This window comes from Ictalurus punctatus, chromosome 15, assembly GCF_001660625.3.
Source record: "Ictalurus punctatus breed USDA103 chromosome 15, Coco_2.0, whole genome shotgun sequence".
Classification (NCBI taxonomy): domain Eukaryota; kingdom Metazoa; phylum Chordata; class Actinopteri; order Siluriformes; family Ictaluridae; genus Ictalurus; species Ictalurus punctatus.
This window is the reverse complement of record NC_030430.2, coordinates 1,646,712-1,790,890: the sequence shown is the minus strand read 5'-3', so window position 1 is coordinate 1,790,890 and position 144,179 is coordinate 1,646,712. Positions and strand designations below refer to the sequence as shown.

Genomic DNA, 144,179 nt, shown 5'->3' with positions numbered 1-144,179 from the left:
TAGCAGTACACAATGCAGTATCTTACAGATACAGGTCAATAGCTTTGGTTAATGGTCAGATCAAACATCAGAACAGGGAAAATCTGATCTCAGTGACCTTGACCTTGACACGGTTGTTGGTGCCAGATGAACTGGATTTGGTGTTTTTGAAACTGCTGTTCTCCTGACATGACAGTCTATAGAGTTTACACCTATAAACCATGCAGAAGTGGTGTTCAGACCTGACACTCACTGGACATTTTTTGGTTTTGCCACCATTCTGTGTAAGAGACAGTTGTGTGTGAAAATCCCACGAGATCAGCAGTTTATGAAACTTTCAAACCAGCATGTCTGGCATCGACAACCATGCCACAGTTAAAGTCAATGAGATCACATCCCCGCGCCCCCCCCATTCTGATGTTTAATGTGAACAGTAACTGAAGCTCTTGACCTGCAACAGCTTTTACTTATTTTACTGTATGCATCATGCTGCTGCCACATGATTGGCTGATTGGATAATTGCATAAATGAGCAGGGATACAGGTGTTCCTATTAAAGTGGCTGTGAGTGTACAGGCTTTTGTACACTTTTGTAGCATAAAGATAACCATATACCTGTGCAATAACCATCTTGCACACTACAAAAAGTGTACAAAAATACCATATGGATGTGATTAATATTAGACATTTGTTGCAGATGGCAGTGTAGATGTTCTTGTATTACATCGGTATGACTCACAGATATGATAAGATTGATTTGATGAAAAGCCTCACATTTAAATAGGAGAACAAATTACATTTGTGCCTCACTGGTAATTTATGAATTATTTTTTAAGACGGTGCGTTTATTTCTATGAGACAAATCTTCTTTCTATGAGAAGTAATACGGGTTTATAAGGAGTGGTGTGCACAGAGTGGTGGCTATGAGGAATCAAGCCCCTGCCCCTTTGACATTTTGATTCAACATACGATTATATATACTTGTGCAATAACCATCTTGCACACTACAAAAACTGCACAAAAATACCATATGGATGTGATTAATATTAGACATATTACACATATACACTTACACGCACACAGTTGCAATCAAAATGATTCAACCCCCAGTGCGAATCAGGTTTATTGTCAGAATGTGCAGACTTTCAGCTGTTTGCGACGAACGAATCAAACAAAAGCGATTGAAATAGTTCAACACGACGAATGCTTCAAGTGGTTTTCAGAAATTCAACTGAAAATGCGACTATAATGATTTCTCCGGTTTCAAAATGATTCACCCGCCTGAATAGAATCCCTCACAACAGCACAGATATGCAAAACAGGTGTTGTCTCAAGCACACCTGATGTGACTAATCAAGGGCTTCATTAGTTGTAACAGGTGTGCTTGAGCTGGAGCACATGAAATACCTGAACTGTGGGAATCGAACCTCTGAACTCTGGAAGTGTGAGGCAGACACGCTAACCACTAATCCACCCTGTGCTGTAATAAATAAATAAATAAATAAATAAACATTCATTCTTATTTTCTTTTATGTCCTTTTTGGTCCTTCTGCCCCTGCCCCAGCAAGGGTCTGTGCATGCCACTGTTTATAAGACCAACATGACATCATTAGGCATCAAGACCACTTTTGTGAGTTGATGTTCACGGTGCTGTGTATTCCTATATGTGTCCAAAATTTGAAAAACACTCAATTTTACCGTTCTGCTTCAGATGCTGAAGTATCGATAATGTTCAGTGACTAGTAAAAATTGTGCTCGAGGAGAGTATGATTTCCTGTTGCAGGCAAAAAAGATTTCTGCAGTGACACACTTATGAGATCCATCCGTTGATGTAGTCAAGAATAATATTCAATCATAGTGGCAGAATAATGTTTATACAACGCTGGTTAACATTGTTATATTGCAGGAGTGTCAGACTCCAGTGCTCCAGGGCCACCCCACTGTAGAATTGATTATTCCCCTATTTTAACACGTTCAACCCAATGAATGTTTAAGTCTTTCCTGGGCTGGATATGGGGCTTTAGAAGAGGTCAAACATAATTTATTAACTGCTTGTTCCATGGCAAATGTTGCAAATCTATTCCTTATGTTTTGCATATCCATGCCTAATTTGCATGCTTGGCATTAGCGTTACACAAAAGTGATTAAATGAAGTTAACTTCATGTTGCGTCTGGTTAAATGGGCATCATTCTCAAAAGAAAGTATCAAAACCTTTCTCCATGCACCACATCATTAGTTTTTCTTGGCAGGCATAGTGTCTGAGTGTGGAGCAACTCGCACTGTGAATGAAGGGAAATTTTCAGAATGTTCTCTCTCTGGATGCAAAGGTTCATCAGTGCTGCCCATCAGTAAAAGAGACAGCTTCTGTCCATATGCTAGTAGCTATACATTAATCCGAGTGGGTATAGCACTTTGAGGGGCATCTGTCTGAACCCCACCTCCCACCCTCCAGAGTACAATGTTTGCAATAACTCTAATGGCTAGCTTGCGGGTGGGAAAGATTCTCATTTGCATATCATGAATTTCAAGTATGGAAATAAGTTTAGCCCGGATGGAGGGAAGCATTCGTATCCATGGCATCCTTGTATCCTGTGCAAACTTTCTGCAGTTCACTGTCATAGAAAGAAATAGAATGAATCTGTGATAATACTGATAAATTATTAGGTTTCCACCAAAAAAAAGGGTGATTTTGAACCCACATACATATGTACATACCGTGCCGTGGAGAAGTATTCGCATTTGATTTCTTCTGTTCTTGTGTTTATCTCATACTATATGTTTGCTATCTTTGCTATTTGTTAGCTATTTGCTATTTGGTTTCCTACGTTAGCCACAGCTACTTGCTGATCGGGGAACCAGTGGTGTTACGCCACGGCCAGCAGAGGGCACTGTGGCTCGGCTCCTGACGAGTCACGTGACATTGTTTTTGTTCGCTCGCTTCCGGATTGAGCATTTCGTATTAAGTGACTTTAATTTGCCCCAGGTGTCCATGCTTTGAGTTAATCATGTTCTTTATTTAAATGCCTGGGTGACTGAGCACTTCGCTCAGTACTATATCATGTCTTTAGTTGATCCTGGTTAGTATTGTTTGGATCATTAGTCTCATTTGTTTTCCATGCCTCGAATGTTCTCGTTTCCCGGTGAAGACCGCGTTTACTTTAATCGTGAGTTTTGTGTCTAATAAAGACTGTGACCTGCACCTGCATCCGCCTCCAGTCTACGTTTCGTAACAGAATACTGAGCCCAAAATGCGGAAGCAGCAGGTAGCCATGAGCGCTGCTGAAGAGGCCAGGATTTGGGCGCTTTACCGTTCGTCCCTGGAGATCAGAAAACAGCTCGAAGAGGAAATTGCTCAGTGCAAAGCCGAGCTGCGTGCCGCATCGTCCCTCGTGCCATTTACCCCGTCCCCGCCGCCAAAGAGCGACGCCGTGCAGCACAGCCAGCAAAGTGACCTGAGCATCTGGGGCTTCCCGCGGCAGGGGAAGTGCACCATGCTGTGCAGTCCAGAGGTGAAGGCTGGCCCAGAAATTTTTTTTGGGGGGGGCAACGAGGACAGCAGAGCTCCAGCCTGAGGCCTACGGGGAGGTCTCAGCTGTGGAGCTCCCACCTGAGGTCAACATGGCGACCTCAGCGCGACAGCTTGAGGTGGCCGCGGAGGCAGTCCCGCTGCCCTGCCCGGCCGAGGAGGCCGTACTGCTGTCCAGCCCAACAGAGGAGGCCGTCTCGCTGCCCTGCACGGCCGAGGAAGCTGTCCTGCTGTCCAGCCCAGCCGAGGAGGCCGTCCGGCCGTCCAGTCCCACTGGGGACACCGCCCAGCCCTCCAGTCCTGCTGGGGACGCTGCCCAGCCCTCCAGTCCCGCTGGGGACACCGCCCAGCATTCCAGTGCCGTCGGAGGTGGCGAGCGGCATTCCAGAGGTTCCAGAGCGCCCTGGGTTCCAGAGCCGGCGCCCAGCGTTCCAGTGCCGTCGGGGGCGGCACCCTGACTTTCAACCCTAGTGGGGGTGCTGCTCCACCCCTCTGCTGCCCGACGGAGGCTTCCTCACTTTCCATGGCAGCGAGAGACAGCTCGCACAGGGGCCCGGGACCCCCGTTGGAGGGGGGTTCTTGGTGCTCCGGGAGGAGCACCCTTTGGAGGGGGGTTCTCTTACGCCAAGACCAGCAGAGGGCACTGTGGCTCGGCTCCTGACGAGTCACGTGACATTGTTTTTGTTCGCTCGCTTCCGGATTGAGCATTTCGTATTAAGTGACTTTAATTTGCCCCAGGTGTCCATGCTTTGAGTTAATCATGTTCTTTATTTAAATGCCTGGGTACCTGAGCACTTCGCTCAGTACTATATCATGTCTTTAGTTGATCCTGGTTAGTATTGTTTGGATCATTAGTCTCATTTGTTTTCCATGCCTCGAATGTTCTCGTTTCCCGGTGAAGACCGCGTTTACTTTAATCATGAGTTTTGTGTCTAATAAAGACTGTGACCTGCACCTGCATCCGCCTCCAGTCTACGTTTCGTAACAAGTGGAGTTTAGCTCTTGCGTCATACAGCTGCGTTTTAGTCTTCATCATCCTCCTCGTGGAGTCCAGCGTTTGCTGTCTCCACTAATTCAACAATGCACTTATCATTCCGATATTGAAAATTGCCGGAAAATGGCGACTGAGAAAAGAGCATATGTTTTCTTTTCAGAGCTATCAGTGAAACCTGACCGTTATCCCTTACGTTTCACGTCGCTGAAATATTTCCTCCTATCAAACACCATTGTAACTGTGCTGGCAATATCCCCCTGTGACGTAAGTGTGGCAGACAACCACTAACGTCTCACAGGAATAACAAAAGTACAGTACCAGGCAGAAAATTATCATCACTGAGCATATCAAAAACATTTTAATCTAAATATCTTTCAAGGTGGAGTTTTCCTTTAAGATAAGTAAAACTTACTCGTTAATCTATACCCGATAGCATTTCCTTTACGCTACAGTAATTCAAGTTCATAGCTCTTCCTTTCCCATCATATAACCTATGTAAGTGGAGATGTCTTGAAATGGTGGTGTAAAAGCATGAATGAGTGAGCAATAAATGCAGCTTCTCTACCATCAAGAAAGCAATCCATATAGCAAGATATACTAACCTGCCACTCAACCCCCTCAGCCGTGATTATCCCAGTTTGACAGGGGGAATCCTCCTGTAGCTACAGCCTGGTTGCTATGGATTTCTCTCAAAAGCTCTTAGAATAATGGCACATCCCACTTCTGATGTCAGAGCTGTTGATGTGTGTGTGTGTGTGAGTGTGAGTGTGAGTGAGCGAGGGAGGGGAGCTGTAGCCTGTTGCTTATGTTCCTCAGATGTGCCGCTAGCACTCAGTGAACAACACAGACGAAGTGGAGTTGAAGCTCTGCGCAGCAGCTCGTATTTCTCCTCATCTTCTCCTCGTGACCTTTATCTGCTCTCATCTGACCTCCATCTTTTCTCAAAAAATAAAACTAAACATGATGAACACATTCGGCTGCAGACTAACAGGATTAACGCTGTGGTAAGTGTATTCAAGTCTTGTGTCCTTTCTCGTGGGTTTGGTTTCAGTTTCTTCAACTGCAAACAAAATTGCATGTGGACTTCAGATAAACGCAAGGGAAAGGGATGGGTGCTTTGGCAGATTTAAAGTACCTGGAATTGTGTCAGTATTCAGTATTGTTTTCTTGTGCAGTATGTTGGTAAATTGTGAGATCTGTAACTTCATCTGATGAAGTGACTATGAGCAGACAGTTATCTGAGAACCGTATTCTCCCATGTAATATCATTATTTTAATCATCTTTTCAAAATCTATATGTATGTATATATATAACTAGTGTCAAAAAATTAAGTTAAGCATTTTATATCTGTATATTTAACTATCTTACACAGTGGAGTAGCCAAACATCTAGCAGTACACAATGCAGTATCTTACAGATACAGGTCAATAGCTTTGGTTAATGGTCAGATCAAACATCAGAACAGGGAAAATCTGATCTCAGTGACCTTGACCTTGACACGGTTGTTGGTGCCAGATGAACTGGATTTGGTGTTTTTGAAACTGCTGTTCTCCTGACATGACAGTCTATAGAGTTTACACCTATAAACCATGCAGAAGTGGTGTTCAGACCTGACACTCACTGGACATTTTTTGGTTTTGCCACCATTCTGTGTAAGAGACAGTTGTGTGTGAAAATCCCACGAGATCAGCAGTTTATGAAACTTTCAAACCAGCATGTCTGGCATCGACAACCATGCCACAGTTAAAGTCAATGAGATCACATCCCCGCGCCCCCCCCATTCTGATGTTTAATGTGAACAGTAACTGAAGCTCTTGACCTGCAACAGCTTTTACTTATTTTACTGTATGCATCATGCTGCTGCCACATGATTGGCTGATTGGATAATTGCATAAATGAGCAGGGATACAGGTGTTCCTATTAAAGTGGCTGTGAGTGTACAGGCTTTTGTACACTTTTGTAGCATAAAGATAACCATATACCTGTGCAATAACCATCTTGCACACTACAAAAAGTGTACAAAAATACCATATGGATGTGATTAATATTAGACATTTGTTGCAGATGGCAGTGTAGATGTTCTTGTATTACATCGGTATGACTCACAGATATGATAAGATTGATTTGATGAAAAGCCTCACATTTAAATAGGAGAACAAATTACATTTGTGCCTCACTGGTAATTTATGAATTATTTTTTAAGACGGTGCGTTTATTTCTATGAGACAAATCTTCTTTCTATGAGAAGTAATACGGGTTTATAAGGAGTGGTGTGCACAGAGTGGTGGCTATGAGGAATCAAGCCCCTGCCCCTTTGACATTTTGATTCAACATACGATTATATATACTTGTGCAATAACCATCTTGCACACTACAAAAACTGCACAAAAATACCATATGGATGTGATTAATATTAGACATATTACACATATACACTTACACGCACACAGTTGCAATCAAAATGATTCAACCCCCAGTGCGAATCAGGTTTATTGTCAGAATGTGCAGACTTTCAGCTGTTTGCGACGAACGAATCAAACAAAAGCGATTGAAATAGTTCAACACGACGAATGCTTCAAGTGGTTTTCAGAAATTCAACTGAAAATGCGACTATAATGATTTCTCCGGTTTCAAAATGATTCACCCGCCTGAATAGAATCCCTCACAACAGCACAGATATGCAAAACAGGTGTTGTCTCAAGCACACCTGATGTGACTAATCAAGGGCTTCATTAGTTGTAACAGGTGTGCTTGAGCTGGAGCACATGAAATACCTGAACTGTGGGAATCGAACCTCTGAACTCTGGAAGTGTGAGGCAGACACGCTAACCACTAATCCACCCTGTGCTGTAATAAATAAATAAATAAATAAATAAACATTCATTCTTATTTTCTTTTATGTCCTTTTTGGTCCTTCTGCCCCTGCCCCAGCAAGGGTCTGTGCATGCCACTGTTTATAAGACCAACATGACATCATTAGGCATCAAGACCACTTTTGTGAGTTGATGTTCACGGTGCTGTGTATTCCTATATGTGTCCAAAATTTGAAAAACACTCAATTTTACCGTTCTGCTTCAGATGCTGAAGTATCGATAATGTTCAGTGACTAGTAAAAATTGTGCTCGAGGAGAGTATGATTTCCTGTTGCAGGCAAAAAAGATTTCTGCAGTGACACACTTATGAGATCCATCCGTTGATGTAGTCAAGAATAATATTCAATCATAGTGGCAGAATAATGTTTATACAACGCTGGTTAACATTGTTATATTGCAGGAGTGTCAGACTCCAGTGCTCCAGGGCCACCCCACTGTAGAATTGATTATTCCCCTATTTTAACACGTTCAACCCAATGAATGTTTAAGTCTTTCCTGGGCTGGATATGGGGCTTTAGAAGAGGTCAAACATAATTTATTAACTGCTTGTTCCATGGCAAATGTTGCAAATCTATTCCTTATGTTTTGCATATCCATGCCTAATTTGCATGCTTGGCATTAGCGTTACACAAAAGTGATTAAATGAAGTTAACTTCATGTTGCGTCTGGTTAAATGGGCATCATTCTCAAAAGAAAGTATCAAAACCTTTCTCCATGCACCACATCATTAGTTTTTCTTGGCAGGCATAGTGTCTGAGTGTGGAGCAACTCGCACTGTGAATGAAGGGAAATTTTCAGAATGTTCTCTCTCTGGATGCAAAGGTTCATCAGTGCTGCCCATCAGTAAAAGAGACAGCTTCTGTCCATATGCTAGTAGCTATACATTAATCCGAGTGGGTATAGCACTTTGAGGGGCATCTGTCTGAACCCCACCTCCCACCCTCCAGAGTACAATGTTTGCAATAACTCTAATGGCTAGCTTGCGGGTGGGAAAGATTCTCATTTGCATATCATGAATTTCAAGTATGGAAATAAGTTTAGCCCGGATGGAGGGAAGCATTCGTATCCATGGCATCCTTGTATCCTGTGCAAACTTTCTGCAGTTCACTGTCATAGAAAGAAATAGAATGAATCTGTGATAATACTGATAAATTATTAGGTTTCCACCAAAAAAAAGGGTGATTTTGAACCCACATACATATGTACATACCGTGCCGTGGAGAAGTATTCGCATTTGATTTCTTCTGTTCTTGTGTTTATCTCATACTAAGAAATTTCAGAAATTAAAAAAAAATCCAAAATAAATCAAAAGGTAACCCGAGTAAACACAAAATACAGTTTTTAAATTATAATGTTATTTATTGAACCGAAAAAGTTATCCAATACCAACTAGGCCTGTGTGAAAATGTATTTGCCCCCGTAGTTACTAATTCCACAAATCTATGAAACTGCACTGATAACGGGGTTCAACTGGACTTGACGCAACCAGGTCTGATTACTGTAAACCCTGTTCAATCATATCAACACTTAAGTAGAACTTTTTCAACAGCATGAAACTGGTTAAAAGGTCTTACAGTGTAACACAGTATGGCAAAGTTGAAACAAATTCCAGAAATGATGAGGAAGAAGGTGATTGAAATACATCAGTCTGGGAAGGGTTACAAAGATATTTCAAAGGCTCTGGGACTCCAAAGAACCACAGTGAGAGACGTTATCTCCACATGGAGAAACTCAGCACAGTAGTGAACCTTCCCAGAAGTGGCCGACCTTCCAAAATTCCTCCAAGAGCACAGCAACTACTGATCCAGCAAGTCAGAAAAGACCCAAGGACAACATCAAAGGACCTACAGGCCTCTCTTGCATCAATAAAGATCACTGTTCATGACTCCACTATCAGAAAGACTCTGAGCAAAAATGGCATCCATGGAAGAGTGGTGAGGTGAAAACTACTGCTAACCCAGAACAACATTAAGACTCGTCTGAATTTTGCCAAAACACACCTTGATGATCCTCAAACCTTTTGGGAGAATGTTCTGTGTATTGATGAGTCGAAAGTGGGACTGTTTGGAAGACAGGGGTCCCGTTACAGCTGCCAAACACCGAATCCCACAAAAAGAACATCATACCTACGGTCAAGCATGGTGGTGGAAGTGTGATGCTGTGGGGATGCTTTACTGCTTCAGGGCCTGGGCAACTTGCAATAATTGAGGGAAACATGAATTCTGCTCTGCACCAGAAAATCCTACAGGAGAATGTCCGGTCATCAGTCTGAAAGTTCAAATTCAAGAGCAACTGGATTATGCAGCAAGACAATCATCCAAAGCATAGGAGTAAATCCTAGTACTAGAAGTAAGTGAAAGACTGGTCTCCAGTTATAAGAAGTGTTTGTTTGCAGTTATTGCTGATAAAGGTGGCACAACCAGACTTGAAGTTTAAGGGGACAATTCGTTTTTCACATTGCTGATTAGTGTTGGATAACTTTTTTTTTTTTTTTGCTTCAATAAAAAAAACAGTATTGTGTGTTTACTCAGGTTGCTTTTGTTTTATGTTGTATTTCATTTGAAGATCTAAAACTATTTAGTATGAGATATACACAAAAACAGAAGAAATCAGGATGGGGTCAAATACTTTTTCACACCATTGTACATACATGTGTTGCATAGCTGAAGAATCGGTGCACTTTAGGTATGGCTATTCAGACTGAAAATGATCCATTAGTCATAATTATCATAATGTTATGGTCAGTTTAAAAGAAAATTCACAGGCACAAACAAGAAATCTGAAACGCATGAAATGTGTTTAGGCTATATTTGTGTTGTTCGGTGATTCTGTTGCTAATTTGCTGGTTGCTATTTTCGTTATTCACGTGGGAAGTTAGCAGCTGTGTTCCACACTGACATCACAGGGGTGATTCTAACTACTGGCAGCTTGTTCTTAGGTGCAGGTAGGATTGGTAGAGCCCAACCATATACAGTACACCGGCTATTTAACAAATTCTAATCTCTCATTCACAACTCCATATATACTAATAAATCAGTTTTAAAAAAACTAATTACCTCTTTGAGTCACCTTTTTTTAATGTTGCTGTTTGACAGATATAATCTGAAGTTCCATTGATTTGCTCATCTTTCTAGTTGATGCACAGTTGTACGGCAGCATGCTCAGAACCCCATTTAGCTCCACAGACCTAAATGACCTTGCACCTAGTGGTTGAAAAGGGGAACTACAACAAGCAATAGTAAAGTCCCATGGGGAAGAATCATGCTGCCCCATGGTTGTTCTGTGCATGTTTTGGTTATGCTGACAGGACAGTTAATGGTATTAGATCTAGTAGAAAGGATGTGATTAATCTGCACTGTTATCTAGTTAGCTACATAAGTAGCTAGTTTGTTAGTGTCATTGGCGTGCAATTACCAGAAACCATCATAATTGCACCATTTGCTTAATAATCATGTTTTCAATAAAGCAATGAACGACAAATTGTAATTGAGACAGTCCTTAAAATGGCCGACACTCTGATCAGTGCCCTGACTACTGAACTAGGGAGCTGATTGAGACATACCAAGCGACAGTGCCTCACAAGCTGTGACTCAAAGACTAGTGCTCATTAAACATAAACATGAATCAGGTCATGTGACGTGAGTGTTGTGATCAGATCATGTGATGTGACGTGAGTGTCACGATCAGTGCAACCATGAAAACATGTACGTCATTTTGGGTGGTTTTTCATCCATTAGAGATCGTGCTGAATGTACTAATAATGTTTTTTTTTTTTTTTTGGTTATACTCTTTGAACATTAATGCATTTCGATCCATACTTTTGATCTTTTAATGGCCATTTTCAGCCAGAAGTTAATTCTGACTTTTGTCAATAATGACCAGCACATTTGCACAGCATAAAAGGCTCCATGGAAGTGATGTACTGTATGAGTCACATACTGTATGTTAAATTTAATTATTATAATGTTCAGATAATTGCTTTTTCTCCATTTATGTCCAGTGTAACTGTGTGCAGTCGACCACAGACGTGATTATAATCCATGATTGTCGGTTGTTGTAGATCATGGGTTGTCTCGGCATCATGTTTAACCTGCAATTACTGCACAACATGTTCACTTACTCCTTTATGTATAAGTGTTACCATGCAATCTGAAGAAAGCTTTTTTCGCTGAATGATCATATTTAATATTTGCCTACACAAGCTCATTTGCTTCTTTAATCTACTCTCAACTGGTTGTGTGGTTTCTATTTTTATAGTTTAATCACAATGAAACATTAATCAGGGTAATTAAGTGAGTAAGAATTGCACTGCAGGAGCTAAGTAAACACAGGACAAATTATATATGTCATTATGTTACTAAGTCATTAACTTTTTTCCCTCGTAATATTTTAGCCCCTAGCGAAAGATGAATCAATGTCTATCACATTTAAACACATTAAAGTTCATGGCAGGCAGGGGGGACATGTTCCGATGTTTAGACGCAGGGGCTGCTAATCCATCACTTCACCTTTTGCTCAGTATTAGTGTTCACCATTCTCACAGTGCTTCACCATTCTTCAGTACCTCTGGGCGACATTTTAATCCATCTTATCAGCTAAAGTGCACTCCTGTCTTCTCAAAGGTCACTGACACCATCATATAATGCTCAATATTTTTTCTATCCCCTGCCAGACTCACATTCGTCTCACCGCATTGCCCCCCCACCACCACCACAACAGACCACCATAATCTCAATTCCTGGAAGTGCTTCGACATAATGGAGTGTATCCACACAGAAAGCACAATGAGCCTACTGGCTCGTGTCTGTTGTCATACAACGGTGATGGACGATACAGTGTAATGTAATGGGTGTGGCTGGTGGCTAAAATGTTTTGTATTACTTATGTAATGCATTTTGAGGTCCAGTGTGAGTATAACCCCATGGTGTATAGTTGCAAAGCATGACAGTAAAACAGACAGACAGGCAGACAGACAGAGAGCGAGAGAGAGAGAGAGAGAGAGAGAGAGGGGGAGAGAGAGAGAGAAGACTGTATAGTATTCAGAACAAATCTTTGCTGAAAATGATTTCAACAATTCACCGAAAGTCTTACAACAATTCATCCATGATTTGTGACCAGTTTGTAGACATTTTCATGTTAGATACCACATGCTGGCACATGATGTGGCAAGTCAGTCTTTTTTCCAAATATTTTTTGAATGAGAATGGCATCACAGTGTCCCTTATTCTCTGCAAATAAATAAATAAATAAATATATACATAAATCCGACATAGACCGTCAGCTGACCTGATGCCCAATGAGTGTTTATGTCAGTTATTTAAGATAAAAACCACAAAATTAGCCAAAAGCAATCACTAGTGAGGAAACCTCGGGCAGTTTATTTTAAGATTCTGATTAATTAATGATAACGATAATGTTCTACGGTCAAATAATTTTATAATATTTAATTATATATTAAATATTTACTGGATATAAACTGTATATAAAATTTCCCTCAGTATATTGCTATAGTATTGCAACGTTATGCAGTTGTACTCATAAATTTACACACCCCTTGCCGAATCTCAAAATGTTAATAATTTTGTTGTTTATTTAGTACTGTCCTGAATAAGCTATTTCACATAACAGATGTTTACATATAGTCCACCAGACACAATAATAACTGAATTTACACACATGAACCAGTTCAAAAGTTTACACACGCTTGATTATTAATCCCGTGTGTCGTTACCTGGATGATCAGCGACTGTGTTTATGTTTTGTGAGAGTTCTTCACGAGTCCCTTGTTCGTCCTGAGCAGTTAAACCGCCCCACTGTTCTTCAGAAAAATCCTCCAGGTCCTGCACACTCTTTACTTTTCCAGCATCTTCTATATATTTGACCCCTTTCCAACAGCGACTATATGATGTCGAGATCCGTCTTTTCACACTGAGGACGACTGAGGGACTCGTACACGACTATTACAAAAGGTGCGAATATTCACTGATGTTCAAGAAGGCAACACGATACATTAAGAGCCAGGGGGGTGTAAACTTTTGAACTTTTTTTTAATTGTTATTATTTTGTCTTCTGGGAAACATTTAAACATATCTGATATAGCTTCTGATGGGAAGTACTAAATGAAGAAAAAATAAATTAACAAAATAATAATTTACACTAACCATCCTGTTCAAAAGTTTACACCCCCAAATAGTTTATTCAGGGCCGTACTAAATAAGAAACAAAATGCAATTTTTATGATCCCTCTTTTATCTTTTTTTTTTATTATTATTATTATTAACATTTTGCAGATTCTGCAAGGCGTATGTAAATTCATGAGCACAACTGAATTACTGTATTTTACATCTTAAATGTAAATGCTTAATCAAGCTGGCTACATTACTCAACCAGTGACACATGCTAAAAAAAAAACCAACTGGTTATAGCTGGGGATATATAAACAAGCACAATGTACACAGCAGCACACAGTATACATATTCTGAGAGTGATTCATCCAGAAATCAGCCTGAAACAGAAGCAGAACTGTAGCAAAGGTTAAGCTCTGTGCAGATATGGAGATGAATACAGCCACTGAGAATATCAACTGCTTCTTTATCTATGCTGGGCCATGATAAGGCCTGGGAATGCAATTATAACCCTGAAGAGTTGCCTTTTTCAATATATTCAACGATTTATTAAATCCACCCACGATATCTAAAAAAAATGCGTACTTTCCTCTCTGCCTGAGATGGTACAAGCAAAGGTCTTACGACATGATTTTGGTTACAGGCATATTCAGGCCTGAACATTTTAACATTTGAAACTCATTTTGACATGTGTTGTGTGTACAAAGAGTAAACATAAGAGAAGATCTTTCCCAAGAGACGTTAGTGTGTAGCCTGAGGCGCAGCTCAAAAATATATCTTCTTGTATATCCGCCATGTTAGAGCTCTAGAGGGGCTATGAAGAACTGAAGCACTTTTCAAGTGTACAAAAGGCACCAAGTGGATTTCTTGTGGCTTTCCTTTTTTGTTCCCGATAAGGCTGTGTTGCTTCCATCTAATATGCAAGGTTATGTAGAGGTTAAAATGGAAGAATTTCCTGTTTGACTGTGTTTTCTGTTTGGATGACTGCATCAACATAAATATTCATAGGATAACAGAAGGGCATATATTCTTTCACTTTATTTCATCAGCCGATTTTTGCAGTCCACAGGAAAGTCCACAAGACCGAAATTAAGAAAACTGAGAGCCATGACAGCTCGGTGCAACATAAGAATCCGAACAACAGGACTTATAAGAACAGAAGAGATGTTCAGATGAGCACACATTCCAGCATGCGGAGAAAGCAGAAAGTCCTCCAGCGAAATCTCCCAGAGGATCCGTTCAAGGGGAAAGAGCCTTGGTGAGTGGGAGAGCAAGGAGCAGAAGTCATGGAACAGAAGAAATAAAAGATCCAGGATGTGAACAAAGCAGTGGAGCTGGATAAGTGGGAGGCAACAGCTCAGAGCATGAGATGCGTGGGAAGGGGTGGACCAGGGTTGCCAAGCATTCTCACCAGGAAGCAGGAAAACTGTGTCCAAATGGACGGAGTTACAGCCTCGAACATGGCAACCAGAAACAGTTCATTAGCATTGAACAGGGTTTGTATAGGAACATCTAAGTCAATGAGCATGACATGGTGTTTCGAGTGTGTCAGAAGGTCTAAAAGGATATTGTTTGCTAAAGGCCATGGTAGTAGAGAGCTAGATAATCTGATAAGTGGAATATACCTAAATCAGCACATTCCCTATATGACTCGCGTAGTAGCTTTTACAAGTTGTATGAAATATCCCAGACACCTCTGTGACTACTTAGTGTTTTACTACGATTTTTCCATGTCGCCTGACACTGCCTTGATGCATTTATCACCTTTATTAGTATATGCAAAAATATGGCTAATGCATAACTATAGTTTGTAAAAAGACTCGATGTTGAAAATGATTTTCGGAACACCAAATCTGCATCTAATATTCACCTCTGACGCTCGTGTTGGTAGAGCTCTATAGCACAGCAGCAAGTGTTTCCACCTCACAGCTCCAGGGTTTGATCCTGAGCTCGGCTTACGGTCTGTGAGGCGTTTCATGCGGTCCATACAGGATTTCGTTTTCTTTTGTGTGATTGTCGCGGTCAAAAATGCTAGATTTTTCCGCAGCTTTATCGAGGAAAAACTACTCGAATTTGGCAAAACGCAATTGCGCGACATTGTTTCGCGGTGATGTTTGCTGGTAAATGAGACCTTTTAGCTGTATTCGTGTGCAACGGACATGAATCGAAGTCAGCGTCGATTGAACGCGCTTTATGATGACGTCACACCACGTGTCTTGGCCCATATCTGTGGAAAATCTGCGGTCATTTTGAAAAATTGCAAGCTCCTCCGAACATTGTGGCGTTTCCTTGATTTTGCGATCATTTCTGCAATTGCAAAATCATGAAATCGTGGAGGGACTGGTTTCATGTTCTCACCATGTCTGTGTCGGTGTCCTCCAGGTTCTCCAGTTGCCTCCCAAAAACATGCTGGATTGGTGGATTGGCTATGCTAAATTGCCAGTAGGAGTAAATGAATGTGCATGGTACCCTGAGTGGTCTCACCCATGGTGTGCTCCCGCCTCATGCCCAGTGTTCCCTGGATAGGGTCCGGATCAATCACAACCCCGATCAAGCTAAAGCACTTACTGAAGATTAAATGAATAAATGAATGATTCTTATTAAGGGTCTAACAGCACTTGCATTTTCACCCATGCCGAGAAACAGCAAATCTAGTCAATGAGCAATAGTGCCTGGCTTTTGGAAAAGAATAAATAAATAAATAAATAAATAAACACCTTCAATGACTGCTTTACCTTTAATACAGCATGCAATATTGAACAGACTAGATTATTGAAAAGCTAGTGCTTTTTCAAGACATTAATTTCAGTAAATCCCTGCTTACACCATTTTGGTAAGCAGCAGTGAGTGTAAATGACCTGGAGCATGTTTGAGGTGGCAGCACGAACAGTGTGATGGAGCCGGAGTCCATCTGTGAGTGGAACAGTATGAGGTGGGAAGATATGCTGGTTGTTTCAAGCAAAAATCTCAATTCTGTGAGTCAAAAGCAATTGCAGAGGATAAGCCCTTGAGCAGTGATGTGTTCTTACTGCTGCAGAGAGAGATAGGGAGAGAGTGAGAGCTCTCGACTCTGCATTAGACTCATTTATAAATTGCTTATGCTTTACTGATGCCCTCAAATACATCCGCTGATGCAGAGAGAAGACAAGGAAGACAATATAGTCACACAAACCATATCCAGTTCTGACTACTATGCTCAGGCAAATGCTACTGCAGCATGAGAATCAAGGAGCTACTTTCCACAAGCGATTAGGGTTCTGAATAGGTCCACGAGTCGGGCAGAATTTCTTTTATCTCCGTTTCATGGACACACACTCACTCATCCAGCTGCAACTTTGAGAACTTGGACTGTTCTCACATATCATCGATTCCAACAGATTCATCCCATCATACGAATCAGGACATTCGTGTACATATTGTGTATCGCTTATATGCAAGCTCATCTGACACTGCAGTGCACATTCTGTATCAAGACGTGTATAGTTTATGTATAGATACGTATAGTCCGTATGACGGGCGCATGAAATACACCTACTGTAAGTGTAATATTTGACTGCTTAATGGACTCTGAAGGCTTGAAGTGTTTTCAGTGTACTGACACTTATTGAACGGTGTATCACTTCTCATAAGCCTTCGGAGTGTTGGAAAGGCAGCTCACAGGGGGGAAAGTCAACTTATGAAACTGAAACGCCTCCACCCACTTCCACACCAATTGGCAGGTAGCGATGTGTAAATGATTGCGGATGGGGTTGTGGAAGCTGGTGGGAGCTTCGACCCTGCGTGTCTGACACCCTTTCTTTAAACGTGTTAATCACAGTGTTGAGCAGTAGTGACGCTACCATTCTAACAGCGTTTCCCATTACAAGGTGGAAGCATTTTTAAATCGAGCAGCTTGTATTTTCTCGACCACGTGGCAGCTCTACACTCTACACTGATTTAAAAATTACTGTAAATAACTCTATACAGTAAAATGTAGTTTAGACAGTGCTGAAATGATACAAACAACGTAGAGTTTACTCTTATAATAATAGCTGGACAGGTCATGCGCTGCATATCCTGTTGGACGGTAAAGGCCGTTTATCGCACACAGTTCAGTGCGGTGAAGCTGTTTCTTATTGAATCAGCGTTTAGGGACTTTTCGTAGAATAACTTGCAATATTAAAGTAACTTGTCAAACTGTAATACCTTATTCAATTGATTCATTTTCCACAGATGAGGTGAAGGATTGTATACGTATTTTATAAGTATCTTAGAGCTGTTATTTGCCATGATGAAAGACCCAGACTCTGCAGCAGGAATCCACAGATATGGATAGGGAATGACCTTGATGCATTGGAGAGCACATACACACACGCACACACACACACACACACACACACAGACAGTGAGAGACGGAGAGATTAGCAGAGAGGTTTTTTTTTTTTCTTCTCGGGCAGAATAGTTAGAAAGTGTGCGTGTGAAGACAGCGAGCCTGTTAGATTGATCTCTGTTAGAAGATTGTGTGAAGATCCAATAACCATCCCTTCTCCTACGTTTTGTGCCTGCATGTCCCTCAATCGTCACTGGAACCTGGGATTGAAGACAAACGATGCAATCTAACAAATTCAGGAGGCCACAGCGAAAACAGTAACATCACTCATCACAGTCAACAAACCATATTATAATATGTCATTTAAAAAAAAAAAAAACTTTGGAATTGTGAATATATTTAGCAGCCACTTTATTAGGAACACCTGTGCATCTGCTCATTTATTCAATTATCAAATAAGCCAGTGCATAAAATCATGCAGATACAGGTCAAGTGACTTCTCTGGTTGTTGGTACCAGACAAGCCAGTTTGAATAATTCAGAAGCGTCTGATCCTTGGATTTTCATGCACAAAAATATCACCTGGTCTTTTTCCAATACTCAACTGAAGAGTTTAAAATAATAAAGAATTGATAAAAAATTGAAAATAAATTGATCAATGAACGATCGTCAGCTCAGCTAACGTGATATTTGTGAATGCACACAAATAACCAAATGGCTTAATTTTAAAACATTTCATTTGACTGTATTTTGATACATTTTACAAAAAAAAAAAAAAAAAAAAAGATATTATTTAAACATTTTTAGAACTTTCCTACGGACCTGCTGCAATTACACCACTGACCACTAGGGTAACACTGCACTAGAGTAGAGTATACAGTGCATAGTGTAAGTGTATAGTACGTCATTTGGGACACAACTTTAGTATTTACTCTCCGAAGCGTGTTTTCGGAGCAGAAGTAACGTAGTGAGTAAACGTACCGTGTGCAGACCAATCTCATCGATAATGAGATTCGTTGACAACGATTCTCATTATCGATTTTAGAGATTAGTCGTTTCAGCTCTACATTTTTCCCGATTTTGATGTTTGATGTGAGCATTAGTTGAAGCTCTTGATATGTATCTGCATAATTTTATGCCACATGACTGGCTGATTGGATAATTGAATGAATATACAGGTGTTCGTATTAAAGGTGAATTGCCCTGAGGCCCACTTTGGGAAACACAGGTCTATCACAAAACATGACTCCCTAGATCGTGAATCAGTATATCGTGTACAGAGTCCGGGCACTGGTAAGGAATGTAGCTCATTACACATTAAGACTCCGATGACTCAATGTACGGAGACATGACTACGTACTCACATTGTAAAATGTCACCAAAAATAAAAAACTTTAATATATTTCAGTTTTATGTCATAAATTTGTCAGCTTAATCACACACATTTAGTACTTCAATTCGTAGCCAGATCATAGGCTAGCTTGTGGATTTTTTTTTTTAAAAATCATTAAACACTTAAAAGTCACTGGCTCAAACGAATCGTATATATAGAAGATCAAATAAAGTTAAAATCGCTAATGTAAGTGATCATTTGAGAGCTACAAGCTACGTATATTTGTAGACAGATGTTGGTTGAGCATTCGTCCCTGATTTTTTTGAGCTGAGAGGCTTCATAAAACATGATGTCATTTCCAGTAAGGGAACATAGTGAGCATCAGTGCTCCCTGGTTTTGGCGGTCCATTGTGGGAATTTTTTGGGAGCAAACTTTCCAGTGAACTGGAAGGATTTTGTGACCGAAACAGCCCTTAAAATGTCTGACTCTCTGATCAGTACCCTGACTACTGAACTAGGGATCTTGATCATTGGTGCATTACATCATCTGCAAAGCTTCAAGTTAAAATAAAGTGCTCGGATACTTTGGTTCTCTTGACACCTTAGTGTCAATCTCTGCTGAGGCCTTCTTCTTCTGGTACACATTATGATCAGTGTGTGTCTATGCTTCCCTCCCATGTAATTGTTCCTCTCTTGTAGCATACAGCCCTCTGAAGGACGGAAAGGCGGCAAGAAAAGCGAGCAACGGGAGTGTGTCGAGGCAGCACACCCTCCACAACAGCACAGGGGGCTTAATTTGACAGGGCCGGAAACAAAAGGCCAAGTGTAATCATTATCTGGTGCTGACTGACACTGCAGGTGCTTAATAAGCATTCAGTGACGCATTTTTGCCCTGGCTTTAGTCAGCCAAAGACCCCTGTCTCAATCCCTGATTGGAGCATGAATCTGCTGTGGTACAGACACTAATTTGTGACTTGTGAACCAACTGCTTCTTAATCACAGTAATTAACTTAATTAGTTTGGACACGGGCCGAGTTGTTGAGCTACTGTGGCGTGAAATGCCTTTTGGTCTGGAATGCATTTGCTGAAGATGTGTGCGTGTATTAGAGTCTATTTATGATTATTCAGTTGTGGCGTCAAAAGGAAACGTAAACATAAAATAAATAATTATATCATTATCAAATCAGCGATTCCCACGTTGTTCCTCGAGTGATCTATTTTGAGTGCAGAAACGGAATGACAGAAATCTTACATCTCTACATCTAATAGATTACATTTGCACTCGGCAAAGCATAATGATAATATTCACGGCGGATATTAATGTAGCACGTTCGCCTCACACCTCCAGGGTCGGGTTTCGATTCCCACCGTGTCCCTGTGTGTGCGGAGTTTGCATGTTCTCCCCGTGCTGCGGGGGTTTCCTCCGGGTACTCCGGTTTCCTCCCCCAGTCCAAAGACAAGCATGGTAGACTGATTGGCGTGTCCAAAGTGTCCGTAGTGTATGAATGTGTATGTGTTTGTGCCCTGCGATGGACTGGGTACCCCGCCTTGTGCCCGATGCTCCCTGGGATAGGCTCCAGGTTTCCCCGTGACCCTGAAAAGGATAAAGCGGTATAGAAGATGGATGGATGTATGGATATTAATGTATTCAATGATGTTCAGAGCATGGATGTAGCATTTCTAAGGGTTTGATTATTTCAGCACCTAACATGTCTTTGTGTTAGAAACTACTTTCTGTGATACAAATTAGTGCGTGAGTGAGTGAGTGAAGAATGCTGGGAAACAGTTTTTTTTTTACCTCCTTCTGAAAGCCCTGTAGCATGTCTGTTTAATCTGTTTCCTCGCTGGAACTAAGCTTTCTATTAAGAAAAATGGCCAAAAACCAATAAAAACACAAGGATGCTCCAGTCTCTCATCTTCAAAGACGCTGATTCAGAATACATTCCCTAAAAAGCCAACAGTGGCCCTGTTGCTAAGCTGAAGGGCAGTGGAGCCTATTAGAAACGTGCTTTTTGGTGCATTATCGAGGAAGCAGTTCCCTACAGCCGAGCACTCAGTATAATACCATTAGCTGTTTTGTTCCACAAGCTCTTTTGGGCACGTAATTAGAGTTGCAGTGGTCACATAAGATATCATTCATTCCTTTACAAAGGAAATGGGGGACTACTACTACAGTAAAGCTCCTATATGATCTATACACGTTACTGTATATGAGGCCCTGTTATGGAAGCAAGAAGAAAGAAAGACACATAAAGATTTGAATGTTTTAAAGCTACTGATTTTTTTTTTTTTTTAAATAAAGAAATGTAAACACTATTAAATTCATAACATTTAAATAAATTACCTAGAAACAATACATGTGTATTTATTTGTTTGAATTCAAAGTAGTTTATTTCCATGATCAGAGATTCACATTTTAAATCTCAGGTTTAAATAAAACAGCAAGCATCTATGTTCAAAAGGTTTCACAAATTCAGATTCAATCATTTTAGAGACATTTTTTTAAAATAAATAAACAAACAAATAAATAAATAAATAACAGTACTATTCAGGTTGAGGTTCCAGTGCTGAGATTCGACTAGTCGAATCGATTCATTCATTCATCTTCAGTAACTTCTTTATATAGCTCAGGGTCGCACTGGATCCGGAGCCTATCCTGGTAACCTAGTAACAGTCCATCGTAGGGCACCATGCACACACACATTCCCACACTCATTCACACCTACAGACAATTTAACATACTCGGTCTACCTACCTGCATTTTCTTTGGACAGGTGGAGAAAACCGTTTAACATGGAGGAAACCCATGCAAACATGAGGAAAATGTGAAACCGTAACCCAAACTCGGGATTGAATTGGAGAAAAGAAGCATCCAAACTATCCGAAGAAAACAAAGCAAACACGATCAAGCCTAGAATGAAATATCTAGCCATTCAAGCCAACCTTGGCAAACATGTATTCATGTCTTGAGTATACAATTATGTGCTTCTAACATTGTGGCGAGTATTTTTGGGAAGGCGCACAGATGTGTGTGATGGTCAGGTGTCCACAAACATTTGGCCACATAGGTATGTAGGTATTTAAATTTCATTATTAAAAATTCAGTGGGTGTATGTCTTTTTTTTTTACTTTGATACCCTGTATACTTTGTAGCATGCCATTCAAATGTTGTTTGAAATATCTTTAAAAAGAAAAAGAAAAAAAGACTATAAAATAAATGTGCTGTATATCTAGAGAAAGTAATATTTCACTAACCACAGACAAGACCACCAACTGAATATCTGACTGGTAAAATGAAATGACCTAAATGAAATTAGGTAAGAAAGGGCTGCCCCAGATAGGAATGACGGATTAGTGTATTTATTTGAGTTAGTGTAATGTGCTTGGCAGTGAGGGCATTCTAGTCATATAATATACTTCTAGCCATGTCTATTTAAAGTGTGCATGTGGGTTCACTCTATCTGTCTCTGATAACAGGCGGTACCTGGTATTACTTTACTCCATTACTGTTGAACAATCACTGACATCGTTGGATGTTGATTTTACGTCCATCAGCAACAGAAGTTAGTATATAGAGACAGCCCCAGGATTATGACGTTGAGTTTGTGTTCCTGCGAATATTTCTGTGTTGATTTGGATGTACATTTAAACTCATTATCTTGCTAAATAAATAATCTACGGTTATTGACTTAAATCTTAATTCCCGTGGCCGGGGTTTGGGCTAAAATATTGATGCCATCAACCTTCACAGCAGCCATGGGATAAAAGCCTTTTCCACCCACCCTCTTGTTGGAAAAGTTGTTGTTTCTGTTGTTTCTGATTTTCAAGAGAATTTGTTTATACTAAATTTATCTGTTCCATAATTTTATTTTGGCATATTTTTGAGAGAAGGGTTTAATGGTGTAATGTCTACTTTAGTGTATATAATCAGGTTCCACCCATTATTTGATGGTTGGCAGTAATTTTGGATTTGACTATACGCATATGGATTGTGTAATAACTCATTTGTTCATCATTCCGTTGTGTAGGTGAGGGCCAGTGAATAATTGCTGGCCTCCAGGCATGTGAGGCGCTCTGAGATTGGAGGTGTGCGGATGAAAGATGACTTTACTGGCTGGCGATGGCTCTGACTATGACTACAGTGCCTTGAGCTGCCTCTCGGACACCTCGCTGAACCCACCACCCATCCAGGATAGCGAGGCCCTTAAGGGTGTTTACTACAAACGTGCCCGGTGCCTTGCTAAGGATCCTGACGCCGATGCCAGCCTCTTGCCTGGCTCCCAACGCTTACATGCCATCATCAATGTGGGTGGCCTGCGCTACCAGTTGCCATGGAGCACGCTGGATGACTTTCCACTGTCACGGCTAGGCCGCCTGCGTCTGTGTACAAGCTTCGATGAGATCATGTGTGTGTGCGACGACTACGACGTGGCTCGAAACGAGTTCTTCTTTGACCGAAGCCCGTGTGCTTTCCGTGCCATCCTGACGTTCCTGCGTGCCGGCAAGCTGCGTGCTTTGAGGGACACTTGCGCTCTGTCCTTCCGGGAAGAACTGCTGTACTGGGGTGTCCCAGAGGAAAAGCTGGAGTGGTGCTGTCGAAGGCGCCTGATTCAGCGCATAGAGGAGCGAGACGAGCTCGAAAGGGTGGCCGATGAAGATGAGGAAGAAGAGGATGATGAGAGTGACAGAGGTGGTAGGGAGGAAGGCACTGATAGAGAATCTCGACTGGGCCGCTGCATGGTCAAGCTAAGAGACATGGTGGAAAGGCCGCACTCAGGTCTTCCCGGAAAGATCTTCGCTTGCCTCTCAGTGCTTTTTGTCACTATCACAGCCATTAATCTGTCCATAAGCACCATGCCTGCCATGAGGGAGGAGGAAGAAAATGTAAGTTCCTGAATGTGTGTGAAGCAGAATGGTCAATCCATAGTTCAGGTCATAGTACTAGAACCTGCATCTGAATTGAATTCATCATGCTTGAAAGACTGATTTGAATGAAACTGATGTGAAAATATCTGGCCTCCTACTAAGCAGCTTGGATGACTCTGAGGATGATGCAAATGTGAAATGAGCAAATACTGCCATTATTCTTTAACTGCCCAGAATAGTAACATCCTATAGCGAGTAAACATAAACATGGCATTTCACAATTGCTTTTTTTTTTCTCACCGAGTTGATGTATGAATGGCAGAAGAATAACACTTTAGTTGTCTTCCTTTTGTTCACAGGTGTGCAGAGTGAAAGGAATGCAAATAGGCAGCTTTCTGATGTTTTTTTTTTTTTTTTTTTTTTAAACAACCCAGTCAGAACATCCTCCCAGTCAACATTCACAGCATCATTCTCTTTGTTTTTACAGTCTGAATTTCCATCGCTTATGTTTCCAGCCATGTGACCATGAATTGCTGAATGTTATCCCCGCACAGTTTTTAACACGTACAGTACATTTTTAAAACCTAGATACTAAAGAGGTTAACGAAATATACAAATACCTACAAATCGGAGTGAAAAAATGATATTAACATCATTATGCAGGGATTTTTTCTTTCAGACATCGTGACTGCTGGATCTGCCCATGTGGAAATCTGATATGTGGACATATAGACATTGGCATACTGTAGTATGTGTATGTGTGGCAGTGGGGGCGTGGTCAAGCATCAGCTGCAGATGGCGAGGAAGAAGGGTGGAACTGGCAGTTAATGCGTGATGAAATTAAAAATAAAAGAAGCACAACGCTTTGTCTCCCAAGTCCTCCTTTCCACCCACATACACCAGGGTTCTACAGTGGTGCCGAAACCCGGAAGGAGATACCATTCACCATCGTGGAACATTTTCCCGGGTTTAAGCACCAGTGTAAAACCCTGGTGTGTGGGTGCTATGACTTTATATTATGGAGAAGCTGGATAATTTACTTCAAATAATAAAGCTTGATTGGTTACAGTGTTAATATTGATCCTACAACAGTATGTTCTCTATTGCGACCATTGTGGCAGATTTGATTATACGTCTTGAGTATGTATATAAAAAAAAGGAATAAACATCGCTATCAGAAGTGCACGCATCTTCCATGTCCCATGTCTTCTCCCCTAAAGTGAACTTTATTCACCTTTGGCGCACGGTGGCGTAGTGGTTAGCACGTTCGCCTCACACCTCCAGGGTCGGGGGTTCGATTCCCACCGTGGCCCTGTGTGTGCGGAGTTTGCATGTTCTCCCCGTGCTGCGGGGGTTTCCTCCGGGTACTCCGGTTTCCTCCCCCAGTCCAAACACATGCATGGTAGGCTGATTGGCTGATTATGTGATTGTGCCCTGTGATGGATTGGCACCCTGTCCAGGGTGTACCCCGCCTTGTGCCCCATGCTCCCTGGGATAGACTCCAGGTTCCCCGTGACTCTGAAAAGGATAAGCGGTATAGAAGATGGATGGATACATTCCAGAGAATTCAGAGAAAAAGGCTCATGAATTTTAGCTAACTGTGTTAACGCAGTCTGCTGCCACCTTCAGGTGAAGGAAAAAATTGCAACATGTTGGTCTGTGGGCTATTGTATGATTATACATTCTAATAGAGAATCCATGGGCCAGTAATCTGTCCCCGAGCCAGACTTTATATAAAGACACCCCTTATATAAAGTATGTTAGCAATCTTGAAATAATTGTACACTTTATAGCCAAAAGGTTGTGAACATCTCACCATCACACCCATATGTGCTTTTCGAACGTCCCATTCCAGATTTAGTCCCCCTTTGATGTTATAAAAAAACCTCCACTCTTCTGAGAAGGCTTTCCACTAGATTTTGGATCGTGGCTGGGTGGATTTGCACATTCAGCTACTAGTGTTACTGAGGTCAGGCACTGATGTCAGACAAGAAGGCAGCAGTCTATGATTGGTAATGATGTATTCGCTGAGGAAATTAGTCCGCCTTGGCCTTTTGTTGTCCGCTTTTGTTAGTCCGCTTTGGCCTTTTTGTTGACACGGCAAACAAATAGCTTGTTTTAATGGTCTATAGTACTACCACCAAGACAGCAAGATATCTCTTTGCATGCCATATAAACTCCCACACACGTGTTCCAACTACAGAAAGTCATGAACAGCGACATGCACTATTCATGGTCAGTCTGCCTGGTGATGGAGCAAAAATGAGTTTGCAAAATGATGTGTATCATTTCTAAGGACCGAGGACACTTCAAAAAGACAGACTGATTTTAAATAAGGGAAATGTTGCAGTTACGCCGATTTACAGATTCAGCAGCCTCTTATGCTAATCGAATTTAGATGCCACTTGAATATAAATGAATATAAATAAGAAGAGAACCAGGGCATGTAATTATCAATTATGACGTATTCGAACATTGTCCTACCTCGACGGAAGTTTTAATGAGGTGTATGCTTGAAATGAAGCGTATATACAGTACGAATCCCATTATATTCTACTCAAGGTATTACATAAACACAGATCTACATAGTGAACCCGCTACAAATGCATGCGACCGCCAATAATGCAGCTATAATACATGTGCATAGAAAAAGGGTGAAATTCTGCCTAAATAATTCATTTGACCATTTTTTCCTCTTCGTAATCATATCCGAGAGCATGTGTATTTATGCACAGTATATCCATTACAGCTTTTACATAATTATCCGTATATTTCAGAACATTTATGTTTGACCTTTTCCGCATCAGTACTAGCAAAGGCGCTGAGTTTAATGCATCACTTTAGTACTTCAGTACCACTTAGCCTTAATTCTGCATTTGTGGGAGTATGTTTCGTAACACTGAAGTCTTTCCTCTAAAGCGAACATCAGAAGTAGTGCTGAAATGCAGGGCTGGATGTAATTTATTAAAGGACAGGGAGATTAATTCATCTCAATTTACAATTCCGAACGAGACGGTCTGGGGTTTCTTCCCGGGAGACATGTAATAACAGCGTCCTGTGCTCATCTGTGGAAACCTTGTTAGAATGGCAATATGCTTAGTCATTCCTAACGTTTTCAATGCGGCAATGGTCACATACACGGTTTTGCGGAACAAATCAACAGCAGCATGTAGTGCCAGGGTGCAAGACGGTTGTTATTGAGGTCAGGAGATCTTGAAATCGATAAGAATGAAGATGCGCGAGTAGAGAATACTGTACCGGTTAAGAGAACTGAAGGAAATCATTCGAGTAATACTTGTTCTTCGGATAGTAAACATTGTTTACACAGTGTTTGAAAGAAATGCAAATATGTAGCTTTCGGGTGTTTTTTTGTTTCGTTTTGTTTTTTAACCCAGCCTCGTAGTCGATATTTACATCACCATTCTCAATTGTTCCATGAAATAGATCTTCATAACCATATACAGTAACTTTAAATTGTTCAATTTATACACAAAACCTGAATACTACATAGGTCAGTGTGCATTTCAGACTCATGTGGACATGAGATCTAAGGCCATATACATGTTTGTATACTGGATATGGATGTTAAATCCTCACACATAGACATGCTGTACTGCTTATAGTAGTCTGGAAAGTGGCTTAAAGATTTTCATATATGGGGCTTATTATTTACACAATAACAATGAACATTAACACGTATAGGGGGCGCACGGTGGCTTAGTGATTAGCACGTTCGCCTCACACCTCCAGGGTCGGGTGTTTGATTCCCACCGTGACCCTGTGTGTGCGGAGTTTGCATGTTCTCCCCGTGCTGCGGGGGTTTCCTCCGGGTACTCCGGTTTCCTCCCCCAGTACAAACACATGCATGGTAGACTGATTGACGTGTCCAAAGTGTCCGTAGAGTATGAATGGGTGTGTGAGTGTGTGTGTGTGAGTGAGTGTGTATGTGATGGATTGGCACCCTGTCCAGGGTGTACCCCGCCTTGTGCCCCGTGCCTCCTGGGATCCTGAAAAGGATAAAGTGGTGTAGAAGACGGATGGATGGATATGACTTCATCTTATGGTTGAGTGGTGGAGTTCTGAAATAAAACAATATGATGTTAATATGGAACCGAATGTGTGTAAGGATGTGTAAAAAATAGCACTGGTTAAGACTAATGAAGAAATTGGATGAAGAAGCTGATTACTGTAGTGACACAGTGCTGGAATCTGGAAGGTAATGCTTCCCTCTGCTGTTATGTGTTCAGCCTTGCAACCGTGAAAAGCCCAGACCAAAATGATTACTCGTCGCTATCAAAAATGTCCTTCCTTACACAAATAACACGCTTTTTTCGATAGTTTTATCTCCACCGCACGCTCCAGTCATTTTCACATGATTTGTTTTGTCGATTTCTCGCGCGTTTCATTCTTCATTTTTATTTCTCCCAGAAGGCTAAATCCTTCCTTTTCACATGTGATATCACAAATGATTCACATGACTCACGTGTTTACTTGAGTTCTCATTTCCTGGCATAATAGTGAAATGTGTGTTCACGTTTGTCACGTGGTCGCATATTATTAGTCGTTTAATCACGCGTGAAAATCTGTGATCGTGTGTAATGTACGCTATGTGTTTTTGTTTGTTTGTTTTTTTTTTCATTTTGAGCACATTAGTACTGTTTCTTTTCTCTCTCTCTCTCTCTCTCTCTCTCTCTCTCTTTTTTTTTTTTTAAATCTGATAGTTTAACGTGAAGTTAAATTGTGCTGGAGTCCAGTTCTCTAAAACACTTCTTACGGTAATGTTACTGATCAAGATATAGTGTAGTGTGTATGATTAGGATATTGTCTTTTTAAGGAACTGTGTATGGAGGTGTGGTGGCGATATACAAGGATAACATTCAAATATTTGTAAAAAAAATAAAATAAAAAAGGCTTACTTGTGAAAGTGATAAAATACTAATTGCTCTTGTTGCATGTTGTAGGGCAAATGCTCCCAGATGTGCTACAACATCTTCATTGTGGAGACCGTGTGTGTGGCATGGTTTTCTCTTGAGTTTACACTGCGCTTCATTCAGGACCGCAGCAAGCTGGCCTTCCTCCGTCATCCGCTCAACCTGATTGACGTGGTGGCCATCTTGCCCTACTACATCACCCTGGCTGTGGATGGCACCTCCACGGGCTCGGGCAGCAGCTATCTGGACAAAGTTGGGCTTGTTCTGCGTGTCCTGCGGGCTCTGCGCATCCTGTACGTGATGCGTCTGGCACGGCATTCACTCGGGCTTCAGACGCTGGGCCTTACAGCACGCCGCTGCACGCGCGAGTTCGGCCTGCTGCTGCTGTTCCTGTGCGTGGCCATCGCGCTCTTCTCCCCGCTCCTGTACCTGATCGAGAACGAGGTGGCGGCCACGCAGGAGTTCAGCAGCATCCCGGCCACATACTGGTGGGCGGTGATCACGATGACGACGGTGGGCTACGGTGACATGGTGCCACGCAGCATACCTGGCCAGGTGGTGGCACTCAGCAGCATCCTGAGCGGCATCCTTCTCATGGCCTTCCCCGTGACATCCATCTTCCACACGTTCTCCCGTTCCTACGTGGAGCTGAAGCAGGAGCAGCAGCGCCTCCTCCAGCGGCGGACTCACTTCCTCTTGCGAGGGCGCGTGCCCGGCCTCGGGAGTAACGGGTCACTAGAGAGCGACGTCCTGTTTCCCAGCGCCTCGTCCGACCCGAGAGACCTCGAGGACTGAAACGAAAAACACGGCAGATGACGTGAATAAGGACAGAGAACTTTTAGACGTCAGTTTTCAGCAATCTGAACTTTGAACCGAGGTCAAAGTATGCTTAGCTGTTTTTCAGGAGTCAGCCATTAACCGACACAGGGTGAATTCAGGTGCAGCAGATAAAATGATCACATCTCTAAGTGGCGGTTTCCTACTTCTGTTCTTAAATTGAATACACTGGGGGGAGAAATGGTATGAGAACGTACGTTTACGGCATTTGGTAGACGCCCTTATCCGGATCGACTTACATTTATCTCATTTATACATCTGAGCAGTCGAGGGTCAAGGGCCTTGCTCAAGGGCCCAGCAAATTTCCCATCAATTCATTGCTTCATTGCTTATACTAAACTTAACTAAACAAGTTCTAAGTAATCGAATGCATTATGTATGCATGAGCGATTCACACTGTATTAACCGAAACCATGAGACAGTCACGAGACTGTCGGCGCTGACCGGAATGATAACTACCTGCTGTGGTCGTACAGCGCAGTTGCAGCACACGCATTTATTTCAGGGCTTTGAAAATACACGATCGAATCATGTCGGATGTATGAAAACGAGCTATCTTACTGTAACTCGGTGAAATCACATGGAACCGACGTTCACATTTGAATTCAACGAGCTTCTTTCTTTTCAGTCTACGAACGTGGAAAAAATATCGAAGATTTCCCAAACCCTGTTAATAGACACTGTATGGCCAAAAGTACGTCGTCATGGCACCTACATGAACGTCTTCGCTAAACATTTGCCACGGAACGCACAGTTGTCTGTAACGTCTTTGCATGCTGTAGCATTAAGATTTACCCTCAGGAACGAACAGGCCCAAACATAATATTCCAGCATGACCATGCCCCTGTGCACAGAGTGAGGTCTGGAAAGACATGGTATTTCCAACGCTGGAGTGGAATCTGGAATGGGATGTTCAAAAAGCACCTATTAGTATGAGGGTCAGGTTTCCACAAAAATCTAGCCCATGTAGTGTATGTGTCCCAAATGAACAAATGTGCCATTAAATATGAGCTTTTATTATTATTATTATTATTATTATTATTATTATTATTATTATTATTATTAATGGCAGAAAGCTTAAAAAAGTTGGAAATTCAAATAATAATTTTAAAAAAACTGTCCCAATATATCTGAATTCACCCTATTAAAATGCCCATTATACAAATATACGTTGTTCTCCTTTCTAACCGTTACAATTCCCGTGATATAAAAACAAAGAGGAGGGTCCCATGTTTAAAGTAATCAAGCGAACTACTTATTCCTTAAATGGTTATAACCTGTAATCTAATATGTATTGTTTGTATGTATGTATTTATTCCTCATATTTCTGAATATTGCCAACTTCAAAGCACGAGTTTAAATCTAAAGAACGTCCTGTCCTACACTATAGGCTATTTAAGCACAACGCCCTAAGGCTACGTTTAACACATTAAACGCACTAATCACATAAAGAGCCAGATCAATGGTCTACTACTGTTGAATGAATGCAGAATTTTGTTTTGTGACTTGAAGAGTGATTTCTTAAATACACACATGGAGTATTAAAGGAATAAATTTCTTTTGATTTGTGTTGGTGAAGATTTACTCTTTACATACAACTTCTCAAGGATACATGGTACATTGTAGCTCTGATTATGTTCACTTGAATTGTTTGTTCCTGTGGATTGTTATGGCATGTTTTTTTTTTTTTTTGGTTGGAGTTGTGAGTGAACACCAGAGGGCAGCACCATATCTACTTTGCTGCAGAATTCCAGTGAAAGGTGTATGGGATTCTGGGAGGCAGGACAAGGCAAGACAATTTCACCAGCTTCTGAATATTTGAACTTGGTACATTTCTTTTCACTCGAAGGAAATGTATTAAAACACCAGAATATGGAGCTTCTCTGTATTTGTACATTAACATAAGTATGTATTTTTTTTTATTATTGTTTTTTTTTTGTATATTTATCATTTTAGACAAACATAGGGTGTCCCAAAAGTCTCCACGCATGGGGGAAATTACCATTTAAGAATATCTTTGACAAAAGAATGTATTGAAATCATTCTCATGGCTGGATCAGGAAGCTGCCGCCATGTTGGAAATGCTGCGAGCACATCACACACAACACTGTCGCCAAACTTATTAACAAATTCAAAAAGACTGGAAGTGTTGCGGACCGACCGCGGAGTGGACGTCCACGGGCATCCACTGAAGAAAGCACAGTCGACGTGATACTGGTAAACATAGTCCCCAGAACAAGCACTTTTATGTCTAACTGGCAACGTAGACTTTGAACGCTAGCACAGAATTCATTTGAATCCTTTACTGAATAGTAACCGTCTTCTTATCCATCATCAACAGAAACATAGTGACACGTCCCAATCACTACCTCTCCTTATTTCATATTCCACTCTGTTAAATCTCCCACATGTGCACTTAATCTACTCCATCCCTCTGCGAGTCAAATACCTCAAAGCGACGTGCCAACAGAGGTTATTATGTATGCAGGAGCAGAAATTGCAGAAAGATAATTAACATCATCTGGGCTGGTGATCAGACAGAGTGAAGTTGCATCGGGTGAAGTATGAGACATCCTCTAGTACAGGGGTTCCCAAACTTTTCCAGGGCGAGGCCCCCCAAATGGCATTAACATTTGTCCGAGGCCCCCCTTTTGCAAGATGTCTTTAAAACACATTAAAAATACAGACTTCTGAATATATCCCCCTTTTTTATTATTATTATTATTAATAATTACATCTTACATCTTTACATTACATTAGGAATGTTTTGTCTGTTTAGCAATTAGCAAGTTAGGTATAGCAAATGTGATTTTAATATGTATTGTTACAAATAACATGTTATAGTAATGCATATATATACATATAAAATCATGTACTTATTTATTTTTCACATCAAATTTTTGAGGCCCCACGGGCGCCCCCTGGTGGCCCCCACTTTGAAAACCACTGATCTAATATATGAAAGCTTGTTAACATTTCTACAATAATCTAAAAGGATTTTACCCTAAGCAATGACCTGCTTTGCAGTCAAAGAAAACAAAGAGTAATTAAGATATTGACTCAGTTATTGGTCAAAGGTTAGTAGGATAATGTAGAACATAGACACTGGCAATGTTAAATGACCATCTGAGTAGTATTAGTCAGCTTAATCTAGAAGTCATACAAAGCATAAAACGCCTTTGGTACAGTATGTTCACCACACACACACACACACACACACACACACACACACACACACACACACACACACACACACAGATTATATATATTTTATTTCACCTTCTTACTCTCAGATCAATGTGACAGGAAAATCATCTAGGTAATATAAACGAAATGTTTAATCATACTGTTCATTAGATAAATCAAGAACATAAAGACTATACAAATCATTTTTGTGTTGCTCCGTTTGTAGAGCATTACTTATAGAACGTTACTCTTGATGAGATGGCCATGGTCACTATTCCGATGATCACAATTTGACTTCACAGAGCATGACGATTGAGTGGCCCAGTTACCTTATGTTTCTGTTGGGGCAATAGGCAGGGGCTAAATGTGTGCATGCTGGCATCACTGCTGGATGAATGAAAAATAAACCCTAAATTAAATCTTATCCTAAGCTCCAGTTGAACCTTTAACTTCCAGTTATCAAATTGAAAAGTTGGCTAGCCTGTTTGACATTATTTCCACTTTCAAATGAGCATTTCACTTGTTGAAGCTACTTCCTTATACAAGCCAAAGTAACAGCGTTGTTTATTTCAGCAGGCAGTGGAGCAGCTGTTCTTTATCCTGTGCCAACCAGCTTGGGCTGTGTTTGACCTCATTTGACCTAACATTCATTGATCAGTGGTATGGGAATGTGAGACATCTGTTGATAGGGAAATATCAATGGAGGGAAAGTGCCACTGTTGGTAGAGACTAGACGTAAGACAATAGTGCTTTTCAAATGCCCTTGTTAACTTGTGTTCACCATTTTGCATTTAGCGGTTAAGGCTCTGAGTTACTGATCAGAAGGTCGGGGGTTCAAGCCCCAGCAATGCCAAGCTGCCACTGTTGGTAGAGAGTAGATGTAAGACAATAGTGCTTTTCAAATGCCCTTGTTCAATGCCCTTGCTCAATGCCCTCCCTGCTCCAGGGGGCGCTGTATCATGGCTAACCCTGCGCTCTAACCACAACTTCCTGGCATGCTGGGATATGCGAAGAAAAGAATTTCACTGTTCTGTCATGTATATGTGATTAATAAAGACTCATTATCAGTACAATACATGTACACATATACACCTTTACAGTACATCTGTTGTGCTGTGCAGCTGTGACTTGTGAAGACGGAGACGATATACAGTACTCTCCATCTGTAAACCTACAACATGTAACAACAAGGTAGATTTTTTCTAATAATGGGGGCAATGGATCTTTACTGCGTTTAAAAATCAAAGCTACTGTACCTGTTACAAGTGTACCAGTGGTGCACACACACACACACACACACACACACACACACACACACACACACACACACACACACAACCATGCTACTAACATGTCAGTGTCACTGCAATGGCCCACCACCAAAATAATAACAGATCAGAAGTGATGAACAGGGTAGAGGATAACAAACTGTACATAGCTACAGCTAATAATTTCATACCTACAATAATGTACCTGGAGGGTAGCTAGATGAACACTGGGTTGCCTGAATGAGCAGTGAAGCTCCTGGATGTCGTGAATAACAAAATGAGTAAGCTGCAATATCCTGTTTCTCCATCAGGTCGACTGACAGTGTTGGGAACTGCTGCGCAACAAAGAGACAGGACCTGAGCTCTAGCATCTGTCACAACTGAGAAAGAAGTAGCTGAGAGACAACATAGCTAATTATATATAAATTCTAGTTAGTACACCTCTAGGAAACACATTGTTAGGATGGACCTCCTCACCACATTCACTGCATTACGAGTGCATGATCTGGATTAGCGTTTGCTTTGTTGGGGTCAAATGAATATATGGTGTATACAGAATATATGGTAAATTCACCCATTCACACTCACACCAATGGTAGCAGAGCTGCCATGCAAGGCACTAGCTTGCCATCAGAAGCAACTTGGGGTTCAGTGTCTCGCCCAAGGACACTTCAGCATGTGGAGTCATCGAACCACCAACCCTGCGATTAGTGGACGACCCGCTCTACCTGAGCCACAGCCACCCACAATATATAGCAGTAAATAGTTCTAACTGTTCAGTACTGACCTCTGCTGGATAGCACCTTATTTTTATTTTTTTTGTATGCAGCAGCCAGCATTATGGGTTTTTTGGTCTGAAAATAATGTTGGGAAATATTTTAGTTTTTTTTACTCACTCTATGATTCAGAAGTGATCAAATAAATATCGTTAACAAATAAATATAAACAATGTAGTAACAAATATACGTTGCCTGAGATGAGTCGAAACGGATAATATAAATAACAGTGATGTAGTGTTGCTGTTGCACAGCTCCAGGGTCCCTGGTTCAATCCAGAGCTCAGGTTACTGTCTGTATGGAGTTTCACCTGTTCTCTGTATATGTTTGTTTGAGGTTTGAGTATCCTCCAGGTTCTGTGGTTTCCTCCCACCATCCAAAAACATGACGGTAAGCAGATTGGCTATGCTGAACTGCTCCAGTTGTGAATAATAGCTGTGTCTTGCAGTGCACTGGGGACCCATTTATGGACCCTGCAGCCAATTTTATTGGGATAGGCTCTGGATGGAACAGAACGGTTCTGGACGTTCACTGGAACGGTTCTGCGCTGGGTGGAATCCTATCTCTCTGACAGATCCTTCAAGGTATCATGGAGGGGTGGTATTTCTGAAACTCAGCAACTCACAACTGGCGTTCCACAGGGGTCAGTTCTGGGTCCACTCCTCTTTTCTATCTACACTACATCTCTAGGGCAGGTGATTGAGTCTCATGGCTTCTCATATCATTGCTATGCTGATGACACCCAGCTCCATTTGTCCTTCCAGCCTGACGATCCATCCGTCTCTGCACGCATCTCTGCTTGCCTTTCGGACATCTCGGTCTGGATGAAGGAAAACCATCTTAAACTTAACCTGGCAAAATCTGAGCTTCTCGTCATCCCAGCCTGTCCCTCAATTAACCACAACCTCACTGTACAGCTCGGCTCACTCACAGTCAAGCCAACCAGGACGGCCAGTAACCTTGGGGTGATGCTTGATGATGGCTTGACCTTTGCAGACGTTCCCTCTCGCAATCTGCGATCGATTAGCGACCGACGTTTAGCAGTTCCAACTCAGCGTGGCGCTAGGTCCCTTTCCCTTTCACTCTAACTGTTCCTCAGTGGTGGAATGCACTCCCAATATCAATCCGGACTGCAGAATCTCTTACCATCTTCAAAAAACAACGAAAGACCCACCTCTTCAATGAACACCTAACAAACTCATAATAAATAAATAAATAAATAAATAAATAAATAAATATATAAATAAATAAATTTTTAAAAAATGCACTTACACCTCTTCTCTGCACTTTGCTTCTTCTGGAATTCAATTAATAGATCTCGTATGGTAGCACTTATTGTATTGTTCTCTGCTTGATATCGCTCTGCTTGTATCATTCTCATTTGTAAGTCGCTTTGGATAAAAGCGTCTGCTAAGAGAATAAATGTAATATAAATGTAATGTGATGGATGCACTGCAGCCCTGACCAGGATAAATGTTGTTACATGAATTCAGTGTTTGGTTTGTCCCCTTATTGCTTTAATGACACTGTGCACTTGAGCTGGCATGAAGTCCACAAGTTCATGCAAAACCTTTTAGATCAACTCCATCAGTGTGATCTGAACAGGTGCTTCAATAAAAGAGATTAGGCATTAGGAAAATCTGACCTTTTGTATAAAGAAGATAACATGGTTAACATCACAAATTTGCTTAGATATAAATGCGGAGGGGACACGTTGGCCTAGTGGCCGTTTGTCTTTCATCTCCAGGGGTGAGGGTTCGAATCCTGCCTCCGCCCTGTGTGTGCGGAGCTTGTGTGTTCTCCCTGTGCTTCGAGGGTTTCCTCCAGGTACTCTGATATGTCCAAAGAAACGTGTTGTAGGCTGTTTGGCATTTCCAAATTGTCCATAGTGTGTGATTGTGCCCTGTGATGTGTTGGCACCCTGTCCAGAGTGTCTTGCGCCTCAGGTTCCCTGGGAAAGGCTCCAGGGTCCCCGGCGGCCCTGTGTAGGATAAGCGGTGTGAAGTCTGTACAGGATTTTTCTGAATGTTTTGTGAAACTTTTTTTTCAAAATTTGCGAGGCAACTTGCAGAGTTTTTTTTTATTATTCATGTTTTTTGTGGAAAACGACTTGAATTGGTGAAATTGCAAAATGCACCAAATTGTTTTTTGCTGTTTTTCGTAGTGATGAAATAAGACCTTTTAGCTGTACTCATGTTCAACGCACATGAACTGAAGAGCGCTTTGGCTGAATGCGCGTTGTGACGATGTCACATGATGCATCTTGGTCCAAATCTGTGGTAATTGTGAAAAACTGCACGCTTGTCCAGACATTGTGGTGTTTGCTTGATTTTGCATTGATTTCTGTGATCGCAAAATCACAAAATCCTGGCGGGATAGAGTATTGCAAATAGACGGATGGAACATATACTTTCTTTGTTTTAAATATTTCAAAATTTGAAAACCGTCCGTTTATTTCCAATTTTAAATGAAACAAAAAAATTATCAATGTGGTCTAAGATTTTGGGACCCCACTGTATAGCGATTTTTAATAAATTCTTTTGTAATGCTCCTGCTGAAAAAACTCCAATAAAAACCATCACAGAATTTGTAATGTTTTTAAGGTTATAATAAGAATTGTATTTCTTTTAATGGAAACTGTAATGGTCCCTGTGGGTCTCTACTGGTAATTCGTTGCCTCCTATTGGTGGCATATTACGTTTAGTGGATACCACCAGGACGGCCGGGAACCTTGGGGTGACTTATGATGACAGCTTGACCTTTACAGACCACGTTTCAACAACTGCAAGAGCCTGTAGGTTCATTCTGTATAACATCAAGAAAATCAGACCCTCTCTCACCGAACAGGCCACACAGATATTCGTCCAGGCTCTTGTCATATCAAAACTGGACTATCGCAATGCACTACTCTCGGGCCTCCCAGCAGCTCCATCAAACCCCTTCAGACGATTCAGAATACAGCAGCACGCCTCGTCTTCAACCAGCCCAAAAGGACCCATGTCACACCCGTCTTCATCTCCCTCCACTGGCTTCCTGTAGCCGCCCGGATCAAATTCAAGGCCTTGATGCTCACCTACAAAACCTTATCTGGAACACCACCCCCTACCTCAACTCTCTCCTGAAGGCTTACGTTCCCTCACGCAATCTGCGATCGATCAACGACCGACGCTTAGTAGCGCCTACTCAGCGTGGCTCAAGATCCCTTTCCAGAACCTTCACACTAACCGTCCCTCAGCGGTGGAATGAACTTCAATCCGGACCGCAGAATCTCTCACCATCTTTAAGAAACAGCTAAAGACCCAGCTCTTCCGTGAACACCGAACTAACCCCTAAACACCAACCCACATTATCCTCTCTAAAGAAAATAACAATAAAAACCCTTCCTCTGCCACTTACTCCTCTACTCTGTGCACTTTGCTTTTCTAGAACTCCATTATAAGATCTTGTACAGTAGCACTACTCGTATTGTCCTCTGCTTGATATATCGCTTTGCTTGTATTTCCTCATTCGTAAGTCGCTTTGATAAAAGCGTCCGCTAAATGAATAAATGTAAATGTACCATTTAGGGCCAGTAATGTTAACCCTTAAACAGGCAGCGTTCACCACAAGATGCATGCTCTTTAGTTTCTTGTAGAGAGCATGAGAAAGAGTTTTTCACCCAATCCTGTCTAATCAAAGTTGGGCCTGTTTTCAGTATATCATTGAGAGGAATAAAAGTAAGGGTGCGAGTTATAGAGCAGATCCCAGCGAGCTCTCCAGATTCTGAGACCAATTTTAATTGAACTTATAACAGTCATTGATCATTTGTTGTTCTTCACGTGGATTAACTTGGACATAAAAAGTCTACACACACCTGTTGTTAAAATTTCAGGTTATAAATCATGTCAGAACTTTTTCCACCCTCAATGTGAAATTACAACAAATAAAAATTGAGCGGAAAACTATTTTTAAAAAAAAAAACCTTTTAGGGAAACTGTACAATAACCTGGTTGCATAAGTGTGCGCATCCTTTTATAATTGGGTATGTGGCTGTGTTCAGAATGAACCAAACACATTCAAGCTTATGTTCAAAAGTAATTAACATACAGCAGGAATTAACCTCAAATAAAGATCAGCTGTTTCTGTAGGATTGTCTTCACATCTTCATGGTTTCATCTGACTGCGGAAGCCATGGTCCGCAAACAGCTTACAAAGCCTGTACAGGGTCTCACTATCAAAAGATATAAATCAGGAGAGGAGTACAAAAACAATTCCAAAACATTTGATGTGCCATGGAACACCGTGAAGGCCATGATCAAAAAGTGGAGTGACACCACAGTGACATCAGCAAGCACAGGACATCCCTCCAAAATGTATAAAAGGACCAGACAGAAACTTAACAGGGAGGCTGCCAAGAGGTCTACAGCAACATTAAAGGAGCTGCAGGAATGTTATGGTCTGGTGAGACCAATTCCAAAAGGTATAATACTTCCATAATTTCAAATGGTATGTTTGGGGGGAAATAAATGCACATCACCAAAAGAACAGCATACCCAGAGTGACGCGTGGTGGTGGCAGCATCATGCTTTAGGGCTGCTTTTCTTCAGCCAGAACTGGGGCTTTTAACAAGGTGGACACTGCATGAAAAGAGCTGTAATCGGACCAGTAGACTCCTGTATACACCACTGAATTTCAGACCTATTCAGAAATGTACTGGCCGGGAGTGTTAAATTGCATGTTCATATCCACCTGGTTATATACCATTTCGGATGTATAGTGACTGACGTACCCTTCCGTGCTATGGCCATTTGTTGCCATGGAAGATAATCCTGTCAGGGGATGTTTTCACACCCAAGTGATAATTAACAATTCTCACCTAATGTTCATTAATCTCAAACTGGATTGGTTGCCCTGGATTGGTTGCCCTGGATTGGGGGCGGCTGTGGATGAGGTGGTAGAGCAGGTTGTCCACTAATCATAGGGTTGGCGGTTCGATTCCTGGCCCACATGACTCCGCATGCGAAGTGTCCTTGGGCAAGACGCTGAACCCCAAGTTGCTCCTGATGGCAAGTTAGTGCCTTACAGCTTTGCTACCATTGGTGTGTGTGTGTGTGAATGAGACACAGTGTAAAGCGCTATATAAGTGCGCCTTTTACCATTTACCCTCAAACTTAACCTACCCTGAAATCTTGACAGCCATTAGGTCACTGCATGGATTGGCTTTCATTTTATTGGTTAGACTTAAAATTCAGCCTACCCAAAACCCACAGCCTTAGAATATACACCTTGCTACAGGCCTTCAATTAACATTGTTTACAATATAAATTCTGAGACAATAATCGGGCTTTAAATATCTTTATTAAAAGAATGACATATACAAAATAACAGGAATTGAAATTCCTGGCACAGAGCTGACAGTTCTGTCGGGCTCCTCTGTGCCCGTGGTTTAACAACCCACACCGGCCTCCCATCAACAATACCATCTTCTTCATAGAACATAATTTCCACGGTTGCTGCCTCCCACAGTTCTCTTTCCAAGTCTGTCTGAAAGACCTTAGACCTGGGCTTCACCAACTAACATAACAACAACTTAACCACTGAAAGGCTAATAGCATTTTGAAAAGAAAAAAAGCTACATTAACTACATCAATCAAATTCCTTAACTTACACTTCTCTTTCTTTGCTCGTTTTTTGCCCCAGCTTTAACAGAGTTTCTCATCTCTGCTCTTTCTGGCTGGCCCATTGAATGTTTCCTCCTTAGAGTTTCATAATATTCAATTCAATTCAATTTTATTTGTATAGCGCTTTTTACAATAGACATTGTCTCAAAGCAGCTTTACAGAAATATCAACATGGTATACAGATATTAAAGGTGCGAATTTATCCCAACTGAGCAAGCCACTGAGTGGCGACGGTGGCGAGGAAAAACTCCCTAAGATGTTTTAAGAGGAAGAAACCTTGAGAGGAACCTGACTCAGAAGGGAACCCATCCTCATCTGGATAATATGAAGCCTGGAGGTCAACTAGGACGACAAATCATTCTGACCTGAAACCAGCTGCTTTATCTGACTGGACTTGCTGTTGGCTGTTGATCGACTTCTGCATGCCACTGTAAAAATTTTGCCATGTCATGTGTATTTGTATATATTTATCTGAAACACAAATATGATGCTGCGTTATCCTTTTCTGCCAACATGGAAAGACTATTGATAACAAAACGAAGAAAAGAGAATGGTGCTTTTGCCAAGCACTGCAACAAGGTTTTATCACATGCACTGTTTTATTGTCACACACACACACACACACACAAAAAAAAGAGTTTTCACACAATAGAGTTTGGAGCAAGGCTTTCGCAAATGACAGCACAGCAGTGTTTCAAAAAGGATATCTTTGATGAAGACTTAGAACACGGTCCATGTGCTGAAGAAACTGTCACGTCACCAGTTAAAGTGAGAAGTGTGGACTTGGAGGATGATTGTCACATAATAAGAGCTTTATTAAAGAGAAGCAGGCAGATAAATCCAAATCGTGAGATAATAGTGTGGTCTAAAACAGGCCAACAGGCATAAACTAGGCAAAACAGAATCAAACAACGGTGTCGACATCAGTATCAAACCTAAGAGACACGACACTATAAACAAAGGCTTGGTACACAGGGAAACGCATGCAATACTTCGCAACGAACAAAGAGACACAAGAGGTTTAAATACTAAACATAATCAGGGTAAACACAAAACAGCTGAGACCAATGATGACACATATGGGACACATCCAATGACAATACAGGGGCGGAGACAGGACAGAACTCACAACAAAACACACGTGTCAGAAGTAAACAAAAAGTCAGTGTCACTGACAAACCCGGAAGCGCACTCACACTTTGATCTCACGCTTCGGGTTTCAGAGCGCACTGTATGTTCCAGCGCTACGCGAGGGGAAATCGTGACAGTAATAATCTGTTGGGTAAGTTCTTTAATTGACTTTGGTAATGTAAAAACAGAAGTGCTATTTTGAAAGGTAATTTCAATTTATAAGTTAGCTATGGTATTCTCACATAAGGGTTATTGTATTAATATTTTCAAGAAATCTTTCCGTCCATCCATTTTCTATGCCTCTTATCCTTCCACAGGGAACCTGGAGCGTATCCGGAGGTACACCCTAGGGTTAGGGGTTAGGGTTGTGGACGGGGTGCCAATCCATCGCAGGGCACGATCACATACACATTCACAAACTACAAACACTTTAGACACGCCAATCAGCCTACCATGCATGTCTTTGGACTGGGGGAGGAAACCGGAGTACCCGGAGGAAACCCTCACAGTCCCTAGAGAACATGCAAACTCCGCACACACAGGGCACTGGCAGGAATTGAACCCCTGACCCTGGCGATGTGAGGCGAACGTGCTAACCACTAAGTCACCGTGCGCCCCTCGAGAAATTATGTTATGTTAGTTAAGTTATATAGGTTATAAGTTAGTTGCAAAGTATGGGTATTATGGCATACTTTGATTACGTTTGTGAACTCATTTGGTTATGTTTTCTTGATTTGTTAAATTCACGAAGACCAAACAAACAAAAGGTCCAGACTACGTGAAAACGTCTGTCCACCATTTCATTTGTTGTCATGAATGGCACTTCAGCACCTGCATAAGATAACAAAGTGCACAACTGCAGGGTGATTAACAGGTGCTCTCAGTAGATATACAAACAATCACTCCCTGTCTGAGTTAAGGCATAATGAATAGTTCCATAACAAGGTGTAACATCTCAGATATTAACCCATGGCTTTACAAGAATTTATATAGTTATCTTCTTTCATAGTTGAATAACTAGTTACATAAGTAACTATAGCTGATTCTAAATTTATTTCATTTTATTACAGGCAACTAAGGCAAGCCACACAAAGGGAATCTGTGCATGCCTAATGAAGACATTCAGTCGACTGAAGTTCCAGATCCACCAGAAGGTATGCTTACTTTATCCACAATCACTGAAGGTGGGAGTAGAAAAATGTCCAAATGTTCTTCCAAGATAAAATGATATAACATGATTTTATCAGTTGTTTCTTCTGTGATTGCTGAAATGCTTTCCTTATTATTTTGAAGATGATGACAGCGATGAGCTCGTGCTTTTCCTGGAGTCAAGTGAAACAGAGTCTTCAGATGAATACCATGAGCCAGACTTTGGAGCTCCTTGAACATTTGGGTTTAACAGCAGATGAAAACAAGGATGCAGAGGAGATAGCTCTGGGAAAGTTATTTCAATCAATGATGCTTTTAACCTGGCAAGCTGCATTTAATATATCTGATAATAATCACATCACTGCTGCTATGCCTACGGCAGTTCATGTGTTTCATGGGAAATATTCTCGGTGTTAATTCAATTAGCAGTTTTGCCAGTATGATTCCCAAGACTTTACTGGGAAAATTTACTAGCATAAACAGAGACAACCTCTGTGAATTATGTCGTGTGTAACAAGTATATGACAACATATACACTTACTGAGTTCTACCATGTTACCAGGGATGGATCGGCAACCGGTAACACGCGTGGATATGTTCCATTTCACAAACATCCACACAAGACGTCTGCTCTGAGAAAGAAATGTGGCTCTCTCTTAATGACTAAGATGATAAGTTTTAATAGCAAAGAATACTTCTACCCAATACAAACCTATTGCTATAAGAAAGTGGTTCAGTCTCTAGAGACCTTGGTATAAAGACATAGGTTTTTGGAAAAGTGGTGAAATTCCTAATGATGTTATGGCAGAATAATTTGAGCTGACTTTCAGTATGTTAATGGACAGCCTTTTCTAGCAGACCCAAACAATTTTGCCCTTATGATGAATGTTGATTGGTGTCAGCCTTTCAAACATTTGCCATATTCTATAGGGGTCATTTATCTGGTACAGCTCAGAAAAGATTAGAAGCACACTACGGTGCCAGATGGTCTGGATTTTTTCACCTGAAATACTATGATGCCATAAGCTTTGTTGCCATTGATCCAATTGTCACGATTTCCCCTTGAGTCAGCGCTGTAATATTGCAGCGTGCTCGGAAAACCGAAGCGCAAGCCCGTGGCGAGCCCTTAGCGGACGCACGCTTTTTCGGTCTTCATGACATTGACTTTGCTTACGTTGGACACGTGCTTTTGTTATGGTTATGTTCTGTCTCCGCCCATGTTTTGTCCTCGGTTGTTTTCCGAATGTGTGTCATCATTGTTTTCAGCTGTCCCGTGTTTAACCCATGATTACGTTTGTTATATAAACCCCTCGTGTCTCTGTGCACAGTGCGTAGTATAGAGTGTATTCTCGTTACCAAGCGGTTGTTCCTTGTTCTCGTTTCATGTTTATTGACTTTTGTTCGTTCTGAATTCTAGCCTAGCCCAGTTTATGGCTGTTTGTAGATCGCCTCACCCGTTGCCTGTTTTGACCATGCTTCTGTATCATGATTTGGATTTGTCTGCCTGTCGCTCGTAAATAAAAGTCTTTTACTGCACTTGCATCCGTCCTATCCTCCCTTACGTTCCGGGACGTGACACCAACGCACAATCTACTTCTTGGAACAGCTAGGCACATTTTAGGTTATGGATTGAGCTTGGTGTTTTAAGTACCCCAAAACTTCATGAAATACAAAGAAAAAATAGACTGTGTAAAGGTGCCTCGGGATATGGGAACGATTCCCCGTAAAATTACCTCTAGATTCAGTAGATGTACTGCTCACCAAAGGACAAACATCTACTCTCTGTTTTGTTTGAAGGGACTGATTTGCAGCAGATACTATGAAAAGTGGTTTGACTTTGTACAAGCATGCATCATATGCTCAAGAGTTATCTCCATTGATCGACTGCAAATAGCTGACAGGTATCTGCCAGCATTTTTGTCCAAGTTTGTTCATCTTGATGGGCCACTGAACTGCACACAGGTACAAGCTATACTGTACAACCTGTACTGTACTGTATACAGTACTGGTTATACCCGCATTGTTAATAAATGCTGGAATGTTTGGTTGATGTTTCTTGATTTACTATGTAACTGTATTGAACGATCCATCAGTCATTTAACTTTAGCCATTATATCAGCATATGGTAGTGTAGGTGTTAAAAAACAACGTGGTAAGATAAATCTCCTTATTTTAGAAAACGAGTTCAAATCAAAATGTTGTGTAATGGTTGTATACAAAAATGTTATATATACAAAAATAGATAAGTATGTAGTTATAATATATCACCACTGTTTTGTTAATTTTCGCATTAGGTTGTTTAATTTAGTCTGTATTTCTTTGCAGTAATGTAGTTTGCTGTGACCAGCCAATTTGTTTCCCTACACCTTTCTCTTACAATTGCCAGTCATTAACATATGAAAGGCCCTCACATAGCAGGACAGCCAGCAGTCCTCACAACTAGTTGAATTTCAACCGTAATAGTCGGTCAAACTGGTTGTTTGGGGAGATTTAATGTTTTTTGGGGTTTTTTTTGCGTAAGCTGGGTCCGTTTGTACCCTTGTACATCTGAGAAACTTGCAGTTAAGTGGGAGTTTACCAAATCCACTTACATCCAGATTCCACTCTTTTCCTACAGTTGGACGGAATCATGAATAGCTACAAATACCAGTCGATTTTAGTGCAAAACCTTCAGATGTCTGCTAGTAAGCTGAAGATGAAAAGGAATGTCCTCTTTTAGCATGACAATGACCCAAAGCATACATCCAAATCAACAAAGGAATGGCTTAGCCAAAAGAAGATCAATGCTCTTGAATGACCTAGCCAGAGTCCAGACCTGAACCCGACTAAAAAAAATCAGTGCGGTGACCTGAAGTGGGCTGTGTACAGAAGATACCCTTACAGTCTGATGGATCTAGAATGTTTTATTGATATTCAGAAAATATTACCAAGTCAAGATGTGCCACGCTGATAAACTCGTATCCAAAAAAGCCAGAGTGGTGTAATAAAATCGAAAGGTGCTTCAACAAAGTATTAGTTTAGGGGTGTGTACACTTATGCACCTAAGTTATTGTAAGTTTATCACCCCCCCCCCCAAAAAAATTGTTTGATTGTGATTGTTTTTCATTTCATTTATATATGTTGTAATTTCACATTGAGGGTGGAAAAAGTTCTGACATGATTTATCTTGATTTTGTTTATTTTTATTTTTTTAACGAATGAATAAATATGTATGACGTTTTAAAATAATTGGTGAAATCAGAAACTCATCTTTTATTTATTTATTTATTTATTGGCATCAAATAAATCACAGAAATAGGGATGACTTTGACTGTTTTGTACCTTAATAAGGTGGCTCATAAAAAATTCCTTTGGATATGTTTTTACTTGAATCCAAATGATATATAAAATGACATTAAATGTTTGTTTTTTTGTTACTGTTGTTAATCATTTTCCACTCTTGCTTGTTTAAGGGTTAATGGTAATGGTTTGTAATGGTATTTGTAGTGGAAACCATTAGAAATTCTGTGATAGTTTCTATTGTTTTATTTTTTGTTTTTGTTTTTCAGCAGGAGCAGAATAATTACTGAAACAATGGTACAGACTGGGTTTGTCGCCCCCTACAGGTTACAATCTGAAAGTCAGCCCCTCTCTCTCCCTCTCCCTCTCTCTCTCTCTTCCTAGTTTTTCTCCATAGCTTTAACGTTCAGCATTGTGGGCAGCTCCTCATTGTAACAGGTTTCTACTATTCGGCGGTTATTTGTTGTCCTACATGTCGTAACCCTGGATAGCCTTTGAATGACAAAAATATACATGTAAATAGTCAAAAGTAGGATGCTTACAGCTGCCAGAACCGTGGATATCCCTTTCATTACGAAAAACTGGTCATAATTAGGATGTTTGCAGCTGGCGTGCGGATTGTCAGGGCTGGTCATGACCTCACTAACCCTCCCCTGTTCCCTCAATGAGTCTCTCCCAGGAGCTCTGGCTGGTCGTCTTGTTTATGGTGCATTTCTGACGATGGAAATCTGAGTTCGGCTCTTTCTGGAACTACTGGTGTGTGTGTGTGAGTGAAGCGAGAGACCGGTGTAGCAAACGGGAAGACGCCGGGGTGAGTGTATATTATTATTATTATTATTATTATTATTATTATTATTATTATTATTATTATTATTATTTCTACCTACAAGCGACGCGTGTTGCCAAATATGGTGCTGTAGCTTGCTATTGTGACCCAGAGTACCATTTAACCTAGTAGCCTTAGTGTGCTATTTAACCTGGTAGGCTTACTGTGCTATTTAACCTAGTAGGCTTACTGTACTATTTAACCTAGTAGGCTTAGTGTACTATTTAACCTAGTAGGCTTAGTGTGCTATTTAACCTAGTAGGCTTATTGTACTATTTAACCTAGTAGGCTTACTGTACTATTTAACCTAGTAGGCTTAGTGTGCTATTTAACCTAGTAGGCTTATTGTACTATTTAACCTAGTAGGCTTACTGTACTATTTAACCTAGTAGGCTTAGTGTACTATTTAACCTAGTAGGCTTATTGTACTATTTAACCTAGTAGGCTTACTGTGCTATTTAACCTAGTAGGCTTACTGTACTATTTAACCTAGTAGGCTTAGTGTACTATTTAACCTAGTAGGCTTAGTGTGCTATTTAACCTAGTAGGCTTATTGTACTATTTAACCTAGTAGGCTTACTGTACTATTTAACCTAGTAGGCTTAGTGTGCTATTTAACCTAGTAGGCTTATTGTACTATTTAACCTAGTAGGCTTACTGTACTATTTAACCTAGTAGGCTTAGTGTACTATTTAACCTAGTAGGCTTATTGTACTATTTAACCTAGTAGGCTTACTGTACTATTTAACCTAGTAGGCTTACTGTACTATTTAACCTAGTAGGCTTACTGTACTATTTAACCTAGTAGGCTTAGTGTACTATTTAACCTAGTAGGCTTATTGTACTATTTAACCTAGTAGGCTTAGTGTGCTATTTAACCTAGTACGCTTACTGTACTATTTAACCTAGTAGGCTTAGTGTGCTATTTAACCTAGTAGGCTTAGTGTGCTATTTAACCTAGTAGGCTTAGTGTGCTATTTAACCTAGTAGGCTTACTGTACTATTTAACCTAGTAGGCTTACTGTACTATTTAACCTAGTAGGCTTACTGTACTATTTAACCTAGTAGGCTTAGTGTACTATTTAACCTAGTAGGCTTAGTGTGCTATTTAACCTAGTAGGCTTAGTGTACTATTTAACCTAGTAGGCTTAGTGTGCTATTTAACCTAGTAGGCTTAGTGTACTATTTAACCTAGTAGGCTTAGTGTACTATTTAACCTGGTAGGCTTATTGTACTATTTAACCTAGTAGGCTTACTGTACTATTTAACCTAGTAGGCTTAGTGTACTATTTAACCTAGTAGGCTTATTGTACTATTTAACCTAGTAGGCTTAGTGTGCTATTTAACCTAGTACGCTTACTGTACTATTTAACCTAGTAGGCTTAGTGTGCTATTTAACCTGGTAGGCTTAGTGTGCTATTTAACCTAGTAGGCTTAGTGTACTATTTAACCTAGTACGCTTAGTGTACTATTTAACCTAGTAAGCTTACTGTACTATTTAACCTAGTAGGCTTACTGTACTATTTAACCTAGTAGGCTTAGTGTGCTATTTAACCTAGTACGCTTAGTGTGCTATTTAACCTAGTAGGCTTAGTGTACTATTTAACCTAGTAGGCTTAGTGTACTATTTAACCTAGTACGCTTAGTGTACTATTTAACCTAGTAAGCTTACTGTACTATTTAACCTAGTAGGCTTACTGTACTATTTAACCTAGTAGGCTTAGTGTACTATTTAACCTAGTACGCTTAGTGTACTATTTAACCTAGTAAGCTTACTGTACTATTTAACCTAGTAGGCTTAGTGTACTATTTAACCTAGTAGGCTTAGTGTGCTATTTAACCTAGTAGGCTTAGTGTGCTATTTAACCTAGTACGCTTAGTGTACTATTTAACCTAGTAAGCTTACTGTACTATTTAACCTAGTAGGCTTACTGTACTATTTAACCTAGTAGGCTTAGTGTGCTATTTAACCTAGTAGGCTTAGTGTACTATTTAACCTAGTAAGCTTAGTGTACTATTTAACCTAGTAAGCTTACTGTACTATTTAACCTAGTAGGCATAGTGTACTATTTAACCGAGTAAGCTTACTGTACTATTTAACCTAGTAGGCTTAGTGTACTATTTAACCTAGTAGGCTTAGTGTACTATTTAACCTAGTAGGCTTATTGTACTATTTAACCTAGTAGGCTTATTGTACTATTTAACCTAGTAGGCTTAGTGTGCTATTTAACCTAGTACGCTTAGTGTACTATTTAACCTAGTAAGCTTACTGTACTATTTAACCTAGTACGCTTAGTGTACTATTTAACCTAGTAGGCTTAGTGTACTATTTAACCTAGTAGGCTTATTGTACTATTTAACCTAGTAGGCTTAGTGTGCTATTTAACCTAGTACGCTTAGTGTACTATTTAACCTAGTAAGCTTACTGTACTATTTAACCTAGTACGCTTAGTGTACTATTTAACCTAGTAGGCTTAGTGTACTATTTAACCTAGTAGGCTTAGTGTACTATTTAACCTAGTAGGCTTATTGTACTATTTAACCTAGTAGGCTTATTGTACTATTTAACCTAGTAGGCTTAGTGTGCTATTTAACCTAGTACGCTTAGTGTACTATTTAACCTAGTAAGCTTACTGTACTATTTAACCTAGTACGCTTAGTGTACTATTTAACCTAGTAGGCTTACTGTACTATTTAACCTAGTAGGCTTACTGTACTATTTAACCTATTAGGCATAGTGTACTATTTAACCGAGTAAGCTTACTGTACTATTTAACCTAGTAGGCTTAGTGTACTATTTAACCTAGTAGGCTTAGTGTACTATTTAACCTAGTAGGCTTAGTGTACTATTTAACCTAGTACGCTTAGTGTACTATTTAACCGAGTAAGCTTACTGTACTATTTAACCTAGTAGGCTTAGTGTGCTATTTAACCTAGTAGGCTTAGTGTACTATTTAACCTAGTAGGCTTAGTGTACTATTTAACCTAGTAGGCTTACTGTACTATTTAACCTAGTAGGCTTATTGTACTATTTAACCTAGTAGGCTTAGTGTGCTATTTAACCTAGTAGGCTTAGTGTACTATTTAACCTAGTAGGCTTAGTGTGCTATTTAACCTAGTAGGCTTAGTGTACTATTTAACCTAGTATGCTTAGTGTACTATTTAACCTAGTAGGCTTAGTGTGCTATTTAACCTAGTAGGCTTAGTGTACTATTTAACCTAGTACGCTTAGTGTACTATTTAACCTAGTAGGCTTACTGTACTATTTAACCTAGTAGGCTTAGTGTGCTATTTAACCTAGTAGGCTTAGTGTGCTATTTAACGTAGTACGCTTAGTGTACTGTTTAACCTAGTAGGCTTAGTGTGCGGTTTCCTGTAGGATGTAGGCTATTTCCATACACCTATACATTGTGTCGTTTTTTAAACAAGGTGTTCAGAGACTTCCTCCAAATGCTCAGTCCATTATTCATAACATCCATAACGAGAGTTCAGAACCAAAGTCAAACGTGTATTTTAGAACAAAAAGCCCCATATTCCTTCACAATCCTGATTTCCTGTTACTTCCTGAACAGTCGTATGGCTGGTGGTGTTTTGAAATCCTCATTAATGAAGAAGAACTTCTCTTCTGCACGGTCATGTGCTCAGGATTCTCTTCCCACTCCAAATGACTCAAAACGTCCTCAAAATAAACAGTGCTTGGGAATTTTTTTTTTTTTTCTCCTTTTGCTTAAGAATCAGACCAAGGAACATTCACAGATTTTTATGACTACTGAGCTGAGACTTCTCAAAGATATGTAAATAAAAAGCCATTTAATAAGGAAGTCCTACGGAAAAGCCTACGGGATCCATCTTCCAAGGGACCTTCATATATTAAAAAAAAAAAAAAACGAATAAATCTAAGGAAGCCTGTCTTTAAACACTACTAGAGTTAAAGTACCATTTTATTTGTTTCAGTAAGTACCTGTCTTTCTTTCTCTTCATTAGTTAAGTCAATTGATTAGCAAATCATAACTAAGGATAAATCTTATAAACTAATCTAAAAGAAGAGAGAGAGAGAGAGAGAGAGAGAGAGAGACGCACAGGCTGGTAATGCAACAGTTGCTTATAACAGCTATAACTTAAGGGATAGCAGGAAGTAACTTGTTTTGAAGAATATTAAATGTAACTATAACCAGATAAAACGTATCATGTGGTGTTCTTTACTTTAATAAAATTGTTAGCGTTATAAAAGTACTCCTTCCCTTCCGAGTAGAAAACCCATTAATAAGAATGTAAACCGTCTGAAGAACCCTCGAGGAGCCTTCTTTCTTTCTTTCTTTTTCTAATAGTGTAGTGGATAATGATGGGTACATATTGTGGATGTATTTGCATGCTAATGGTCTTACTCCCTCGTCTGTTGGAAAGTCCGGCTTGGCTGCGAAAATACAAGGAACCCATTTTTAGCAGCTAATAAGTTATTTTCCCGCGTGCTTATTCCTGATTGTTCAATAATAGTTTGAGATTTTCCGATCGACCTTAACCATTGTCTTATTTATTCGTCTTATTTTGTCGTAATTCAGAGACTGTTGCCTTTTTACCAGGACTTACCAGATAGCAAAGATGGTCTTGGATTTTCAGCAGGGTTGTAAAGAATAAGCACAGATGTGTTCATATCTATCCCCTTATCATGTTGCATGGAACCCTTAGAAGGTCACCCTTTCAAGGTCAGCATCCATTAGTAAGAGTTTACGTAAAAATAACATTTGATGACTAAAATGCATTGTTTCTAATCTACTTTTTTTTAAATTCTTTAAAACCTATTAAAGAATTATAAATACGACCTGTACGTTCCTCTCGTGCAAATGTGGAAACCACTCGTATGTGATTTTTGAAACTAAATGAATAGTCCTTGTATTAGACATTTTCACCACACCAGTATAGACCTTTGGAAAGGGAGCAAAGAGCCAATTAAGTGAGCTTAATGCCTGTTGGAATTCTGCGAATGCCTCAGAGTGAAAGCTATGCATGTTTACGCCAGCCTCGAATGAGATCACTGGAAAATCAGCTCTTGAAGGCAAGATTCCTGTTAATTTGGGAGCATGCCAATGTACTGGCGCCTTTGTGTAAAACACACTGAAACTCTCTGTCCATGGATACACTAGGCCACACCATCAATGGCTCTGCTGTTTCCCCAAATTTGTTGGATATCTGGCAAGTGAATAAAAGTAGCTTCATCTTTAGATATGTATGAGACGGATCATGAAAGGAACCAAGGCCTCGAGTCCTACTGGGAGTTCTTTTGGAGAAGTTTATTAAACCGGACTGTATGACCAAATGAACTAAAGGCTCACATCGTGTGTGGTTCGGAGCGGGTTGCTTTTTTCCTTAATGAAGTTCTCTTACATTTGGTGTCGTTGTGGATCTTTAAAAACATAATTGCACATTACGAGACGGTAGTGCCACTGCCGTCGTGGTCAAAATGGAGATGTTTCCATATCATCTTCGACGGAAAGTAGTCGGTCATATAGAAATTTATATAAATGAGTTGTATATAAGCCACTATTTATAAAAAAATAAAAATAAAAACCACACTAGAGTCAGTGTCATTTCCAGTGTAGGTGGCCTGAGACCGGCGAATGTGGTGGTGTTAGTTTTGATTCGTAATACACAGGGTAAAACTTACGTCAGAATCGCTGAATGTCCTGATAAACTGTTTTATTGTTTGTTTTATATACTTTAAAAAAAAAAAAAAAAAACCCTTCTGCACTCTTATACAAACCTCACTTATTTATTAACATGAGTTTGTTCAGTAGATTTTCAGACGATGGCCGTGTTTTCATTTCTTTTTGCTGTTATTATGCATTCTCGGTTATATTCCACCGTAAACTTTCCATTCTCGGTTATCAGGATCACTATATTTCTCGTTGCACTTATGAAATCGGTTTTCTGTGACACTTGTACACAGTTACTGATTTAAAGGCAATCATCTTCGAATGAGTCACATCTGCCCACATCTTTTAAGATTTAGAGTAGGTTTGTTAGTGTCATGGTTTCATGGTTCGTCATGATGTATAATTGAAAGGTTACCTCACCACTGACTTTTTTTCTTTTCTTTTCTTTCAAATCACTGATTGAAATGCATTTCCATCTATAACCATCCAGTGATTCTCATTCATTTTGTGTCTGGCTGTGACTCACAAGCCCCTCCCTCTGGACCTTATATCATAATACAGCCACCTCTACTTCTCGGCACGGAGTATGTGACTGCAGTGAAATCCCCTTGGTTGTGAAATTGCCACCTTTGCTGCTACTACTAGCATGTTCATAACATGATCGTACACTCTGGCTATCAAAAATGCTGAAGATCATTGGTTTGCTGACTGGAAATAACTATGGTACCATCCACTTTAATAGGAACACCTGCACATTCGGGCAGTTATCTAAGAGGCTAATCATGTGGCAGCAGCACATTGCGGAAAATCATGCAGCTATAGATCAAGAGCTTCAGTTAATGGTCACGTCGAACATCGGAAGGAAGAAAAAAGTGTGATCTCTGTGACTTTGATCGTGGCATGGATGTTAGTACTAGATGGGCTGGTTTGAGTATTTCAGAAACTGCCGATCTCCTGGGAATTTCACACGCAACGGTCTCTAAAGTTTACACCGAATGTTGCGAACATAGCGAGTTACAGGCTTGTGGGTGGAAATGCCTTGATGATGAGAGAGGGCAGAGAAAAATTGCCAGGAAGGATATAGTAACTCGTACCGTATAATCATGCTTTACAACCGTGGTGAGCAGAAGCATCTCAGCCTGCACAAAACATCAAACCTTGAGGTGGATGGGCTACGGTAGCAGAAGACAACTTTGGGTTTCACTTCTATCGGCCAAGAAAAGGAATCTGACTGGCATCCAAACTGGAGCCTGCGATCACTTGAAAAACGGGTGTCGGAAGACCAGGTTGTAATTCACAAAGAAATACAGAGATGAGCCACAAAAGTTCAAAAACCAAGATCAACGTCTAGCGACGTGATGGAAAGGCCAGAGTGTGGAGAAAGAAATGATCTGTTCATGATCCAAAACATATGAGCTCATTGGGCAAGCATGGTGGAGGTAGTGTCATGGCTTGGGCTTGCATGGCTGCTTCTGGAACAGGCTCGCTAATCTTTATCGATGATGTAACTCATGATGCTGGCAATAGAATGAATACAGAAGCCTGCAGAAACGTTATCCGACAATTTACAGAGAAATGCATCCGATCCAACTGGGAGGAACTTCATCATGCAGCAAGACAATGACCCAAAACACACTGCCAACACAACAAAGGACTTCATCACGGGGGGAAAAAGTGGAAAGTTATACACCGGCCAAGTCACTCACCAGATTTTAAACCACTGGCGCATGTTTTTCACCTCCTGAAGAGGAGACCCCCTAGTAGTGAGAAACCCCCTAGAACAAACCGCAACTGAAAGAAGCTGCTGTACACGTCTGGAAAAGCATCACAAAAGAAGAATGCGACAGTTTGGTGTTGTCAGTGGGTCAAAGGCAGCGACTTGATGCAGTTATTGCAAGCAAGGCATACGCAACCAAATATTAAGTGTCGTCTACTTTAATACTCTCTGTTCCAATACTTTCGCTCACCAAAAAAACGAGTGGTCTGCCACGTTTCAAGTTATTTAACCCCTCTAGATGTACGTATCGGGAAATGAAAGCAGAAATTCTGATCTGTTGATCTCAAACTTAAAATGTCTGCAGTATGTGTGCATGTGTGTGTCTTTAATAACGGCGCCCAAGTTATGTATCGTCACAGCTCTGGTTTTGTCAGGGATGTTGTGTTCGAATGACATTTTCACTAACAACAAAATGCCGTCATTTTCCTCTTGATGATGCGACTTGAACACCTCGGACATGAGTCCCCGATGTGCCCAAACAGAGCCTTTAACTATCCATGAGCGATTCATTTCAAAAGCATTTTGAACCATTCTGCAGTGTTCCGAAGAGCTTGTGTATTCTGTGGCGCAGACAGTTCACTCCTGGCAGTATATGTAACTGTCTCATCATTTTCTGTCACACTGGCCCACTTCTGGTCCTAATTAGCTCCGTGTGATTTTCAAGGACATATGGCTGACTGGGGAAATGCCAACAGTTTTTGTGGCAGAGCTTGCTTCACTGGCCCAATACTAGTGACTGGAGGAGTTTGACTGCTGGTTGCTTGAACAAGTCTATTCAGTTAGCGTACTCTGAGAACAAAGCGAGAACTGTAAATGTTTACACACCAAAGTTGCGTCGTTTAATTTGTGTTCAACTAGTTCGCTTTAGAAAGGTTTCTATTTGGCCTACTGCCATTTCTCATTAGAACTAAAGACACAGCAACAAGAGACAAAACTGCAAGCAGTGTTTTCGGTTGGTTGGTTAGTGTAAACGTAGCGTAAGCCTTTTTAGGATAAGAACGTTTTAAAGTGATTCAAATAAAATAAAAACCCATGAAAAGAACATGAGAAGGACGACGTGGCTGACCACCCAGAGATCTGGTCCCCTGCATCTATACACATGTTCAGGCCATTAGAATGGAAGATGTGATGTGAGCGTTCACGGCGTGGAACACAGAGTGACTCTGTCCTCGCAGAGTTAAGTTCACTTCCTGTCAGCTTGGGAGAAGAGAGAAGCCACAGAAGCTGTACATCTCTTCTCAATTCCTCCTCTGTTCTCGCCTTTCTTTCTCCTCAGATTTTTCCCCCCACCTCTCCTGCACTCGGGTGACATGAAAAAGGAGCAAGCTGAGATTTAGTGCGACACAAACCTTTTTTCCCTTTCTTTCTTTCTTGCTGTACAAGAATAGAAATCTCGCTCCCTGAAGAAGTGCTTGTGCACTAAGAGGACCTTATGTGGCTTCTTCCTCGTGAAATTCAGTTAAATTGTTGAACTCCGGTTTTCATACATTGTTTTGTCTAAAAAGGGTTTGGTGCTAGATTATGCGTATAAATCAACGTCAAGGCCATATTGTTATGAGGAGCCAGTTAGTATGGTAACTTCTTTGGACTGCATGGCTGATGATAACTGGGAGGCAATTTATAGTCTTAGGTTTCAGTGTAGAATATGTAGGGGCTGAAATTCTACACCAGACACGAGTACACGATTAAATCATGAAATATTTGATTTACCCCTCATTAATATTTGCGGCTGATTAGGAACGGGTTGTGGTGGAGGAACACTAGAGTACTGCCCTATGATGTCTAGTTTAGATGCTGGATTTTTGATTAAAACAAGTAAAGGCTTGAAATAATTTCACTTTGTGTAATGAATATATGAAAGTCCCACTTTTTGACGATATTCAATTTTTTAGGAGACGCCCCTCTATATTTTCACATCCTGCAGAACCAGTTTTGAAAATCACCTGTCGTGAGGCCACTTTCAGCCTGTTGGTCCTCTCGGAGCTTCACTCTTTAATGTCTCGTGCGCCACTGTTGGGTCCTCCTCATTTCAAGTCAGTCATCTTATTAATATTAATTGTGTTATTAATATAAACTCGTGCATTGGTCATTTATTAGTCTCTCCACAGATTTTCAGCCAGCATCAAATACATTGGGTATAAACGGGAATTTTGAAAATGCCCATGTGGGGCCGGACCGTGCGCGTGATTTACGTTAACTTGGCCATGAAATACTGACTCGAGGTCACAAAACGTTAACGGACACACATTACTTTATTCATGCTGTCAATTCTTGTATCTACAGTTCTCTAATTTAAGTGTACCCGTGTTTTAGTTCATTTGTGCGCTCCTCTAAAGGTAATATGCCCAAGCAGTGCTCTGGTCGCTGTGCGTCTACCAAGGAAGTTATCATTATACGGTAGATTTTACTAGAGCACTTTGATTGAATGAGATGAATTAGAATTTGATTAGACGTGAAATAGATTGCTCTGAAGGTGTTGATTCGTTTTCTATAAGAGTAGCTTTGACAATAGTGTAGCTGTAATTCCAATCATGGGTTTATTGTATATTCATGCACTAGTTTTAATGCAGTTAAGTGTCGTATACTCACTGATATGGTAAGGCTTTATTATAAGGAGATGTTTATGTAATGTTTATGGAAGGAGTCTCTAGTGTCAGGGGCGCACGGTGGCTTAGAGGTTAGCACGTTCGCCTCCAGGGTCGGGGGTTTGATTCCCACCGTGGCCCTGTGTGTGTGTGTGTGGAGTTTGCGTGTTCTCCCCGTGCTGCGGGGGTTTCCTCCGGGTACTCCGGTTTCCTCCCCCACTCCAAACACATGCACGGTAGGCTGATTGGCGTGTCCAAAGTGTCTGTAGTGTATGAATGGGTGTGTGAGTGTGTGTGTGATTGTGCCCTGTGATGGACTGGCACCCTGTCCAGGGTGTACCCCGCCTTGTGCCCCATGCTCCCTGGGATAGACTCCAGGTTCCCCGTGACCCTGAAAAGGATAAAGCGGTGTAGAAGATGGATGGATGGTCTGTAGTGTCAGCGCTTTCTAACAGTGAATGTTTTCTTGCTCAGAAAAGCCTTCAAGACAGAGGAGCTTGCACTTTTCAGTTTCACAGTAACATGCCAATCTGCATAGTTTTGTATTATTAACTTCACAGGGGAGGGAAAAAAAAAAGAGAAGCTTTACAGGTTATAGCTGCTGTAATGTAAGTGATAACAGGAACTAACTTGGTGGTATAAAAGGAATAAAAACACTTCAGGGCATGCTTTTACTGGAAACACACCACCATGTCATTGACACCTATGACAGCACATCCCGTCATGCGTTATTTCTTAATTGTATAATATATAGTATTATTGAAGAACCCTAATATTTAGTTCATCTAGCTAGCCTATATAAATGTTGAGTAAAACAGAACTTTACGTTCATTCAACAGGACTAGAGCTGAAAATGTTTAAAAGAGCCTTTTAACAGTGTTTCAAAAGAAATACAGTGAACTCGTTAGACAAGGAGTGTGTCCCGTTGTAAGTGGAAAGTCTGTAAACCAAAATGCAAACCCTGTGTCTTAGTGTAAATAGTGTGATGTGAATATTCTGCAAAAGATAATGAAGAAAGGATCATTAAAACAGCAGCAGTACAAGACGTCTTGGTTAAATATGTGGTGAAGGATTTTATGTACTGATCAGAGGCTTGTGAGGTCATGGCCAAGCTGCCACTGTTGGGTGCTTGAGCAAGCCCCCTTTAACTCTGTCTGCTCCAGGGGCACTGTAACATAGCTAACGTTCTGCTCTGACCCCCAACTCCTATCTAACTGGGGATTTTCACAGTACTCTACTTTTATTGTGACAGTAAAGGCGGTCTTCTAGTATGTAAGCCTGGACCACGTATTCCAGTTGCTAATGAAGTCACACAATGGCTTATAACTGGCGTATGAACAACTTACTACAGTTCTCCAAGTATGCAGGATGAAGTAAAACCAACATGGCATGTCTAACATCAAAGTGAACTAAGCACAACAGTCCAAACCTTCTCCATATATCACTTCCTAAAGGGAGTTCCTGTCTCTAAACTTATTGATTTATTGATTGATTGATTGATTTGACTTGAACTGAAGCAGTACTAGCAGTGTGCTGATGTGCCGCATATTGTATAGAATAATAAATGAATGTCATAAAAATCAAGTATACTTTTTTATTTATTTATTTATTTATTTTTAAGACATGTAAATAGTGAGGCTCTGCAGTGCTACATGTTATAATACCTTGCTTCAAAGCTTCAAGCGGCATTCACAAGCGTGTATTGTCCATGGAACCATCAGATTTAATGTGTGTCAGAGAGTGTGCTAGCAGAACCGTGCATTTGGAGGAAGTCATTTGTATATTGAAATATCAGCCAGAACAATGATGGAAATCAAAACTCTGCTTTGGGCGCCAGCCTACACACTGGTATGGAAATCTGGAGGGTGTGAGTCAGTTTGACTGCGTGACACCGTACATTACAAGGGAGAACCTTGTGATTTGGGTATTTGGACTGCTGGCTCCTTCTTGATGGCTGACCCTGATATACCGTTTGTGTTGTATTTCAGTTTGAATGCCACGAGTGATTATACTAATGGCAGGAGGAGGATTTGTGACAGTGTATGTGCTCGTACTTTTGCTGTTGCCTTTCGCTGACTTTGACAGAGAGTTTTGTTGTTTTTTTGTTTTGTTTTGTTTTTTGCGGCAGTGCTGTAAGGTTCTTGCGTGTTGATGCAACCTACAAAGTCATAAGAAAAGTTACGTCCAGTAGCTCTGACTGTCCCCTTTACCCAGACTTACCTTTGTACTGATTTACAAATGTGAGACTGATAAATATAGTCTCCGTCTACACGTAGCACAGGTGTAGCCTGTATAAATGTTATGGGCATGCATTGCGCCTTCGCTTGCATCGAAAGGAAACTTGCAGCTAGCATTTATAGTAAAGGTCAGAGCAGTCAGTTTGCATTGATTCCATTATGAGTATTTCAAGGCATTATCTCCTGTTATTCAGACAGGGTAAGATTTCGGTCACATCTGATTCCACCACGTCACTCCTTCGTCCATCTGGGTTCACTGGTGTTTCTTTCAGTCATTTCTCACAGATTGATTCTGAGGCTCTCACAAGGGAGGTGTCTAGCATGAACGCTACCACTTGCTTCCTCGATCCTATTCCCACAAGCCTATTTAAATCGTGCTTCGACGTTTGGTGCCCTGCTATCCTCAGTATTATAAATGAATCACTGGAGACTGGGGTCATTCCAGCAGCATTAAAGATTACCGCTGTAACACCTGTGCCAAAAAGAAAATGCTGCCTTGGATGATTTTAACAATTTTCGTCCCATCTCAAATCGTCCGTTTTTTGGTCAGAAGTACTTTTGCGCGTTGTTGCCTCTCAATGAATTACAATTAATTGTGAGATGACTGCAATTCTATGGGTGGCTACAGGTCTGACACTAGTTCTGTGCTCACTGGTGTTCCTCAGGGATCAGTTTTAGGCCCTCTACTTGTCAATATTTATCTATCTCCACTTGGGCATCTGCTGTGATCGCTCAGCCTTCATCATCACTTTTATGCTGACGAGACCCAAATCTACATTCACTCAACATCTGGGGGAAAACCTTGATGTTTGTTTTCTTTCTGAATGTATTTCTGAGATTAAAAAAAAAAACAAAAATGGATGAATAATAATTTTCTGTTCCGGAATAGCGGTTATGAGGTTATGAGCTGAGGTTATGCTTATAGGTTCCCGTCATCAAATTCTCAAAGCTGTTTAGTTGATGGTTCTGTTTTGGGAACTCAAAGTAAAATGAGGAACCTCGGAGTCATTTTCGATAGCAGTCTTCCATTTGATTCTTTTGAACAGAGCGCTGGTAAAGCATCTTTCTTTCGCCTCAGGAATAGAGCAAGATTGCGCCCTGTGCTAAATTCCTCTGTAGCTGAAAAGCCGATAAACTCGTTCGTTGTCTCTGAGATAGATTATCAGATTATCAGATAAGCTCCAATATGTATAAAACTCTGCATATCCTGGTCCCAGTCAGGATCCTGGCGGCAATCACATTACTCCTGTTTCGGCGTCCTCGCTCTGGCTCCCGGTCAGGTCCCGTGTCCATTTTAAAATGATGATGCTGACCTACAAAGCATTACGTGGCTTGGCTCCGCATTACTTATCTGCTCCTCACAGTCTAATCTGTTAACTGTTCCTCAAACACGCTTAAAATCTACGGGTGACGGGGCTTTCTCCGTCTCTGCTCTTCACTTTGGAACTCTCTTCCTCTTGAACGTAGGGAAGCTCCGATCTATTCAATTTTTTTTTTAATGCTCAACTCAAGACATACCTTTTTAAACTAGCATTTGCTTGCTGATGTATACTTTTATTTATTTATTTTCCCCCCACGTACTGCTTATTTTGTGTACAGCACTTTGAGAAGCTGCTTTTGAAGACACTCTATAAAATAAAGTTGTATATTATTATTATTGTTATTATTATTATTATTATTATTATTATTATTATTATTATTATTAGTCCCATAAATATCTGTTAAGTAACGTTGCCGGAGTACATAAGTAGTAACTAAGATTGAATTGTAAAGGATAAGTGATGGCTGTATAAGTCATAGGGAGGGGGGGGGGGGGGGGGGGTTGGGTACTGCTTTCTTGTACACTTCAAAGAGGAAGGAAGAAAAACCATTTCAGACACTTGACCTTACTGTGACCTTCATCCCCATTTGGATCAGTTCCCAAATCTAATCCGTGAACCTGCTGGTTCCAAAGGCATTTCTTTATAAATCCTTCAAACATTCAAGCATTCGTAATTGAGGGATCACGCTCACGGACGCTCATCTCTGTCGGATGGGCCGTGGCACGCACGCACGCACGCACGCACGACCGGAAAGCGTAATGCCTCCTCCATCTAATGGCTGAGGCATGAAGGAATTCAAAACCTCTTTTCCCACAGGATATAATGGAAATGAAATGGAAACGTCTCAATTCAGACAGGATATGAATTGGTCGTTTTATAGGAGGAAGAATATGGCATAATCTTTTCAGATCCTTGGAGTTTTCACTGGCAGTCAGTAAAAATGACTGACACGACAGATCCAGACATGACTCAAATTCCCGAGTCACACAGGTACTAATTACATTCCCTCTCCTCCCCATGTAACACTAGTCCAACACTGATTAGGGCTTTAGGTGGAACATAGCATATTCCCTGCAGCATATGTGCAGCATTATACGTATTTTGACAGGCTACGTTGATTCTTAAGGAAGGTACAATTTATTAATGGAACTTTTTTTTTTTTTTTTTTTTTTTTTTTTTGGAGTGACTACAATGCATGTAGTTACCTGTATACACTCCATTGTAATTATACCGGAAATCTCTTATCCTCTGCAAATCCATCATAACCGTAGTTTTCTAGATCTGATTTACTAAGGACTGAACACTACTGTATTATTTAGCGTAAGTTAATTTGAGTATTTTGCATCCCCATCACACTGTTCTGGTTTGCACACATCTATAACTATCTTGGACATGGATACCGTAGGCACTTTGGGCTGTATTCAGAGATGAGTTACCGACACTTAGACAGTCCCTTCAGGATTTAGCGATTTTGCGATCACAGAAACGAATGCATAATCAAGGAAACTCCACAATATCCAGAGGCGCGTGCAATTTTTTTTTTCGAAAATTAACGCAGGTTCGGGCCAAGATGTGTCATGTGACGGCGTCACGGCGCGCGTTCAACCAAAGCCCTTGTAGATTCAAACATCACGGCAAAACACCATGCAAAATAATGTCGTGCAGTTTAAGGCTGCAACTAACGATTATTTTCATAATCAGTCAGTTGGCCGATTTATTTTTTCGATTAATCCGAGGGGGCGGGGCAAACGTGCACTACCATTTTTATTTATTTTTTTTTCCGTTTATTTAAAATAAAACCCACAATCTGAGTGTTACAAATATAAACTTCAGACTAAAACTTTACACAAATGTTTGTCCAGTTATATAAGACTGAAAAGAACCCAACACACACACACACACACACACACACACACCAGGATATTTATTATGCATTTAGGACTGTACTTTAATTCAGTGCTTTTTGTGCATCCATAAATACTATAAAATAATGCAAAAGTAAAGCAACTCGCGACAGCATCACTGTCCTGCTTCCGTGCTACACAAACACCACTTTATAAAGTTTGATCTTCTCCGCGGTGTTTAATATAAAATGCTCCCCTGCCTCAGAGGACTCGGAGGTCGCACACGTGCTTCCTCAGTCACTTGACGATTTCACCTCCGTCTGATGGAGACTGAGGTCATGTTGGGAATCAAAGGTAACGCTGACAGAAAGTAAACTGAAGAAAGTCATGTACGGTGACTCTGGGTATCAGGCTAAAGCTAGCGGCGTTGCATTACGTGCGCATGACTTATACTTCCGGCTGGTAAAAAAAACGCTAGTGTTCCATTTGAGATGATATTACCTTTCTAAAGTGCACAAATAGACGGTAGGGTACATGGTGCATAGTGTAAGTGTACAGTACTTGATTTCGGACACAGTTTTAGTGTTTACTCTCCTGAGCGTAATGAGTAAACCGGCCACACACAGACCAACTAATCGATAATGAGATTCGTTGACAAGGATTTTCATAATCGATTATTATCCAGTTTATCGATTAGTTGTTGCAGCTCTAGCGCAGTTGCAATTTCACCAAGTCAAGTAATGCTATTTGAGGCCATTATTATTATTATTATTATTATTATTATAATACTGTTAATTAGTGAGGCTGATAGTATTCTGTCCATTTTAAGGGTTTGGGTTTTTTTCCCTCCACACCGTGAACAACATAATTATAGACTAGCTGTAAACATGGCAGACGACTGCTCGGTCAGCTTATCCTTCATACCATGAGCGTGTTTTCTTTGTAGGAACGCGCGTCACGTTAACGGAAACATTGGCCTTATTTTATTAATGCAGCAACTCAAATTAGCTCATTTTACGAGCAATAAAATATCCTACAATAACGCGTCCATCTCGAGGCTTTATTACGTGGTGCAAACGTGTAACAGATCACATGCTATTTTCTAAGCTGCTGATTAATGCGGATGGAAACCCTTTGTTAAACTGAACCGGTCATCAGAAAACCAGCCCAGAAAGACCTGCATAACCCAAGTCTTTCCCCACATAAAGAAATTGAATTTCTCAGCGAGACAGTCTTGCCTTGACGCTGATCTCTAGCCAGCTGATTCCGACCCTGTGTGTGAACAGTTCAGGAATCGGATCGATGACGTGTCGGAATGTATTCGAGTGTAACCTGCTCATGTACATTAACGCTCCGGTGTTTAGGTTCTTTTAATCAAATTGTAGGGCTTGTGTCTGGTGATGGACGCTGAAAAGTTCACTAGGAGATGTGTTGAGAAGATTGGCGAACAGGAGAATGTTTCCTTTCTGCGCTGATATATGTGTAGTTGCTGTGTGTGAGTTACGACCCTAGCATATCAGCTGCTCTGGGTGTGTGTGTGTGTGTGAGAGTGAGATGTCCGGACTTGTTCTTTCAGTGATCTGTGCATTCCTGACGTGGTTGAGTCACCCATCGTCTCAGTCCACCTGGCGCACGCATACGCAGAGCCAGGCTGTAATTTTGAGGCCAGTTGCAGGTCTGTCATAGTTAAGACTGACGAAGCTCTCGCACAGCTTGTGATACTTGCGTATCTAGAGAGCGTCTCATTTCAGCTTTCGTCTGTGTTGTCGACCATCTTAGTTTACTGCCTACAGCATTCTAACCGCTCCAAGGTAAAACGTTCTGCGGTTCGACATCCCTCGTACGTTTTAAGCGCACATTTAAAACCACAGCGCTAGTTCGGCTGTGATGGAGTTGAACAGTTCTCGTTTCTGATTTGTTCGATTTTCCTCTTACCCCTGGGAAATCTTTAATGGCATTCAGTAATGAGTAAACTTGAAAATAGAGAAGAGGGGTTGGGGTTTAACTGTAACACGCACGCACGCGCACACCCTCCCCCGTCTGTTCCGTCGTTTCTCGACTCATCCCCCAACGTGCCTGACCACAGATCACTGCTCTTTGAATTCAGCATGACCATATTTAGATGAAGAAGAGGAACAGTGGTAGTATGATTGTTTACAGATGATTGTGCTTATGGTAGTGATTTTGAGTGTATTGCAAAGCAACGTTGCTTTTCATTTAAGAAGGAACCGATATATGTGACCGCTTCTCTTCTATTATTTGAATCACTTCCTTCCTTGTTTGAACTGTTTTTTTTTTGGGGTTTTTTTTTTTTTTTTTTTTCCTTTCTTCCCGTTAACATAATATTAGTAATAAAACATTTTGTAATCAAATTATGGAGCTCTGTGCATCGCTGAACAATTATTTAAAGAAGCGATCACGTTTATTAGTGAGGTACTGTACTTTTCAGTAGCACGCAGTGGTCACGTCAGGTCCGGACCGAACCCGGAATGACTCGGTACCTGCACGCCGCACTTTACAAAGCTGCGTCAGTCACTTTTATATAACCGAACTTCTTTGACTTTTTTGCCGCCAGTATTGCTGCTATACTCGTGCTGCTACACTCCGCAGTAGTTTTCAGTTTACAGCCAATGTCCTGTGTATTTAATGTCCCGTTGTGCATGTCTATCGTCTTGTCTGCTTGTCTTACACTGTTGTGTATTTGCACTTTATGTGGTCCTACGTGCTCTTGTGTCGCACCATGGTCTTGAAGAAACGACATTTTGTTCCAAGGTATGTAAAGGAACGACAGTAAAAACTCACTTGACTTGTTGGGTGTTTTTTAAAAAAATTATTATTAAAGCCATTGATTTGAAGAGAAAAGACTCTTGAGAGGGCGCACGGTGGCACAGTGTTTAGCACCTCCAGGGTCGGGGGTTCGATTCCCACCGTGACCCTGTGTGTGCGGAGTTTGCATGTTCTCCCCGTGCTGCGGGGGTTTCCTCCGGGTACTCCGGTTTCCTCCCCCAGTCCAAAGACATGCACGGTAGACTGATTGGCGTGTCCAAAGTGTCCGTAGTGTATGAATGGGTGTGTGAGTGTGTATGTGATTGTGCCCTGTGATGGATTGGCACCCTGTCCAGGGTGTACCACGTCTCGTGCCCCATGCTCCCTGGGATAGACTCCAGGTTTCCCCGTGACCCTGAAAAGGATAAAGCGGTGTAGAAGATGGACGGATGGATGGACTCCTGAGAATAGGAAATTGACTTTACATGTAAAAGCTTAATGATAACTAGGCCTATCTGTTCTATGTCTCTGTGAACAAGTTTGTTTTGAGCTATTTTTGTCTTAAGATTCCACCGTGTCCCAGTATAATAGACTGTCAGCCAGCCGGGGTGGTGAGTGACTCTTTCGGTAGACATGAATCATAAGTCCACATCCCCTTTTTTTTCCTCCCTCGCAGTGACAGCAGGACGCCCTAAAAACAAAGTGCTAAAATCACGCTGGGTTACAAGGTTGCACTGAAATGATCGGCTCGGTCTTTATTTTGCACCATGCCGATTTCAAATTGGGAACGCAGTGCGAAACGCAGCACCAGCCTTCCCGAATTTCCTTCTTGATTTGTGTAATAATCAAGAAAACGATCCTGCATGGGTTAATCCAGTACATATAATAGTCCACAAACCTCCTTTCTATTCGACAGTGTCCCAATGTTACCCCATCCATTCACTTCATTCTTGTGACCTCTGGCTTTGATTGTTGTCAGTGCTATCATTAGCTGGCTGCTGTAAAAGAGATGTCCCGTCACACTGTGATGCGCATCACCCAGACGTTTTCCTCTCGACGCATAAAGTCCATTCCATAATTTATTCCGGTACATTTTACCGGTCCATGTATATTTGTATTTGTCGCACGTCTTGCAACTTAACATTACTCAGATATTCCGGTCCAATTGGAACTGCGTTGCTGGAAAAAGATGACTGACGGAAAAGGAACCCACGATCTTGTAATTATGCTGCTGACAGCAGTACAAGGTTGTTCTTGAGCTCTGAAGAGAGGGTAAGAAGCGAGCTCGTGTCTAATGAGTGTTTCAAATTTACATTCATTTGCATGCAGATGTGACGCTAGATGAAACATGTGGGGAACATCCTCATGGGATCGCTATAGCAAGTGGCCCGGGTGATTTTTTAAATTTATTTATTTATTTATTTTTTTAATAAACCCTAATTATTTCAAGTGTCGTTGACTCGAGTATGCGGAATAATGTCCCTGGTGAAACAGCTGTCACGCGTGATCATTTCGGTCAGAAGTCATCGAAACCAATTATGAGGAATCAGAACATGTTGCATTTTATTGTGTTTGTTTGAGATTTTTAATGTGCTGTAAACTGCATTATGGAATGCTGGCCTCTTAAGTTCAAGAGCGTACAGCTGTTGAGCATTTTACTAATGACTGCATGGGGGTGTTTTAAACAGGCTTTGGAAAAAGAAAGCACATGCACGGTAATAGCGGAAGAGACAACTCGTCAGTCTTCGTAATCCTCCTAATGCAAAGAACCACGGACGTAGGGCGCCGAATGTAGGGCGCTGTTCTCCTAAAGACCAGAGGTCTAACCCGGGTTAATTAAGGTTAAGAGGTTTCATGAAGCTGGTGATCAACTTTGTCAGTCAACGCAGGTTTTAACCCCTGAATCCAGTGTGTACTCGGCGTGTGCGCGTGCACATAAAAGCCAGACGTTTGCAGCGAACAGCCAATAGCGTTCAACGTGGAATAAACAGCAGGTGTGCGTACTTCCTCCGGTTGAAGAGCTTGGAATTGTGTGGAAACGTGAGGAATTTAAACCTACACTAACCGCAGCAAGGAACACCGTTTCTGCTGCCAAAGCTCGGGAAAATTACCCATCGCGTAAATGCCTACGCGTACTTTTACAGGCGGAAATGAGAATGAACGGATTGAAAACGTATGACTCCAGTGCCATTTCATTTACTGTAAATGTAACTTTTTCAAATGAAACTTTAATAAAATGTAGATCAATCTGTGAAAATATATCAGGACAGGAGGAATAATGCCATCGCATGACGCGTATCGCCGGCAAAGAAGCACAAAGCAAGACGTACGGCTTGCGGTACAGTGAGAGCGGCTTCGGCGGGTCAGAGTCTTAACGCGTGTCTCAAGAAGCCGACAGAGATGAGCTGTGCCATCCGCCCAAAATCCATATCTTTCGTACAGATGGTCATCGCGAAAAGCCAGCACAGACACTAAAGGGTTAACTTGCATGCGTCAGATTTCCTCACAGCTGATTGGTCCAATTTGGGTTAGAGTTTTCTTACCCATAATAAAACCTGATCATATTTCATGGAGCGTAAGTTACCATGGAGATTAAGCCCCCACCCCCTCCCCCGGGTGGTTTGCTCAAACTAAACTTGAACTTTTCTGGGTAGCCACTAAAACCAGCTTCGTGAAACAGGCCTCTGAGAATGCTCGGTTTCAGAAATGCAGTGACTCATGTCCGTGGCAACACCTTGACCTGCTTCCTTTAGAGTAAATATTGACTCGTGCACCTCCTGTCACAGGGATCCTGACTGATCAAAGAGCTCACCTTTGGGCCGTGAATACACTGATGATGGTGAGTGCCGGAAGATGGTTTCGGTATTATGCTTTTACTCACTCAGCCCTGGTTTAATGATTGATTAAACAGTGCCTGTAAATAATGAGCGCAGACTGCCCCTGTGTCTATCTGTACAAAAGTACTCACAGGGAGTGGGTGATGAACAAGCTGACATTGTCAACAGTGGAGTCTTCTGTGTACAGTGCGCTGTGTGTGTGTACAGGTGCTATTAGAGTAGATGAAGCAGGATTGGGTTTCATATGACTATTTGTTCTGCTTTCATGCAAGTCCATGCCATTGCCATTCTGATGAATTCAGTAACTTAAACAGTTATTGTTTTCTTGTTTTATTGTTGCTCGTGTCGTAATTCTTCAGGCTGTCAGTATGCAATGAGTGGCATGCTGTTATAACTAAAGAGCTTGTGTCGAAACTGGTGGAGCACCAACGAAACGTGACCGTGACCGTCGAATGTGATTAGAGAATTAAACGCTGGATAATCTCGCTAGAGCAAGCATTTGCGTTAGATTGTGACTGTTATGGCATGGGATGAAAGCATCCTACTTTCATTCGTTCGTCTTCAGTAAGCTCTTTATCCTGGACGGTGTCCCAATGAATCCGGAGTCTATCCCGGCAACACTGGGATATTTCACCCCGGGTGGGATTCCAGTTCAGTTCATTTTTATTTGTGTTGCGCTTTTAACAACGGACATCGTCTCAAAGCTGCTTTACAGAAACATAAACACAGGATACAGATTTGAAGTGTGGGAATTTATCCCCAGTTGATGAGACCTCCATCCAGAGGTAGGGAATCGGGATGGATCAGGCACGTCTGGAGAGTAGAAAGGGTCAGGGTCACTGGAATTTCCATAAAATCATGTGTGGCTCTACAGAGAGCTTATTAGGTATGCTTACTATCCTGTGATGGATGATGCCAGTCATCACACGCATGCACACATTCAGTCACCCCTTGGGGGCAATTTAGCGTAGCCTATCTGTATAATTTAGGACAGTGGCTGAAAAAAACTAGAGAACCTGCAGGAGACCTACGTGAGAAGATGAGAACATGCGAAACGCCACAGACGGTACCCCGGCCTCAGGATCAAACAGGACACCCTGGAATTATGAGGCAGAAATGCTACCCTTGGCACTGCCACCCATTTAAATTCCATTTCAATAAACTGCAGCTAGCATATCAAGATAAAACACCAGCACAGCGAAGTGAACCTAATCGCGATGGATTCATTTTACATGCGGAGATGGTGTTTTTATCCAGTCTGAATCCATACCATCGTTTTCACAAACGATGTGAGCGTATGTCCGGAAAGATTACACTGTATTTTACCTTCTAGACATTTATCAATAGAAATAACCCAAAGTAATACATATCCTGTCTGAAGGATTCCATCATATCCTGTGGGAAATGGGTTTTCACACTTTTTTTTTTTATCTTCTTAATAAGGAAGACTCACTTTTCTGTCGTCCTTCGCCGAAACCAAACGCTGAACAACGGCGAACAGACTCAATTCGAAAGGACTTGGAGGAGAGACACTTCTAGCAGCTTTAAACGTGTTATTGTTATCTCAGCAGATTTATAGGCATTTTATGCCCGTGGAGCTTGCTATATTGATCGAGCTCAACTTGCGCCGACGTACTCCCAGTGACGAGCACTCACAAGGGCAATTAACTGGCATTAAAGAGGTGTGTTTGGGATTACAGTATGACTTCTAAATGTGGTACTTATTAGTTCTTTGTAGTTCATAATAACCCTAGAGGGAGAATGTTTTCTACTGTGTTTCTTGCCTTTTGGGCATGATGACAATATGTGCATTGTGCTGAAGGCACTCCAGTCTCTATAGTGTGAATCAGACGACATAAATATAGACATTGTCTGGCAACATTACTTAACAGACATGTCTGGAAGGCTTATCCTGTCTAAATAGTACTCGGTATAAAGCTCATGTAAAGACGTTTGGGATTGCTTTTAGTGCTAAAAAATCATTTCGGTTATTCACGGAAGCTTAGATTCGGTTTTCTCATACCCGATCGCTGTCGTATAAGTCGGCCTTGTCTGTCAGCCTTACCGCCTGACCCCGATGATACGCGTCACGTCGACGGCTCAGCATGTGGGCTGTAAACTGTCTAAACATGACACCAGGCTCATTACAGCAGAACTTGCCTGATGCTGTAGTTAGATTTTTTTATCGCAGGTGAGATTCAAACATGTTCCTGCACATGCTTTGAACAAATTGTTCTACGGCAACTCGTCCTGGACTAGCGCCACGTTCAATGTGGATTCGATGCAAATGCAAGAAAAGCAAGATGACAATCTCCAGCAGCCTTGTAGCGTACCTCGCGCGATAGTGTTCCGCTCTCCTCTAAATGTCACAAGCACACAGTGGCAGCGGACTGACGGAGTCAAAATGGTGGCTTTGTTTTGCACTTACCGAAGGCTGCAGGTTTTGTACCTGCCTTGAGAGCTTTCCTTTGTGTGTCTGAGTGATAAACTGCTCGAGTGAGTAGAATGTAATTAAAGAAGGCCCCAGACCGGCAGTAACACTAGAACCACGTTTACCATGTTTATCATGGCCTTGAAAAACTCGAATGCGGTTTACAGTGCGAGTTCTTTTCACGGGTATGTAATAAATACTCCGTTATGTATGAGGGTGAGTCAAATGAAAACCTTTTTATTCCATTTTTTTATTATTTATTTTTTAAATGGGTATCACAGCATTTTTTTTTTTTTTTTTTTTTTTTACTGCAAATAGGCCTAGAACATTTTTACTTACATTTTACAGCCAATCACTTGGAGGCAGTGCCGTGCATAAAATCATGCAGGTACAGGTCAAAAACTTCAGTTAATGTTTACATAAAACATTGGAAAAGGAAAAAAACAAAAACAAAACAAAAACCACAAAGCCGGTATTTCAGAAACTGATGATCTCCTGGGATTTTAATGAACATCAGGACTCTAACACACCCCCACACTCCCACACTGTTCTACATTACACAGAGTTCATGTTGCAGAACATTTTGACGTCGTTGTTGTTTTGTTTGCAGTTAAGGGAAACACTACGTAAGCCTTTGGTTACCTTTCCAACCTCCACTCAACTAACTGAAGGTTTTAATAAAAAAATTAAAAAATTTTAAAAAAGGGTTGGAGATGTACTAGATATCTCTGACGTTCTCCCGAGGCTTAGCGCAGTTTGCTAGACAACATGATACTTATAATGACATGGTAGAAGAAGCCGTTACATAAAATTGTATGGTGGTGAATAGGCGTGAAATACAAAAAGCTGCCGACTGTGTGGGTTTGTGTGTTTGTCTAAGCAAACATTTCAAGGGCTTTCTTTAATTCATGTATGTGCCACTCCATAGTTACTGTACAGTCATGTGTAACGATGTACACCCTATGCAAGTATTTTTTTAATACATATATATATATATAAAATTTGGACAAGCAAACATTTGATCCTCTTTGAAAGAGTGCCTATTAATAAAGGTGATGCACTCTATCAAATTACACATAAAACTGACACAATGTTCACAAATTAAATTAACATAAAAACAGATCAGTCACACGGAAAAAGTACGTACACACCTTCAAATCCATGGAATTAGAATCAGGTGTTAAGATCGGGTGCCAGTGACTAGAACCTGCTCAGGGAGTGGAACTGGTCTTATTTGTACCCCTCTCATATCTAGTGTCTGGAGTTCCCTTTGTTATGCCAGGATCTAAAGAGTTCTGTAAGGCCTTCAGGGGGAAAAAAAAAAAGGTTGTAAGATGCCTCTGAGTCTGGGCAAGGGATTTAAAATACGTCATTCCACTGTAAGGAAAATAATCTACAAATGGCTCAGATTTCAAACAACTGCCGATTTGTCCTGGACTGACCGTCCCAGAGAATTCAGCCCAAGAGCAGACCGTCTTATGCCAAAAGGAGTCTCCAAGAACCACAAAATTTCATCACAGGATCTACTAGGAAGTCTTGCAACTGTTAGTGTCAGAGTGCACGCTTCTACAATCAGAAAGAGATTGCACAGATTTGACCTGCATGTAAGTGTATAAATGTAAGCATGCTAGGAAAAAGTCTATGAGAATATAGGAAAAAAACAGGCCTTTTGGAATAATGTGTTCTGGACAGACAAAGCAAAGATTCAGGAGAAGCACCTCACAACTGTGAAGCACGGTGGTGGAATTGTTATGGTTTGGGGTTGCTTTACTGCCTCAGGGACTGGACAGCTCGCATTCATCGATTCAACTGTGAATTCCACATCATATCAAAGAGTGCTTGAAGATAATGTGAGGCCGTCTGTATGAAAGTTGAAGTGGATCTTTCAACAGGATAATGATCCTAAGCACACGAGCAAATCCACCAAGGAACGGCTCAAAGAGAAGAAATGCAGGGTTATGGAACGGCCGAGTCAAAGCCCGGATGTCAATGTTCTGGGGGGATTTGAAACGTGCAGCACATGCAAGAAAACCCTCAAACATCTTGCAACTGAAAGAATACTGCATGGAAAAGTGGTCATAAATTCCAGGAAGCCTGGTGGACTATTACGCAAAACGCCTACAAGAAGTTATTTCTGCTAAAGGGGGCAATACTAGCTTCTGAGGCCAAGGGTGTACTTACTTTTTCCGCTCAAGAATATATCTCTGTTGATATTCCTGTTGAATAAAAGATTGAAAAAGCTCATTTTCCTTGTTGTTTTGTTCAAGTATATCAGCTTCATTAACAGGCACCGTTTCAAATATGATCAAATGCTCGCATGGCAAAAAAGCCAACAATTTCCATGGGGTGTACTTATTATTTCACACGACTGTATATTCAGAGACACATCGTAAATGTATCGCAGTACTGACAAGTCATTGCGAGTATACTTGAATCGTGGCAACATTGCTCCAGCTGATGACGCCCCTCAGACGAAAGGAGAAACTTGGTGTTTAAAACACAAGCCCAGCCGCCAGGACTTATTCCTCTGAGGCGTGCCAGTAAATACATAACTTGATCTAAATCTGAGGGAGTCTCTGCTGTCTCTCCCCCGCACTAACTCTCAAGCATGGATCACAGAAGATGATGTAATCATACAGCTTGAAACATACACAGGCTCCAGAATTCCTCCTTCCAAAAACATGCCCCATTTCCGAATTCCTCCCACTGGAAACATGCATCAACCCCCAAATTATAGCTCCCTCCTGAAACAGCTGCTTGGAGCCATGAGGCTCAGTACGTCTGATCCTATGGAATCTCTTCACCTGGCGGATAAGAGAGAAAGCATCATGCTGTTGTCTCCTGGGAGGCTTCTCATATGACAAAGGGCTCTAGCATCTGACAAATGAAAAATGGTGCAAGTTCAAGTTTCAGAGACGCCCCCCTCCCCCCAGTCTCAAATCGTCCGTTGATGGGTCGCTATTTTGTGACGGTGCATCAGACGCTTACTTAGGGATGAAATCTATTGTTTCTTATGTTCCCTAAAAGCACTGGATTATTAACACGGCACATTTTATGCAGAATTCCGCCCCATCACAACGAGCCATTTAGGAAAAACCATGACTGCTGCTGTCACAAACCATCTTAATTGAGGCTGGCACTGTCGTAGCCCAAGGCTGAAACCTGACTGTGGGAGGTCACTCTGTATCTAGTCCCCAAACTGCCGACATCCAAATCTATTTGTGCACAGCGAGAGATTGATCGGTCTTCCATTTGTGACCTGATTTAAACTAACGATTCATCCATGAGTCGTGTGTACAGTATTTGCGAAAATCATACCCATGTAGCAGCACTGTTGCTACCACGAGCGCTGTTACATTATAGAACATGAAAAACAGGGTCGGTAATACTGATTATAGAGAACAACTGCACTAAATCAATGGCTGTAGTTGGGGCTGGAAGTTCTTCCTGCATGACATAATGTACGATTAGTCAGTGCCGATCCTGGCTTATGTGGACCAGCTCCAGCAGAGTCAGCTAAGGACAGCAGCATCACTGGATTTAAAGTGGCTGCTGTACAGTCCTTTCCCCTGCAATGAAGAACAAATACAAGTGTTCTTGTGTTATCATGAATTATGATTTTGAGCATATGGCACTAGGGAATACAAATGAGCAAATGTGTTGTATTTTTTTTTCCTCTCTCTCTCTAGTGGGTTTGTTTTACCGCCCTGGCAATAAAGGATAATAAAACAAGGATCGTCTTCCAGATGATTCGGATTAGAAGTGCGTACATACTTTTGTAGCGTTCGGGCGCTGTGAGCGTTTACTTAATCCATCATTTATTGTCCTCTGAATTTAGTGTGAAGCTGGAACACTACAGCTGGGTTAGTATTTAAACACCTTACAACCACTGCAGTAACCAGGATTTCATTTCAAGTGAGGCGCCGGTTAGAAGTTGGATCGGACAGGTGGAAAGCGGTTGGTCTCAGCCGAGGTTGCCATTTTTCCTCACCACCACGCCTGAGCAATCTTTCCTCCCTAACTGCTGAGAACATTAACACATGCTGCCAATATTTCATTTCTACTGCTTATCCCTACACTTTGTTACCCCTCTCTCGCCTCATCTTTCTACCGAAGACTTGCAGAAACTTATCGCCTCCTGCAATCCCATCCCTTTCAGAATCTTCCTGAATATCTCTTAGGACCTTCTCACGTTCATCACTTCCATTGTAAATGACTCCATAACGTCTGGTCACGGAGTTCTTTCAAAATAGCGAGGGGTCGACCCATTCGTAAAAAAAGCCCAGACAGCTTGAACGTGCACAACAACCAAGTAGTATTAGATCTTTCTTTTCTTTGAAAAACTCTTGAACATGTACAGTGGGTTGTCTTCCTTTTTAACCCGTAACATCCGAGGTCACGCTACAAAGATGACCCTTGTGGTCGTTACCGAGAGGCCGAATTCTGATAGTTCAGCCAGTTATTATTGGTCCTGATTTGTCCATCCTTTCAAGCCTTGGAATTAATTGTCCGGCACAGCGCTGACTTGCTTCCTACATGGAGCACCAATCATATTAAAGGACATGGAAGGTATACACATCTGCTCCATGTAGTTCTCTTCAGTGGTAAACCACAATTCCCAGTGCTTGGTCCTTCTTGATTTTCCTTCTATGCCTGCTCTCGCTCATGATTTTTCATGCCACTGCTATGCAGATGAAGTACAACTCCTGCTCTCCTTTCCTCCCGTAGACACTCATGTTTCTGCACAGATCGCAGCTTGTCTGGCAGACATGTCGTCATGGAGGGTAGCTCATCATCTGAAACTAAATCCCTGAAAAACCGAGCTGCCATATATCCCTGGAGACACCTCCCCACATTTAAGATCTTGTAATCTCCTTGGAGAACTCTTGGTTAAAGCCATCGTTCTCTTCTCATATTGCTAACTTCAGTCATGTAGGTTTCTCATTTATAACATCAAGAGGATCTGGTCTAGGTACTTGTTCAGTCTGTCCTCATCTAAAGATTGGACTAATTCGGCTCATCCGTGGCTGGGATTCCCCTGGATACCATCCAACCCCTGTAACTGATCCAGAATGCAGCTGCTTTACTTGTTTTTAATCTCCCACATCACCCCATTAAAACACTGATGCTTACCTATAAAGTCTAAAAACAGACCAGCCCCACCTACCTGAAGGTGCTCGTCAGACTCTGTTCAGCACCCCGTTATTTCCGAGCCACTCGCACAGCTCGACTTGACCCACCGTCCTTCAAGATATAAGGAAGGCATGCATCAAGGCTTTTTTTTTTGGACTTCTGATTGCTGTCCAAACAGCTGAGGTACCGGCTGCCTTCAATTGAATAATGAAGACTTGGGAAGAATCTAAAAACACAGACGTTTATAGCTACATGATCTCTGAAGATACACTATATGGCCAAAATTATGTAGACGTCTGACCATCATACCCTTACAGTATATGCGTGTTGAAGATCCCATTCCAATCCTTTGCTGCTCTACTCTCATGGGAAGCCTTTCCACTAGATTTTTGAGCATGGCTGTGTGAATTTCCCATTCAGTCACAAAAGCATTAGCGCGGTTGGTCACTGACGTTGGGAATGAGAAGGCCTTCCGTTTAATCTCGAACGTGTTCAGTGAGGTTTAGGTCGGGGATCGGTGCAGACCGATTGAGTTCTTCCACACCACCCTTGGCAAACCACGTCTTTATGGAGCTTGTGCACAGCTGCATTGTCGTTTTGGAACATGTTTGGGTCTCTTAGTTCCAGTGAAGGGAAATCTTAAAGCTACAGCATAAAAAAACACACATTCTAGACAATTGTGCGCTTTTGACTTTGTGGCAACGGTTTGGGGAAGACCCAGATACGTGTATGATGACGTTCACACACGTCTGGCCGTATAGTGAACTTCCCGAGTAATGTTCATTTTATGTTTAGATCGTTTAAAAAATATTTTATATAAGGGATGCCATGGCATTTGCCTTATATTTAAGTGTGATATTTTATTAGATGTTTTTTTTTTTAAAATTATTTTGAAATAATAAAGCTACCATTCTACTTGTTTCTGAAGTCCCACCTCTGAGAATTTCCAAGTAGCACTAGCAAGCAGAGACTTGATCAGACTGCCAGAGTCAAGAGACACGAGAAAATGGTGTGTGTGTGTGTGCATGTGTGTGTTTGGGTGGGTAGGTGGTTGTATGGGAGGATATGGGTGTTTGTGGGTGTAAAGAATGTGTGTGTGTGTGTGTGTGTGTGTGTGTGAGGGGGGGAGTGTAGGATGTGTAACAGGTATTTATAATGTGAATGTGTGGGTATGTGGTGTGTGTAAAAGGCTTCTGAAGAAATGGCCCAGCATGAAGATCTGATTGCAGCAGCTGGCAGTGTTGTGTGAAGGGAAGCAGCTGTTTGCCTGTACAGTATGGCAAAGCTCACACTAGAGTGCATTGTGCATGGCGGGGCACACAAACCATTACCCATCGCTTCCTCGGCACTTCCTTTTATTGATTTTAAATCAAATCTTATCCACCGCATATTGTTTATGCAGAATTCACCGATTTTATCTTTTGCAAAGGCGCTTGTCGACCAATCATTTTAGAAATACTGTATTGTGTGCCCAAGTTTGTATACGTTTTTATTCATATCATTTTGTGTTATTTCTTGACTGTTTGCTTTCTTCCTGTAGGCTTAGGACATGGGGGGAAATAAGAGCAAACCCAGAGACCTGGCCCAGCATGCCCGGGGTTTGGATTGCACAGTTAGCATGAACAGCGGGGGTGGCAGCAGTGTCGGACATCACTTCAGCTCGTGCCAGCAGAACTTCACACCCAACCGGACCCCTGCGGTGGACGGCTCGCGGCATGGTGCCCAGAACATCACCAATAATGCTGAGCTGCCCTTGTTTGGAGGAGTGCAGTCCATGAACAGCCTCACATCACCTCTTCATAGCGCATTAACAGCAGGTACAAAAATAACAATAATAGTAATGCCTGCTTGACCACATACTGAGAGCACGGTTTCTTCTTTATAGGAATGCCAATGAAATGTTCAGTCAATGTAGATCCAAGTGCATTCTAGGAAAGGTGGCCTTTAGATGCGGGATCCTCAGAGAAGAGTGAAATGGATTATAAATATTTACTCATTATCCAAGTTTGTGTGATGTTATTTATTTTTTTCATTCTTTTTAAAAAAAAAATTTTTTTTTTAACCGTAACTGCATTATAAACGAGGGTTGCCATAAGTGTAATTTCTAAGATTAAAATAAATGTAAAAAAGATGACTTTGAGTACAATTAGGCCTATGAGGTGGGGGTGGTAGTAATAGTAGTAATAAGTAGAGGTCGACTGATAGTGGATTTTATCATAAACTAAGAGCAGTACCTGTCGATTAATCGATTAATCAACCAATAGTTTTTATGAAAACATAACATTCAAATTAAAATCTTGCTGAACTTTATTACAAAAATAAACAGTACCGACTGTACCGTGAAAATGTACTGTACTTTATTTTTATTTTTTTATGAAATAAAAATATAAATTGGAATATATATATATATATATATATATATATATATATATACACAGTAACTATTATTAATAAATATTAAAGTAAATTAAAAAAATATACATCCAAACTAAACCAAAAAGTTTCGCTCCAAATAATAAAAATAAAAATAGAGACATCCAGAATGAGTCAAGAACACTTCAAATAACACAACAAAATTAGTCAGTGATGGTTTTTCTTTCGCATCTAGAGGTGTGGATTTGTGCCGATAACCGATATTTCCAACAATCGGTCATCTGTGCCGATTAATCGGCAGAACCTATACGTCGGGCGACCTCTAACAGTGAGTAGTATTCAGTTGTAAGCCAAAATGAATAAACCTAAATTTAAATTCTTTAAGACATTTCACCATTAAAGAAGGGGCATCATTAGTGTTTTAAAATATCTTGAAATTTGTAACGCAAGTCCCTTTGCTATGACTCCATATTACTAGACTTTCAGAAGGTCTGTTGGGAATGCCCGCAAAAACTTGTCGACATTTCTCATACGCGGTACTGAGCGTACATTAAAAGTGTATTGTAGAACGACGAGCAGCATGCAACTATTTAACACTCAGCGCTTTTATGATTGGAAGATGAATCTACCATCTAAGATCGAACCGATCTTACATTGAGAGTGCTTAGGCGTCTACGGGAAAGCATCAGGAAAAAAACGTCCGGAGTGGTGGTGCACACATAGAACTGGATCTTGTATCACGACAATTCACCTGCACGCACCGCGGGGCGCACGTAGTGGTTCGCACGTTCGCCTCACACCTCCAGGGTCGGGGGTTCGATTCCCACCGTGGCCCTGTGTGTGCGGAGTTTGCATTTTCTCCCCGTGCTGCGGGGGTTTCCTCCAGGTACTCCGGTTTCCTCCTCCAGTCCAAAGACACGCACGGTAGACTGATTGGCGTGTCCAAAGTATACGTAGTGTATGAATGGGTGTAATGTGTGTGTGATGGATTGGCACCCTGTCCAGGGTGTACCCCGCCTTGTGCCCCATGCTCCCTGGGATAGACTCCAGGTTCCCCCGTGACCCTGAAAAGGATACGCGGTGTAGAAGATGGATGGACGCTGTACCGTCAGCCAAGTTTTTAACCAGAAACAACGTGGTTATCACGTCACATCCACCGCATTCGCCAGATCTCGCTCCTTGCTCTCGTGCTCTTTGTTTCCGAAATTAAAAATGACAAATTTGTAGTCGCCCTTCCCAGGCATTCAAACACTTGATAACTTTTCTGTCTGTATTAATGCTCTGATTATCTCATCATATTTGCGTTATGATAGTTATCACAGTGTAGCCTAGTTAATTGGACTTCCAGGCAAGCACAACCTAGGACATTGGGGCTTTCACTTGTACGGTGGCCTAGCTACTGAATTTATTTGTCCACGTCTGTAGAGTGCTGAAGGGATGACGTATTTCTGTAGGCCAACGCGGAAGTTAGCATCACCCTGGTTCCCCTGAGAAAAAGCCACTAGGATTTCTTTTTCTCCACCGGCTTACTGCAGAAAATACCCAGCAAATGTTTATTATCCTTACACATTTAGTTCGTCGAGACACTCTTCACAAATGAACACAAAAACTAACTCCACCGCGGTCACATGACTTCGACGGCACCACCGTTACGCTTCCGACGACTCTCTCGTCTTCCCCGATGAGGAACCACTGCGCGCTTTTTTTTTTTTCTCTTCTCTTCTTTTTCTGGATGGACCTGCCAGCCAACTTTATTGGGAATGTGTCAAATTGATTTGAAAAAACACTGATAAGTCTAAAAGGTTAGAAAGTTCGAGTCGAGGCCGTAGTAGGTGAGTTTTCCTGTTCTGTGCGTCCGCGTTTAACGTCCCCGACAACCTCTCTAGTCCCATTTAGCCAACTGCCCTTTTCAAGACGCGTAAAAAGCTGAACAAAAACTAGCGGGGTATTACTGATGTATTTTATATCCTAGTATAAAACGCGAACATCTCTTGAGCTTGTGTTAACCACAGACCTTATTTCAGGCATGGACTTTGGGATGGAAGCGGACGTGCGGAAAGGCTAACTCATTTCTTGGTTTTAGGACTCATCGGAATCTGCACTGATTTTGTAAATTGTTGCTTTTGTTGTCTTTTTATAGGAGGCGTGACTACTTTTGTGGCTTTGTATGACTATGAATCACGCACTGCCTCTGATCTGTCATTCAGGAAAGGAGAACGGCTTCAGATATTCAACAACACGTAAGAAAGCACACACAGACACACACTCTTGCACAAACGCTGATGCAGTCGTTTCTATTAGAAAGAATCATGCTGTATATGATCATCTAAGTGCAACACGTCATACTCCTTCAGTCGAGTGCACATACTGTACAGACACACACGTCTATCCTTTGTCTGCACCACCAAGGAGTCTATAACGTCCCCCTTCAAAGCCCCCACATCACTCAATGGTAACCATAGGAACAAGCTCCCTCTTTCAAGGCTGGAGATGGTGGTTTTGTTTACTTTTTCCCCCTACTGTTTCTTTCTCCACTGCACTCCTTTTTAGGATTTTCTGCTCACAGCTGCACATTTTTTTCCTCTGCGTACCCTCTAGGAGTGAAAGGGCATTCGCCTGCGTTATTCCAGCGATCACTTCCAGATAGAGCAAACAAAGCTGCCCTCATTAGAAACCAGGCACTCAAATCAAAACCCCTCGTCACTCATGGAACGGGAAGCGGCTATCGGAGATGCTATTATAATCCTCTTAAACCGCGTCATAATCAGAAAGCCAGAGCACGCGACAGGGTCCGAGCATCGCCATGAACACAATCTCTCGTATAAATATGAGTTTGTAAAAACATGACCGTCCGTTCTATCCATCGAGCGGAGGACGCGAAGGTCGACGTTGGAGTGGAACGGTTTGTGGTGGTGTTTATAGTTGGGTGTAAATATTTAGAATGGCCGTTTCAACCTGAATGTGAGGACTGTTATTGTGGAATCGATCGAAGAGGAGCAGAGCGTCACGCAGTCCGTCACCGCGTACACACACACGTACACATCGGCCCAGACATTTCAATAGCACAACTATTGTACTGGTACATTTCCTGTACATATTCATGTATTGATTGATTGATTGATTTTTAACTTTTTACACAGTTTTTTACGTCTTTATTACGTATGAACGATCTCCGATGAGATGAATGCGCCTTTTAAACGGGTTGTGTATTTACTCGTTTTATTTTATTTCATTTTATTTCATTGACCCGGTCAAACACTGTGAGTTCCTGGTATGTCTTTAGTCTTTGGCTCTGTGGCTTTGCTCTAATTCCTGCTATGTCTGTCTTGTTTTGTTTTGACCACAAACCTATTTCACACTTCCTTCCCCCATATCTCTTCTCATGTGCGGACACTGTTTAAAACAGGAGAAAGCTGAACTGCAGGTAGGTGAATACGGCTTGCTTTACCTTTTGCTTGATCCGTGTGTGTGTGTGTCTTCAAGATCATTTAGTCATGCTCATCTGTTCATCAGAGTTACACCTCCAGAGAGAAGGAGTGTGGGGCAATCCCGGAAAAACTCGTCGCTTGTGGCTGGATTCTGGAAAAACGGCCAAAAAAGGCGGCCGTGACCAGATTGTTATTTTCTTTCTACCCTAAAGCATGCTTGGACACCATGTCAACGTTACGAAGACATAAATATACCGTGTCTCGCCAAAACGTCAAAATGTTCGCTTCACTTTATAATCTCGCCTAGGCTGCGAAGATCATCTTCATAACGATCGATATCAACGAATATGGTGGTAGAAGCAGGGAGGCTATCTAAACCCGTCCAAAAAAATGCTAGGTGAGGGTGATTTCCTTACCCGGCGAGTGCCACGCTTTAATGGAGTTGTTGGAAGGTTACATGTTGGGCAGTGAAATGGACCGTTTGTAATTACAGACCAGCTGCAGTTGAAATGGAATCTTTAAATGCAGATTTCTACCCGTTCACTTTGGGTGTAGCCAGACGTTAAATGTGAGGGTTTTTTTTTTTTCTTTTTCCAGGCCCTCACACATACAGTGATGCTTGAAAGTTTGTGAACCCTTTAGAATTTCCGCATAAATATGACCTAAAACATCATCGGATTTTTCTTAAAGGTAGACGAAATCAATTAAACAAATGAGACAAAGATATTATACGTGGTCATTTATTTATTGAGCCAAAAGGGTCCAATGTTACATATCTGTGAGGGGTAAAAGTATGTGAAGCTTTTGCTTTCGGTACGTGGTGTGAGCTCCTCGTGCAGCAATAACTGCAACTAAACGTTTCCGGTAACTGTTGCTTGGAGGAGTTTCAGCCCGTTCCTCGGTACAGAACGGCTTCAGCTCTGGGATGTTGGTGTGTTTCCTCACATGAACTGCTTGCTTCAGGTCCTTCCACAACATTCCTATTGGATTAAAGTCAGGACTTTGACTTGGCCGTTCTTTGGTAGAACAAATTGTATGATGATGATGATGATGATGATTATTTAACCAGCACTTATTATTATGCTGGTTTTCCTTTCTCTTCATTTCTTCATTCGCATTTTTTTCTGCCGTTCTTTCTTCCCCATCTAAATGACATTCAGTACTTTTTTTTTTTTTAATCCGGCATGTACATTGTGATCAGTCATATTTCGATAACCTGAACAACTCCTGATACGTGCGCATTGTGACCAACACGCTGTACTGCGCACAGACATTGTGATGTGTCGCGCGTTATCGGTCATGCCGTACCAGGCATTTCGTAATGAGTTTTAAGAATGTGGGAGGTTTCTCACAGACTTCGGGAGGTTGTGTGTTGAGTCAGCAGCTCTCCGCGACGTGGAATTGCCAGCGTTGCTCCTCCAGCCGGGGGAGGAAGAGTCTAAATCAGGAACCGATTCATGAGGACGTTAATAATTCACAGCGTAAAAGACTGCAGAGACGTGATGAAGACAAACGCGTCATATTGTTAATTATTCACATCATATTAAGATGAGTTACTGGTGTTGAGAACAATGAGCATCAGTCTGGCACGTCAAGTAAATATTTGTATAATACTAAATGAACCTAATGTTTTAAGTCTGTTCTGTTTCACGGTCTTTCGTTAAAATTGACAGGCATATAACGCAGCAATTATGACTTTTTTTTTTCTTTCAGTTTTTGTTTGTAGTTACGTCATGGAACATCCATGACACGAGTTAGTTCCTCTCATCACTTACTTTCTTTTCTCTATTGAAGGCAAAAAATGCAGCTGGTCACGGTATCTAGAAGCCACTAGAACCCCCTGTACCCCTGACATTTACCGAGTGCTGTCTAAAAATACTATACAAGTTCCTCCTCACAGAAAACCTCACCATATCAATATTTACATGCCGTTTAATCAGTTCGTGTGCATCGTCTGCCATACATGTCCTTGTGAATTAGCTCTTATCATACCACAGCGCTGCTTAATACTCGATTCTGATTGGCTGATTAGCGTTACTGTTATAGAAAATCCATCAGAACCTTCTGACCAATTAGCACGGAGACTGGATCGTTTATACTTTAGATTACATTTACGGCATTTGGAAGATGCCCTTATCCCGTTATCATGGATGGATGGATGGATGGATGGCGACTAATTATCGCATTTAAATAGTTTTTAAGCTAGACTGAAATTTGACATCGAGTGCCTAATTTATGATCAACGTTGTCTCATGATTTTCAGATTCATAAAAACGTCTGACACGTCTGAGAAGTTACGCGTTGTGTGCATGTGTCTTTCAGGGAAGGAGACTGGTGGCTAGCCAGCTCACTGACCACAGGACAACGCGGCTACATCCCCAGCAACTACGTCGCTCCTTCTGACTCCATCCAGGCCGAAGAGTAACTTTTTTTCTTTTTCTTTCTCTGCTCCCCCCCCCCCCGGAAGTTTGTCATTTTCTACCTTTTTATTTACTTTTGTGTATTTTCTAGTTTTATTCATGCATTTCATTCATTTCTGTTTTTAGACTTTATTCAGGCAAATGTTTTTGTTTATTTTCAATAACAGGAGTATATTCTTCATCACCTATTATGCTCTCCTTATTTTTCAATGGAAACCTTCGATTTTCTAACACCATCAATGCATTTCCGAATGCGCGCGCACACACACACACACACACACACACACACACACACACAGAAATGGTCATTCTACTTCCTGGTGCTCCTCCAGATACACCTTGCAAAAATATGGAGGCAGTTTGACCCACAGCACCTTATTTAAATCAAGTCAGTTAACCTAGCACTCTAGCTACTTTATCTGTAGCTTACTGTGTGCATGGTTTTTATCATGGACCAGAATTTCATGTATTGGAATGAGAAAAGAGCAGGAAGCGTGTCAACTTTCCGTGGAAGCCAAAGGGAAGTTGAGTCAATACGCAAATGATCAACTATAGCTATAATACTTCTGGAATTCATTTTCTTAGGACGAGACAGCCATGAGGAAACCTCTAACCTGCAATAGTTTCTGCAATAGTTCACTTAAAAGATAAGGAATAAGTAAAATGATGCCGCTAGAGGGGGAAAGAACACAGCTGTGAGGTGGTGGGGTCACAGCATGTCTCACTATTTAACCATTTACATTTAAAAAAAAAATCACTTACGTTATGACCGCTACAGTCAGTGACACAATATTCATAATTTTGCCTCTGCACACCACCACAATGGATTTGAAATGAAGCAATCATGTTGTGATCGAAGTGTAGACTTTCAGATTTAATTCAAGAGGTTTAACAAAAATATTGCGTTAACTGATTAGGAATTACATCATTTATTTATTTATTTATTCATTCATTTATTTATTTATTTATTTATTTATTTATTTATTTAACAGTCCCCCTCCATTTTCACAGGCTCAAACGTAATTGGACAATTGACCGATAAGCAGTTTCATGGCCAGGTGTGGCCTGTTTCCTCATTATTTAATGACAAGTTAAGGGGATAAATGGTCTGGAGTTGATGCCAAGCATTGAATTTGTATTTGGTATCTGTTCATGGGATCTCGTGTCAATTTAAGTGAAGGAGGCCATCATCAGGCTGAAAAAAAACCTCTCAGAGTGTTAGCAGAAACTTTAGGAGTGGTCAAATGCATAATTTGGTGCATTTTTTAAAAGAAGGAATGCACTGGCGAGCTCTGCGATACCGAAAAAGCCTGGAAGACCACGGAAGACAACTAAAGTGGACGATCGCAGAATTCTTTCGCTGTTGAAGGAAAAACCACTTCACAACATCTAGCCATGTTAAGAACTCTCTGGAGGAGGTAGGGCTATCATGGTCAAAGTCTGCGGTCAGGAGACACCTTGACGAATGTAAATACAGAGGGTTTACAGCAAGACGCAAACCACTGGATAACAGAAAGGCCAGATTAGACTAAAAAGAGCCCGACCAGTACTGACGCAAGATTAATTGTACCAGAATGATGGGAAGAGAAGAGTATTGAGATGGAAAGGAAGGGCTCACGTTGCACCATGTAACACATCATCTGTCAAACATGTGGAGGAAGTGTTATGGCATGGGCATGTATGGCTGGAACTGGCTGGAACTGGGTGGAACTGGGTGGACCTGGGTCACTGGTGTTTATTGATGCGATTGCTGGTGAAGTAGCAGGATGAATTCTGAAGTGTTTAGAGCTGTACTTTCTGTTCAGATTCAGTCAAATGCTGCGAACAGTACAGCGATACCGATAGTACAGCGCACCACAGTACAGATAGATAATGACCCAAAACATACTGCAAAAGCAACCCAAGGGCTTCTTAAAAGAAATGAAATGTTCTTAAATGTCTGATGACCTCAAACCAATTGAGCATGCCTTTCGATTACTGAAGACAAAACTGAAGGCAGAAAGACCTACAAATAGACAGCAAGTGAAGGCGGTTGTAGTAAAGCATCTGGCGAAGCATCTCAAGGTAGGAAACTCAGCATTTGGTGACGGTCATGGGTTCCAGACTTCAGGCAGTCATTGACCGCAATGGATTTGCATCCAAGTATTAAAAAAATAATCCTCATTTTTTATTTTTGCGTTTAGTTTGTCCAATTACTTTTGATCCTGTGAAAATGGAGAGACAATCACGGGGGGAAAAAATTGCTTCGATCACATCTCGACTGCTCCGTTCCAGATCCGTTGCGGTGGCGTACAGAGGCGAAATTACGAAACGTTCCAAAAATGTCCAAATACTTATGGACCTGACTGTATAAACAATCTCTCACCAGCCTCTCATCCCCCCCCCCCCCCCCCCCCACCCCCCACCTTTTTCTTCAAGTTAAAAAAAAAAATTGCAGATTTATTTTTAACTAGAAACCGGAAAGCACAAAGCGCTCCATTCTAAAGACTTTTCTGTGAAGAAAACTCCGAACATACACACACACGTTAGAAAGACCTGACATTTATGTCCAGCATCTTACAAGTCCCTGTGTTAGTTACTATAGAAATGTACTATACTATAGTTCACTATTACAGCTGGTGCTATTATCATGATGAGTCATGCTGTTCCGGAAAATTAATCAACACCTCCTGACCAATCAGATTTGAGATCTTATACAACCGCCGTTGGACTGTCTTACTCTCCGTCCTTGCAGGTGGTTCTTTGGTAAAATTACCCGTAGAGACTCGGAACGGTTGCTGTTGAGTCTTGAGAACAGAAGGGGAACTTTCCTGGTCCGAGAGAGTGAGACCACCAAAGGTGAGTGTAGAAGGTTTTTTTTTTTTTTTCCCCCTCATGAAAAATGCAATATAAATATGAAACTATGGATAGCGTCCCACACACGTGCTTCACGTTCTGTCGAACAGTAATAGTAGTTAAGGATTTATTTCACTAACCACATTGTCTCACGTTCAATCCACAAGGTGCTGAGACTTATTTATATTTACAGCACGTGAACCAAGGACCAGTACTGCTCAGAAGGGCTTTATTTATATATATATATATATACAGACAGATTAGGAAAGCTCTCAACCACACAGAGCACAGATCTAAACAAGGTTTTTTGCATGAAAGTAACACATTCCTGTAGAGCAACTGGCCTCATTACAGATCAGTGTATGTGGGTGTGCACAGTTTTGTGAGTGATGGCGTTTGAAGAGGTGGGAGGTAGGTGGGGGGCGTCCAGGGTGAAGAAAGGAGGGGGTGTTTACAGGAACAGGCACACAGTAGGCTCTCATCCTGCAGTCAGCATTAAGCAGCAGATATACACTATATGGACGAAAATATGTTGACACCATACCAGTCACCCCCGTATGTGTTTGTCGAACATCCCTTTCTATATTTAGTCTCCCTTTGCTGTAATAATAACCTCCACTAGATTTTGGACAGTAGCCGTGCGGATTCGTGGTCATTCAGCTACAAGAGCATTAGTGATGTCGGGCGAGGAGGCCTGGTGTGCAGTCGCTGTTCCAGTTCATTCAAAAGGTGTTCAGTGGGGTTGCGGTCAGGGCTCTGTGCAGGTCGCTTCCACACCAACCTCGGCAAACCGTGTCTTCATAGACCTCGCTTTCTGCATTGCCATGCTGTTGTTCAAGAGTCTTACAATTAATATCATTAAAGAGAGTGTATGGTGTGTGTATGTGTATATATATATATATATATATATATATATATATATATATATATATATATATATATATATATATATATATATTCACATGCCACTTTTTAATAATGGACATTGTCACAAAGCAGCTGTGCAGAAATCCGGATGTAGGGTAAAGTCATTCCTAATGAGTAAGCCAGAGGGGACGGTGGCAAGGGGAAACCCCCTAAACCAACACGAGGAAGAAACTCTGACAGGAATCAGACTTAAAAGAGAACCCGACCTCTCCTGGGTGACAACGGATATTCTGATTGAGTCATTAACCATCCACGGCTGTAAACCGTAAACTGTAGAGTGACGAGGATCAGGGTAATTTCTGATTTCATCAGAGGTTTCACTTTAAGTCTGTAAGATCAAAGTGAAGTTGTCCACTGTTCAGTGATTGTGACTTTAGCGCGAACGGTTTTGAGCATGTGCGGTATTTAAGCGATCCACGTAAGAATATCCACAAGCATCCAAGTATGCTATCCAAGTAAGAGGGATCTAACAGCAAACATTAGGCTAGCTAAGTGTGGCCTTGCTCAGCTGCAGCAGGTGATTGTGTGGTGAAGGAGGCTCCAAGCTGAAGTAGAGCATCCGGATGGATCAGGCAGATCCACAGGGCAGGCATCTGGCAGAGGGAGTGACGTAGCTCGGAGGGTGGGGGAGGGGACGAGAACCACACATTATTAGGTATGTTCTTGTCCTGTAATGGTTTCAGAAGATGCAGAGTGCAAGCATGGACTCCAGCACTAAAAGGAAGAGCCAGAAGATAACAGGCATATGTTTGAATGCCTGTAATATATTCATGTGTTTTGGTTTGTATGGTTGTGTGACTAAAGTTCACTAGAATTAAACAGATAATGGCAGACAAAGAGAACGAGAGAGAGAGAGAGAGAGAGATGAAATGAAAAGATTAAAATCAGAGAAGACCGGAAAAGAGCATGTGCTCTTGTACTCACATGAATGCCACTGTTGTTGGAACAGTGCCCCCTAGTGACATTCTTGCAGAGATGCATTTTGTTGTGTTGTCCATTTTTGTGGTTTGTTTCATTTAGTGCTGTTTAACACACCATTCTGCTTTTAACAAACCAACCTTCCAGGTGCCTACTGCCTGTCTGTCCTGGACTACGACAACGTTAAAGGGCTGAATGTGAAGCATTATAAAATCCGGAAGCTGGACAGCGGTGGCTTTTACATTACCTCTCGCACGCAGTTTAATAACCTTCAGCAGTTGGTCAGCCACTACCGCGGTGAGTCACTGGCTCTATTCGCCTTCAAAACCTGACTGTGTGTATGTGTGTGTTTAAAGCATAGCGATAGCGATTTCTATGAAGAACGTTCCACACCAGAGCGTAATGCATTAAACCCATGAAATACAAAACACAGATGGTATACCGGCCCTGCGTGAGTCAGAATGATATTTTTGCATGTTTTAGTAGTAATTCTGACCAACTGTTAATGCAGCTGGAATGACACACCTGACAACACCTTCTAGAACACGTCTTGAGGCTGTGATTGGACAGTGATTCCATTTTCAGTGACTAACACACACCGATGTAAATGAAATACAGTGCACTGAGGAATCACACCCATCTCCGTCACAAACTCCGTATTTAAATCTTAAAAAAGCAGCACCGTGTTTCACAATGCAGAGATCAATCAACAGAAGAGCAACGCGATGAAGGTTTTGCTTTTCAGCGTGCGGCGTTTTCTACAAATCAATACCATTTACATGTCATGTTTGTTTGTTTTTTCACTGATGTGATTGCATTTTGCTCGGGTGAGGAATCTTATATTTCTGTCACATTCTGTATGAACAGAAATAAATAATGCCACTTTCCTAGTATAGTTGTAAGACGCTAGTTTGCGAACAGTACCAATTTAAAAAAAACAGTATATAAAAGTCCCCAGTCAATTCTTTATAAGCAAATGCATTGCTCTAGATGTGGTGAGGTTGTTCACTTCAAACAAACATGTTGTTTTTTTTCTTCTTCTTTCTCAAACTCAATTAAAATGTATGAATAATTTAAGGAATTATAGTTGAGTACACATTACCTACAATGATAAGTGGCCTATTTCTCCCAGTCAGTGTCTCTTTGTGTCCTTTCCTCCATCTCAGAACATGCTGATGGATTGTGCCACTGCTTGACCGATGTGTGTCCAGTGCTGAAGCCACCACAGACTCAGGGTTTGGCTCGGGATGCCTGGGAAATCCCCCGTGACTCCCTGCGTCTGGACGTGAAACTGGGACAGGGCTGTTTTGGAGAGGTCTGGATGGGTAAGAACAACCAATGTGGTGTTCCTGTGGTGAATTTTCAGGTAGCTTTTAATCACAGGTTAAAGTGCACGAGTTCATATTTATTACAGTTAGGCTTCTTGTTAAAGGAACTCACGTAAATGAGATATTACTGTTCCCTTGAAATGCTACTGCCCAGGGAATGACTAACAGCGGCTTAGGAACACCACTACACCTGTACCCTAATTACAGACACCTACTAAGATGAACGTTTGCGAACACAAACACCATTGTATATAATTGGCATTTGCATTCTGACTAGATTTAACCATTTATTGGTCATATTTTCTGGGTGTACAGGTTAGTTAAACAAATATGATCATGTTTATCATGTTCTTGAGCTATCTTTCGTCCAAACCCTAATTGAGAAATTCCATCTCACGTGTTTAACTGGGATTCTTGTGTATACGGTGTATTCTGCTTGTCTGGTGGTAGGCTGAGTAAATAACGTCGACGTTTCTGGTTAGGCACGTGGAACGGGACGACGCGAGTGGCCATCAAGACGCTGAAACCGGGCACCATGTCTCCGGAAGCCTTCTTGCAGGAGGCTCAGGTCATGAAGAAACTGCGACACGAGAAGCTGGTGCAGCTCTACGCTGTGGTGTCTGAAGAGCCCATTTATATTGTCACTGAGTATATGAGCCAAGGTGAGGGTTGTTCTCAGCTTTCCACCATAACAATGAGACTGTGATGATGATGATGATGAGAAGAAGACAAAATGCATACATGATCCTTGCGCACACATTCTTTTTCTTTTTTTTTTCTCTCTCTATTAATTGATAGCTAATACGTGTACAGTAGTTCTTAATATAAGTGCACACTTAAATGAACCCCACCCACAAAAGATAACATGTTCTATTGAATAGACACGCAGTCTACTAGTCTGACTTTTTACAATGTGGATATATGGTCCGGTATATAAATTCTGCCATTTCCTGGTTTGCCTGCACACAGGTAGTCTGCTTGACTTCTTGAAAGGCGACATGGGGAAGATGCTGCGGTTACCTCAGCTTGTAGACATGGCCTCACAGGTAACGGACTCTTCATTTGGTAGCAAACTCGAGTAGCTACCAATAAATAACGAAACTGCAAAAAAGTGATCTGACTAGCTAAATAGTAGGGGGGAAAAAACAGACGTGTATTAATCCTGGGATTTTCAGCCCAGGAATGTCATCTGAGCGCCCCATGCATGTGGGTCCCCTATATACAGCGCCCACCCGCTCTTGCTTGGAAAGGTCCCCAATACCGAATGCAAAGTAGGCACCAATGACCCCACACGTTAAATTAATATACAGCAAGCAAAATAAACACAATAAATAAAATGCATGTAAATAAACTTACAGATAGTTTCAGTAGTATAGGCTAATGAATATCGAGTTAAAATGGAACGCTTACTGTACATCAACGTGATGTGCAGGATTTCTGAACATCTCCATGTCTTTGGGATAAGGCTGTCCTATAGCAGTTTTGACACTCGCAAATCAGTCATTCGCAAACATTTCCAGCAAGGCTTTGAGAATTCTTGATGCTAAAATTACTAAACGCTAAACTGAAAGTAGCTTGAAAAAGAAGGAAAGATGGGCCACCTAGAAATGGTAGCTCGTCAAGCTGTAAGCTTCTCATGATTTAAAGCAGGAGAGTACATTCTTATTTGACTTTTTCCTCAGTAGTTAATTTGTATTTACACAACCGATCTTTATTTATTTATTTATTTATTTATTTATTTCCCGCCACATTTTTGATTAATAATAGTCATCAAAACTCTGGAAGAACACAAATGGAACTATGAGAATTATGTTGTAATAAATAAAAAAAATCCAAAATAAATCAATTTTATATTTTATCATCTTCAAAGTCGACGCCCTTTTTATCTCGAATTTCCAGAAATGCATTCTTGGTATTTTCTCACCCGATTTCTTGAGGGATTTCCCCGAGATGTTTTTTAAACAGTATTAAAGGAGTTCACACCGACACCGGACTCTTATTGGCTGATTTCCGGAATATTTTTAGATTAAAAAAAATAATAATAATAATTTTTTTCGTCAATAAAATATTAGTTTTCTAATGAAAGGAATGAATATGTTGGGACGGTTATATTTTTGTCTACAACACTGATTTCAAACATTTAATCTCACACACCTTCAGATCAAAAGGTTTTTAAGACCATGAGAAACGTTTCAGTCGCGCGCCTCCAGACTTTTGACCTGCGGTGTGTATTATTTGCACTGGGATGATTGCGCAACAGTCATTGCTAGAGTAGCGTGTATTGTGCAGTAGATACAGTACCTGTCTCAGCAGCTCCATTGCGATCACTTGGGCTTGTTGATGTCTCAAACAAGTCCAGACTTGGTGCGTTTACTTGCGTACAAGTTTGCCTTTACTTTATTTACAAGTTTGGTGTGTTTACTGACGTTCTTCCTCGAACACATTTCTCTTCTTTAATATGGTCTTTTCCGCTCCCGCATTTCTTTTTCTCCTGTCTGTATCGATTAAGAGGCTAAGAAGGCTCTCGGGTCTAGCTGTAAAACTTTACATTTGGCATGTGACCAGTCTGGAATGACCAATTAGGCATCTCAGAGGTCCACTCTCATTGTTTCCTGTATGGGGAAACCGGGAAATGATTGATAGGCTACCTGTGTGTGTGTGTGTGTGTGTGTGTGTGTGTGTGTGTGTGTGAGTGAGTATGTGGCTCAGAGCACAGCTAAGAAGTTCTAACACTATCATTACTTTAATTGCGCCACCAGCCCGTGTCCCACCGGGAATTCCAGCATGGAGTGTTCACTACCCGATGGTGCCTATCTACCTCCTTATTTTCATTTATACTTATTCTTACCTATCCATATATTCCCTTGTTTGTCAGGTGAGAATTGTCATTGGCTTTGCGTTTCATCCAGTGGCGTTTCAGCAAAACCTGACCCAAATGCTGGGGAAGAAATAAACAAAACACTGGGTACTAATAGCAGTCTAGTCATTATGAGGAATGAAACATTAAGGGGTGTGCTGTTATATAGGCCACTGTTATTTATTTATTTGTTTATTTGTTTATTTATTACTGGGTTAACATCTGAAATCACCCAAGAAAATGACGCAACCTCCTCAACCCAGCATCTGGGTAATGTACATGAAATAACCAGGTATTTTTTTGGTTTTGTTTAGAGTGTGGAAAAGTTCAGTATCTGCCATGATTATTTCTTCAGTGTGCACGACAGACTCTGTTTGAGACACTACACTATGCAGTGTGTTCAGCCTGGCTGCCTGTTGTGCCGTCCTCAGATCACCTCTGGCATGGCGTATGTGGAGAGAATGAACTACGTCCACCGGGACCTCAGGGCCGCCAACATCCTGGTGGGAGAGAACCTGGTGTGTAAGGTGGCTGATTTTGGCCTCGCTCGCCTCATAGAGGACAACGAATACACTGCAAGGCAGGGTGAGTGAGCCAGCTAGAGCACTCTGTGCCACTCTCACTCTCTCTCTCTCAGTTTGCATGTTTGCTTGCTCTCTCATTTCTCTCCCTTTATCTTACACCAGCTCACTTTCTATCCATAATACACTTCCTGATCTGTATACACAGGTGCCAAGTTTCCTATAAAGTGGACTGCACCCGAAGCTGCTCTGTACGGTCGCTTCACCATCAAATCTGATGTCTGGTCGTTTGGGGTTTTACTTACTGAGCTGGCCACTAAAGGCAGGGTGCCATATCCAGGTACACATTTGAATGAACACTATAATATTACATGATTAATGAACGCAGTGATCATAAGAATTACTTGTGAAAGCAAATTTGATTTGAATTTTCTTTTCTTTTTTTTTTTTTGTAAGTCTCACATTAAGTCCATAAATTCCCATTTTAGGAAGTTATCGATGGGCTTTTATTAATGACTCTTTTAACTGTGTAAACAAGTTGTCACAGAATAAGACGGACACACAAAACTCCTTATCTGTGAATTCTCCAGATGTCTGAGTACAAAATAAAAAAAAACAAACAAAAAAAAGATCGTTTAACGGTAGCTAAAATCACTGTTCTTTATTTACACCAGAAACACCTTTACATGTTTCATGTCTTTTGTTCAGATCAAAATGACCAGAACATGAACTCTATATATGTGTGTGGTGGTCTGGAAAAAACTCACTGAATGTTATTGTGGCTGAATTCTGTCAAAGAGACAAAAGAAAAGATGAAAGGTCAGGGTCTGACACTTTCTCGCAGTATACTGGCGTTCCATTCCGCCAGCTGAATAGAAATCAGACATGTTCAATCAGTATGAACAGGTGAATTATTTTAGCGCAGCAAGTCTGTTATAAGATTATTCAGGACACTGTTGGGTTTCTGTGTGTAGAGTATCATGGGAAAGAGGAGGGGTGTGAGCCCCCTGCTGGGCAAACAATTCACACGTCTCCACAATAGCACTGGTACAGAGATCAGACAGACCGCACAACTAAAGCTTTTACCATGGTAAAATACCGTGCACGGCTGCCACAACATTTAGGCCATGTTTACACTAGTGCGTTTTTGTTTTAAAACGCGTGACTTTTGCCATGGTTACGTCCGTCTTCTACACTCCTCCGCCATTTTTAAAACACGGAGACTTTTGGAAACACAGAAGACCCGGTTTTAGTTTGGAAACTCCGGCCTCACGTTTCAGTGTAAACGGACCAAAACTTTTGAAAACAAAGGCGTGGCTTCGCCCACATTCGCCCCCTGATCGGGTCCTCTGGATCAACGCATATCCTTCCCTGATTCGTCAAGCCCCTACCGTATGATCATTACGCTACCTTGATGGTAAACACAACAACACGGAGACTGAACCGCGAGCTTTGCTGGCTTTGTTGTCATTCCTAGCAGCCATTGTGCAGTTCAATTCTGTATTTTATAACACTGCAGCTGCTTACATGCGCAAGAGGCGAGCTACGATTAGAGCGATCGGCAACAAATCTCATTTCGAGCGGCGTAAGCCCTACACGGAACGCCGGTTTCTTGTGCCTGCCGGTGACTAGCAACCACGCATGCCCAGTGTGCCCAGTGGTCATGTGACATGAGTATTTGGTTGTGTAGTGTGGACGGAGATCGTTTCGGAAACGCCAGTGTGGACGAGGATCGTTTTCATTTTAAGCCGCCAGTGTTAAAATGAAAACACGCTAGTGCAAACAGGGCCTTAAACCTAGAAGGCTATATTAAAAAAAAACAAAAAAAAAAAGCAAGAAAAACATAGGAAAAACCGCAGATTCTAAAATCCCTGAGTGTCTACTTTCATACAAGCCATTAACCATTATTGTGGATTGTGACGTCACAAATAAATTCACGGGCACCGCCAAAACAGGCGGAAACCATAAATATATTTCACCAAAACTAGCTGCCGTTTTTTTTTTTTCTTTTTTTAAATCTTACCCATGCTATCTTCCTTCAAAGCTCGTGTTTTAACAAATAAGTGCTAAAGCAGTCAGCCTGCCTAAAGTTGTGTCAAACAGTGTTCGAACAGTTGTTGGAGAGATTAGATAGACAGCCACAGTGAGACGGACATGGGCCTCATCAATTCAGCCTGTAATAAAACACTGGCGGTCAGAATGTCTGTGACGCTCCTGCACCGCAGTCACGATAGAATCTTTAAATGAACATTTCTCCCTTTTCAGTTTCAATGCTCTAACTTCAGAGAAAATGAATACAAAATGTGATTTAAAAAAATATCTATCTATCTATCTATCTATCTATATATATATATATATATATATATATATATATATATATATATATATATATATATATATATATATATGAAATATATACATAAAAAATGTGAATATTTATGTACATTTGCTTTTTTTTTTTTTTTTTTTTTAAGAAATTTGCAGAGATTTCAAACAAACTTCTTTCACGTTGTCATTATGGGGTATTGTTTGTAGAATTTTGAGGAAAATAATGAATTTAATCCATTTTGGAATAAGGCTGTAACATAACAAAATGTGGGAAAAGTGAAGCGCTGTGAATACTTTCCGGATGCACCGTATATATATATATATATATATATATATATATATATATATATATATATATATATATATATATATATATATATATATATTATATTTATTTATTTATTTTTTTTACCTGAACTGAACAAAGGGTTCAAGTCAAATAATCATTTTCAGTGATTGATATTTAGTTTCTGAATGTGTTTCCTCTATGTCCTGCGCAGGCATGGTGAACCGCGAGGTGCTGGATCAGGTGGAGCGTGGCTACAGGATGCCGTGCCCAGCAGAGTGCCCCGAATCACTTCACGAGCTCATGCTTACGTGTTGGAGGAAAGAACCTGAGGAGCGGCCCACTTTTGAATACCTGCAGAGTTTCCTGGAGGACTATTTTACCTCCACAGAGCCGCAGTACCAGCCGGGAGAAAACCTGTAAAGAAAATCCAGTAGCGCCGTTTCATCTGGGAGCAGGAGAGAGGATGGAGGATGGAGGCTTTCTGTACCGCGCTCCTTAAAGACAGCATGAGTGTTTAACGTGACCGTTTACGTGCACGCCGAATTCCAACCGAGTGCTGCGGCTAGGTAATCAATAGCAGGCTGGACGATGGATGAGCTCAGCCAGAGAGAATCAGGGGCCTTGTTAAACCGCTTTCTTTAAGAAGACACCAGGTGCTACGCGACCACTCACTCGCACGGCGAAACGAGAGAACGGCTGCTTTCACCAGTTTACGTAATGAACGAAAATTGACCGCACATAAGTACTGAACATTTCAAATCACGTCTTGACATCACGTAAACATAATCGCGTTTTTAAAGTCCGCCGAAGCTGAAGGATTCTGGAGGCGGGGCCAAATCAGCTGTTAAAGCTGACATAAGCGTGAGGTTACAGTTAAATGAATTAAAGGAAAAGGCAACCACTTCTTTTTTTTTTTTTTTTTTTTTTTTTTTTTTTTTTTTTTTTTTTTTAAACTCCAAAATATTTCACACATGTTCATTGTTGTATATTATGCGTTCCGCGGTTTTAAATAGCTACGCAACAATTTAAAGACGTCGTCACACGTTGATTTGTTTTTAACAATAGCATGCATTTGCTATATTTCCGAGTTGTGGTAACCGACTCTGAGGCGGAAGGTGGCTTGAGAAGAATGAGAGGCCGTGCTTTACCTTTCTCCTTAAAGAGAACAAAAGCATTGTTACAGTTCATTGCACAGCTCTTAGAATGGTTACCACAAAATAACATCATCATCTTCACCTCCTATAAAAGACTAACAGAGAAGTCGTTATGGTTACTTCTCATTTGCTCTACTGTTTTGGTAGGTCAGTGAAGATCACTCATCAGCTCCTATTTCAACCACGCCTTTGTTAAACTCTCTGCATATACTCCAGATATGTCACTCTTCCTCTCACTGACCCCCCATCTCATGCTCCAGCAACTCCACCGAGTCCTCCATCCTGTTCACTCCATTCACACCCTATCAACATCCTTTTATTTTTCTTATAAGATATAAAAACCCATCAGGCGACTGGAGAAGGACCCTTTAAGACCGAATTTTATTTGATAGTTTTCTTATCAGTTAGGAGGCATCTTAAACCGTCACCAGTCTTCCAATGCACATCTGATTGAACTCCTTTCAATGTTGCCGAAAAGATGACGCCCTATCTGCTGTCCCCTACTTCCTGACCTGGGATCGGTCGAATAAGGACAAAGACTGTCGAGCAGCAATCAGTTTTGAATCACACTGACCAGATCGTATGGCAGATGGAATGCAGTCGTAGTGAGAAGTCCAATGACGTGTTCTAGACCAAACACCAAAATGAAACAAAGCAGCTGCCTTTAATACAGCTTTCTGAATATTTTATTATTATTTTTCCTGATTTCTTTCCTATAGCTAATATTACGTTTGACTCTTCTGATATTATCCAGTGTTTTCTGATAGGACTCATATCTACTGATGGTCTTTTACACCTGTGTAGTTTTCTGCTTTTTTTTTTTTCCTTCTGTTTTATATATATATATTATATATGTGTGTAAATGGTATTTTTATTGATGATATCAATTGTTATCAGATTGTAATTTGTAGTTTAGTCTGAACTGTAAGTTAGGAACATCAACCTCCTCAAATCACCAAATGACGTGGCTTTTGGCCTACGGTATGTAAAGTGTCGAGTGTTTTGAGGCTAGTATTGTCCAGAGCCGGTACCACGGTCTTAAAAAGCAGGAAAGACTTTTAATCTCGTCTCATGTTTAGCGCCACGATGTTTTGCTAATTAACACCGCGTATGCTTTCCGAAGGCCGACAGTAGGATAGCGTTTGACTTGAAATGTATACATAGCCGACACACGTCATTCTATACATCACTGGACTTCTGATTATATACAAACATAAGGCAGTGTGTTATGTCCAGCCTTCTTCCTTAATTTGCCTCTGAGGTGTTCTGTTTTGTTGTGAGTTTAAAAAGGTTTGTCGGATCGTCGGGCGTATTTATGCATAAGGGTGGTGATTTGGATCTGTGAATAGTACTCGTCGGGGAGTAGGTAGTCGCTCGTGCACTGTTTTCTGTTCGCGTTTCTCACTTTTGAGTGCTCTCATGACACTGGACAGTTTGTTGTAAATACTTTCTAGTGTAAATATTTCACGGCGTTCAGATTATCCGTTTTTAATGGTCTCTTACGATTGCCTCGACCACTCTGAAATCCCGCGCGAAGGAGTGGTTTTTCGAGAAACTGGTCAAACGTCGGCAATTTGCTTAAGAGATCAGGTGTCTGCGCAACCACTCGCTTCACTCACTTCACTAAATTCCTTTTTTTAAGGAAGAGATCCGGCACTGAGATTTGATCTGGGTTAATGTGGTAATATGCATGGTTGGGTGATGGTTAGTTATTTGACTAGCTGATAATCATCATCACAGCCTTACATTTTCAAATTTGTTCTATTTTTGTCTACTATTCCTACATTTTAAAGTAAACAGGCTTTTCAAGATGCTGTTGTCTGCTCATATGGCAATGATGTAATCGGCCTATGCAGTTTTTCCTCCTGCCTTTTTTTTCCACCTTTTTTTTTTTATTTTTTAAACAGCATTTTCTATTGTACAGCTCTGTTACGCCACGACCTGTTCCATATAAAGACTTTGCAATGGGAGATGTATTCTTCAACTGTTGATACATTATCTTTTCTAAGTGCAATAAAGTACATTTTTAAAGTTTGGATTTTGAAGAATATTTGTATATACCTTTTTGTATGTGTTTTAAAAAAAAAAAAAAAAAAAGCACAACATGCAAAATATACCTTAGTTTAGTGGTTTTCAAAGTGGGGGCCACCAGGGGGCGTCAATAATTTGGTGTGAAAAATAAATAAATACATGATTTTCTCGCTCTGACAACCACACACACACACACACACACACACACACACACACACGCAATCAATTCCTAATGTAATGTAAGATGTAATTATTAATAATAATAAAAAAAAGGGGGGGATGTATTCAGAAGTTTGTATTTTTAATGTGTTTTAAAGACATCTTGCAAAAGGGGGGCCTCGGTCAAATGTTCATGCCATTTGAGGGGCCTCGCCCTGGAAAAGTTTGAGAACCCCTGCCTTAGTTAGTTTGTTCAGTGCATTCTGCCATCACAAAGAAAACAAAAGCGATATAACTAAAGTCGAATTAAAAATGCTAATGCCAGTTCACTCCTTCATCTTGAGTAAATGATTTATCTGGATCAGGGTTGCTGTGGAAATAGAGCCTGTCCCAGGAGCACTAGGTGCAAGGCAGGGGAATTCACTGTGGGATGGGGTGCTACACCGTTGCAGGGCAGTGCACAAACACATTCACACCTATGGTCAAGTTACTGTAAGCAATCCTACTTGCAGGTGAACGAAGGAAGGAATGAACGGCAGGGCCGTGGCGCAGCAGATAGCATTGCCACTGCACTGTTCCGGGGTCAGTGGTCCTGATCCCGAGCTTGGTTTATTGTCTGTAGGTTTCATGGGTTCTCTCCATGTCCATGTGGGTTTCCTCTGGGTTAATTCCTCCGTACTCTCATTTTCCCCATGGCAACTGAATGAGTAAGTGTGTGTGTGTGTGTGTGTGTGTGTGTGTGTGCCCTGCACTTGGACTGGCATTCTATTCAGGGTGAATTCCCAGCTCAGGACAAACAAATGACTCATGAACAGCTATCATGAAACATAAAAACAGTCGTTTTATCATCCAGGTAACGACACACAGGATTAATAATCAAGCGTGTGTAAACTTTTGAACTGGCTCGTTTGTGTAAATTCAATTATTATTGTGTCTTGTGGACTATATGTAAACATCTGTTATGTGAAATCGCTGATTCAGAGTAGTGCTAAATAAAAAAACTGTAGGCGCACAGTGACTTAGTTAGCACGTTTGCCTCACACCTCCAGGGTCGGGGGTTCGATTCCCACCGTGGCCCTGTGTGTGTGGAGTTTGCATGTTCTCCCCGTGCTGTGGGGGTTTCCTCCCCCAGTCCAAAGACATACAAAGACAAGTAGGCTGATTGGGATGTCCAAAGTGTCTGGAGTGTATGAATGTCTGTGTGATTGTGCCCTGTGATGGACTGGCACCCTGTCCAGGGTGTACCCCGCCTTGTGCCCCATGCTCCCTGGGATAGGCTCCAGGTTTCCCCGTGACCCTGAAAAAGGAGTAAGCGGTATGGATGGATGGAACAGTCTGCAAGGTGTTACATGTAAACGTATGACCTCAGCTGTGGATAGATAGTGTTGCGCAATAGCGTACGTTTGCCACTAGAGGACGCCAGACCGTTAAAACCGATAGTTCTTTATTTTGATTCCGTATAGAACCAATTTATTAATAAGTCAACTATTTAATCAAGTCATCCCATAATAAATGCATTTCCCATAATGCAAATTTGCCCTTAAGTGCTGTAATTAGCCTTATGTGCTATATATAAATCTTTATCTATCTATCTATCTATCTATAAATCTCTCTCTCTCTCTCTCTCTCTCTCTCTCTCTCTCTCTCTCTCTCTCTATATATATATATATATATATATATATATATATTACCCTGGTACAGGCTGCTGGGAAGAAAGTAAGAGGAGTGAATTATCATTCTTTGAAAACAAATGATGTCTATCACAGATGATGTGCAGTAATTAGAAATGTAATTAAAGGTTATTAGGGGGAAATTAGAAGATGACTTATTGTTGTTGTTGTTGTTGTTGTTGTTTTTATTGTTTGCTGTAAATGAACTCTAGCCTGCAGTTACGTGCGCGCGAGCTACAGTTGGTGCCGCCTTTCAAACTCTCAAACCGGAAGAGTTGGGCAATTCTTTTTCATTTATTGACAGAGTCTGTGAGAAGTGCAAGTCAACCTGGAGAACTCCGAGTGTTGGTCAGCTACTGAGACACCGCCGCGACTGTTCGTGCTGTTTTGGAGTGTATGAGGGTGTAAAAGCGGCCACCGCTGACCTGAGGTAAGAGTACCAGAACTTTAACCAGAACTTTAACCAGAACTTCCAGTCAGAGATGCTGTGGAGACGCCACCAGGTCGCTTCATTTACAGCGTTATTATTAGTGTTGTTGTGTATTTTTGAGGGAATATTCGAGAAAGAAACCCACATTGACCTCGTCTGAAAATGTCTAAGCTTGCAGTATGTAATGTATTAGTTTGGTGAATAAATACGTCGAGTGTACTGTGTTATGGTGCTGTGTAGATGTTTCCTGCACGCGCGCGCGCGCGCACACACACACACACACACACACACACAGAGAGCTCTGTGTTCAGTTTTGGGTGGTTTTCCACCCACTCTGGGCCTCATGTTTTTTCCTGTTATTGATTTTTATTCACTCCCGGATGCTAGACTGTCTAAGATAAAATATATTAAACCCCCCCCCCCCCCCCCCCCCCAAAAAAAAAAAAAAAAAAAAAAAAAAAACAACAACGCACACACACTTACTCTTTGTCTTCCTATCTTTGTGAGAACGTTCTATAGACATGAGCAGTTACTTAATGCTTGACAGGGGTCTGAATAAAACCCAAACCTCATCTCAGTAACCGAAAGGAAACCTTTTTTTGTTGCTCTTGTTTTAAATAAAAGCTGTAATTTTTGTAGGGGGAAAAAAAATCAGTTTTCCTTGTTGGGAGAAGATTAATGTCCTCGCAAGGTCAAACCTGTGTTTGTGAAGGCGTCCGTAGATATCGGACACGCATTCCTACACTCGTCAGATGCAATGAGGAAATGGTTAGTTCTACTTTCCATTTGAACCCGCAGCACCTGCTCGAGCTCCGGCATCTGAAGTGTTTGTGCAGGTTGTTCGAGTCGAGTCGAGTCGCGTCGCACAGTGTCCCTGTGGGAGAAACTGTTAACCACGGTCCTGCAGAGGCATCGGCGAGCATGATGTGAAGTTAAATTCACAGTTTTCTCGCTGCTGTGGTCTGCAAAAAAAAAGAAGAAAGAAGTGAGGAACTTGTGAGAGGACGGGTTGCGGAGCGTCTGCATATCTGCTCGGGAGGTGTTGCTGCAAGCTTTGTGTCGAGGTGTTTCTAAAGAGTTTTCACCATATTTGGTTTCTGAAGCCCGGACTGACTCCATCGCCAACCAAACGTGAATCTCGCATGTTCTTAAGTGCGCATGTTTATAGGAAACCATGTAACAATGACGGTTACTAAGCAGTTTGTTACCGAGCACAACTACCAGTCTTCTGGATAGGCCATATTTAACTTCCAGTTTATGTTTCCAGCAATGAAAGAAGAAGAAAAAACAACTTTTTATGCAGTCTGTGTAGCCACACTGGCAATTGAACCAAATGACCGAGACTGTAGATGAATATACAGATTGAGAAGAACAGTATAGTCTGTATGTATCCATCCATCCATCTTCTAGACCGCGGGGAGCATGGGGCACAAGGCAGGGTACACCCTGGACAGGGTGCCAATCCATCGCAGGGCACGATCACACACACATTCATACACTACGGACACTTTGGACACGCCAATCAGTCTACCATGCATGTCTTTGGACTGGGGGAGGAAACCGGAGTACCCGGAGGAAACCCCCGCAGCACGGGGAGAACACGCAAACTCACAGTGCTGCGACGGGAATCGAACCCCTTAGACCCCTTAGATAAAGGGGAATAACTGGAAAGACCTTTCATGTTAGGAGAGAAGAGCTGTATCAGCTTGAGAAGCCCAGCTGGGGTGTCCCTCGCATAGGATCTGTTCATGCTGATATGATCGTTACCCCTAGTAAAATTTTCAGCCAAAGCGATATGTATGCAGTCTGCACCCCAGGTCTCCTTGCCCCACATCAGTGCCCAAGCTCACTGACGCCCTTGTGGTTGAATGGCCAAATCCCCACACGTCCACGCTCCAACATCTAACGCGAAGCCTTCCCAGAAGACCGGAGACTGTTTATAACAGCAAAAGAATGGCGCAACTCCATATCAATGCCACGCCTTCGGAATGATATTTTCAAGCACGTATGGGTGTCGTGGTCGGGTCTCCACATCCTTTTGTCCATATAGTGTATGCTTGGACTGTCGGAAGGCTTATGGGTAGGACCTATGGATGGTACGCAGTTTAAATATATCTGTTTATTATCTGTGTAGTCGTTATAAGTGTCTGAATGCAGAAAGAAGACGCTTCATGATGACTCGTGAGATGTGCAATTTGACCACAAGCACATGACAACACCTTTGCATGAGTTGCAAGGTTGTGAACCCCTGGCGACGAGGCATAATTCATGACCGATGGCGACAAAGCTTTGCATGTCATTACCGCACGTGGCAAATAATTTCATAATCAAAGCTGCTGCACCAGGCGGGGCTTGGCTCGGTAGTTCTCGGAATCTCAGAGAACGTGACCCCTCTAACGCCCGTGTGTCTCAGTAAGTGTTGTCTGGTCTTCACGGATTAGTTTCAGAATCTCGCCCTGAGCACACCTACCTGTGTTTCAGTATTAGGAATAATCCACAGTATTGTGGCCTAAATGCTAAATCGAGGTTTTTATTGCATGCAGACACTTTGCTCAAGGTGGCTACCCTACTCTTTTATAAAACCTAGATAAACAGTATGCAGTGGAACTAATTCGAAGACAAAGCAACGGGCAAACAACACACTCCCTGCTCTGATGAATCATTGGTCTGAAATGAGCTGTAAACGATGCCCCAGGGTGCACAGTTGCACACGAGAAGCAAGAGGTGGTTATGAAATGGATGGCTAGATGTTAAGAGCAGGACTAGTGACTGGATATATTTAGGTGTATCTGCCACTATTGAATGTTTTTGAACAGGTTGATCTTAAACGTACGGGAATAGTAAGTTCTTACCTAGTTTGTTAAAAGGAAATACACTCACTGACCGGCTGTAATAGGAACACCTGTACCCCTGCCCATTCATGCGATTATCCCATCACCCAATCGTGTGCTTACAATCACGCACATAAAGTCAAGATTTTCAGTTAACGTGGACGTCAAAACGTCAGAATGGAGGGAAAGGTGTGTTCTTTGATTGGCCGTGGCGTGGTTGTCGATGCCAGATATCGATGCTAGCATTTCAAAAACTGCCCACCGTGTGGGATTTTCACACACGACAGGCGCTAGGGTTTACCAAGAACGGTGCGAAAAGAAAAAAAAAAAAAAAACCACCAGTATGTGGCCTGGTTAATGGCTGAGGTCAGAGAAGAACATCTCAGCTGGGTCAGGCTGACAGGAAAGCTACAGTAACGTTAAAAATAAACTGTGGTGAGCAGAAAAGTCTCTAACATGTCAAACGTTTTGATGCAGATGGGCTATAACAGCCAAGTCCACATCAGGCTTGGGCAGTGCCGAGAACTCTGATATCGGGACTTTATTGACGGTGGTGAAAGTCCGATTAGCGCTTCACTATTAACTGTGTCAGACTTCTTCCTGCACGTATATTATCACGCCCCTCGGACAGGATTTACTGCACCATTGTGTAAATCTTAGCTCAGTATACATGCTGGGTTGTAAAGCTTCTGAAGGTGGCGTAAAAAACACCTGGTTATGTTTTGCAGAACAAATTACTATAGTTCAATTGTATTTTTTTTTTTTTTTTGCCAGAGCTTCTTTCTTTCTTTCTTTCTTTCCATTCGTTTTTTCTTTCGTGCTTGCTTGCTCATATTTACATTTAATGGCGTTTGGCAGATGGTCTAATCCAGAGCGATTTACAGAAGTGTTTTGAAGCCTCTACACATAAATACATCCTGATACTGATTCACTACTTAGAGTACGATCGATCTTAAAAAAACAAAACAAAACAAAACCCTCTGTTAGGGAGGTATTCTGGCTTGCGTGCTTTTTCTCCCCATTCTGATGTTTGAATTAACATTAACTGAAGCTCTTGACCTGAGCAGTTCATACTCTTACCAGCTACTTTAATATGAACCCTGGTTTCACATTCACATCAAACCTCATACCATAGCATGGTTGTTGGTGCCAGTAATTCAGAAACTGCCGATCTCCTGGCGTTTTCACTCACGACAGTCTCTAGAGTTTAAAACGATTACCATTACCATACCATTGTTGGCGAGAATGGTCAGAGGAGAACGGCCCGACGGTGAGGGTACGGTAACGCTTTACATCCATACTGAGCAGAAAAGCATCTCAAAACACACATCCTGTCGAACCTTGTCCTGGATGGACTACAGCAGGGGTGTCCAGACGTTTTGATTTTTTAAAAAATTTTTAATTAGCTCTTGCATTTTAGCTAAATGTGTGTAAATGCGCAGTCGCTGTCGGGTGAAAGGAAAAATTGCACTCCTGGCGCTACAACAACACAAGTCCGTATTAGGTTGAAGGTTTAAAGCGGCCTATAGCAGATATTGACACCTATACTTAAAGAGGCCATACATATATTTCACGTACATGATGTGGAAATGTTTTTATCATGGTGTTGTTTTTTAATCTGGCTAGGCTATCATGTTTATATTGGATAAGAAACCTTAGGCAAGCCTCATCAAAATCACCGGGAAGAACAGTCGGCTTCCCTAAAGATGTCTTGGCTTGTTAGTTAAGTGAGCTTTCCTAACACTCTGAGCGGCACTCTTTGATCAAATCTTCGGTAAGTACATGCCCTAGTGAACTGGACGTGAGCCAGGTGAGTCGAGTTTGTACTCGCGTACCAGTGGTCAGAATATCCCCGATGCGCCCGTGATGCAGTCTGAAGGGAAGCTTTGAATGCAGTTTCACTTCGTGGGTGTGAGCCGAATTTAAAACGCTCCACGTTCACATACGCTTGATGTACGTGCGAAAGAGAAGCCTGTTGCAGCTCCGGGAAGCCTGCAGTTTTCAGAAAACGTCACCGTTTTTTTTTTTTCCACGTGAAGGGTTTCCCCAGGTCACCACAACGTGCTGTAACAAATTTGAATGAGACCTGCTTTACTTTGTGCTGATCCGAACTCCGCTTCAAGCCTCTATTAATCCACTCTTGATCTTGACCCAACCCCCTCCCCCAAGTCAAAATTGGATTGCAGTAATTAGTCATATTAGTTTTTAGGAAGCAGTGGTTATGTAGCACTAGCACAAGCAGAGGGTAATGTATCATCATTATTTATGGTTTTTTATCTCCATGTCATGGGTTCCTTGCATATATTTATACTTCCTGATTTCCTTGTTTGTTCTGTACAATCCATTATCTGATCAAAAAAAAACTACAAAAAAAAAACAACAGAAGCAACAAAAAAAAAATCCAGGGTGCTGCAGATAAAATATTTATCCTGAACGGCCCGACCAGATGCGCAACTAACCCCAGGCGCTTGAGCTTGCTGGGTTTAAGCATGAAGCTGTCTCTGACGTGTTCGTACAAACTATGTGAGCATGGGTTTATTTATTTATTTATTTATTTATTTATTTAACAGCCAGCATACAATGGCGTGATACTCTTACTGTAGAAAACAGAAACTCCTTATTACCACACCGTTTTACAACTTGGTGTTTTATACTATTTTGCAACATCCTCTATAACATCTATAACACACACACACACACACACACACACACACACAAAGAAATCCACCACTGCAAACTGTCCAGTATTTGTTTACTTGCTTTTCGTCCCTGCATCAAGATACAAATCGGAGATGTGTCAGGACATCCACCAGAAATGTCAGTCGCAAGTTAAGGATCTAAACCGTTCCACTGTTTTACAGTGCGCTATACAACAGCGTTCCCTGTCAAGGCCAGAGGTTGTCCGTAGATGGATGATGGCCCAGACGCAGACCCGGTCGTGTATTTCAGTGGATCGAGCAAAGTTCTCAAAGAAAAAAAAGCCCACTGGAGTTTGAACTCGCCAACTTCCCATCAGTAGGCCAATGTCTTAACCACCTTATCAAACCTACCTGATGATGATGATGATAACAGAGTGTTTAAGGACAATTGGACAGAAGTACACTCTATGGCCAAAAATATGCAGACACCTGACTATGACTCCCATGTGTGGGCCTTTCCCAAGCAAAACATCTCCAACATATGATTGTCTAGACCGTCTTTGTCTTTGACTATCGTTTTTCCACCATGACGACGTCCCTGAGCACAAAGCGAGGTCCGTAAAGACCTGATTTGGAAAAGCCCATGGAAAACCTACCGTATGCAACTCCATATTAATGCCCTGCGTTTGGAGTAGGGTGCTCAGCAAGCACATACTGTATGGCGTTGGCAGGTGTCCAAATGCTTTAGACCATGTAGTGTGTGTGTGTGTGTGCATGTTTATTCTCTCTACTTCAAGTTCAAAGCAGATGTTTCATCTGTTGAGGGTTTGTGGTGCCAGACAAAAGTGGTACAGTGAGCTGCCAGTGTGAAAGAAAACCCCCTCTGAATTGATGTCTCATTTATCGCCACAAACTAATCAGTTGATCAGACTTCTGTATGCAAGAAATTTTATGTAGCTGCGCCTTCCGGTATTTTAGTTGAATATACCATGAGTTTACCTACCTACCTACCTACCTATTTATTTATTTATTTATTTATTTATTTATTTATTTATTTATTGTGGCTTTGATGTCATTCAGCTTGTCTAAGCTGTTCTTTGCTGTTCCCATACACAGCAGTAAATGCACAGGAAGTGGTGTTGCTTGGGAAAACGGGTTACCCCCTCCGACTACTCTTAAAAACCCTACACTCTTTTATCTTGTGCCCCCTTACTGTTTAATTATGTTCATTTTGTGGAAATAATCATAACAAACAGAAGTGAGCCCTGCGAGGCCACGCTGGTTTATAGTTTCCCAAATAACCATGAGAAGGCAGTCAGCAGAAACCGAAAACATCTCGCACCGGAGGCCTTTCCCCATTTCTGACATGATCGGAGACATGTAGCGCGCATGCAGATTCCCGTCATGCCTTACTCGCAGTCGCGCGTCATGTCGTAAATCTTTTCAGTTATAGGGCCGTACAGCCGCATACAGAAAATAGTAGTGGTTTCGCCGTTCGTGTCATAACTTACCTTGCTGCAAGGGGTGAAGTGTGAAGCAGGTGACTAACCGTGCAGTTTTGCACGCTCATTGGGCGACTCGTTTCAAATAGGAAAAAAATGTTTGTCGAGATGCACATGACGCTGGGTGTATTTACAGCTCTGATCATTACTAACAAGATCCAGTGGTGAGTCATATAGAAGAAAATAGTAATGTTTCCACAGCAAAGTACTCAGAGTTTTAGATTGTTTAGCCTTATTTACTTACTTTGTGTGTGTTTCACATTGTAAAGTGCTGCCCTAGTAAGACAAAGGCTAGAATCTGCTAACGCTCTTGTTTTGCCCTGTTCTGGCCGTGTTCTGTCATATGCACAATTGTACCATTTTTGATTGATTGGTACTTTTTAGATTTTTAGATCTAAGCTAAAAGACCTTTCCGTTAGGTATTACGTTCCTTGTTAAGTTACTAGGTGTTTAATTCAGTTCCTGTGCTCTGCTAATTTTTCCATCTGACCCTGGACGGGGTGTCGACCCACCACCGGGCACAGATACACACAGCCATTCATACACTACGGACAATTTGGAAATGCCAGTCAGCCTACAACACATAGCTTTGGACTGAGGGAGGAAACTGGAGTACCCATAGAGAGCACAGGGAGAACAGGCGACCTCCATAGACAGAGGGCAGAGGTGGGAATCTAACCCCCAACCCCGGAGGTGTGAGGCAAACGTGCTGACCACTAAGCCACCATGCTCCCCCAGTTTGATCGTCATGTCCACATGACTGGGCTACATGAGTTTCCAGTCACCTGTGAAGACCACCTACATACCTGACTTTTTTTGTACCTTTCATGAGGGTCTTTATGATCACTTTTCGTCTGACCTCTGCCCTCAGATCTGTTCACCAAGGGTGGCTCTGCTGGGAGCGTTAAGTTCCCAGTGCCCTAGCTCTGCGGTACACCCCTTCACCATGACAAGGTATCCATAAAGGGGATCGACATTCCCACCTCCTAGTCTGAGGCCATTTTTCTCTCTACCAGAAAAGAGTGAAATGCTTCTATCAGGAGAGGGGAGAGACCTTGCCTCTGGCAGAGGAGTTTAATTACCTCGATCTCTTATTCACAAGTCAGGGAAAAAGTGCGAGACTAATAAACCAATTGGATGAGCAATAGCAGTCACTCTACTGATCTGTGGAAAGCAGGTGCTCAGTTTTTGGATGAAGCTCTCTGTTGATTTGTCTATCCAGGGGACCTGCCTGACCTATGGTCACAAGCTGTAACAGATAATGACCAAAAGAATAATATAACAAGTACAGGCAGAGGAAACTCTGCAGTGTTGCCGGGATTAGCCACGTTATAGGACCAGAAGCTTGGCAATCCAGCACAGGCACAAAGTGGAGCTGCTGCCGGGTTAGATAAGGCACCACACGACGCAGTCTGTTTTGCAAGTTCAAAGGTCAATGTCGGTGTTTGAACTCCTATTGTGTTTGTCACTTTTGTGCACCTGTTAAGAAGAGCTTATTGGGTCATTCATTGTGTTATCTAGTGCTATTCTTTGGATGACAATGACCTTTGTCTGCTCTAATCAGGATAATACCCGTGTGTTCCACAATTCAAACGCAAATGCCAGTCAGTAACCACCTACTAATGTAAACTCTTGTTATGCGGTGTTGTCTTCCAGGTCATCTTACAGCATGACTGATCAGCAGAACCCTGTTAATTTAAGCCACGCCCTGTTTGACCGGTTCGTGCTCGCTGGGACGTGCAAAGATGTTCGGCAGAATTTCAGTGAGCTCTGTCGCCATCTACAGTTAGATGCCCAGGATTACCGCCACTTTTACGGTAAACTGAAAGAGAAGCTGAACTATTGGAACGCGAAAGAACTCTGGGAGAAGATTGACAAGAGGGCGGCACACCCAGATTACGACCAGGGCAAACCCTGCGCCAAGACTAAGGTATGAACGTATCTAACTGCTCAAAAAATAACGCTGAATATCGAGTACTCCAGATTTCATAGTATTTGTATCGAAGTCGTATCTCCCTGCCCCCGGTTCTTCTGTTGCAGTGTTTAGTCCTGGGAGCAGGCCCGTGTGGCTTGAGGACAGCCATCGAGTTGGCTCTTCTAGGTGCACAGGTGGTCTTGTTGGAAAAGAGAACATCTTTCTCCAGGAACAATGTCCTGCATCTGTGGCCGTACACCATCCGAGATTTACGCAACCTCGGTGCAAAGAAGTTCTACGGCAAATTCTGCTCTGGTTCTCTCGACCACATTAGTGAGTGTCGTCGTTTTAAAAGGATCCGCTTGTAAATTTATCATTTAAACCACAAATACCTTTTATTTGTCATTCTTGTTAATATTCAAATGGTAGCTTTGTACCACTGACATCTCCATATTAATGTGTTGAATATACATCAGAAACTCTATCCACAGTCCAGCGTATATAAAAGTTGGACAGATCAACTCAAGAAAATATCACTCATGCGTTCATAATTCACGTATATATTACCGTGGAAAAATCAGTAGCCAGTTTTTTTTTTTTTTTTTTTTTATTGACTTCACCAGATGCATCATTCGCTGCGTCCTCTGATGATGTCACTAACTTTACTGTAGTAAAGCTTTCGGCGGGACTGTTTCTAGAATTGAAAGTTTACGAAAAGTCAGGCGTCCCTGTACGGCACTCTCGGAATGCTGCTCATCCGGTCCCGTTAGCGTACCGGAACTATCTCTTGTATAACAAACCGGTTCAACCAGAAAAAGTCAATAAATATATACAAATTAAAAAAAACAAAAAAAAAACAAAAAAAAAACACATGCTCCTTAGTGAGTTTCACAAAACAAAGATTATATTTGGTATGTATGTCTAACCTTAATACACATCACGGTGGTTTGAGGCACCATAACGCTGTAAATATAGCACACGCTGCCAAATACACAGCATGCACAGATGGCAGGGACGAACAAAACCAAGCAAAATTGACTTAAACCCAAAGCCATCGTATAGTATAACTCTCCTGCTAGCACAACATGCAATCAAAAAAATAATAATAATAGAAGCTAGAGGCCATATTAGAAGAATAATAATTTTTTTTTACATGAGATTTTAAGGACAGAGCATCAAATCTCGTACCCAAAAAAGGATGATGACCTTGGAAACTTTCTTAGAAGAGGATGATGAGCATATACTTATTTGTTGTCATATTAACACACTTACTTGACTCACTAGCCCGTCACGTTCTGATGTTATTACGTTAGGTTTCTGGCCAACCAGGCCATGGGACGTGGGGAGCACACAGGAGTGGAGCATCCTTTTACCTAGTGGGATAGCTAATGAGTTTATGATCTGCACACCGCCGTAGTGTTACTGGATGAACGCGATACAAGGCAAAACCAGCACCATGTATCCATATACACTAACCGTCAAGAGTCCAGAGACACTCGACTGAAACGTTTCTCATGATCTTAAAAAGCTTTTGATCTGAAGGTGTGTGATTTTAAAATGTTTGAAATCGGTGTCGTAGACAAAAATATAATCGTGCTGACTTATTCATCTCTTTCATTAGGAACGTAACATTTTATCTACGTTAAAAAAAAAATAAAAATTAATGGGTGACTTGGAGCAAAATATTAATACTGTTTAAAAAGCATCTCAGGGGGATTCCTCACGAACTCGGGTAAGAAAACGCCGGAATACATTTCTGGAAATTCTAGGCAAAAAAGGGGGTCTACTCTGACGATACTAAAATATGAAATTATTTGGGAATTTTTATTTATTTATTTATTTTTTTAATCACATCATAATTCCCATAGATCCGTTTTGTGTTATTCCAGAGTTTTGCTGACTTTATTATTATTATTATTCTAAAATGTGGTGGGGAAAAATAAAAATGAAGAATGACCGGTAGTGTATTTTCTGACTCGCATGTCTGTGATTGTGGTTTTTTTGCATACGCAGGCATCCGGCAGCTGCAGTTAATCCTGCTGAAGCTGGCTCTGATCTTGGGGGTTGAGGTTCACACCGGAGTGACCTATAATGGTTTGGTTGAACCCCAAGCATCAGGAACAGGTATGTGATTAGTTGCTATGCAAAGCCTCACTTGGCTTTCTACTGCACGGCTGTGGTAAAAATGTGACCCGAACAAAGCTGGAAAACAAACCAACTCCGGTTCTTCTTCAGGCTGGAGGGCTTTGTTGCTTCCCGATTCCCACCCTGCTTCTTCCTATCAGTTTGATGTTTTCATCTCAGCCGGAGGAGGAAGATTTGTACCTGATGGTAAGATTTGTCCGGAAAGAATTTTCGTGATATTTACTTTTTAAAGTCCACATTCAAATGTTCTGCTTCTCATTCATAAGTGATGTGTAAGTAATAACTGCCTCTCGCTGGCCGAGTAAGTTTCGCATCTCGAAGTAGGAGAAGGGTTGTGAATAAGTGCACGCCATGTTTAATTATGTATCGGCCTAATTAAAGACATGTACCTGTTCAGACATGTTCTGAAAGTGATACAAATTTGTTGACATTTCAATATTCAGTAGCTTTCAATGAAGCATGCTATGCAATAATTATGTTCTATGTTATGCAGCGTGAATATGTTTTGGGATTTGGATTGTGTTGGCTCAGAATCCACAGCAGCTTTGATCAGGATAAAGAGCTTACTGGAAATGAATAAATGAAATCCTTTTTTTTTTTTTTTTTTTTAAATGCATTTTAAGACATAAAACAGACAGTGGGGGGGCACACACGCACAAAGATTTAAAAGTGTGTATGTGACTAGTCATATACTCACTATAACGGTTTTCATATTGTGTGAAATAAATGTAATTGTTAGAACTATTTAAAAAAAAAAAAATTTTTAATTATCGCCATGATATTCCACCCCACTGATGTACAGTCACGTAATCAAGTCATGTAGTCAGAAAAAAAAATCTAAGCGTGCATTCTTAGATTAGTCATTCGTATTCTGATAATTAGTCATGCATGCCATGTGTGTGTGTGTGTGTGTGTGTGTTTCTGCATTAGGGTTTAAGAGAAAGGAGCTGAGAGGGAAGCTGGCCATCGGCATCACTGCTAACTTCGTTAACCACCGCACCAAAGCCGAGGCTCAGGTGCCCGAGATCAGCGGCGTGGCACGCATTTACAACCAGAAGTTCTTTCGGGACCTTCAGACGGAGATGGGTACGGAAGCAGGACAGTGTGGAAATGTGGGCTTATGAATATAAGCGCACTCAAACTCTTTTATATAGTCACCTGCACGTAAACACTCATGTACTGTATAATACACGCTCGCATAGTTGACGCGTGCACTCCTTCACATACACGCTAATGGTAATGTACACAGACGGGTATACTGCTAGTCCAGAGTTTGGGCTCGGTATTAAAGTCGGTTTAAACTCGGTTTAAAGAATTCAAAATGTAGTTTAAACATGATAGCTTGTAGTTTTGTTTCGTTTAATATTTTTTTTCCCGTTGAATAATTCGATGTGTTTTATCCGTCAGTGTTTATCGTAAATTATTATAAAAATGCGCTTTTAAAATGCTAATGAATAAATGAAGCGCTTCTATGAGCAGGGCTGTCCAAACTTTTTTTGACTGGTATCATATACACCCATAAATGACTCTCATCTTTTCTGTTCCACGACTGCCTGACATTTTTGGAATTCTTCCTTTCTGTCATTTCTCTCCTCTGGATTGTTCAGGCATTGATCTGGAGAACATTGTCTACTACAAAGATGACACTCACTACTTTGTCATGACTGCCAAGAAAAACAGTCTGCTGAAGAAAGGGGTCATCATGCAAGTAAGGCCAGGACACACACTGAACGTTTGAAGCATGACACTTATCGACACTGAGCGCGTTCGTTTAGTTATACAGTGTTTCAGTAGGTCTTTGTAACACACAAACACCCACAGATGGAAACGCACACGCGCAGAGACAGGGTTTTTACTGATCCTCAGTATGTTCTCACCATCAAATTTCATGAAGTGAATTTTCCAGGATTAGTTTCTTATAGAGGTCGACCGATGGATAGTTTTTCCCGGTTGCGTCCATTGCAGGAGCGGCCGAGAAGGGTCTGCTGTCATTATACGGTACGAGAGCGGCCTCTAGAGGCGAAATAAAAAATCACTGTCAAATTTTGTTGTTATTTGAAGTGTTTTGTTTCGGTTCAGTTTGGATGTGTATATTTTTTTTATTTACATTTATTTATTAATAGTTTAAAAAGTACAGTACATTTTCACAGTATGTACCGTTTATTTTTGTAATAAAGTTCAGCAATATTTGACTTGGGTGTTTGTTTTCATTCGGTAACAGGTTGAATAACTCTCGGTCGATTTAATCGTTATCGACAGGTACTGACCAACTTAGTTATCGGTATCGGTAAAACCCACTATCGGTCGACCTCTACTTTGAATATCATTAAAAACAAAACGGAGGACCCTCAGTAGCACAACCGTCTTAAGATTTTTACAAAAAATTTGACTGGCTTTATTCAGAAAAACGTGTAGTGTTGGGTTATATCTGATGTCAAATCCTTTCATTAAGTCAGTAAATCCTGTCACAGTATTAATGGTGGTTTCGATGACGGTTATGAAGAATAAGTCAAGTTGAGTGTACTTGATTTTAATGCGTTGTCTCTTTCTCTCAGGACAATGCTAATGTGGAGCAGCTGTTAGCACCTGCTAACGTCAACGGGGAGGCTTTACTGAACTACGCGCGTGACGCCGCCGAGTTTTCCACGGGCCGCAAACTTCCTAACCTTGAATTCGCGACGAATCACAATGCAGAGGCAGATGTAGCCATGTTCGACTTCACGTGCATGCACCGTGCCGAGTACTCCTCGATGGTGATGGAGCGCAAGGGCAAGAAACTCCTCATTGGCCTGGTGGGAGACTGCCTGGTGGAGGTGTGTGAGCCAAATCTACACATACTTATACACTCTCACCTCACAGTATAGTCTGATCTTTCTCTGACTTGAGAGTAGGTGCATATTCCCACGTCATGTCGGTGCCGTTGTCCGATGTAGGTGAGATGCAGTGAGACGGAAAGCTTTACCATGCTTTGAAGTGAAATGTTATTAAATGTAGTGAGCCGTGTGTATTGGTGATGAAACGATGGCTAGGATGAACACTAAAATAGCTGTATTCTGTTGTATACCTTCTAAAAAAAAAAGCATACATGTATTCCTTATCTTGAGCATTTTGATACAGTTGATACAGTGACATTTTCCCACTTTGTAGTAACGCAGCTTTTGATGTGTGTAGCCCTTTTGGCCCTTGGGGACAGGAATTGCACGAGGTTTCCTGGCCGCTTTCGACACGGCGTGGATGGTGAGGAGTTGGGGAAAAGGAACGGCACATATGCAGGTTCTGGCCGAGAGGTACTGAAGAGCAATGCGAATATTTCTCATGTGTTTATAGTAAATACATCCTCTCTTAATATTTCGTTGGGGTGTTGTGTTTGTGCTGCCTGAGTCATTTCAACAGGAAATGTAACACACTGTAGAGCTGGATTTATAGCTGGATCAGATCATGAGATGATAAGATTTTAAAACAGCACCTGATCTCATCTCCTCGCATTATTTGAACGAAACAGGGAAAGTGTGTATCAGTTACTATCTCAGACCACTCCTGAGAACACGAGCAAGAACCACGCCGCCTACAGCATCGATCCGAGCACCCGGTACCCTAATGTGAACATGTCCTCCATAAAACCTATACAAGTAAGAATGTAAATAAGTCCCTTTTTTTTTTTAAAAAAAAAAAAAAAGGCTTTTATTTTGTAGTGGTGGAGTTTATGAGCCACATGGCGTGTATTCCATATTCGAGGAGTGTATCCGGTTAAATCGGTTGTGATCTGTATGGTTTATGTTTGTGGTGCGTACTTTAGGTGAAGCATCTGTATAATGTTGAGGGCCACTTGAATACCAACAAATCCAGCCCAAAGAACTTGGGTAAAGGTACGTTAAAGTCGCAATCACTTGCTCGTAACTTCACTGTGCCTCCACTGATTTTATCGACTGTTTAAAATCCGGAAGAATGTATCGAACAGCCATTCGATATAAATAGTAGGGGTATAACTCCTTGAAATCCAGTACATCTGCATATCGAACAATGCACTCACCACACTAATAAAGCAGTCTGTTTGTCCTTAATTACCATGCTATGTGATAAATATTTAGACCTAATCAAGCCCACACGTGTTCCTCTGGAGAAAAGTATCTTTCTCTAATAGCATTTCAATTACCTGAATTGATAGTACAGTGTGTTTAAAAAAAAATAAATCAATAAAAATTTTAATCCACCACACCCAGTGAACGATGAAATCCACGTGTTGTGTGCAGCTTCCCTGCGACGTGTGGCGGACCTGCTGAACTGGTGTCAGAAACACACGGCCTGGTGCAAAAGGGTGAAAGTGAAAGACCTGAGTCAGTCCTGGAGGTCTGGCCTGGCGCTCTGTGCCCTGATCCAACACTTCAGACCCAAACTCATGTAAGGCTTCTTTTAATGGCAGAATTACTTATGAAAACAGAATAAGTATTCTCCAAATATGAAGTGATGTGTATTAGGTTACAGCACAGCGCTGTTCTCGAGTACGATCAGTCTTGATTCATTGTCTATAACAGTGGCTCTGACAGTCGTGCCAGCTGCAAGGCAAAGCACATGTTTATATCCATGCGCTCGTTATAAAACGCTGTCATTTCTACTGTACGGTAACAACTCCTCCAAAGGGGCCAAATAATAAATGGATTTTAGAAATGTGCAATTATTTAACAAAGAAACTGTCCGTGGACGTGCCGAAGCTCGCTGTAGAATACGTTTGTGTAAGGTAAGGCTGCTCCTTTATGTCGTCTTCCCTGGGAAAAGGATGGAGGACATTTGATTGGCACTTTTGTGGTTTCTCTGTAACAATTTGTTTCAAGACAAAGTGAGGGAATGAGTGACTGCTTATAGCTGCCGTGTAATACAACCCCGGTTCCAAACAAGTTGGGACACTGTGTAAAATGTCAATAAAAACAGAATGCAATGATTTGCAAACCTCATTAACCCCATATGTTATTCACAGTAGATCATAGAAAACATTCAAACTGAATAAAAACATAAAACCGTGTACCATTTTAGGAAAAAACATTAGCTCGCTTTGACTTCGATGGCCTCAAAAAGTTGGGACGGGGACAACAAAAGGTTGGAAAAGTAAGGCTGGGTTCATGAGCGTCCCAAGTTTTTTGGAATTGCGGTCGTGTGAGTCTTCACTGATGTTGCTCAACGTTAAATGCAAACTATAAAATTGTGTGACGTATGCCGAGTTTTGAACTCCCCCCCCCGTTAAGTATTTGACAGCCCGCGATATGTGTACAAACCGACTTGAGTATTTTTGTCATGTTCAGAAGGCCTGAGCAGCACCATCTGTTATTTTCCAAGCCGACTCTTTTCTTCTCTTGCAGAGACGTGTCCACTCTGGATGAAAAAAACGCTGTATACAACAACCAGGTGGCCTTTGACATTCTCCAGAAGGAGTTTGGCATCGCACCCATCATGCCTGCCAGTGACTTTGCCTCTAGCAAGGAGATTGATCAGCTCTCTGTGGTGCTGTACCTCACTCAGGTCCACAATGCTTTCAGTGAGACTCCCAAACCAGCAGGTAGATGCGTAGTCAGCACTAGCACAACATTTGACATAGATTTGGTGTTAGATTCAATCTAAATATATCTCGCATACATACAACCTTCACTAATCAGAACACATGGTGGTGTTTCTCACAGTCCCAGGAGTCTAAACCATCACACGTTTGGTATGCGGTATGTGATTTGGGCTACATCCTCGTATAGAGATCTGTTTCCGTTCACACATCTATAGAAAGTACACATGTGCTGCCCTCAGCTGTCGGCTTTGCCATGTGTTTGAGCTTCGCAGAGGACATGAGACGGGGGGCGATGCTCGGTCAACGTTGATCGCTGGTAGATATTCAGAGATGGCTCTTAGTTCTTTGTGCAGCACAGAATTATAAACGTTGAGATTGAGTCGTTTTTGATCGATCGATATTCACATATATAGCAATGCCCCGTGTCTAGCTGGCCAACCGTTACCGTTAGTGTGTTCAAGTCATGTCTTTCGCTCCATATGCATACTGTACATACAGTGAGACAGAGTATTTACTACTAACAGAATTGAAAATTGGGTAATGCAAGTCCTCCACTAAGTCGACGTATCTTCAATAAATATTTACGAACCCTTGGAGGCTTCCCGTCCCAAATAAAAGAACAAATTATTTTATTTTATTATTAACCCTGACTGACTAAATGGAAAAGGTAGATCTGACTCACTTTTCTCCAAATTTGACTTATAGCCCGAGACAAAACTGAAGGTTTCCAGAACACCAAAGACAGCAGGCATAGAGGCAATAGGATCGGTTACATACAATAACAAATCATCAGCATATAGCGACAATTTGTATTCGACACCGTATCGAACTATCCCTTTGAACAAGGGAGAAGATCTTAATACGATAGACAGCGGCTCGATAGCGACAGCAAAAAGCAGAGGGGATAAAGGACAGCCTTGGCAACACTCTCGTCCGAGAGCAAAATAATCCGAATAAATATCGTTCCTATGAACCCTGGCTTTAGGGGATGAGTAAAGGAGGCTAATCCAAGAAATAAACTTATCCCCGAATCAGAATTTCCTCCAAACTGCAAACAAATACTCCCACTCAACCCTATCAAATGCTTTTTCAGCATCTAAAGAAATGACAACCTCAGGGAGCACAGACGAATGCTTTGAATAAATGATATTAAAGAGCGTACGGGTATTAAAAAAACAACTGACGTCCCTTTTATAAAACCGTTCTGTTTTTCAGATATAATATAAGCGAGTACATTCTCTAAATAAGATGCCATTACTTTCACCAACACCTTTACAACGCATTAAGCAGAGACAGCGGTCTATAAGAACCACAGGAGGATGGATCCTTACCCTCCTTAAGAGGGAGAGCTTCCAAAGATTCGTTGAACATAGCCAAAAGCGATGGAGCTAATTTTCCAGTAAACGTTTTAAAAAATTCAATTGGGAACCCGTCCGGGCCAGGAGCTTAGTTAGATTGCATAGTTTTAACAGAAATTAAAATTTCTTCAAGAGAGAGTGGGGAGTCCAGATGCTTGGCAGTATTCGAATCAATAACAGGGTTACAAAGGTTTTGAAGAAATGCGTTCACTTTAGTATCGTCTGTGGGAAATTCGGATTTATAAGGTGAAGAGTAAAACGATTTAAAAGTAGCATTAATTTCCATGGGATCTGTAGTGACGGTGTTATAAGTGTTTTTAATACTAGGTATGAGACAGGAAGTGGCCTGACGCCGCAGCTGATGTGCCAGTAAACGACTCGGCTCGTCGCCATGTTCATAGTGTGAACCACGAGTACACAACAACAAGCGTTCCGCCTCTTTCGTCGAAATAAGATAAAATTCTGCCTGTAAGTCGAGACACTGTCTAAGAAGTTCTGGAGAAGGGTTCAGTGCATATCTTTGATCGAGGTTAATGATCGCAGATGTGAGTTCATTAAGCCTAGCGGTGGGTCTTTTTAAATAGAGAGAGCGGAGTATGAAATAATCTGCCCTCTGATATAGGATTTAAGTGTCTCCCATGACAGTGATTAAGAGGTGGAGTTGATCTGATTGAAGACATCGATAGAAGTTGAAATAAGCGCAGAGCAAATTGATCTAGATAACAGTCGGAGATGTGACAGTGAGGCGTAAAATGCAGCGTTGCAGCTTGTGTTCATCACCGTGTGGAGGCAGTTGGTCGTTTCCAATGCTGGAGGCTCTGCAGATGCGTCCTATATGAACTGACTGGAAGCATGAGCGTCCTGTCATGGACGCACTGTCTCTTTAAGAGTTCTTTTCCCAGCATGCTCTGCTGTGAATGGGTTGTCCTGTCTTGTGCTGTCTGTATCTCAAGTGCTGCTGCAGCAGCACACGCAGCATTTATGAAAAGCAGAACTCGAACGGCTCGTCGTGGGTCTAGGGTGGGATTCTCCCAACCCCGCTACAGCTGACACGCATGCACGCACACACACACACACACACACACACTCGCCCGTTCCATACGAGGGGAAGCTGGCGTCGTGTAAGCTGAAAAAAAGAAAGAAAAAAAAAGGTATTAGTGTGGTGAGAAATGATTTCACATGCTGGGAAAAGGGCTAGGTCCAGACCTCGGGGTTTTTAATGCTGTGTTCATCTGGAATCCCGACCAGACGTGCAGGCAGAGCTGTCACTCGAACGGAATGATGGATGTGTGGAGGTGTGCATGCAGACAGCAGAACGGAATACTATCTGCTGGGGGTGGGATGTGGAGTCGGGGGGGAGGATTTTTGTATTCACCTAAAATGATGATTCATGTTTTGATTATGCAAGCCTTAGAAAAAAAAAATTAATTGCGGTCAAGAATTACACGTATAAATGTTAAAATGATGTCCGGCACAAACATGAGTCATGATTCATTTGATTCGTTGGTGAATTATGCACTTTTTTGTTTCCTAGCTAGTTCTCTTTTTGTTGTTCAATATTTTTACTGTAATTACTCCCATCACTATTCGACACTTTCACCTACAATTAAATGATGGTGATGTAGAATCTTAACCCTGCCCCACCCCCACCCCCCACCCCCCCCAAAAAAAAGAAGAGATTTGCCTAATGTGAGTCAGCTTACTATTCTTTAAAGAATTCTTTATTTAAAATATCTCTTACAGTTATTTCCATCCATGTACTAAGAAATGAACTCGCTTATAATGGAAGCTGTTGGAAGGCGATAAATATTTATGGAAATGTATTTTTGTACAGTTTTGATGAATTTTGCAGTCAGTTTATTATTTAAACGCTCCATTAGAACTGTGTATTCAAAAGAAGATATTTGTGGTTCATTCATTGCTCCAGTGTTGGATAGTTGATAAAAGAACAGCTTCGGTCATAGGGGTGTAACGATCCAATGACACGGCTCGATGCGTTGCTTTTAAAACGGCAACGATTGATTACGATTAATCAATGGAACAATCGTGAAATGATTATTATACAAAAAAAAATAAAAAAATGGACAAACGTGGTGTGTAAGAAATAATTCATATTTTTAAACTGATGTGTAAATCATTTAATAGCTAGCTGTTATTTCCCCATAACTCCTTCTGTACATCGTCATTCACGAACGAAGGGTAGAACCTACCCAGGATTCTTAGCAAGATCGGTTACATCATGTTATATGATACTAAATCGAATCCCATCCTAGCAGGTTCAGCGGTGTTGCGAGGATCAGATCGCTGCTTTATGAATGGAGTCGTCACATCGTGTAGACGTTATTGGCTCATCCTTTATTTTTAACGCGTAAAGCATATAGTGTTAAGTTTTGCACCATATAGCCACGTACTTTTTATAAAACGTTTATTTACAGAATCAAGCAACTGCCCCGGGGCTGCCGTTTATAAGTGCACCCGGACTGAACAGATTTTCTTTTCGTGACGATTAATGGCGTCAAAAACGGTTGTCTGTGGTATTACACTGCAGATGTGATGGAGATTAGAATGATGAACGGAAGAGCTTTCGTTAATCCATCCATCTTCTATACCTCTTATCGCGGGAGAACCCGGAGACTATCCCAGCGAGCATCGGGCACAAAGCGGGGTACACCCTGGACGGGATGCCAATGCTTTCGTTAATATGCAAAAAAAAAATAATAATTAAATCCATCAAGTTGTTAATCAGTATTGTTCTCATCTTGTTTTTCTGTTTTCCACATGAACTCGTTTCTGTACAGTTCGAAGTGATTTCATATTTATTAATGGTGGAATGTTGCTGACTTTGTTGTCATCCTGTGCTCCACAGAGCAGGCCAGCTCGAAGTCCCTGTCCTTAGCTAGAACCCGCTCCGCTGTCTTTTTCCTCAACAAGCTCAAGCACAACTCCCTCCAGAGACGCAAGGTGGGCACCAAACACCAGGCCATGCTCGCGTTGCACACTTTATTTATTTATTTATTCATTTATTTATTTATTTATTCATTTATTTATTTATTTATTCATTTTTTTCCTCCAAACGGCAGTTGCAAATGGCACTAAATTCTTTGTGTACGGTATGTCTGGTTGAATTACATAACACGAGCCACAAATGAGGTCATGTGACTTGTCCCTCAGGAGCGTCTGGCTGCTGAGAGAAAAGCTAAGGAACAAGATATGAGGGAGGAAGAGAAAAAGAAAGACGTGAGTACTGCCTGTTTTAATGTTGGACGTGTGTGTGTGTGTGTGTGTGTGTACAGACGTTTGTTACCCATGTGTGAGACAATCCCTGCCCATCACACTGTATCCGTGCTGCATCTTCAAAGAGCGTTTTCTTCTTTTCGTTCCTCCTTTTTTAAACTTGCTGGGCAGCACAGACAAAAATAAGGCTTTTGAATGTAGACGATGTGTTTGTATACTAATGACCTCGTTCATTGTGAGATTATAGATTCATCTTATGCGTCGTTTTTTTCCTTGTTTTGATTTGGTCGAGCTCTTCAGTCGGATGTTTTGCCTCGCAGTAGGCGAGTGGACAACACTGTTAACATCGTACTTGTTCTGAACTCCTGCCATAGCCCGTGCCCACAGTGCCAGTGGCAGACCGAGGAAGCAGCGAGCTGTGTTACTTCTGCAATCAGCAGCTCTACGTGCTGGAGAGGGGCAGTGCTGAGGGCAAGTTCTTCCACCGCAGTTGCTTCACATGCCAGCAATGTGGTACCACACTGCGCCAGGGAGGATACACCTTCTACGCTGACGCAGGTCAGCTTTTTCACTGTACTAGGCTTTGTCACTAGTATAATGCTAAATATTACAGGTGTCATGTATGTATGTGTGTATATATATATATATATATGTATAATCGTTTTGTTTTTTGCAATAACTCTATTTAAAATGCATGCGCAATTCCCCCTCTTCCATCCTCTGTAGAGAAGTATGATTGCATGCCAGCATGTTGTGCCAGCTTCAGCTGTTTACTCTTTGCTCTGTCCACAGGGAGGTTTTACTGCGAGCAGCATTCTGAGCCAAAAGAGGAGACTAAGGAGAAGAGAGACTCTGAGCAATCAGATCCGTCTGCAGGTGCAGAGGTATGGAACATATCACAGCTGATTTACACAGTGTGTATTAGTGCTCCCGTCGTTCTCACCCTCCTCGATCAGCGTCACAGTGTCGATTAATAATACGAACGTGTGTTCTGCATTGCTGTGGGAGATTCGCTCTACCCTAGCTCATTCTGAACGGTTTACTTGCGCTTACGCTAGAAATAACAGAAAGCGGGCGTGCGGTTATCGCGACAGTGGCGAAAGCGTTGAGCTGGGTAGCGTTTCTGCACACTCGGGTTGTATTTTGCTGACGGCCGTGCAACATGGCGGCTGCAGGGAGAGGAAACCGTAGAGAGGTGTTTTATCACAAGAGTTTTCAGTACTAAGGCGGTATTGTGCTTAGGTTACAAAACACGTCTTGTCTCGTTTGTCGGATGAATCGGATTAATGCGACGTCACGTTTATTTCACACAGAGTCGGTTTTGAAATGGAGCGTATGATCATAATTAGAGTTTTTCTTTCGCGAAACCGTTTCTGAAACCTCGAGTATCAGTCAAAGATATATTGTAACTCCTAAGCGTTAGCATGAGCGATTTGTAATCGATGCACGTACCGTGCTCAAACACTCACATAAATGGCCATTCATGTTTTTTCCTCCGTTATCCCATCCGGCATTTTCTGATACTGATACCCGTCGTGGGTATCATTTCAGTGCCATGCTTAATCATAATCACACTCGCGTTTTCTCTGAGGTGGTTTGATATCAGTAGAGGAACGAGCGCTCTCCAGTCTGAACAGCCTGCTAGTCCGCTGCACTTAATGTTGTGCTGGATAAGAGTGTATTCTAAATGGCTAGATGTTGATGTAAATGCAGTGTACATTTTTTTTCTTTTTTTCCTATCCGTACAGGATCTTAAAAGGACACAGGGCAGTCGCAGTAAGCCGAGTGAGGAACAGAATGTGGAGAATGAAGCGAGTAAAAACGTGCAGAAGGAAGAGAGTGTGTTTGATGTGACTCCTAAGATGTGTCGCTCTGTAAAGAGAAAAAGCTCCTATAAAATATCCATAGATCCGGAGTGTGATGAAACCGCAGAGTGCAACACGTTCGGAGAGCACGAGGACCAGCCGGTATTGAGTGGGGATAAAGACAGCAATACGCCTGCCATACCTACAGAATTGGGTCCAGTAAGTGAGACCCAGTCAAAGGGCGACGATATCCGAAAAGGCGAGGAGTCTTCCTGTCCTGTCGCCGTCCCGGTGCCAGCACCACGCGGTTCTAAAGTGCCCGTCCCTAAACCCCGCAAAATCCATAGCGTAGTGTCCTCACGCACCGAACTCAAGGAGAGCCAAGATCCAACTCCAGACCTCACTAACTTCGTATCGGTGCCGGTAACCGTCCCTGAAAATGACGAGGACTTTCAAACTCCTTCTGCTGAGACAGAAAACGGCCCGAAAACGGACAGTGAATCCAAACCCAAGGCCTCACTTAGGAAGCTCCAGTTGTCAGCCGAGGAGAAAACGCAGCTGATTGACTTTACCTTCAGCCAGGACTCGGACTCCGAGACACCAGTGTCCTCGTCGTCTACGTCCTCATCCTCCAGGCCACAGGATGGAGGTGGGGCAGAGGAGGAGGGTTACTCGAGCGGGGGAGCATCATGGGGCTACATTCGACAGAAAAGGCTTTGCCGGGCTTTGAAAAAGAAAGAAGAGGCGCAGAGAGAAAGTCAGCTCCGGCAGGGAAGAATCCGATCCAAGTTCTCACCCTGGAACCTGTCTTCACCAAGGCTGCAGCACCGCTTCAGTGTGCTACGAATCCATCCTGCAGGTACGGAAATATCCCAACTTATTCTCAATCACCACCAGTGTGTAGCATCCATCTGGATGAGGTGACGGCAGCCATAGTGCACCAGAACGCCCATCACATACCATCTATTGGTGGAGAGGAGAGTGATGTAGACTATTAGGGGGCCATGGTAGATAAGGGCCAGTGGGGGCTTTTTAATGACCGCAGAGAGTCAGGACCTCTGTTTAACGTCCCATCCGAAAGACGGTGCTATTTTTACATTATAGTGTGCCCCTCACTATACTGGGGAATTAGGCCTCACACACGCCACAGGGTGAGCGCCCCCTGCTGGCCTCACTAATACCACTTCCAGCAGCAGCAACCTAAATGTTCCCCAGGAGGTCTCCCATCCAAGTACTGGCCAGGCTCAACCCTGCTTAGCTTCAGGGAGAGCTGCAGGGAGATATGGCTCCAGCAAATGTGTTAAATCAGATGAAATTTTTGTCAATTGAGTAACATGAACCCTGTCCAGGGTGTACCCGGCCTTGTGCCCCATGCTCCCTGGGATAGGCTCCAGGTTCCCCCGTGACCCTGAAAATCATAAAGCAGTATAGAAGATGGATGGATGGAATAACATGAAACTGTCAGTTCTGAGAAGTGATTCAGTAACGTTGTCCTAACTGTTGGTGTGGTTCTTTACATGTTATCACCATCTTGACTGGATAAACAAGAAAGAAAACGGAGCGCATATTAAAATGCGATTCGCTACGACAGAGAGAATGCGAGAATCCATTCGAATGACGCAATTCCGCTGTTAGCTTTTTAACAATATACACACTGTATTTATCGTGCAGCTCGTAGCTGAAGTGTACAGTAGTTACACTAAGAATAAACACAAACAACGTTCATGTTATATATTCACGTTCATGTCTTGTTGCAGGAAAATCTGATCTCAGCATTTTGGTTATATCTGTATAGAAATAGACACCCGTTTATTTTACAGTGAGGGCCAGAGCGTGACCAAGAGCTCTCGTGCAGCCCTGTATACAGCTACGCTATTGGCTAGGTTTCTGTGTATGTCTCTGATGACCTGTTTCCAACATCATGCTGTAAACTCTCCTAATCTTTCAAAGGACCACCATGATGTGGCCCCTCACACACGTTTTTTCATTTCTGCACACAATTGAGTACAAAGCTCGCTAGCAAAGTCGTCAGTGCAGCTATTGTTCTAGAAAAACCTCTCCAACCTTGGTCAAAAGCTTGATGGACAAGGGGTTGTAGATGTCAAAAGAAATCAGACTTTTATTTAAGCCATAAAGTTGAGATGTCTGCAGACAATCTGAGTCCATGCAGCATACCATGGGTCTTTTTATACTATTCTGAACAGTGTGCTCATCTTGGGCGGGGTTTTTCACCACAGTTTATCACGCCTGTCTATATGTTGCCTTTCGCAAGACCAGCCCATCAGTTTTTTTTTAAAAAAAAACATTAAAAAAAAAAGGTTCGTAAGTTCACTCTGTACAAAGTTCGCTCCTACCACGTTAATGGTTTCTTTCTCCTTAGTTACGTTGATGCTCCAAAACCCATACCATACAGGTATCTCTAACTTACACAGTGGTCTTGCTTGTTGTCTCAAATCAGAAGCCTTATAACTCTCCGGGAGTTTATTTACTTAATTATTTATTTATGTTTACTTTGCATTACTAGCACTAGGTCAGGCAGATTCGGATGAGGCGGATGGTGACGACGACGACGACGAAGAAGACGATGAAGAGAACGAAGAGGATCTCGCTCTGGAGAATTTCATAGATGGCCAGGTCAGATGCTGGAAAATAATTAGTACTCATATGCTTGCCCCGCTCAGCAGGTGCCGCCTAGAGACCTGCCCTTGAGCGAAGAATCCATCCTTCTATGATATGTGCATATTTATTTAAGCGTTTCTCCCTCCTAAACCACCAGCTGAATATAAAATCGAAACCTTTTTTTTTTTTTTTTTTTTTTTTTTTTTTTAAAAATAGGTCTTCTGCTTTGTTTTGTGTCTCAGTGCGTTAACATGATTTGGTTTTGCTCAGGCTGTATCAGTGAACCTGTCTGAGGCGGAGAAACAGGAGCTGATGAAGATGAGGACTCTGGAGCGAAGGGCCAAGATGAGTGAACTCCAGCGCTTGCGTAAAGCTCAGGTTAGAAATCTAACTCCTTTTGCAGATAACGAAACCATTTCGATTTGAACAAATCCACAGTGTGGACATCGTGTATTGCATTACTTGGCTCTCGTTATGTAGCTCTGACTATGAGTGCTGAGAAATCAGCCAGTGGACCGCAGCCAGAACCAGAACCGGTTCCTGTTTAGTTGAGCAGGATCTACTTAAAAAACGATGATGATAATAATTTTTTGTACTCTTCTTAAAAATGAAAACAAATTCCACAACAGGAGAAACTACTCTCATTCTTTATTTCTCTATATCACGCTTGTCCAACAAACACATGCGCCATCATTAGGTTTGTATGATAGGACCATTGAATCATCTCTGCAGGTTTATTACCTCCTACAGGCATTAAAATATTTTTGCAATATATTTCAATGTATTTTTACACCCCTGTTATTCAGATATAGTGTGTGTGGTGTTTGTTTTTTTTTCTTTCTGTAAACTAAGATTAGATTTGTGCTGCGCCGGTGTGAAATATCCGGGCTTGTATGTGTGAAAACGTTGTCCTACTTTACACCTTCTCGCCCCTGCATTGCAATGGTCCTCACATCATATGTAGCGAAAACAGACTCTAGTCAAGTACACTTTTTTAATTTTATTTTACTGCCGCTCATTTATCCCATGCCATAACACTGAAATGTTGAAGCACACCCAGTTAAACGTGCAAAATTATTGTCTCACATTGGACTGTTGTGTAATGTCCAGTGCAATCATCCTCCTGGTGTCTGTCGTGTGCGTGTGTGTGATCTGTAGTCTATCCAGAGGAGGCTGGAGGAGATTGAGGTGACATTTAAAGACCTGGAGGAGAAGGGAGTGGTGCTAGAGAGATCTCTCCGAGGACAGGCTGGTATGTCTCTTCATCTTCTGATACGTTCTTCACCTATACAGTGTTCAAATACTGATCGATGGACATGCAGTACAGTGCCCTCCACTCATATTGGCAACATGCTGGTAAAAAGGAGCAAAGAAGGCTGTTCCCAAAAAAAAAACAAAAAAAAAGGACAAAAATACTCTGCTCTCATGGATATCAAAACAATTGCAAACAAAACACAGGTTTATCCAAAACAACAACAAATCTTTGTTAAACATAGGTGTGCACAAATTATTGGCGCCGCTATGAATTCATATGAGAAAAAATATATTTGAAGTATATTCCCATTGATATTTGACATTTTTATGAGTACACCTGGATGACTAGGAACAGGACTAGGGGTATAAATATGAGTTAACACACAGGCCAAATTCCCTTAATCACTCGTAACAATTGTTAAGACCTAGGCATAGAGCTGGTGGGCATATGATCAGTTGATCTTGGCTTTCAGTAGATTAAGAAGTGGCTTCTGATTGGTTGGAAAGAAAACCTGCACCCAAAAACCTGGCCCTTTCCGGATACGATTGGACACTCCTGCTTTAAATGTTCTCTGAGAAATCGAGGAGCGAGGATTCAGCTAGAGTGAAGAAACATGCATATTTACAAGTTTTCTTGTTTTTTTTTTTCATTTTTTTTTTTTCATGTATATTTAATTATTGTGCTGTAAGCAGTAATGTATACATTTTCACACGATCAAAACGGGGCAGTTACAAAATCGACAGAACTAAGTCAATAAGAAATCTTGGATGAACGTTTATTAAAACGTGTCCACTGCGATTTAATACACTTTAAAAAAAAATAAAAAAATTTAAAAAAAATTTCCCAAAATAAGAAATCACTTGATAATACCGTAGAAAGGTGTATAGGCTAAAACAGCACATGTGCTACAGTATATGTAATATTGTGAGACTTCAGTGAGAAACGGTGGTTTATTTGAGAAATACAGATTGTTGACAAATTGAACGGGCGGAAAAAATGTGTTGTTGGGCCAACAAGAACTTCAGAACAGCTTTAGTGTGCATTGGTATCGATTCTACAAGTCCCTGGACCTGTTCTTTCAGAAGATATTTCTTTTAAATGGTGTTTTGATGATGATGATGATGATGATGATGATGATGGTAGAGAGGGCCGTCTAACACATTAGTCCAAAATCTCGGTGACGGTGAAAGCCATAACATACGGTATGATTTATACTCCATTAAACCATTCAGTGCGTCTTCTTGTGCTGCGGATGCTGATCGATAGCATATCATATTATTATATGATAAAGGTGATCAATCTGAGTAACTTTATATCGATCTGTAGTGACACCACAATTCCTCTGCTACTCCATCCTGGTATACTGTCCCCATGTCCTCAAAGAGAGGAGCTCAGTGAGTTGGTCAGCCAGTGATTGAGTCAAGTTCATGACATGTTGATGATATCTAAATATATTTGCATTAATTGAAGAGGTCATCGATAGACTAAAGGATAAAAATGTGTTCTGTACCATGCTATCTTGGCTAATCCAGTTAATGTCTGTTTTCTTCCTCTTAAGGCTCTGATGCCTCAACAGACATGATTGACCAGTGGATCGACCTGGTGCAACAGAAGAACGCCCTGGTTTCAGAGGAATCTGATCTCATGGTGGCGTAAGTCAAGCCTGCCCATGCTTACACCAGCTCCAAACCTTTCTGTTCTATATATGGTGCAGTCATTTCAACATTTAATTAATACAAGTCTTTCAGGACACAGTTTCCCCCTCTGTCGTTGCTCCTGGCAACCTTTATTCGAAATGTCTAATGCTTATTAAGATGAATATGGGCGCTGATAGGGTATGTTTAAGCTGCCTTGAGCATGCTGTAGATTTTAGCATATATTTACATACCATAACACTTCCCTACCCCAGCCCCCATACCGAGTCCCACCATGTAATGTTAATGCAATATCTGTCTCATTTTTGCTATCCAGATCTCGACAGCTGGAACTGGAGGACAAGCAGAGCATGCTGGAGCTGGAGCTACGTCGCTATATGGAGATAGAAGGTATTACAGGCCACTTATTGGTTTTGTACTTTTGTTGTATTCACCCGTTGCAGACTTTATTTACCCCCCCCCCCCCCCCCCCCCATTCAGAACAGATTTTCTGTGTAGGTTTGAAAAAGAAACCATAAAAGAGACCGTGTAGCTCAGTTAGTGATGTCATGTTCTAAGCTTTGACCTAATTCGAGGATGCAACAGTACCTGGAAGCCACGAAACATGTTTGCTAAGCTAGTTTAGCCTTTCAGGACACCATTTGCATACTGATATTGCTCCTGGAGATCCTTATTTTCAGAGTCTAATGCTTCTTAAGCTGAACATGGGGGACTGACGAGGCGTATTTAAACTCTGTAAATGCAATTTTACTGACAGTAACCCACCCAGGTAGGAGGAAGAGATATATATATATATATATATATATATATATATATATATATATATATATATATATATATATATATATATATATATATACATATATGTATATATATATATATATATATATATACATATACATATATGTATATATATATATATATGTATGTATGTATGTATGTATAAATGTATATATGTGTGTGTGTGTGTGTGTGTGTGTGTGTGTGTGTATGTATATATATATATATATATATATATTTATATATATATATATATATATATATATGTATGTATATATATGTATGTATGTATGTATGTATGTGTGTATGTATATATAATGTATAAACGTTGCAATATTATATATTTTATGTAATGGTTTAAAATTTGTACCGGATATTTAAACAGGATTGCACATGCTGGTGGCAGTTAGCCTATAGTGAGATATGTGGTTTGATTCATCTATGTACATTTATACAGGACAGGTCAAAATATTGTTCACAATAATGCGTGTGTGTGTGTGTGTGTGTGTGTGTGTAGATTCTCAGAAGACTGCAGAGCAACTGGCAGAGGAGGGACAGATCCTACAGCAGATGCTGGACGTGGTGGACATGAGGAATTCTCTTGTGTCCTTCCTGGAGGAGAAGAGGCTTAAAGAGATGGAGGAGGAACATCTGAGCTCCGCAGTGATGGAGAACAAGAGACTGTCCACTGCAGGAGCTCAGGTACACTGGGCATGATAGAACGCACCCACGCGCACATAGAGACTCTTTGTCACCACGTTCTGCCCTTCAGCTTTTACATCTCAAACCAAAGACTTCAAAGCATACAAGCCTACGACTTGTTACTGTGTGCACTTGGACACACTCAGGATCCATGGCTGGAGGTTCAGAGTATGTAGTGTGGTTTAAACTGTCAAATCAAATACCGAGGCCACCCATGAAAGACGCCCGAGATTATTCCAGAAAACTCTGGCACTTTTATTATGAGCCACCCAAGCCTTCACTGCCTAGTCACAGCCTAGAGAGAAACCAGTGGAAGCCCCATAATGTAGCTAGACTACCACCACCACCATACACACACACACACACACACACACAAACACACAGTATGTACCACACACTGTATCAGACAGTGAAATTGAAAGATTGCATCATTATGGTGTAAGTATCAAAAATGGTTTGAATGTGTATTAATCTATTATATCTCTCATATTTATCCAGCTGTTCTGGCAAGCACATAGCTATTCTGAAAGCTAAATGTTCACACTGTCATTATAAAACTCATTTATAATGTGTTGTTTGTTAGAAATGGTATTTCAGTCTTTTTGCTGCTGCTTATTGACTACATGCCATAATCTGAAATGTCGATGCAAAAGCTGTAAAAAAAAAATAAATAAATAAATAAATAAACAAAATAAAAGGGGGGGGGGGGGGGGGGGGGGTTTAAAATCATAGTCCATATATTATTTATGAATGTATCTGATACATTCAGTACCTCTTTACATTTTCTATATTCTCCACAACTTCCTCTTCATCCTCTTCTTCTTCTTCTTCTTCTTCTTATTATTATTATTATTATTATTATTATTATTATTATGATTTTCATGGAAACCCATTTCAAATGAGTTGATGTTGAAACTCAGGGTTTCTGTTCTGATTTGAAATGCCATGAAATAACAGCTGTATTTTCATCTGAATGGAACGGTGGTTGTGTTGCTTCTGTACGTTGCGGTCGGTAATGTACAACTCGTAGGTGGTACGGTTGTAGAATGGTCCGACGTGGAACTCTTAGAGTTGCTTTGTTTTTGGTTTTCTTTATCGTTTTCTTTTCTTTTACCCATGACGGCACTGGCACGTGGAATTCACACGATAATAAATACAGTGTATAAATGACAACAACTCTGAATTGTCTGGGGTGCTGCTTTTATGCATGTCGTGCTGGATATTGTGTGCTGATATGATTTGAGCTGGAGCTACAAAATGCAGAGGGAGTTTTGGTTGAATTTAGACAGGAGGCAGGAAAAGGAGGCTTTCAGAATAACTTGGGGGAGCAACGACATTATGTTTTTACAAACGAAGACTTTTGATCCATGACCTGTGTTATGTGCTTGTCTCGCACCTCCAGGGTTGGGGGTTTCATTCCCGCACGTTTGCATGTTCTCCCCGTGCTGCGGGGGTTTCCTCCGGGTACTCCGGTTTCCTCCCCCAGTCCAAACACATGCGCTGTAGGCTGATTGGCGTGTCCAAATTGTCCGTAGTGTGTGTGCGTGTGCGATTGTGACCTGTGATGGGTTGGCACTCTGTCATCCAGGGTGTCCCCCACCTTGTGCCCCGAGTTCCCTGATATAGACTCCAGGATTCCCATGACTATTCCTAGGATACGGAAATGGTACAGAAAATAGTATAGCTATATAGATGGTAGAAATATTTAGTTGTACTGATTTCACACAGCATGTGAAGAACAACAAATATAATTTGTTCACAAAATGCCAATTGTACTGTTTCCTTCATTTCAATTCGGGTCATTTTGAGCTCCCAGTAGCCTGCACGCTTCATTCTCACAATGGTAATGGCTGCAGAACAGCAGCAGTGTGCCTGTGTGTGTTTTTAAAAGACCTGCAAACCATGAATCGTTTGCTGAACAAAACAAAAGCAGCACTATCTGGGGAATTAGGTTCAACAATGGATGCCCGTGGTTATTTTTCTATCTGAAATATCCTGCTGCGCAGATTATATAGTCTGTGTGATCGTGCACAGTCTGTCGCGATCTTTACGATGTTCTGTTTTGCTTTAAAAAAAAAACAAAAAAAAAAGCACGCACACACCTGCCTTAATTTGAATCTTGAGTTCTTGTCAAGGTGACTTCTCTTCTACTAAAGTGTAATTACATTCAGCCTGTAAAGGGGCTTCATAATTATTACATGAAATACATGCACTAAACACGTTGGCAGTGATGTATGCTGGGAATTGGCTGGAACTGTAGTTAATTTATTCTAAGCAGGACACAATTACAGCTTCCTTTTTGTTTTCCTTCCACAACCCACTTCCACTTAAATATACACTATACGGCCAACGGTTTCTGCACACCTGACCATCACATCATACCGTATGTGGGCCTTCCTCAAAATTGCCGCAGAGACGCACACAGTGGTCTAGAATGATCGTGTATGCTGTAGCATTACCAATTTCCTTTCACTGGAACTAAGAAGCCCAGCCGAAACGTGTTCAAGCGAGATCATGAAAACATGGTTTGCCAAGGTTGGAGTGATTCAACACAAAGCCTTGAACGTAATCACATTCAACACCTTCAGGGTGAACCGGAACACTGACTGCACCCCAGGCCTCCTGGCATGACGTCAGGAACTGACCTCACTAAAGCTCTAGTGACTGGATGAGCACAAATCCCCACAGCCACACTCAAATCTAGTGGAAACAACAAAGGGGGCCTACATCTGGAATGGGATCTTGGGTATGATATTCAGGTGTCTACAAACATTTGGCCACATAGTGTATAGTACACTATATGTATTTGCTAATGGTAACCAAAATATTGGCTAAAATCACCACTATTGTGTCACATAAAAAAACATTATCTTAATGCCTACTGTGATCCCAAAGGAAATTGCTCAAGTTCAATTCAAATTTCTTTTTGTATGGTGCTTTTAGCAAAGCCTTGTTACAGAAATCCAGATGTATATTTTAATTCCTAACAAGTCAGAGCTGACAATGACACGTAAAATCTCCCCGAGGCAACGTGAAGAAGAAACCTTTTAGAGGAACCAGACTGAAAAGGGAACCCATTTTCATCTCGGTAACGCCAGATAATAAGGGAGCATCATTATGGCTCCCGCTATTCTCACGCTCCCGTGATGAGCACAGCACACCATTTATGATTTCAGCAGCAGGTATTGTGTTCAAATCTACAGCATCTATGTGAGAATAACCAGCAAGAGTGAGTCTTGGGTATGAACTTTTATTTTTTAGAAGCAGAGCATCAGGATGAATCCGGCAGAACGGCAGCGTGAGAGGAGCCATGGTAAAAGTGTATCAGGTCAGACGGTGCATGTCTGAGTAGGAGCGCATGTCAACTCCGTTCCCATTTACCTGAAACGATGCTTGGTAAGCTCTGTTATACCCTACGTTGGCCTCATATGGTCAGATTTGTTGTTCAGTCGGTACTCTGTGGTTCCAGATGTCAATAAACAGCTGGCCATCAGCATGTGTGTTTTTTATTATTATTATTATTATGATTATTATGATTATTATTATTAGCCTGGCTTTCAGTAGACTCAGGTGTGGCTTCTGATTGGTTGGAATGAAAATCTGCACCCACACCGGCCCTTTCCGGATACGATTGGACACTCCTGTATTAGACAGTTAGAAGCAACGACAGTAATATACACACATCCAAGTGATGCCAACGGTCCCCCTTTCTCAAACACAATAATAACGGAAATAAAAGCCTAAAGTAAAAAAGAGTCTTGAGTACAGTCTTAAGGAATTTGTCATGTTTTCAAAATCACCAAAAATTGCCACCACATTTTGTAGGCATTATATTTCCAGAGTTTAGTCTCGCAATTTTTTGTTGGCCTTGCGAAAATGTATTACTTGACGTACTGTATGATATGTACGCTACTGTATATTATTCATCCATCTGAACCCAAACAAAAGTTTCAATAGTAAGCAGACACTGTGATCAAGAACACACATTTTAGCCATTAATTACCCAAGATTAACCAGTATATGTACTGTACTGTTCAGATATTTGAAATGAGACCCTCGCTGACTGTGACTCTGGGCAGTGATACAACTGTATGCCTGCATTGTTTTACATCACCACTAGAGGACGCCCTACATCGCTGTTACAAGGAAAGCAAGTAAGATGGAGACTGAAGATCAACACTATACATGTAATAATCTAATGGTACATGTACTATTCTTAAATCATGCTGTACACTGAAATCATACGTGATATTTTACATTTATTCATTTAGCAGACGCTTTTATCCAAAGTGACTTACAAATAGGAAATACAAGCAGAGGACAATACGAGTAGTGCTACTGTACAAGATCTTATAATGGAGTTCTAGAAAAGCAAAGTGCACAGAGTAGAGGAGTAAGTGCCAGAGGAAGGGTTTTTTATTGTTATTTTCTTTAGAGAGGATAATGTGGGTTGGCGTTTTAGGGGTTAGTTCGGTGTTCACGGAAGAGCTGGGTCTTCAGCTGTTTCTTGAAGATGGTGAGAGATTCTGCGGTCCGGATTGAAGTTCATTCCACCGCTGAGGGACGGTTAGTGTGACGGTTCTGGAAAGGGATCTTGAGCCACGCTGAGTAGGCGCTACTAAGCGTCGGTCGTTGATCGATCACAGATTGCGTGAGGGAGCGTAAGCCTTCAGGAGAGAGTTGAGGTAGGGGGTGGTGTTCCAGATAAGGTTTTGTAGGTGAGCATCAAGGCCTTGAATTTGATCCGGGCGGCTACAGGAAGCCAGTGGAGGGAGATGAAGACGGGTGTGACATGGGTCCTTTTGGTCTGGTTGAAGACGAGGCGTGCTGCTGCGTTCTGAATCATCTGAAGGGGTTTGATGGAGCTGCTGGGAGGCCCGAGAGTAGTGCATTGCAGTGGTCCAGTTTTGATATTGGGTGCATGGAGGAGACCCAACGAAGAGGATCAGAGAGCTCGAGAAGGGGTGTATGGCTGTAAGAGATCTGCAAGGTAAGGTGGAGCGAGGTTATGAAGAGATTCGTAAGTGAGGAGGAGAATTTTGAGTTCAGTTCGGAATTTGATAAGGAGCCAGTGAAGCTGTTGAAGGGTTGGAGTAATATGTTGTATAGAAGGAATCCGGGTTATGATATGAGCAGCAGAATTCTGAATCCACTGGAGTTTATTGAGAAGCTTGAGTGGCAAACCAAATAAAAGATAATTACAGTAGTCAATGCGAGCGGTTACAAGCGAATGAATAAGATTAGCAGTTCTACGCGGGGTGAGAACTGGACGGAGGCGAGCGATATTATTGACGTGTGCTTCAAAAGAAAGAGCGCTGTTGAAAAGGACACCCAATTTCCTAACCTGGCTGGAAGAAAAAAACGAAGGAACCGTCAATGGATAACGAGAAACTGACAGGAAAAGATTGAGATTGGAAATTTTTTAGTTGTACAGACTGTGTGCGGTTTCAGAGGCATGAAGTGAATCAGGCGAAAGAAATACCAGTGATCCCAATATCGGATAAACGGTTCAACAAAATATCGTGTGAAATGGTGTCAAAAGCTGCAGTCAAATCAAGCAAAACAAGAATAGATAAGGTCCCGCCAATCAGCAGCCATTAACAGACCGTTAGTTACTCTCAACAAGGCGGATAGTAGATAATAGTAACATCCGGTGAACTCAGTAAGTCTCACACTATGTTATGTTTTAAAAATCGACACTAGTGGGTACACAATACCCATAATGCACTTCAGTTCTTTACATGTGCTCTCTATAAGCGCAACAATAATACAAATAGTTGCATCCATTAATAATACCAACTCGTTGCACACTGTCAATGGATGCATGTCAAAGCTGAACACAACACTGTCACTACCGTCTTCCAGGAGGAGCAACTGTAGGAGCAGAGGCATTTGTGATTTGTTCGATGAGCCTGATGAGACACTTTGGTGTGTAAAATGAGAGCAAAGGCACTCACAAAATCGGTGAATGAAATAGTGGACAAAACTCTGGTAGGAACTCAAGATACTGCTGGTGTGTTGCTAAAGTTATGAGAACCAAAACACTGACTGTTAAAGATAAAATGTACATGACTAAGAAGCATCAGTTCTCATGAATATGGTCCTGATTAATCATCTTTCATCTAGTAATCAGCTAAAGTGCTGAGTCATTTCACTTACGTTTGACTTACATAAACACTCTAAGCTGGCCGCTCTTTGCTTGTATTTTCTCATTTATAACTCGCTTTGGATAAAAACATCTGCTAAATGAATACATGTAAATTAGGTGTACAAGAAGACAAAACCTGTTCTAGTCTACAAGAGACGCGAGACTGTGGTGGAGGTTCATCTTCCAACAGGACAATGACTAAGCTTACTGCCAAAGCAAAGATCCTGAATGTGTCGGAATGGTCCAATCAAGGGCAGATCTCATTCCAGGTGAGAATCTATGGCTTGAAAATTGCTGTTTACTAACGTTTTCCAACCAATCAGACGGAGCATGAGCGATTTTGTCGAGAAGAATGGGCGAAGATATGGGGATCCAAATGCGCACGGGGGTGAAAACTTATGCAACCGACGAAACCGCACATCTCGCCTAAGAAAAATGTTGAAAAGAGGTTTCCATCAACGCATTTTGATCAGATCGCACTGCGAGTGTGACGGCATTGTGAGTCTCCTTTCAGTATTCACCTAAAAGCGCCGATTCGCATCGCTAATCACTCTACGCCTCTGCATTCTGTACTGAGGTGGAATGTTAGAGATTTGGTGCGCTGTTTATGTAAGGTCTCAGAGAACCGATTGATCTCTACATGTTGTTGGTTTAAATCAGTCTTAGTGTTTATGTAAGTGAAATGACTCAGCACTTTAGCTGATTACTAGATGAAAGATGATTAATCAGGACCATATTCATGAGAACTGATGCTTCTTAGTCATGTACATTTTATCTTTTAATAATCAACCTTTTGGTTCTCATAACTTTAGCAATACAAAGCAAATGAAAGTAATTTATTATTTTCTTTAACGTGCTTACTTTCACCATTCTTAAATCGCAGTACATGAATTAGTCACCCCACCCCCTGCTTCATCTCATAATATTAACGGCCACAGAACAGCAGCAGTGTGTGTTTGCGTGTATGAGGGGAAAACCCCCCCCAAAAAAACCACGATTCACACTGTAATTGAGACTGAACAGAGCAAAGCAGGACCACCTGGGAGCTCTGGAAATGAGAGCGGTGATCCAGCACAGTGGGTGACGACTTGGTATCACGTTCTGTTTAATTGCAGAGCCGTGTACAGTTATAACGAAACGGGTGGTGGGGGGAAGGCGGGGAGGGGGGCACAATTTACAGAATGTAAAACTATCGCATTTATCGTCTGTAGCAGCACATTTGGCATCACAGAATCCATGGTGAAATATCAGCACAGTTGATCATGATCTAGTTGCTCTGCTTTTTAATGCTTGACCGAGATCAAAACACGATGAGTCTGTATTATTATGAAACACGGCACTGTAAGCAGAGGATGTAACACTGGCATGTGGTGGGAAAACTGGAAAGAAATTTGGTGTGATGATTCAACAGGTCTTTATTTCCTGCTTCCTACGCCTTTCTGCAGTTTTATGGGTTTTTCTGAATCACACTCCATTTTCAGTTCATTCATACACTCAAAGTGTATCTGAAGTTCTCATTTTAGGCATGTTTATGTAATCCTCATGTGTGCACTTTGAGATATGCAACTGTTTTTTGGAGATATTGGACAACTGCCTAATAATTATGCACTAATATATCTTAATACTTATACTTTTCAATACTTATATACTAATAAGACCACACAATGTTGTTTTGTTTTGTTTTTTTCTTTTTCCAATCTTCAACTCTCCCGTTTTTGTGACCCTGCCCCCGCTGTAGCCGCAGATTCCTGTTCTGGGAAGACAGAAATGCACCCCAGCATGGTCAGTTTTCTACTGTTGGAACCCAGTCAATTCAAGGTCCAATGTATTATGTGTTTTGAGATGCCTTTCTGCCCACCACGGTTGTGAAGAGTGGCTATTAGAGTTCGCCTTCCTGTCCGGATGAACAATTCTGGCCACTCGTCTCTGATCTCTCACATCAACACATTCCATTCCTCCCTTAAACATTCTTGTTTCTGCATGAATCTTAGCATGTCTGGAAGACATCTCATCATAGATGCCTGCTCATTAACTCACACTAAATCCCAGCAACTCTGGGACTGGGTGGAACCTTGGGGTAGTCCGGGACAACCAACTACTCTTCTCACCTGACGTCGCTAAACTTGATCATGCAGGTTTCTCCTTTAAAACAACAGGAGGATCTGGCCGTTTCTATCCACACAGGCCGTTCATGTGCATGTTCAGTCCCTTGTCATTTGGAGACTGGACTAAACACAAAGGATTATGCAGCACAGCCTCTTCCACCCACCCTTTCTCTACATGTGTTAGTTATGTAAGACATTACTAACAAAGTACATGACTGAATAATCCTCTAGATCAGCAGCATATGCGCCATTACTCTGCATTGTTTTTGACTGTGAGGGTAACCAAAGCCCCAAAGTTCAAGGAACCAAATGAACGAATGAATGTTCTTGTAGACAATTAGCAAGAGTAAATAAATAAATAAATAAATAAATAAATAAATGACACCCCTGAATGATTTATATCAGCAGAGAGACCCATAACATCTAGAATCCCATATGAAAATATTACATGGTAATTCCTATATTCTTGCAAATTTGTTTCCTTGCCAAGTACCAATACTAAAGTCATCGCTTTGTAACCATGGCCACTACATCATACTCATTCTCTGGCCAATCTTATCATGTTGAGTGTACCAGGTGGCCTGGAGGTCTTCCGTTTTTATCATAGAACCATGGTAAACTTCTCTTCTACTTCTTTTCATCCCGGGTCACCAGAGCTGTTTATTTCGGAACAGGTGGAGGCCATATCTCAAAGTTGTCATGAGGCTTCATAACTAGTACTGGTACTGCAACCCACTGAACAATTACAGACAGCACCCATAAATAATGCCAACACCATGCTTTATCAAAATGAAAATGACTCAAAAGTGTTGATCCTGATGAGGAAAATCACTCAAGAGCTGTTACTGTTCTTAATAGTGATTCTTGGCTTCCGGTGGCCTCATGAGAGGAGTAGCAGCCTGACTCCCCTGCTTCGCCATTTACTTCAAAAAGAAGCAAAACTATCGGCCAAGTGCGAAGACCTGGAATCCAGAGCTCGTCGAAACAATCCGCGTATTCATGGGGTGAAAGAAGGAGAGGAAAAGACCGATATGATCACTTTCATTATCAACCTGATGCGCTCTTCACTAGAGTTACCGGATGATCTGGATTTGTGCATAGAGAGGGCACGTCGCTCGCTGACCATGAAACCAAAGGACTCCGCCCCTCCAAGATCTATCATTGTCAGGTTTTCTAACCATAGAGTTAAAGAAACGATACTTCAACAAGCTTGGAAACAACGAGGAGGCACATACAAAGGGCAAAAGGTCTTCTTTGATCAAGACTGACGAGATGTTCGTTCAATCGGCTGGGTTTTTGGAAGTCAGTTCTCAGTTTTTGTTTTGTTGTTGTATACGATGTTCTTCTTCTACACTATGCTTAACGCGTATTTCTATGATTCCAATAGACGTGCAGTCGTGTGATACGTTTCAGGTGATTCACAGGTGTATTATGTGGAAATTGAGACTTAGGTTGAGATGGAAGGACAAGATTAACACTTTTACCATACGCGCATGAGCAATCTCAACGTAATCATGTGTAATGTCCGCGGTTTGAATCGTCCCGTTAAAAGAAAGAAAATAGATAGTCTGCTAAAGAAATTGCACTGCTCACAGAAAATTAAGGAGAGAATGTGTAAACCAAGTATATAGCGCCTCCTTTGGTAAAAAAAAAAAAAAAGGGGGGGAGTAGCTATTTTAATTAATAAGTCAGTGGTCTTTTTGCTTAGAAAATGTCATTCGGGACAAAATGGGGAGGTTTGTCATGATAGTTGGTACATTAGGAGAAGTAGAAATGTCCATTACGAATCTGTACGCCTCAAACGAATACGATCAGACCTTTTTTTAAAGACGTTGCAAATATCATAGCGGAAAACGCCAAGGGCATGATAGTGCTGGGAGGTACGAGATGGAAGGTTCGATAGAACACCGGCAGAGAAAGGATCCCAAACTGAAAAAAAAAAAAAAAAACACTTAATGACATGATTTCAGAACTAGGACTGGTTGATCCATGGAGATTTAAAAACCCCAAAGGAAAGGACTTCTTTTTTTTCCTAATGTTCATAACTGTTATTCCAGGATTGACTTCTTTGGTCTCTCCCAACAATATATGTATAAAGTACAAGACTGCCATATTGAGCCAATAACACCGAGTGACCATGCCCCTGTCATGTTAATCATAGAGCTTGGTAAAGAAAGATTTTTCAGATACTGGAGACTAAATGTATCACTACTAACCAACACAACAGTGGTACAAGAACTAAACCAGAACTTAAAAGAATACTTTGAGTTAAATGACAACGGACAGGTAACACCATCAATCCTACGGGAGGGAGCTGAATCAGTAATAAGAGGGAAAATGATCCAGATTGCTTCAAGACTAAAGAAAATACGGTTGGAAGAACAAATGAAATTAGAAAAGAAAATTAAACGATTAGAGATAGAACGTAAAAGTACAGGAGCACAAGCCACACTACTAGAATTAAAGGAAACTAGGAGGGCCTTGGATAATCTACTTACATATAAGGCGGATGGAGCATTAAGATTTTCCAGACAGAAATATTACGAGACGGGCAACAGAGCCACCCGCTTGTTGGCTTCTCAACTCCGTAAAGCCCAGGCTAATCGTGTGGTTCCTAAAATTATGCACCCTTTTCTCAAAAAAACAGTGTCTCATCCAAAGGAAATTGCGGATGCCTTTGCAACTTTCTATAGAAAACTGTATGAAGAGACAAAACCAAAAGCGATACGTGATAAATCTGAAACCTTTCTTGCCGGTCTACACTTACCATCACTGTCGGAAGGTGAAGCGTTGCACATGACACTAAATGTTAACGAAAGTGAAATACGAGAAGTTCTTTAAAAAAAAAAATTAAATAATAATAAAAAAATCTCCAGGGACGGACGGTCCCCCTGGTGAATTCTATAACTGCTACATTGATGATTTAGTACCAGTACTAACTAAAGTTTTTAATCACGCCCTTTCCAAAGAAGACCCACCAGCTACATGGTCTGAGGCCATTGTCTCAGTGATCCATAAAGAAGGCAAAGACCTATTATTCTGCGAGGGGTATAGACCAATTAGCCTGTTATGTAACGATCAAAAAATACTAACAAGTATCCTGGCAAAAAGGTTGCAAAAATGATAGCAAAGTTGGTTAAGACGGATCAGACAGGCTTTATCCCTGACAGATAAGGAGCCAACAACATAAGGAGAACATTAAATCTTATAACACGTGCCAAGAAAAGTAAGCAAAATTCCATGTTAATTAGCTTTGATGCACAGAAAGCATTCGACACTGTAAATTGGCAATTCCTGTATAAAACAACGGCTGCAATGGGGTTCCACCCAAAATTTGTGGATTGCGTAAAGGTTATATACACAAACCCCAAGTCACGAGTAACGGTGAATGGATGTTGCTATGACTTTTTCCACCTTGAGAGGGGGGTCCTCCAGGGCGATTGCCTCAGCCCTTTGCCATAAATATTGAACCCTTAGCAGCACTAATAAGACAGAATGAGACTATCAAGGGTATAAAAGATGAGGATCAAACAGAACACAAGATTTCACCCTACGTGGACGACATACTGACATATATTAGTGATCCAGCCTCCTCTATCCCTTCGCTAATAAGAAACTTAAAGGAGTACGGAGAACTCCCGGGATATGAAATCAACTAATCGAAATCTGAAGCAATGATGCCGGTGGCGCACTGGCCAGCACAACTAACAGGAAGATTTCACTTCCGTTGGTCTAATCAAGGTTTTAAATACGTGGGAATCTTCATAACCCCGGATACATCACAGCTATTTAAAGGCTAACTACGGGAAATTACTGGGTGAAATAAAAACTGACTTGACAGGGTGGGAATTACTCCCTTTATCTCTAATGGGACGAGTGGAAACAATACGAATGAACGTGTTGCCAAGGCTGATCTTTCTGTTCCAATCCCTGCCCGTAGAGGTTCCCGTTACTACGTTTAAAATAATTAATAAATGGCAGTCCAAATTTATGGGGCAAAATAGAAAACCTAGAATAAAATTTAAAAGAATGTTATGTTCCAGAGAAAACGGAGGCCTAGACTTGAAACACTACTACTGGGCAGCCCAGCTTAGGTCAATGGTCTCCTGGATTTCTCAAGCTAAAGATGCCATTTGGGTCGGGATGGAACAGAGTGAATGCTCCTAATGTTCCTCTAGACACGGTCCCATTTATGCACCAAGATATTTGGAAAGTAAAAAAAAAAAAAAAAAGCAATCAATGGGTTAAAACCACTTTAAAGATATGGGCAAGTGTGAGAAAGAAGCTAAGACTCCCCACGTTCATTTCTAGAACAATGAAGATACACGATACTGACTTTCTCCCATCCAAATTAGACGCAAGGTTTAAAAAAGTGGGAAGAAAACGGTCTAATTATGTTAGATCGGTTATTTGAGGGCGGAGTCCTATCGTCATTTGAACAGCGCCAACATAAATATAATTTGGCAGCCCATGTTTTTTTTTAGATGCCTGCAGCTAAGGCATTACTTACAGACAGTTTTTTTTGTGTGTGTTAATAATCAAAAGAACCATCAAAAAGATGATCATATCACACATATATGTAAGATCTTACAAGAAGAACTAAAGGATGACAGTTTGGACATTAAGGAAAAATGGGAAT

General features: G+C 41.4%; 3 protein-coding genes across 6 annotated transcripts; all 3 read left to right on the top strand.

The window, feature by feature from the left end:
• The first annotated feature begins 5,284 nt into the window (after positions 1-5,284).
• On the top strand, positions 5,285-31,442 carry kcng1 (potassium voltage-gated channel, subfamily G, member 1). Its single transcript, XM_053686502.1, has 3 exons — positions 5,285-5,503; positions 23,168-24,023; positions 28,967-31,442. The coding sequence occupies exons 2-3, from the start codon at positions 23,241-23,243 to the stop codon at positions 29,729-29,731; spliced, it is 1,548 nt and encodes a 515-aa protein (XP_053542477.1). The 5' UTR covers positions 5,285-5,503; positions 23,168-23,240; the 3' UTR covers positions 29,732-31,442.
• Positions 31,443-46,614: 15,172 nt separating this feature from the next.
• On the top strand, positions 46,615-99,045 carry src (v-src avian sarcoma (Schmidt-Ruppin A-2) viral oncogene homolog). Of its 2 annotated transcripts, none has more exons than XM_017487666.3 (12): positions 46,615-47,033; positions 77,172-77,448; positions 80,145-80,244; positions 83,755-83,853; positions 86,587-86,690; positions 88,680-88,829; positions 89,699-89,857; positions 90,343-90,522; positions 90,830-90,906; positions 93,149-93,302; positions 93,447-93,578; positions 96,067-99,045. In XM_017487666.3, exons 2-12 carry the CDS (start codon positions 77,181-77,183, stop codon positions 96,273-96,275), a joined length of 1,632 nt encoding a protein of 543 aa, XP_017343155.1. In that variant the 5' UTR covers positions 46,615-47,033; positions 77,172-77,180; the 3' UTR covers positions 96,276-99,045. The 2 variants fall into 2 exon arrangements, with proteins under 2 accessions (XP_017343155.1, XP_053542232.1); XM_053686257.1 differs by lacking the exon at positions 46,615-47,033 and adding an exon at positions 67,775-68,069.
• Positions 99,046-101,142: 2,097 nt separating this feature from the next.
• mical1 (microtubule associated monooxygenase, calponin and LIM domain containing 1) lies at positions 101,143-133,053 on the top strand. Of its 3 annotated transcripts, XM_017487513.3 has the most exons (24): positions 101,143-101,299; positions 109,928-110,201; positions 110,312-110,519; positions 112,200-112,310; positions 112,422-112,517; positions 113,262-113,417; positions 113,939-114,039; positions 114,887-115,144; positions 115,503-115,618; positions 115,834-115,960; positions 116,128-116,197; positions 116,582-116,729; positions 117,683-117,879; positions 122,104-122,198; positions 122,409-122,474; positions 122,846-123,029; positions 123,264-123,355; positions 124,220-125,135; positions 126,801-126,910; positions 127,166-127,273; positions 128,054-128,147; positions 129,709-129,802; positions 130,122-130,195; positions 131,103-133,053. In XM_017487513.3, exons 2-24 carry the CDS (start codon positions 109,941-109,943, stop codon positions 131,300-131,302), a joined length of 3,882 nt encoding a protein of 1,293 aa, XP_017343002.1. In that variant the 5' UTR covers positions 101,143-101,299; positions 109,928-109,940; the 3' UTR covers positions 131,303-133,053. The 3 variants fall into 3 exon arrangements, with proteins under 3 accessions (XP_017343002.1, XP_053542213.1, XP_053542214.1); XM_053686238.1 differs by lacking the exons at positions 122,846-123,029; positions 123,264-123,355; positions 124,220-125,135; ... (4 more) ...; positions 130,122-130,195; positions 131,103-133,053 and having other exon boundaries at positions 122,318-122,456; XM_053686239.1 differs by lacking the exons at positions 115,834-115,960; positions 116,128-116,197; positions 122,104-122,198; ... (8 more) ...; positions 130,122-130,195; positions 131,103-133,053 and having other exon boundaries at positions 117,683-117,848.
• The last annotated feature ends 11,126 nt before the right edge of the window (positions 133,054-144,179 follow it).

What these genes read in the sequence shown, in the direction of transcription:
- kcng1 (XM_053686502.1), top strand. Translation starts at nt 23,241, where the DNA reads ATGACTTTACTGGCTGGCGATGGCTCTGACTATGACTACAGTGCCTTG. An exon ending in TGAGGGAGGAGGAAGAAAAT is followed by an intron (nt 24,024 to 28,966) that starts GTAAGTTCCTGA and finishes TGCATGTTGTAG; the next exon opens with GGCAAATGCTCCCAGATGTG.
- src (XM_017487666.3), top strand. Translation starts at nt 77,181, where the DNA reads ATGGGGGGAAATAAGAGCAAACCCAGAGACCTGGCCCAGCATGCCCGG. An exon ending in CTTCAGATATTCAACAACAC is followed by an intron (nt 80,245 to 83,754) that starts GTAAGAAAGCAC and finishes TGTGTCTTTCAG; the next exon opens with GGAAGGAGACTGGTGGCTAG. An exon ending in GACTCCATCCAGGCCGAAGA is followed by an intron (nt 83,854 to 86,586) that starts GTAACTTTTTTT and finishes CCGTCCTTGCAG; the next exon opens with GTGGTTCTTTGGTAAAATTA.
- mical1 (XM_017487513.3), top strand. Translation starts at nt 109,941, where the DNA reads ATGACTGATCAGCAGAACCCTGTTAATTTAAGCCACGCCCTGTTTGAC. An exon ending in AGGAAGATTTGTACCTGATG is followed by an intron (nt 112,518 to 113,261) that starts GTAAGATTTGTC and finishes TTTCTGCATTAG; the next exon opens with GGTTTAAGAGAAAGGAGCTG. An exon ending in GCTACGAATCCATCCTGCAG is followed by an intron (nt 125,136 to 126,800) that starts GTACGGAAATAT and finishes TTGCATTACTAG; the next exon opens with CACTAGGTCAGGCAGATTCG.